A 144,179-nucleotide genomic window follows, 5' to 3' on the forward strand; every position below is an offset into this window, starting at 1 on the left:
ACGCCTCGTCTTATACGGCGCGGTGTTTTCCCTCTCCCTCACAGGATGCCGTGTGTTTTGATGATAAACACGTGTGGTAAAGGATACATTGCCTCTTGGCCCGTGTAGCGCTAGTAAATATATCATTTGCTTCTGCTCATAGCCGTGTTAGTGAGAAATGAGAAAGTGGGACCCAGAGCAGTCTCTCAGCTGAATGTTTCTTTTTTCTTCTTTTTGCTACCCTGATGAAGGCCCTACGTAGGCCGAAACATGTTTGTTTCTTTTAAATGATCTAAATAATGTGAGCCATTAAATAAAGGCTTTTTTTTAACTATAACGGATCCTACCCCGGATTTAATCCAAAGAGCACCTACTGAAACACAAAACAAAGAATGCTGTAGTAGCCCTCTCCATATCCTCTTTTAGACGTATTTTTCTTTAACTTGGAAGTGCAAACTGTTTGAATCCTTAGTCGGTCGTACGCCCCCCCCCCCCCCCCCCAGCAGCAGGCTAGTTGTTACGAGGGTTGTATTTGTGCGCCGCAATTTATAATGTTAAAAATACATTCTCAAATAAACTATTTCTGCGTCTCGGGTGTAGGTCCTACTTCCCCACTTCTGAAGTTGTACTTATACGACTCGACTGGCTCTCAACTGTTGGAGACTGTAACTTTGGTAACCATAGCAACGAGCATGGACGCTGTGTTTTTTTTTGTTTTGTTTACTATACTAAACAAACATCAAACTAACTACATAACTAAAATAAAACGTATTATTATGTTATTATTTTACTTGTATCACTTGTATCCATTATTGTTTCTTAATTGTGTCCACTGTTGAGTCTGAGCTTGAAACACACAAACATGTCATTACCTGCAACGCCCCTGTATTGTTGTGTATTTGACAATAAAGAGCTTGAAGTTGAACGTGAACTAAACGGCCACGCTCTCTACCATTATCCCCCTGTCGTCATGAAATGTCACAACTCGTAAAAACTCTGATACCGTCGATATTTCCCCAGTTTCTCCCACGACTTCCAGAGAGGCCCCCTCTCGTGCCGGCGTCTCGTAAAAAGGCAGTAAATAGACACGATATACAGCTTAACGTTTGGAATCGCAGCGCAAAAATACAACCCTGGTCATTTTAAATGACAGCCTGCTGGATGAGCACAACCACCTTGGTTGGGATTCATATGGTTTGCATTTCAGGCTAACGTTTTTTTAGCCGCCGCGACCAGCAGCTCTATAGCTCACTCTGTCAGTCGGGTGGGTCGGTCCACAGAACGGCGGTCCCCACCCTATTGGAGGCTGAAGTTTGTCATGGAGGTGTGTGTGTGTGTGTGTCTGTGTGTGTGTGTGTGTGTGTGTGTGTGTGTGTGTGTGTGTGTGTGTGTGTGTGTGTGTGTGTGTGTGTGTGTGTGTGTGTGTGTGTGTGTGTGTGTGTGTGTGTGTGTGTGTGTGTGTGTGTGTGTGTGAGTCCATGCTAGCACGCACGTCTTAAATCCCATTCAACTGAGGCTACTCTGGGTCCACATTCCTGATTTCCCTCCAATATAGGCCACTGGTGAGTGAAACAACTCAGGACAATAGCCAGCATATAAATAATAGCGGATGTCATGCGCTAAGTACTTTGAGAGGATAGTGAGACATTTCCTCAATGTGGAGTGCTGCGTTTAATAATTTTTTTCCTTGAATATGTTTGTTTTGTAGTAACAAGCGGTCGTCCCCGCCATCTTTAGCGCTGCAGATTTCTCCATTCAAGCCTCCCGGAGTGTTCCCTCTCCTCGGTACAGAGCAGTCTCTGCTTTAAGACAATAGTGAGACGTTGACTCAATCTTTTCTAAACCAAGGTGGTAAAAAGAAAATATCCAGGAGTAAAGATTTGTTGCGAATACTCAGGCTAGAACACGTGTGTTGTGTGTGTGTGTGTGTGTGTGTGTGTGTTGGATTAGATTCGATTAGATTAAAATGTATTGTCATCATACAGCACAGTAGAGTACAACGAAGTACCGACCAGAATGCAAATGTAACATTAATATACAATGTACAGGTGATTAAACTGGGTATTGTGGAAGTGAATCAATGAGACGAGCAGACGGAGTATCGAGTCTCTGAACTTTACTTCCAAACAAATCCAACAGAACCAAGGTACAGCCACACCCTTAAGTCAACTCCCTCCTGTCACTCAATCAGTGTCCATTCTGAAGTGAGACACCTCCATCTAGTGTCCACCACACAGGCCCCCCCCCGAACATTCAGAATTGACATTCAGTGCAACACCAAACAAACGGAACTGAACACAACAAACCCCCAAAAACAGTGCACCCAGTGTCTTCAGTCTCTTCTAGGAGGTCTGACCACGCGGCCATAACGACTGTATGTAACAGTCACAGGGAACGTGGAAGGGGAAAGGGTAAGGGTAGGGGCAGGGGGCCGTCCCCGCCGCCGCCGAGGCTTCGTCGGTGGAAAGGTAGGGGTAACAACGGCCGGAGGGCATGGGACAGGGGAAAACTTGGGTGGCCGGCCCCGGCGCCGGGGCTGAGCCAGCTCCACCGGCCCATTTGGGACCACATGAGCAGGCTTAAGACGATCGACTGAGATCTGCTCCTTATTCCCCCCCATGTCCACCACAAAGTACTTGGGGCCCGGCTCGAGGACGCGGAAGGGCCCGTCATAGGGAGCCTGCAGTGGAGAACGGTGGGCATCATGACGGATGAACACATACCTCGCAGTCATCAGGTCCTTAGGAATGTAGGACTGGGGAAGGCAGTGATGTGTGGGAACTGGGGCAAACACCCTCGCTGCATCCTGGAAGGCAGATCGGTGAGCTGTAGTGGACCAAGGGGCAGAGGAACCAGGAAGGAACTCCCCTGGGACCCTCAGCGGTTGACCAAAAACCAATTCGGCTGAAGAGGCCTGCAGGTCTTCTTTAGGGGCAGTACGCAGGCCCAACATGACCCACGGAAGACGGTCGACCCAGTTGCCATCTGTGAGCGTGACCCGGAGAGCGGCCTTCATGGATCTGTGAAAACGCTCACACATGCCGTTGGCCTTTGGGTTGTATGCTGTGGTACGATGGAGTTTCACCCCAAGTCTCTCAGCCACGGTGCTCCACAGCTCAGAAGTGAACTGGGATCCCCTGTCCGAAGTCAGGTCCAATGGCGTGCCAAACCGAGTGACCCAGCCGAAGATAAACGCCCGAGCCACCTCCGCAGCCGTTGTTGATGACAGGGGAACAACCTCCGGCCACCTGGTGGTCCTGTCCACCATAGTGAGGAGGTGTGTGAAACCCTGAGACGGGGGAAGTGGGCCCACCAGGTCCACGTGGACATGGTCAAACCGCCTCTCTGGAATGAGAAACGGCTCCAGGGGGGCCTTAGTGTGACGATGTACCTTGGCACGCTGGCACGCCACACAGGAGGCCGCCCATACTTTGACGTCCTTCCTAAGGCCTGGCCAGACGAACTTGGCCGCTACCAGCTTGACCGACGCCTTTACCCCAGGGTGTGAAAGGGCATGAATGGTGTCAAATACCCGGTGGCGCCAGTCAGTTGGAACCATGGGGCGGGGCTGGCCAGTGGAGACGTCACAGAGGAGCGTGGCGCCGCAGTCGTGAAACACCACATCCTCAAGTCGAAGTCCTGTCACAGCCGTCCTGAACGCCTGAAGGTCTGAGTCGGTGAGCTGGTCAGCAGCCATGGCAACATAGTCGATGCCCAGGTGCACAGGACTGACGCGCGCCCGGGAGAGGCAGTCCGCCACCTGGTTGTCTTTACCGGCTACATGCTGGATGTCGGTAGTGAACTCCGATATGGCGGAAAGTTGGCGCTGCTGCCGCCCCGACCATGGCTCCGTGGTCTTGGCCATGGCAAACGTTAGGGGCTTGTGGTCGACAAAAACTGTGAACTTGCGGCTCTCCAGCAAGAACCTGAAGTGACGTATGGCGAGGAAGAGGGCCAGGAGCTCCCTATCGAATGTACTATACTTCCTCTCGTTGTCGCGCAGCTTCCTACTGAAGAAGGCCAGAGGCTGCCAGGCGCCAGCCACCCACTGCTCGCACACCGCACCTACTGCATAATCGGAGGCATCGGTGGTGAGGGCTATAGGAGCAGCAGGAGATGGGTGTGCCAGCATGGCAGCGTTGGCAAGGGCAGCCTTAGAGCCCTCAAATGCCTGGACCCGCTCCGGGGACCAGCCCACGTCATCGTTGGCTCTCTTCCCCTTTAACGCCTCGTACAGAGGTCTCATCAGGTGAGCCGCATGGGCTATAAACCTATTGTAAAAATTAACCATCCCCAGGAACTCCTGGAGAGGTTTGATGGTGAGGGGGCGGGGGAAAGCAGCAATTGCCTCCACCTTGGCGGGTAGAGGAACAGCCCCCTGGGAAGAGACATGGTGGCCCAGGAAATCCATGGCCGGCAGGCCAAACTGACATTTGGCCGGGTTCACGATCAGCCCATGCTCGTTGAGCCGCTCGAACAGTTGACGGAGATGTCCCCGATGCTCCTCCACCGATGCACTGGCTACCAGGATGTCGTCCAGATAAATAAACAAAAATGACAGGCCTCGCAGCACAGAGTCCATCAGCCGCTGGAATGTTTGCGCTGCCCCTTTAAGGCCGAATGGCATGCGCAGGAATTCAAACAGTCCAAACGGGGTGATAATGGCAGTCTTGGGCACGTCGAGCGGATGGACCGGTACCTGGTGGTAGCCACGCACCAAATCTATTTTAGAAAAAATGGTGGCGCCCGCCAGGTGGGCAGAGAAATCCTGGATATGTGGCACTGGGTACCGGTCATGAGTGGTGATGTTATTTAGGCGACGGAAATCACCACACGGACGCCACTTCCCGTCCGCCTTGGGGACCATGTGTAGTGGGGAGGCCCAAGGACTGTTGGACCGGCGCACAATGCCGAGCCGTTCCATTGTGGCAAACTCCTCCCTGGCTATTGCCAGTTTAGCAGCATCCAGGCGGCGCGCCCGTGCATAAACTGGCGGGCCCACCGTTGGGATGTAATGTTCCACCCCATGCTTGGCGACAGAGGCAGAGAAAGTGGGGACAGTCAGAGCAGGAAACTCAGCGAGGAGGCGCTGGTACATATCGCCTGTGGCGAGCATATTGGCCAGGGCAGGCGGCCCCGGCCCCCCCAGTGTGCAGGGGTATGTGTCAAAGGACACAGAGCCAATCAGCCTACGGTTCGCAACGTCCACTAACAGTCTGTGAGCACACAAAAAATCCGCGCCCAGTATAGGCACCGACACTGAAGCAATAATAAATTCCCAGCTAAACTGCTGTCCATGTAAACATATAGTCACGTACCTGGTACCAAACGTACGGATGGAAGTCCCATTAGCCGCGTCCAGGGGTGGTCCATGACCGTTTCCCAAGGCGTCCGTGGCCGACGCAGGCAGGATGCTCCTCTGGGCGCCAGAATCCAACAACAGACGCCTTCCAGACAACGTGTCCTCGATAAACAACAGCTTGTTGATATTGACGCCAGCGCTCATAGCCGCTAACAAGCGCCGGCTCTCGCGTTTCCCTGGTTACCAAAGGTGCATGGTGGAACACAGCTCTTCGCTTTGTTGCCAAAACGGCGATGATAATAACAAAGCCCTCTATCATCCCTCTGTGTCTGATCCCTGCGATCAGCCACCCGATCAGACACAGCAGCCACACAGTACTGACGGGAGGCCAGTAGTATTCTGTCCGCCTCCTCTGCCAATCCCCGGTAATCCTTGGTGCGCACGAGAGGCGAGCTGGCCAGAGCCGTGCGCACCGGAGTCGGGAGTTGATGCAGGAACAGCTGCACAAAAATAAATGTAGCGTCACCTGAACCAAGCAGTGCTAGCATGTTCTCCATCAGTTCTGTTGGTTTACTGTCCCCCAATCCGTTGAGGGACAATAGGCGCTCCGCGCGCTCTGCATCTGACAGCTGGAAAATGCGCAACAGCTGTTCTCTGAGCGCGTCGTATTTGCCGGCTGCTGGCGGCTCTCTCAGGCATCCCATCAGCCGGCGTGTAGTGGAGGAATCCAATGACGCGACAACATGGTAATATTTCGTCTCATCCGACGTTATTCCGCGGAGGTGAAATTGTGCCTCGATGTGCTGAAACCACGGGGCCGGGTCATGCTGCCAAAACTCTGGCAACTTGACTGTAGCTGCATACACTGCGGGAACCACAGCCGGTGGATTCTCGTTATTGCTCATATTTCACACGTTTAGGGTCACCACTGTGGAAGTGAATCAATGAGACGAGCAGACGGAGTATCGAGTCTCTGAACTTTACTTCCAAACAAATCCAACAGAACCAAGGTACAGCCACACCCTTAAGTCAACTCCCTCCTGTCACTCAATCAGTGTCCATTCTGAAGTGAGACACCTCCATCTAGTGTCCACCACAGTATAATATATATAAATTAGTACTACTGAGTTAGAGTGCTAATCAAATGTATGTACAGAGTTGTAGTAATAATATGTACAGTGATACAGGTATGAAGACACTATGGTAGTAAGTCATACTGGCCAGCAGTGTAACTAGTGCAGATATAGTAGATATAGTATCTAAAGTTATGTAAAAAGGATTAAATGCAGGTATGTACAGACAGATGTGGATGGATATAAGACAAGACAATATGGTAGTAGTCATACTGGCCAGCAGCATGTGTGTGTGTGTGTGTGTGTGTGTGTGTGTGTGTGTGTGTGTGTGTGTGTGTGTGTGTGTGTGTGTGTGTGTGTGTGTGTGTGTGTGTGTGTGTGTGTGTGTGTGTGTGTGTGTGTGTGTGTGTGTGTGTGTGTGTGTGTGTGTGTGTGTGTGTGTGTGTGTGTGTGTGTGTGTGTGTGTGTGTGTGTGTGTGTGTGTGTGTGTGTGTGTGTGTGTGTGTGTGTGTGTGTGTGTGTGTGTGTGTGTGTGTGTGTGTGTGTGTGTGTGTGTGTGTGTGTGTGTGTGTGTGTGTGTGTGTGCGTGCGTGCGTGCGTGCGTGCGTGCGTGCGCGCGCGCGTGTGTGTGTGTGTGTGTGTGTGTGTGTGTGCGCGCGTGCGTGCGTGTGTGTGTCTGCAGTGCATGTGTTCACTGAGGAATCAAGCAGGATAAAGACAAGCATGAAACAGTTTATGGCCTTGCCTGAGGCGCTGTCTCCTGAAAACAACACCAGGGAACACAGACAGACACACACACACACACACACACACACACACACACACACACACACACACACACACACACACACACACACACACACACACACACACACACACACACACACACACAACACACACACACACACACAGACACACAGAGACATGTACGCACATGCAGTTGCACACAAACACACCAGACAACAGGAGGGTGGAGGCAGACAAAGCCTTACGGTGTGCCAGTGAACTTATTAATAGGACCCAGTTGACGGTGATAGGGAGCTGGTGCGCTTGCATGCCTGAGGAAGTCCTGGTATGCATGTTTAGTGGTCGGAGCGGATTCCTGTCCTGTGCCCCGCAGTCACCTCACCATACCTCTCGCTGTCTCCCTTTCAAGGTACGGCAAGATCGTCTCCACCAAGGCCATCCTGGATAAAACCACTAACAAGTGCAAAGGTGAGTCGTGTAGGTGGCCTTGTTTATGATGCACTGTAGATAGTACCCTGGCGTTACACTGTAAACACACATACTGTAGGCCCTGCTCCGGAAGGTTGGAGATCTCACCCTCGATATAGACGGCTGCTCCATCTGCCCTTCCCCAAAGGTCCGCAGCCTGGGCGTTATCCTGGACTCCACCCTTTCCTACCAAGCCCATGTCAGTTCCGTCACCAAATCCGCCTTCTTCCACCTCAGAAACATCTCCAGACTCCGACCATCACTTTCCGACTCCACAGCCGAGACCCTCATCCATGCCTTCGTCACCTCCCGCCTGGACTACTGCAACGGGGTCCTGTCCGGGGTTCAAAGCAAAACCCTGGACAGGCTCCAGTATGTTCAAAATTCGGCTGCCAGGGTTCTAACCCGCACCAAACCCTGGCAGCACATCACTCCCACCCTCATCCACCTACACTGGCTCCCCATCAAATCCTGCATCACCTACAAAACCTTCCTGCTCACTTACAAATCCCTCCACCCTCTGGCACCTCAGTACCTCACTGACCTCCTCCACCCCTATACTCAGTCAAGGTCCCTGCGATCCACGGACACTGGTCAGCTCTCCATTCCCCGAACCAGACTGCGGACCTTCGGGACAGAGCTTTCAGTGTGGCAGCTCCCACCCTCTGGAACCCTCCCCGCAGAACTCCGCAACGCCCCAACTCTGGACTCATTCAAAAACCTCTTCAACTTGACCTTTAACCCCTAATTTATCACTTTGTATGTTGTGTCTGTCCACTATGTTTGTTACTTTTGTTATTTTTCCCAAATCAAATCAAATCAAATCAAATTTATTTGTAAGGCCCGACAACACACGTTAATGTCCCCATGGGCCATACACGTCTTCTTTAAACAAGTCAAGAAGAAACATCACAATAATTCAAGAACAAAACAAGGACACCATAAGGTCCAAATTGTTTTTAAATAAATGCAAAATAAATAAATGCAACACTCCCAGACATACCCCACACGAAGGTAAGGAAAAACTCACTAAAACATAGCAATAGGAAAAAATGCACCACAGGCAATGTGGAGGAGAGACACCTTATAAGGGCCATTCAAGGGGGGATCTCCCTTCTTAGATGTCGGTGATAGTAGTGTTGCAGTAAAAACAGGCGAACAGTTGGTAAGCATGCACTCATGTGTGTAGTGAAACACAGATAAGTGCATGCGATAGCAACTGAACATTTTGAAACATTAAAGATAGAGCTGATAGCGGATCTATTTGAGGCACAGGGGCGGCGCAAAGAGGGTCGCGTCCTCCCGGTCTTGATCACGGGACGTTCAACACTCCGGTCATCACTCCGAGACAGCCGGAGACAGGGGGACAGGGGGCGGCGCAGAGAGGGTCGCAACCTCCCTGTCATCATCACGGGACGTCCAACGCTCCGGTCATCACTACGAGACAGCCGGAGACAGGGAGACAGGGGGCATGCAGAGAGGGTCGCATCCTCCCGGTCTTCATCACGGGACGTCCAACACTCCGGTCATGACTCTGGGACAGCCACTCACAGGGAGACAGGGAGACGGGACAGGCATTAGACAGCTCGCGTGATTGTGATGGGCGGACATAGCAATAGATACAAGTGGTAAGCATATATGTGAATAGAATAGATATATGAAGTAAGCATTTTATGTGAATAGAATAGAAGTACTTAACCCATCAATGAAATGCTTTGAGAGGCTGGTCAAGGATCACATCTGTGCCTCCCTCCCTAGTAACATGGACCCATTGCAGTTTGCATACAGGACAAACAGGTCCACTGACGACGCGGTCTCCCAGGTACTACACAACACCCTATCTCACCTTGACAGTCAGAAAGGGGGCTATGTGAGATTGCTGTTCATTGACTAGAGTTCAGCTTTCAACACCATAGTCCCCACCAGACTGGTTGACAAGCTGATCGATCTGGGTCTGAGCTCCTGGATCCTGGACTTTCTGAGTGACAGGCCCCAGGCGGTCAGGGTGGGGGGTCATACCTCCAGCACAATCACCCTGAGTATCGGGTCCCCCCAGGGCTGTGTTCTAAGCCCCCTGCTGTATTCACTGTACACACATGACTGTGTGGCCAGGTTCAGCTCCAACTCCATAGTGAAGTTTGCTGACGACATGGTAGTGGTGGGCCTGATCTCTAACAACGACGAGAAGGCCTACCGGGAGGAGGTTGATGAACTGGCACGCTGGTGCCGGATAACAGCCTACTCCTGAACATTGGTAAAACCAAGGAGCTGATCGTGGATTTTAGGAGAATACAGCAGGGGACACACACGCCACTGTGGATAATCGTGGACAGGGTGAGCAGTTTCAAGTACCTGGGAGAATCAAGAATCAAGAGGTTTATTTGTCACATACATACCAGGGCATACAGTGAAATGCGGGTGGTCATGCCTGCATTGATTGTGCAAAATACAATAACAGAGGACCTGACATGGACAACACACATAGACTCTGTGGTAAAAAAGACGAAACAACGCCTCTATCACCTGAGACAGTTAAGGAAGTTCAGAGTATCGGGGAAGATACTCCACTCCTTCTATTCCGGGGCTGTGGAGAGCATTCTGACTGGAAACATCACTGCCTGGTTTGGAAACAGCACGGCACAGGACAAAAAGGCCCTACAGAGAGTGGTGCGCTCAGCAGAGCGTACTACGGGTATTGCACTACCACCCCTGCAGGCCTGTTCAAGCTGCTGCGGTCAGGCAAGCGCCTACGTACACACGCAACAAGAACAGAGAGACTACGGCTCAGCTTCTTCCCCCAGGCCATCAGAACACTGAACACTGAACTCTCCACACACGTGTAACGGAGGTCTGTGAGTATATCCACAGTCACGATGGACTTCATGTGTTGTGAAGTGACTGTGGCACGTAGCGGTACTGCAAGTAAACTCACTCCCCCTTAAAAGGCATCCAGACCCATTACTTAGAAGTGAATTCACCTCTTGGTACAGTGGTCTGCGATGTCGCCCGCGGTGCGGGAGACCGGGGTTCGACTCCCACTCGGGGCATGTCAAATGAGACCGGTTTCACAAGTACACATGAACACACACACACACACATACACACAACACACATGCTGCAATCGTGTTTTTTATGTCTATTTTATTATTAGTATTATTGCACAATCGAAGTGGGCATGACCACCCGCATTTCACTGTATGCCCTGGTATGTATGTGACAAATAAACCTCTTGAGTCTTGAATCTTGAATAATGTCTTGTCTCTGTTGGTTTTCCAGGCTATGGCTTTCGTGGACTTTGACAGTCTGGCAGCAGCTCAGAAGGCGGTCACAGCCCTGAAGTCCAGTGGAGTCCAGGCTCAGATGGCCAGGTGAGGGTCAGCCAGCTTCTGTACTGTAGGGAGGGAGGGAGGAGGGAGGGAGGGAGGGAGGGAGGGAGGGAGGGAGGGGTGGGTGGGTGGGTGGGTGGGTGGGTGGGTGGGTGGAGGGATGGATGGATGGATGGATGGGTGGATGGGTGGGTGGAGGGAGGGAGGGAGGGAGGGAGGGAGGGAGGGGTGGAGGGAGGGAGGGGTGGATGGAGGGATGGAGGGAGGGATGGAGGAGGGGTGGATGGAGGGATGGAGGAGGGATGGAGGGAGGAAGGGGTGGATTGAAGGGGTGGATTGAGGGCTGGATGGGTGGATGGATGGATGGGTGGATGGATGGGTGGATGGATGGATGGGTGGATGGATGAATGGATGGAGGGTGGATGGATGGGTGGATGAATGGATGGATGGGTGGATGGATGGAGGGAGGGATGGAGGGAGGGGTGGATGGAGGGATGGAGGGAGGGATGGAGGGAGGAAGGGGTGAATTGAGGGATGGATGGATGGGTGGATGGATGGAGGGAGGGATGGAGGGAGGGGTGGATGGAGGGATGGAGGGAGGGATGGAGGGAGGAAGGGGTGGGTGGATGAATGGATGGATGGGTGGATGGATGGGTGGATGGATGGATGGGTGAATGGATGGATGGGTGGATGAATGGATGGATGGGTGGATGGATGGATGGGTGGATGAATGGATGGATGGGTGGATGGATGAATGGATGGGTGGGTGGATGGATGAATGGATGGATGGGTGGATGGATGGATGGGTGGATGGGTGGATGAATGGAGGGATGGGTGGATAGGTGGATTGGTGGATGGATGGGTGGATGGATGGATGGATGGATGGATGGATGAATGGATGGATGGGTAAACATCCCCCTGCACAGGGGCCAGAATTTGAATCAGAATCAGAAATTGACAGTTATTTGACTTGACATCAGCATGATGTCAATTCCTGGAACTCACATTTTGCACCCACACCCCTTACACTACCCCCCCCCCCCCCCCCCCCCCCCCCCTCACACACACACATGTTTGGCAAGGGATTGGGTTTCCTCATTGAGCGCTTATCCTTATCACGAGGGCACAAGAATCTTGTGTTTTATTATAAATGAAGCAGGGGGTCCTACGGATGGACGGGCCGTCAAAAGGAAGGACAGACAGATTTAAATATTTTGAAATCTCAATGTAGTTAATTTTTTTTTTTTTATTATTCTAGATGTGTTGTTGATGGATATGGATGGAAGGATAGTAAGGTTTGGAATATTTTGGAATCTCACAATTTTGATTTCAAATATTTTATTCTATTTTCAAATCTATTCTCGATTCATGGCATTCTAGGCAATTCGATTAAATTCCAGATTGCTTTTATATAAACGTCACGTTATAAAGCTTATATATTGTGTGAATCTTTCTGTGTGGCTAGTCTTGACTATCTGGGATTTAGTTCTATGGTCATGAGAAAGTTGAAACCAATAGCACAAGCCTGAAAACGTAATCTTAACTTTAATCTTAGAAGATTGAATCTCGATTCTTGATATTTCCCGAATTGTCCCCCACTCGCTCCTAGTAGATGGATAGATAGATATATTAGATTCAAATGTATTGTCATTATACAGCCCAAGTCCAGTACAATGGAAATAGGTTTGGCATCCAACCAATCTATAAAATATATAGATTAGTAATACTGAGTAATAGTGATAGTCAGATGTTTGTACAGAGTTGTAGTATTAATATGTACAGTGATATGTACATGTATAAAGACACTATGGTAGTAAGTCGTACTGGCCAGCAGTGTAACTAGTAAGAGTAGGTAAGGGATATGTACAGATATAGATATAGTATCTACAGATATGTAAAAAGGATTATATGCAGGTATGTACAGACAGATGTGTATATATCTATCTATCTATCTATCTATCTATCTATCTATCTATCTATCTATCTATCTATCTATCTATCTATCTATCTATCTATCTATCCGGCACCCAAACAGGCAAGGTAACACCCGGAGCCCCGACCTCGGAAGACCCAAGTAACCAATCCATGCCTGCCTGCGGTGGCCGCGGGCCGCAGCGGGGTGCAACTGAACACTGGGCTCAGGTTCACCGCGCCTCCCCCTCCGCACGCTGCCACACTATACCGCCGGTTTCCAACACTCCGCGGCTGCAACTGAACACCGGGGGATTAACTCCCCCAGACAGCGTGCGCTCAATCATAGGCGTTGATGGCCGCCATGGAAATCTAAATATACGGAGGGTCTAAGTCACTGGGTCACTGGGGACTAGGGGGTAAAACACACCGCTCTGAAAGGAGATACCGCTCTTGAAGTCCATTAGCCGTCTCTTCGACCCGCGTGGGCCGAGGCGTCCGGACAGCGGCCCGGAGAGAGTTCTTCTGACGTCAGTCCCGGTAGAAAGACACGGTTTCAACGTTGTTTCAACTGCGTCATTGAGATAAACCTACTCTTACTAGAATATCTGACATGAAGGGGAAAAAAATTTATAAATAAAAAAAATTAACCTTCGTACCGTCCTTTACTATCATGCATGCACTTTGCTACTAAATAATCTACCTTGCCTATATTACTATCTACTATATATATTAATATGTTTCTACTACTATGCTCTCAACACTGTAGCACTCAAGTTTCAACACTGTTTGACGCACATTGTTACTCAGCGGAAAGAGTTGTACCCTTCCTGCTGACTTGTTAAAAGCGTGGGCTAAATTACTAAATGTAAATGTAAATGTAGTTATGCTGCTGGCCAGTATGACTTACTACCATAGTGTCTTTATACCTGTATCACTGTACAGGTATATATAACCCATACAACTCTGCATGATAGCATGTACAATAATCCTGTATATACCATATATACAGTATATATATATTTATTCTTAACATGTATATATATATATATATCCACATCAATCTATACATACCTACATATAATCCTTTTTACATATCTGTAGATACTATATCTATATATCTGTATCCCTTACCTACTATTACTAGTTACACTGCTGGCCAGTATGACTTACTACCATAGTGTCTTTATACCTGTATCACTGTACATATATTAATACTACAACTCTGTACATCCATCTGATTAGCAGATCTGATTATTACTCAGTAGTACTCATTTATATATTGTATACCCAGTTTAATCACCTGTACATTGTATATTACTATTGCACTTTTCTGTTACATTAGCACCATGGTTGGAGGCCAAACCTCTTTTCGTTGTACTATGATGACAATGAATTGTAATCTAATCTAATACATTTCAAGTGTAGGCTGAGAGACTACAACTGCTTTATAAGTTGGTAAACACACTCCTGACAGCATCTTTGAAGTTTCTGTGAACGTCTACTCACGTTCAACATATTCATTGTTCCTTTTTTCTTTGTCGCATATCCTGAAAATAAATATAATTAGGGATGTTCGATATTGGCTTTTTTACCGATACCGATATACCGATATTGTCCAACTCTTAATTTCTGATACCGATATCAACCGATATCAACCGATACCGATATATGCAGGCCCCCCCCCCCCCCCCCCCCCCAAAAAAACGGAATAATTTCAGGTAATTAACATTACATATCTCTTGTCGTGGAATTAACACAACATTATGCATACTTTTGACAATAAAAAAAAATCTGAATGTGTTCCTACTTGCTTGCCTGGGTAAATAAAGGTTAAATAAATGGAAAAAATTAAATAACAATTTTTGAAAACCGATACCGATCATTTCCGATATCACATTTGAATGCCAATATCGGACATCCCTAAATATAATGCATTATTATTATCATTATCGGCGTTGAATGAAAGCCCAATTCATCTCAAGTTGAACTACGCCACGTCAAGTCGGCCTGGCAGCAGGTTGGGCCCGGTGTTTGTGCTGGCAGGGAATGTGTCCCATGCAGCAGAGTGTTCCCGTTAGATAAGATGTCACTGGTACGCCCACTCCGGGCCGGTTCACACAGTGTGGTTATCCCCGGCAGAGTGGGACGCATCTGCCCGCGCGGAGCCGTCCTTGGTGTAATCTGGCTTCTCACGTCCGGGGCAGCCCAGGGGCACAGCGCCGCTCCATAACAGGCCCAGTGGAGCCCGGCTCGGAGGGACAGGGGAACAATGGCACGGCTAAAAATAGAACCCTCGAGTCCCTGCTTCCCAGCAGCTCCCCGGGTGAAATGTAGAACTCTGCTCACATGCACCGTGTGTGTGTGTGTGTGTGCGTGCGTGCGTGCGGTGTGTGTGTGTGTGTGTGTGTGTGCGTGTGTGTATTAAATACATGGAAATGTATTCGTATTCAAGTCGTTGTTTTGAAGTTGTTGTTTTTGGCGAGAGCTTGTATGGAACGTGTGAGAATTTAAATTGGAGCGCAAGTGCAGCCAATTCAGTGACGCTATGTGTTTTTTATATAGTATGGTGGTGAAATTGGTATTAAATTCTGCTCTAAGTGGTATTAAAATGGTCTTAAAAAGTCTTAAATGTAACCCTGACACACACACACACACACACTTTAGTCTCACCTGACCTGAGGGCCCAGGATAATTACCAGTGTGTCGCCATAGAAGCGTCAAGCGTGACTTCAGGGCTGCGAGCGTCGCTCGGGGGGAACGTACTGCGGTGAAAGAGGGTGAAAGGAGATTTAATTCACCAGTGTTCGAGTCCAGCTGCGTCTACACCGGCCGTGACACCTGGTTTTTAAGAAACGTTGGAGTTGAAAAGGATTTTATGAATTGAAGGGGCTCTTCACCAAAAAAAACAATGACGATTTATTTTGCACATAATCTCACACACATCCTAGTTTGATAGTTATTGAGAGTAAAAGAGTTTTGAATATGGCCCCACCGGTGATGTCATCGCGGACACTGAATCCTCGTTGCCGTGTTAATTAGAGCTCCATGAAATGATGTAGATGGAAAAAGGCTTCATCACGGTGTTGCAATTAACACAACGCAAGGATTCAATGTCCCCGATGATGACATCACTGCTGGTGGCCTCTATAATTACTCGCAATAACTGTCAAACGAAACAAAATGTGTTCAAAAACTGTTTAGTGGTTTTGGAAGTGTGTGAGATTTTGTGCAAAATGTATATATTTGGTGAAGTGCCCCTTTAATGGAAATCTTTTAAACAACACACGATGAAAATAATTTTATCTGTTATCATCCTGGGCAGAGCCGTGTGACAGTGACACCGTAGAACCAGCTGGGATTCTCGCGGGCCTGTCATCATTAGCCTCCTCCTCCGTAGTAGTAGTAATTAGCGAGCGTTGTGCCGCCGTCGTCTGGATCCGGCTCTCGCAGCACGTCAGAGGGTTACATAACGAGGAAGTGTTGCCTCACCCAGACAAGTTAAACCTCCACGAAGAGAGAGGCCCCTCCCCAAAAGGCTGCCTGTTTTCAGTTAGGGGTGGGGTGGGGTGGGGAGGAGGGGGGGGTTGGGGAGGAGGGGACAATGGTTTCTCAGACAATAAATTCCGTTTCAAGACTGGGCGTCGACACGCTTTTAACGTCATAAATTCGCCCCAGGAATTCGTTTTCATCAGATAAAACGAAAAAGAAATAACGACCTGGCGGGGGGGGGGGGGGGGCGTGCCACACATCTCAACTGGAGCTGAACCCCCCCCACGTGTGAACCCGGGAGCTCGGACCGGGCGGTCCTGCCGCCGGTGTGTGCGTGCGCTCTTCTCTCTCTCTCTCTCTCTCTCTCTCTCTCTCTCTCTCTCTCTCTCTCTCTCTCTCTCTCTCTCTCTCTCTCTCTCTCTCTCTCTCTCTCTCACGCGGGAGAGGAATTACTGGTCGGGATGGTTTCACTTCCAGTCTCTCCTCACAGAGAAAACATGAATGAGACGTAGTGAGTGCGATCGAGAGAGAACGGAGGAACGAGGGATGAGGACAAAGGAGAGGAAGAATAGAGTTGAATAGAGTTGAGACACTTGTCTTTCCTCTCTCTCTCTCTCTCTCCTTGGCTGTCGTCTTGACTCCTCCTCTTTCATTACCCCGAGACTCCCACCACCTCCTCCTCGTCTGCCCCCCCCCTCCTCCTCCTCCCCTCTGTACCAAATACCAGCATAATAAGCCTCTCTTTTCTCCTCCCATCCCTCTCTCCTCCTTCTCTCTCCCCTCCCCTATCCCCCCCCCCCCCCTCCGTGTTGGCCCAGCCTCTGCTCTGCTGGTTGCCAGGCTCCTGTTGCTGTGCCAACTCCTTAGCTTCACGCCTGGCTTCCTGTCTGCTTCCACACACACACACACACACACACACACACACACACACACACACACACACACACACACACACACACACACACACACACACACACACACACACACACACACACACACACACACACACCTACACACACACACACACACCTACACACACACACACACACACACACAGACACAGTCACACAGCGTTCTACCCAGCCAGAGATCACAATCATCTCACATTTAGCTTCTGACTCACTATTCCCCCTCCCTCAGTTAGTCCCTCAGTTAGTCCCTCAGTTAGTCCCTCAGTTAGACCCTCAGTTAGTCCCTCAGTTAGTCCCTCAGTTAGACCCTCAGTTAGTCCATCAGTTAGTCCCTCAGTTAGTCCCTCAGTTAGTCCCTCAGTTAGACCCTCAGTTAGACCCTCAGTTAGTCCCTCAGTTAGTCCCTCAGTTAGACCCTCAGTTAGTCCCTCAGTTAGTCCCTCAGTTAGTCCCTCAGTTAGACCCTCAGTTAGTCCCTCAGTTAGTCCCTCAGTTAGACCCTCAGTTAGTCCATCAGTTAGTCCCTCAGTTAGTCCCTCAGTTAGTCCCTCAGTTAGACCCTCAGTTAGACCCTCAGTTAGTCCCTCAGTTAGTCCCTCAGTTAGACCCTCAGTTAGTCCCTCAGTTAGACCCTCAGTTAGACCCTCAGTTAGTCCCTCAGTTAGTCCATCAGAAAAAATTACAAGCATGATATTATGATTTGTGTGTGGCCTTGTTTTCTTTTGTTGTGGGGACCAAATGGGGAGAACAATGTAACGTGTTAAGTAATGTAAGTATTATTGCCACTATTCACAATTGTTAAATAATAGTAGCCTAAATTGTTTGGCATCATTGTTGATAATGGCAGCCAATAAAAATTACCCGGGAAAATGTTTGAGTGAGCGCATTGTGGTCGAGCAAAATGGAGTCACCAGAACATGCTATTATTCACACAGGACTTCATATTAGCTACGTGGGAATCGAGAATGACTCCCCAATCTCTTTTTCAAAGACACATTTCAAAAGACTCTGTTTTCGTCAGGGTTTCCTTGACTTGACATGCTCCTGGATTCAATCAATTATGATGCGCAAACTGAACAACAGTTCTGGCGGCAAAATAATCTCACCACAATAATTAATAACGAGTGCACTGCCTCAAGCAGTACATACTTAGGCTATTGCAAAGCCAGTTTTGTGATTACTGGGATGTGCATTCACATCGGATTAATGTCTTCGCCAAAATACAGTATGTCATTTGCACTCAAATTTGTCCCTTACACTACAGACATATTATAGACATACTTGCTTATAGACATAGCATATTCGCATGGGATTAGAATCAGTAATGATCTTAGTCATTAACAGGCTACTAGTCCTGTGTGAACAGGCTACTCATTGTATGACAGCAAGCACATTTTTAGGCTTTCCAACCTGTCTCTTTGTTGGCTAGGCCAGTTTTTTTTCCATTTTTTTTTGCAGTCAGGCCACCGAACTTAGAAGCCAGGCCGCTTAATCATTTTAGGTAACCAACTTGCGTCTAGCCATGCCCCCGCGGCGACGCGGCAGCGGCAGAGCGGAGCGGCATTATGTAACCGTAATTCCCCCTCTTTTAACATTGACGGTTAGCTCAACTGGTTCGCCGCCTTGCTGTGGATCCTGCGGTGCGTTGGTGACAAGTTCGAATCCTTACATTTTTTTTTAACGTGCATTCTTTCGCCGGTTAAGTTTAGGCATTGTTTCCGAGTTGGTTAAGGTTAGGGTTAAGTTTAGGCATTGTTCTGTATCGTTAGTGGCTTAGCTTGGCATCGCCTTCTGCACTATCTCGCGTACGTGCACGCGTACTGAATAAACCACAAATGTACCTCTAATACCAGTATTAGTCTGACCACACCCCTCATCAGCTTACCTTCATAAGCAGGTGTGTGGTCACCTGCTCTCCTCCTTCTCGCTTTCACCACAAGGAAGAGGTGCCTCGGTAGATCCCCACACTTGACACCATGATGGAAGAAATTGGATTAGGAACAGCTTGGGAAACAAGGATACGTTGACATCATATCTTTATTTTCTCTCTCACTATTTTCGAGAAAATACGGCGATATTGTCTTCGTACTGGAGTGTCTAGAAGATGATGATCATTCTACAAACCCTCCACCGGTTTTCGTATTGGGAGCACGCCGCTGCATGCTTCTCAACTGCAGTTCCTTGCTGTGTTTGTTGGGGTGAAACCTGTCAGGCCACAGCTGAACTGTCGGACATGCCGCTGTTGTGAGGAGCGGTGCGTTCCAGGTTGGGTGAGTAGTGTTTGCTGGCGGGCTCCACTTGTCTGTTGGTGCTATGGGGGCTACTAGACAAAGTTTATGGAAACCGGCCCCAGGCTAGGGTCCTTTGTTTAGCCGTCTAGGCGACAGAAGGCCTTGGTCTGGCGACCATTTTAGTTTTAACTAGTGGGCCGCGACCATTGACACTGGTGATCCCTGTGTGTTCTGGACGAGTGGATTCTCTCTGTCACCGTGTTAAGACCCCATCTTTCATATCCAAATGAGAGTATTCCTTCACGAGGGGATATGTGCATGTAATGTGCGATAGCGGCAGATTCATGTTCAAAGTCAGCTATACAGGCCAGTTGGTACTGTGCTGATTCCGCCGGACGTGTTATTGTCACCGTTGTGAAGCGGTGTTGACGTCTTGTTTTCTCTTTTCTCTTAAAAAGTGAGGAGGGTTCAGAACGGCGGCCTGTCTGGGTGAGTGTTATGTCATTGTTTACATGTTCATAGCTTACGGTTAGCCGGTCGGTGGCCTGGCGCGGGGTAGCTTAGGCTTCTCGCGCGCCGCCGGGAGCTCGCTCCTGATCGCGTGCGTCGTAGATCGGCGTCTCGCGAGCGGAAGCGATAGCACCCGAACGTTTGGAGCAGCCGTTAGCTTGATGCTATTCTGTTGAACGTGCTTTGATTTTTAACATGTTTTACACTCTTGACCACGACGTCATCTTTGACAGGGGATGTTCGTCAACCCTGCCTGAGCCTAGACGGGGATTGCGTCAACAAAGAGGGCTGTGTTCTACGGTGGCTTATGACTGCACTTCGCTGATCTGCGTTCCGGGCAGGTACGGGGTTGGCCAGACCCTCATAACACGTCTTCTGGTTTTACCTTGCTAAATGTATTGTGAATGACGGTGTTTTTTCCCAAAAACGTGTGTTGTTGCAATGCATTTGAGATACGTTGCGGGTTGTGTGTGAGCTGTTTTTGTCACTGGCAGTAGCTTCTCTGTGCAGGTCGTGATGTATTGATCTGGTTGTTGTGTGAGAAACATCATGGTGTTTATGTGTACCGTGTACTCACTACTAAGGCAACTAACCTATGAAGCTATGCTTGGTGACGAGTGAGTAAAAGAATGTTCTTTCTCAGACTGTAATGACAATGGACAGTGAGTTCACACATTAACAGGTTTTCCTGTTTTAACTGGCCGTATTGAGGGTAAAATAGGAGGATTGTGTTTTTCCCCCCCCGGTTCCCTGGGGACTTTATCACCTCCTATCAGACATGTTGTGCATTAATTGTGTCTTTTGTGTGGTAGGGATACGATGTAACTCTCAGCTTGATTGCTGAGGTTGTGCTAAATCTGCTGGAGAAACTTATTTCCTAAAGGGAAATTGGTTTGGTTGCGGTCATGTGTGCTTAGCAAGGCCTGTGGTCGATACTAATCAAGAATGATGTATTCTCTCATTGTGATGATGATGGGTTGTGTGTGTCATGTGACCTACAACTGGGTTGTACTGACCACAGAAGCACATGTGTATGTTGGACCGGGGTTCTTAGAGCCCTCTCTATTCTGTGTTTTTCCTTAGTAAAAATCAGATAGCAGGTTAGCTCGTGCGCTGTGTGGAGCTGTGAAACGCTTCATAGGGTTGACTATGACTGTGTCATATTCTCTTTTTGTCGTTACGTCGTATCATGGGTGTGGGGTCGTAAAGGGGTGAACTGGTAACCTTTCCTCTCCCCGTTGTTCTGTCGGTCAGGGGTACACCCCCTGTCCTTCAAGGTTCCCGTCACGTGGCGGTTCGGCACGTTACGGGGGGGGGGGGGGGGGGGGGGGGAGGGAGTTCCTGGTCCCACGGCCTGGTATATTGGGCGTGTGCACCGCAGGAATTCCCCCGCCATAGAGTACGTCACCGTGCGCGTCTCTGTTGGTAGGACTTCCGTGTGCTGTTCAGGTCCATGTGATGGATCTGTTTTCAGGGGGGGTGGTCAGGGCTCCTCCTCACCAAGCGCCTACTCAGGCCTTCTGTGAGTTCGGACTCCTTCTTCCATGTGATCCATGTGAGGAAGCCTCCATCAGAGTACAGAGCCTTCCTCCTCAGATTGTCAAAGTGAGTGGACCCTCTAGAAGGGTCCTTTTTCTATTGTATGTATATTCGATTCAATTCGTTTATTGAGTGTGTATGGGTTCGGTGCCTCTTCCCCGGAGGCCCTAAAACCAGTTTTTTACATGGCTCAAGGTGCAATATATTCTTTTCAATCTGTACAGCTCGCGTGGGAAGTCTCTCTGGGGATCCCCGTCTCTTTCCTATGGGAGGGTGGTGGGATGTAAAAATGTGAACATTTTTTACCCCGGCTGTGTAGACTGGGATACATACTGTTGATGCTTCCTTCTTTCTATTCCAGAAGTGTTGGAGTTAGGGAGTGTCACACCCCTCTTGTCGTTCCCCTGGGCGCCTTGGGGATTCAATGGCAGGTCTAAATAGCCTGTTCATTGATGGGGGTGTGTCCCGACGCACGTATAGTGCTAGCTCGCTGTAAACAGGCGATTGACTGGCACGCCTTAGTTGCTTGTGGTTGAAACAGCGTTTTTATAAAGCAACTGAGATGGGGGTTTTTCCTCTTCCGGCGACCACATCCCATGACCTGGGTGGGTTGTCGACGGATCCTCGTTCATGTCTGGGGGATGATGACGGGATGGATCTGAACATATGTAGTGGGGTCTCACGCCCTTGGGGTGGGCCACCAGGCGCGGTTCGTCCCGACGTCTGGGTGGCGCCTTCTTTTCATGTTAAGATCAACACGCATATCTGCCCTTTTCCTGGGGCATGTCGGCGTGGTTAGGGCACGGGACTGGTTCTGGTCACGCTGGTCCAGATCAGTTGAACCCGTTGTCCGCCGGGGATGCAGATCTGCTGTTCTGGTACCCTGAGGGACTTGGGCTTTTTTCAGGGGGAAAAATGCCAGGTCGGTCTGGGTGTCACAGGGTTAAGCGCTATGGAGACCCTGGTTGGGTATGTTTTTACTCAGCACTGTCGTCATGGCTTACAGCCATGCCATTCTGTACGCGCTCGATCTCGTCGGATCTCGGCCGCTACACAGGTTGGTCCTGGTTAGTACTTGGTTGGGAGACCGCCGGGGAATACCAGGTACGGTGTGCTTAGGGGCTGGTTCTCCATTGTTTTTCGCTCCTCTCTCACGCATGGCGAAGAGGGGCCTGTGGGGGTGGTTTTTTGACCTCCTCTGGTGACCCTGTGCTTCCCGTACCGCCAGGCCCGGTCCGAAGTGATGTTTGCGACCCGTAGGCCTGGGTTAACCCTTTTTGGAAACTGAAACACTTGTACTGCGGTATAGCCGGTGTATACCCGCAGGTGTGTTTTGGAGTTTTTTCTTGAGGGGTTATAGGAACAACCACCGCATTGGGTAACACCGAGGTGGTTGATTCCCTGGTGTGTTGGAGCAGTGTCAACTCCCGGGTTCACCGGTTGAGGGTGCCCCTGCACGTTCATGACGTCTGCCAATCGTGTCAGCCTTCTCTGCCTCGACCCCTCTGGGTGGGGGTTGTTAAATGGAGGCTTGGTCATGCAACACCGCCAGCTTACGCTCCTTCCGCCGGGGCGGCTGTGTTCAGCTGTCCCCTCTGGCGCCTGTCTCGTCCGCAGTCTCCAGGCTAGGGTTAACAGCCTGTTGCCTGGTTTTTCCCCGGTGCGCTGCCTGCTTCCGTTGGTTAACCTTTTTTGTGTGCTTACGGCCATGCTGACTGCCTATTCTGCAGGGTCAGTGTGCCAGGCGGTGTACTATTGGGGGGACGGGGCCCGCTCGGCTTACTGGCCTGGTTGGTTCCGCCTGGGAATACCAGGTGCAGTAACTGAGGGGCCTTTGTCCGAATACGCTGGCGATGTGGGGGGCGGGGCACTACGTGCCCACCTGGTGGGGTCTTGATGCTGGCATCATGGACTTCTCCGGGCCCCCATTCCAGGGAGTCCAGTCCTTTTGGTGGGTCTGGGTCTTCCTTCGTGCTCCGCTGCTACGGCCTTGCCACGGGGTTGGGTTTGCCCTTGACCCCGTGATTCTGGGGGCAGTAACGAGGTTGTTCCTCCGTTCGTTCCCGGGTGGCATGCGGGTTGTGCGTGTGTGTAGTCGTGGGTCAAGCCACGGTCTGCTCACCCTGTGCGTTGAGTTGCTTGAGTGCCTCTTCGCACGGTCGGGTCCGTCGCCCTCCCGTGACGTCCCTAATAGGGGGGCTACCCTCCATTAGGGGGGGTCGGGGGGGCTCGGCCCTCCCTGTTCTGATGGTTTTGGGGGGCTGTCAGCGGGGTGTATTTGTCAGCCAAGTGGCTCCGCTTGGCCTCCCTTGTGCAGAAGGCGATGCCAAGCTAAGCCACTAACGATACAGAACGTTAGGTTATGACTATAACCAAGTTCTGTTAGTTAGGGGCGATGCTTGGCATCGGACGCCGCTGCAGCCCTTGTCCTCACCTTGTGGTGAAAGCTTGGGAAGGAGGAGAGCAGGTGACCACACACCTGCTTATGAAGGTAAGCTGATGAGGGGTGTGGTCAGACTAATACTGGTATTAGAGGTACATTTGTGGTTTATTCAGTACGCGTGCACGTACGCGAGATAGTGCAGAAGGCGATGCCAAGCATCGCCCCTAACTAACAGAACTTGGTTATAGTCATAACCTAACGTTTTCGGAGTTGGTTAAGGTTAGAAGGGTTAAGTTTAGGCATTGTTTCGGAGTTGGTTAAGGTTAGAGTTTGTCTTAGAGCATGGCAATATTTTTTCGGAGTTGGTTAAGGTTATGGTTAAGTTTAGGCATTGTTTCGGAGTTGGTTAAGGTTATGGTTAAGTTTAGGCATTGTTTCGGAGTTGGTTAAGGTTAGAGTTAAGTTTAGGCATTGTTTCGGAGTTGGTTAAGGTTAGAGTTTGTCGCAGAGCATGGCAATAGAATGCAGCCTATTTCCGCACTGCCGCTCTCTCGCGCTGCCGCGGTCACATGGGCGTCGTGGCCAATCAGAGAAACGCTGAACACAAGTTGGTTACCTAAAATGTTGACGCGGCCAGGCCAGTGTTTCTAGTTGCAGCAGCGCAATAGTTAGATAACCTAGGTGGGGAACAACCAGGAGATCACTGCAACTCACACAAGTTGGAGAACTATCTCTCTCTCTCTCTCTCTTGCTCACACACACACAAAGGGAGTGGTTTGTGATTGGTGGAAGCGGGACCCTTACAAAAAAACTGTTGTTGCTAATCATTGACACATGCTAGCCTGTAATAATCCCCCCCAGAAAAATCTACTTTGCATTTTATATATTGCAAATATATGCCATCACACACACTGGCATTTAAAGGGTTAGAATTATAAAATGAACATGTGGTGTTATGATCAGGGCTGAAGTTGAATAAAAGATTGTATTTTTTTCAATCATCAGTTCAACATTACAAAAAAACAGAAAATCCATCAAAATCAGTGTTGTTGCTAATCATTATGCTAGCCTGTTTTTTTAACAATAATTTGTGATGCCATCACAAACACTGGCATTTAAAGGGTACAAATAAAAAAATGCCTTCACCAGAATGCAGGAAATGAAGTCTTTGTAACAAAATATTTCCTGGTGGGGGACCCCAGACCCCCCGCTTAAAAAGTGACCTGACTGGGGCTATATTTTGCACTATATTTCCTGGTCTGAATGATTTCCCCAGTCCGGCCCTGGTTAAAAGCCTCCAATGCTTATTAGTGTGTGTGCGTTTGAACGTTTGCATGTTTCAACCATACATTTCCATTTATAAAAAAAATTAAATAAAAAAAATTTTTAATATTTTTTTACCTCCTATAATAGTGGGGGTCACGGCTCTCTGACACCGTTATTTGGGGGTCACGGCCTGAAAAGTTTGGGAACCTCTGGGCTAGGCAAAGAGAGTAGATTCTTTTACTCGTTTCAAGCACATATTTGCTTAAAACTAGTTTATATTTCTTATTTTTGTCAAGACCATTTTGCAGTGTTGAGTTTTCTCTCCTGATTGGATAAAGTGGGAATGGGATGCCAGAACATTTCTTTTCTGTTTACTGAGGGACTGAGAGAAACCATGTTACTGACCACACACTCTATATCAGTGATGGCTGTTGGAATGTGGAGATATTATTTTAACACCTTTTAATACATACAAAAGTAATTTTGTAAGAAGTCACACTCGTCATAGTAGCATGGGGGAGGGGGGAGGGGAGATACAGGTATGGGCAGGGTAATAGTAGAAAGACATAAATATAGGCAACACAATTTGATCAAAATATAAAAATATGATAAAAAGAAGCAGCGTGAACAATATAATTAACTCTGAATATAAAAATATGAGAAAAATAAACAGTGAAAACAAAGGTGCAGATGAGGGTCTGTATAGCTTATTGGTTATATTATAAATTACAATAAATATAGGAAATAACACATTTTTATCTGAATAAATACTATGAGTAAAAGTAAACGGTCTACACTGTCCGTGCAGGTTTCTGGCGATTAAGTGGGATTTTGATTGCGGTTACTGCATGGAGGCCCGTCTCTGAGTCCAAGTCAAGTCAAGTTGTTGCTCAGATGTGTAGGATTGTGTAACATCTTTTTCCATGCGTTGTTTCACGAATTGCTTCAACCACAAGCCCCTGTGGAAGATACAGGCGGGATCACACACACAGCCATGGATGACACCACACACACGCAGCCATGGATGACATCATACACACACAGCCATGGATGACACCACACACACGCAGCCATGGACACACCACACACAAACACACACAGCGTCCAGCTATACAGCTCTTATTGGCCGGGTGTAGAATTTTGTTTTTGTTTATCTGATGGTGATATTAATTGCTCATGAAGAAATGTCATAATATATCCGCAAGTTTCCCCCCATAAGCTCAAAATGGTGTGTCATTGCGTGTGTATGTCTGGATACCATGTGGGCCTGTTTACACTTAAGACTCGTTCAGAACGCCGGAATCGCCAACATTCTACGTTGCATTGGCTGTTTGCTCTGTGCGTCAGTGATTCAAACAGAGCAGCGGAGGAAGCTGATGGGCAGGCGAATGAACACGATCAAAGTCAGCTGTTTTAAGTGTTAGGCTCCTGAGGGAATGGTGTAAATGCACAATGTGAACCTTCCGAGGCAATTAACTGACAATATTTTTATAATAATGTTTTATAAAGATAATTATAATAAATAGATAATAATATTTTAAAAAGCTAGCGCCCCTTTGAGCATCTCATCGCCCACCCCAGTACCACCCCCGTTGAGAAACTATTAAAAACCCCAAGAAATCAAAATAGATAGTAATTTCTTGGAAAACGGAAAAAAGGAAAGTTGATGAGTCATCCAGCACACTAGTATACAAATTTTGCGTCCAATGAAATGCTTTCTAGAATGACATTTACAGCACATCGAAACTGAGCTAGCACTCTGCCTCTTTACAGTAACTAAATTCAATGTTAACTTGCTAGCTAAAGTTACTAATGTTGCGTAATGTTGTTAACCTATGTTGCTAACATTAGCTTGCTAGCTAATGGGTCGACCTTAATGCACATTCAGCACTATTGGCTGCTATAAATGTCTATCAATATCCACAACAAGTCCCTCCCTAGCTTCCTTTTTTACAGGAAACCCATAAATATGTGAAATCAAATAGCATTTGATTTGCTAGTGACGTCGTTTCATGGGGATTTTAGGTTAGGATTAGGATAAGGGGTTAGAGTAAGGGGTTAGGGTAAGGGGTTAGGATAAGGGGTTAGGAAATGAACCTGGTTAAGTGTCGTCTCTGTGGCTCTCGTTCTCTGGTGCAGTGAGCCGGCGCAGAGTCTTAGGGGTTTATAATGTCCTTGTAAACCTGGCTAGACTATTACTGCACCCTTTGTCCTCTGCGTTTAATCCATCCCAACTAGTGATGCACCGATGTGAAAATTGTGGCCGATACCGATAACCGATATTAATATTGCTGTTCTGGCCGATACCGATATTTACCGATGTCGATATCTCTGTATAGAAAACACTTTTTTATGATAATCAAATAAAGAGCTATTTTCCAAAACGCATAATTTTTTTTACTTTTGTAACTTATTTTCAGAAATGACTGATATTTTGAAACTATTTAAGGCCAAAACATGTAAAAAGAAGAAAAAATATATAAAAAAAATAAAAAAAAATATATTTTATTTTTTTTTAATATCGGCCCTATCTTGATATCGGACCGATACCGATGTGTAAAAAAACGGCCATATCGGCCGATATTATATCGGCGGCCGATATATCGTGCATCACTAATCCCAACCCATTAGGAACTGGTCAGGAGTGGTCGGTGGCTGACAGAGTGTATGGACACGTCCATCCAGACCGTCCCTGGAGACTTCCCGAGCCAAAACGCCATTGTTGATTACAAACAGTAAAGCGGTCTATAGTCAAGGCGTTACATTTCATAACACTCTGCTTAACCCTTTCACCGCCGCACTACCAAAACGGTTAACCCCTTTCACTGCGACAATTCACAGCAGGTTAACCATTTAACTGCCACACGACAGCCGGTTAACCCTTTCACTGCCACGCGACAGAAGGCGACCGTCGGTTTGTGTGATAGTAAAGGGTTAACCTTCTGTCGTGTGGCAGGGAAAGGGTTAACCAGAGAGTGCTCTACTGCCCTCCATGACTGCGTCTGCGTACCAGGGATGTGGTGGAGGGTAAACCCACCTAAACTCATTGCATAATGTTATATGTTGGGGGATCATCGCCTGCATCTTAAAGTAGGAGTGCTGATGTATAATATATTATGGTCATGTTGACCTGAACACTGATCCTAGATCAGTAATCCTACTCTCAGCAGTATGATTTTTTTTTTTTTTTTTAATGTAACCTTTATTTAACCAGGCAGGTCAACACATTCCTATTTACAATCACGGCAAATGGCCTTTTGAAGGGTAACAGGGAAAGGGGGGGGGGAATAGAAAAGCGACAGATGGTACATATCAAAGAGGTAGGGGAAATAATTAAAACACACATCAAACAAAGAACCAAATAAAATGTCAAGGTGTGTAATACATGAAGCAGAACAGTCAAATTACAGTTAAAAGGCTGGGTGACAGTTGTAGGTGTGTGTAAACAACTCGATAGAGTGATTAAAAGTAGTGAGGGGGAGGGCGGCTGGGTGGCGCAGCGGACAAGGCGCTCGTCACCAACGCAAGAGACACTGGTATCGAATCCAGCTGTCAGCGTTGCTTCCGGCTTGGCCGGCCGTCATACTGGCTCGATTGGCAGAGTCAGCCGGTGGGGTGGGTCTGGGTCGTTGTGGACAGTGACTCCTACAGTTCGGTCGGGGCGCATGCACAGCGAGGGAAGGATCTGGGAGAGGTAGTGTGACCTTCCACACGTTACACTCTCCCAGTGAGAGTCCATGCTGCCAGGTGAAAAGAAGCGGTGGGCTGGCTACACATGTGTCGGAGGAAGCATGTGATAGTCTCCGCCCTCCCAGACCGACGGTAGAGGGTAGAATGCGCAACGACCAGGAAGGAGATTGGGAATTGGCATAACGACTAATGGAAAAAAGTAGTGAGGGGGATCAATTTGTAAATTTTCTAAGTATTTTGCATCTCCTCCTGAATTCCTCCAAGGGGATCAATAAAGGAATATCTTATCTTATCTTATCTGCTGGGAGCAGCAAATTAGAAGGAGGACTGACCAAAGGAAGTGATAACACGGAGAACATCTAGCAAGATATGGTGAGCAGCTCTGGTGTTTTAGGGAGTAGATGACCATTTTAACAGGTGTATCAAATAAGGAGGGGTCAGACCAAGGAAGGCTTTGTAAATGAGTGTAAGCCGGATGGATTTCTCGTCGAGAGTGTAACGATGGCCAATTTACAGATACGTATAAGTCACAGTGACGTGTTGAAAAGGGGGCATTTGTAGCAAACCTGATGAATAAGGGCTCTGGAGTTCATACCGGTAGTTTAAACCCACCTTGTGTTTGACCACAGCGTCACGCTGTATATCCAGATGGTACTCTCTAAAAGCCAGGTGCCTGTAAATATTCAACACTGTATTGTTATTTTTATTCTAATTAGTGTATATACTTGACCACCACATTGTGCACAGTTGTACAGCCCTTATTTTTATAATTCTATTCTATTATATTGTGCTTCTATCTATGTTAATTTAGTTTATATTCCATTTTATTTGATTCCACCTTTAAATATTTCTATTCTACCATGATCGTCTATCCGTGGTGCGGCTGGGTAGCGCAGTGGAGAATGCACTCGCCTACCACCGCAGAGACTCTGGGATCGAATCCAGCTGTCAGCGGTACCTCCGGCTTGGTCAGTCGTCCCTACTAACACAATTGGCAGTGTTAGCCGGTGGGAAGCCGGCAGGGTGTGTGTCCTGGTCGTTGTAAACTGCGGTTCCTACTGGTCGGTCAGGGCGCCTGTTCAGCAGGGAGGGGATCTGGGGGAAATAGCGTGAACCTCCGCACGTGTTACATTCCCCCAGTGAAACTCCTCGCTGTCAGGTGAAAAGAAGCGGCTGGCTGACTCCACATGTATCGGAGGAGGCATGTGGTAGTTCTACACCCTCCCCAGGCCGACAGTAGGGCAATAACGACTAAATTGGGATGGGAGAAAAATACAGAAAAGGTGAGAACAAAAAAAATATATATATGATTGTCTATCCGTCAATGTCGCACCGAATACGACCAAATGAAATTCCTTGTGTGTGAAAAGTACTTAAAGACAATAAAGACCTTTCTGATTCTGATTCTGATTCTGATAAACCCGCCCCTACCCCAGCCCGTAACCGCCCGTTGGCCGCGGTGCACGGCGCTATATACACGAGCTGCCTGGCTCTTCGTGAGTCCCCGTATCCAGACTGTTGTCCTTGTGTCCACCTCCTCCGCAGCAACAGGAGCAGGACCCCACCAACCTCTACATCTCCAACCTGCCGGTGTCCATGGACGAGCAGGAGCTGGAGAGCATGCTGAAGTCCTTCGGCCAGGTCATCTCCACGCGCATCCTCCGCGACGCCAACGGAACCAGCCGCGGCGTGGGGTTTGCGAGGTAAAACCCAGACCCTAGACCCCAGACCCTAGACCCCCGACCCCAGACTCCCGACAAATTTTATTTCATTTCAAACCTATATTTCAACTCGTAAGACACTGAGGTTACCCGCATTTACAGTGACGACGAGCTTACAAAACATGACACAGTTTATCAGCAATTTCATACATATAGGCACAATAAATAAGAATAAAATTATGCATTTATATAGTGCTTTTATCCAAAGCGCTTTACAATTTTGTTCCTCACATTCCCCCATTCACTCACACATTCACACTCCGACGGCGAAGGCGACCATGCAAGGTGGCAACCTGCTCATCGGGAGCAGTTACGGGTTAAGTGTCTTTGCTCAAGGACGCATCGACACGCTGCCCGGGAGGAGCGGGAATCTAACCGGGAACCTTCTGACTACCAGACGACGCGCTCTACCTCCTGAGCCACTGTCGCCCATACATACACAATTTCAAACATAATAGGCACATTAAATAAGAATAAACAATAAAGAATCAGCTAAGACGGTTACACGTCGACACAAAGTGGTCGGAGATCATACATCATGTAGTGCAGTATATGATGCTGTGACAGCGTGACGTTTTGCAGTATATGCTGTTATGACTCCATTTACTGTAATGTATACCTAGTTTTCACTGCTTCAGCTCGCTCCCCCCGCGAGGATATAAACATGGCACTTGAATTCATTTCAGAATGGAGTCCACGGAGAAGTGCGAGGCCATTATTCAGCATTTCAACGGCAAGTTCATCAAGACTCCGCCTGGAGTTCCCGGTGAGTTGGGCTACGGTTGAACCCTCGCACTGAAGATATAACTCTTGTTTCAACGTTTTCTCTACATCCCATGTATTTGCAGCTGTAAAGTCGACCCATATCACTTGGAGTGTGAATTTGATATATCACCAGAAAGTACTCAACCTCTACTGTCTTTAACTATGAATGAACACAACACTCTAATTTACCATCTTTAGATAATAATGTATTCAACCTCTACTGTCTTTAACTATGAATGAACACAACACTCTAATTTACCATCTTTAGATAATAATGTATTCAACCTCTACTGTCTTTAACTATGAATGAACACAACACTCTAATTTACCATCTTTAGATAATAATGTATTCAACCTCTACTGTCTTTAACTATGAATGAACACAACACTCTAATTTACCATCTTTAGATAATAATGTATTCAACCTCTACTGTCTTTAACTATGAGTGAACACAACACTCTAACTTACCATCTTTAGATAATAATGTATTCAACCTCTACTGTCTTTAACTATGAATGAACACAACACTCTAATTTACCATCTTTAGATAATAAAGTACTAAACCTCTACTGTCTTTAATTATGAATGAACACAACATTCGAACTTACTGTCTTTAGATAATAAAGTACTCAACCTCTACTGTCTTTAACTATGAGTGAACACAACACTCTAACTTACCATCTTTAGATAATAAAGTACTAAACCTCTACTGTATTTAACTATGAGTGAACACAACACTCTAACTTACCATGTTTAGATAATAAAATACTAAACCTCTACTGTATTTAACTATGAGTGAACACAACACTCTTGACTTATCATCTTTAGATAATAAAGTATCCAGGGTTACATGGGGAGTTATGATTCTTCGTCTTCGAGGTACAGTTTGGCGATAATGCTGTTCATTTATTATGGGAATCTGATGGTGTTGTTATTGTTGTTGTAGCAGCTCAAGGTTCTTACCGTCTGATTGGCTCTCTCGCCCCCACAGTGCCCACAGAGCCTCTATTATGTAAGTTCGCTGACGGGGGTCAGAAGAAGAGGCAGAACCAGGGCAAATACCTTCAGAACGGCAGACCCTGGGGTAGAGATGGAGACACGGTGAGATCACAGGCCTGTCAGTCAACTGATGCACTTTGATGTTGTCACACTACAGAAGGTTAACCTTTCACTGCCACACTACAGACAGTCGTCTGTAGTGTGGTAGTGAAAGGTTAACCTTCTGTAGTATGGTTGTGAAAGGGTTAACCCTTTGACGTGTGGCAGTGAAAGGGTTAACCCAGTGAAAGGGTTAACCCTTTGGTAGTGGGGTAGTGAAAGGGATAGTAGATATCTTTTAGTTTTGTGAAACTTTGTCAAACTTAAAGTAAGGAAGATATTTAAACATAATTGTAAACGATTATTATTATTATTATTATTATTATTAATAATAATTATTATTATTATTATTATTATTATTATTATTATTATTATTATTATTATTATTATTATTATTATTATTATTATTATTATTATTATTATTATTATTATTATTATTATTATTATTATTATTATTATTATTATTATTATTACTATTGATGCATATCAGCCAACAGTTTCAGAACAGACTGCACCCAGTGACTGAATGAGGGGAGGTTCTGACTCCTGTGTTGTTTTTCCCAGGGAGGAATGACTCTGGCGTATGACCCCACAGCCTTACAGAACGGGTGAGTGGTACTGGTATGCATAAACTGACACAAAACAGAGCCACACAACCCCTCTGGTCAAAACAGCTGTGCAGCAGTGATATACTGCTGCCCTCTAGTGGCCACCAAAGGAGCCGGTAAAATACCATTTACAGGACGTGAAAACAAAACAGCTGAGGGGTTTGGTCGTTGTTAAAATAAGTGGTCTACAGTACATATTAAAATAATATCTCATTATTATATACATTCTGACAGCCATCACTGATAAAGATTGTCTGGTCAGTAACATGGGTCTCTCAGTCCCTCCGCTCTGCAGTAAACAGAAAATAAATGTTCTGGTATCCCGTTTCCACGTCATCCAATCAGGAGAGAGAACTCCACACTGCAAAAATTGTCTGACAAAAATAAGGAATCAAAACTAGTTTTAAGCAAATGTCCTTGAAACAAGTCAAATTTGGCTTGGCAATATTTCTTGAAATACGTTTAAAAATATATATCTAGGGTTCTCACTCCTGATTGGATAAAGTGGGAAGGGATACCAGTGTAAAGTGATGCGTGTCCGAGTGTAGAGCTACTTAACACTTATTTTAACCAAAGAAATACCACTTACATGGTCTTTGGGCCACTGTGGTCAATGGGCCACGCTTTAAAAGATAGGCATTTTCACGGTGCGTCACGATGTTTGCAGAGCTATATCTATATTCTATATTATAGCTATGGAGACAATACTATGGCTCATTTGACAGTCACTATCTCTCGTCCAACTTCTGAAAAAGAATAAATGTTTTCATGTATACGTTTGCGTGTTATCCCATGGTGAATATTGTATAGTTTCAGAGTGATCCGGGCTAATTCCTGGAACAGGGACGCGGGAAGGGGGGGTGCGGGGGGTGCTGCAGCACCCCCTCTCAATTATTGCAAAAAAAAAAAAAAAAAAAATATATTTTTTTTTATGGCAGTATTTATATATTTGTATATACTGTAACTGTATAACTGTAACACTGTATATTATAAGTTTATCCTGCTCAAAGCACGTCACCGTTTTTTTTTTTTTTTTTTTTTATATTTTTTTTTTTTGCACAACATTCCAAACATCTCTTTCCACATCATCATATTCAATTTCCAGGATTTGCCTTTTTCTTTTTTGTAAGAACATACAAAACATGTAAAGGACTCATACAAATACATTAATAACTGACATGGAAAATAAAAAAAGACTTACGAAAAAAGAAACATACTATACTATACATTATGCGTATACATTCCTGATATATATACCTTGCATGTAGACCGAACTACCTTCGAGCAGGTATGTGCTGCATCCTCTATCGGGATGCCACCCTTCTCCATATTGCATGTGAGAGAAAGCGCCCCAGACATATGCAGTTGTGCATGATAACATGCATGCACGCATGTCTCCGACACATGTATGTGGGTACGTGTATCACGTAAGCATGTGTACATGCCTCATATGTGTGTGTGTGCATCTTCCTGGTATGTGACTGTACCCCTATCTCTTGTGTGTGTGTTTCGTATCCATGTGTGCCTCTGCCCCCTATGTGAGTGTATATCTCAGATGTGTATATATATGTGCGTCTCAGCTACGTATGTGTGTGTCTCCTATATACATGTGTATCCCCCTTATGTGTCAGTGAAAGCTTATATTTCAACTATGTATATATGTAGGTATGTGTATGCCTATTTCCTATAAATGAGTATGTGCATGTATGTGTGCCCCTGACGTGTATACCTTATCCTTGTGTATATGAGTGTGTGTAAACCTATTATGTACACATATGAATATGTGTATCCTAGATACTTGTATGCGGCTATACCTGCGCACATGTGAGTGTGATAGAGACAGTGACCGTTCCATAGACACACCATCCGGACATAAAATATATGTACATATATACACAATACATTATAAAGCACAAGTACCATCAGATCAAATCCCCTTTTTCATATTCATCCTTGATAATATTGTAATCCCATCTTAATCATTTGTCCCCAGACCGTTCAGTCAGGTGTAGAAAACTGTCCCATACCTCAGCGAAAATATCCTCTCTCCCTGCGACTCTATACGTCACCCTTTCATATGATGCTGTCCGGAACATTAGTTCCATCCATTCTTTAAAAGTAATATCAACAGGTGATTTCCAATGTCGTAATGCAATTCTACATCCTGATATCATGGCCATTCTATACCACATTCCCCGGTATTTAGGCAGTTTAATCCCTTTCGGTACTATACCCAAAACACATGCCATTGGGGCGTTATTTATCTTCACATTCAAGACCTTACTTAGGAATATCACAATTTGATCCCACATTTTCCGGACCTTCTCACATTCGTACAACATGTGCAGTAAAGTGCCTGTCTCCTTCTCACATCTCCAGCAGATGTCACTGTCCCTTAATTTCAGTCTGGCCAGTTTACTAGGCGTCCAATAGCTTCTGTTTAACACTTTGTAAAAAATAAGTTGTGATTGCGCCTCCCTAGAGAATTTACTCCATTTGGACACCAGTTTCTCCCACATTTCCTCAGTAATATCCTCACGTACATCGTTCTCCCAGCTCAATCTCAGACCCTCCAATTTGGGTGCATTGTATTCTCTTATAACATCATAAAATCTTGACGCACCGCCTTTCCTACGCCATCCTTTATAGAATATTTCTTGAATTGCAGTAATCGGGCCACACTTTGGTCCTCCTATTGATGACGATATACAATGTCTAATCTGTAGGAATTTATAAAAGTTTTTATTATCTATATCAAAATCCTCTTTAATATCCTCAAAAGGCAAGACCCCATCCTCCCCGGCTATATCCCCTAGTACATGTATCCCCCTTTTAATCCAATCGTCCCATATGACTGATTTCTTACCAATCTTTAGTTTCTTATTATACCATATAGAGGCTCTCGTAGTTAAATATGGGCTATCACCAGTCATTTTGTGCGATTGATTCCAAGTTTCCCTGATAAATGCCATTAAAGGGTTTTTAAAAGGTATAGGTCTGTCTGATTGTGTCAGGAAGGATTCCAGAGATGAGGGATATATCATTTCCTCCTCCATCTTGACCCAAGCAGGTGCCTCCTCAGACGAGTGATTCAGTTTGGAGAGCTGGGAGAGCGAGAATGCATAGTGATACCAGTCTAGTTTAGGCAGGGATAAGCCGCCATTTTCCTTTGCTGCATACATTTTGGCCCGTCCAAATAGCGGCCTTTTGCCCCCCCACAGATAAACATTAATGACTTTGTCATACTGTTTGAGTAATTGGGTCGGGAGAGTCAGCGGCAACATATATAGGATATAATTTAATTTGGGAGCCAATATCATTTTTACTAGGTTTATCTTTCCCAGGAGGGACATATTCATTTTGGCCCAATTCTGGGTCAGAGCACTAATGTGTTCGATTATAGGGGCAATATTGGTTTGCATCAACTCTTTCAGACCTGGGATCAGCTTTATTCCTAGGTATATCAACCCTGACGGCATCCATCTGTATTGCCACCCCCTTCTGATATCAGGGGGACAACATTTAGAGAGAGGCATTGCTTCTGACTTGCTCCAGTTGATTGTGTACCCAGATATTTCGGAGAAGGACTCGATAATAGTTCCGATGACCCCAGCTGCTGTTCGGGGATTGCTGGATACCAATAAGATATCGTCCGCATACAAAAATAATTTATGTTCTACCTGTCCCGCTATTATCCCTTTGATGTCCTGATTAGTCCTTAGTGCGATAGCAAGTGGTTCGAGGAAGAGCGCAAACATTTGGGGAGAAAGCGGAGAACCTTGTCTCGTCCCCCGCCCTAGGTTAAAGGGCGAGGATACGATCCCGTTGGTCAATACTGATGCCATCGGATTTGTGTATAACAGTTTTACCCACCCGGTAAACGATGGTCCGAACCCGAAGCGCTCCAGTGTGTGAAATAAGAATGCAAATTCCACCTTATCAAAGGCCTTTTCGGCATCCAATGAGAAGGCCACTGTAGGTTCTACATCATTCCTGACCTTCCACATTATGTGTAGGAGTCTGCGGATATTATCAGCTGAGTTTCTCCCCTTCACAAAGCCCACTTGATCTGAATGCACCAGAGTTGGTAATACATCTTCTATTCTATTCGCAAGTATCTTTGCCAATACTTTTTCTTCCAAATTGCTCAGGGATATAGGTCTATAGCTTCCACAGCATTGAGGGTCTTTGCCCTTTTTCTGTAGTAATGTAATAGTGGCAGATCTCAAGCTAGTGGGCAAGCCCCCCTTTAACAATGAATCCTCATATACTTTTAATAGTCTCGGAGCGATTATATCACTGAATTGTTTGTAGAAATCGGGAGTAAACCCGTCGTCTCCTGGTGCTTTACCCAATTTAAGGCTGTTGATTGCCGCGTGTATTTCTTCTATCGAGACCCCCCCCTCCATTGATTTTACCTGTTGTTTCGATAATGACGGTAATTTGATTCTGTCGAAGAACGCGTCCATTTTTAGCTGATCCACCGCCTTCTGTGGGGTATACAAGTCCTGGTAGAAGCACCTGAAAACATTATTAATTTCCTTTTTGTCTGTAATGATCTTGTCATCTTTATTACGAATCGAGGATATAATATTTTGATTATGCATTTGTTTAACCCGATTCGCTAGTATTTTACCCGCTCTCTCCCCTTGTTCATAGTATCTTTGGTTGGTCCTAAATAACGCATATTCAGCCTTCTTTTGATATATGTTGTTCAATTCGTATTTGGATTTGCTTAGGTTTCTCCACGTTTCTGGGTCTGGTCTCTGACTGTGCTGTTTCGAGAGTATTTTAATTTCCTCATCTAACGCTGTCATTTTTTGTTTCTCTGTCCTTTTTAGTATCGCACCGTATTGTATGAGTCGTCCTCTCATGTAAGCTTTACATGTGTCCCACATTATGCCACTATCATCTATTGACCCTTCATTAAGTTCCCAGAATTCCTTAAATATAGTTCTAATGTACGCACACGATCCTTCATCATTTAACATCAGGTTATTGAATCGCCATCTCCGAGATCGTTGCCCTTCTTCCATGGATGTGATCACTAAATCAACCGGAGCATGGTCAGATATTACAATGTTCCCTATCCCAGTACTTGCCACCTGTTCTACCAGTGCGCTAGAGATCAGGAAATAATCTATTCTAGAGTATGAGGAATGCGGGTGAGAGTAAAACGTGTAGTCTCTTTCTTGTGGGTTCATAACCCTCCAAATATCCACTAGATCCAATTCCTCTATCAGAACACCAACCGCCAGTCTCCCTGTGTTGTCAGCGGTCCTGGGTTGATACGATCTGTCCATTAAGGTGTTTCCAACCAAGTTGAAGTCCCCCCCTATGATTACGTTGCTATTCCCTATTTTCCTGATCACCTCACATACCTCATGGAAAAAGTCTGAGGATGACCCGTTGGGCGCATATATATTAGCTAAAGTAGTCCTCTGTCCCTCTAAATCAGCATCCAGTATAACCCATCTTCCCTCATCATGTGAGAAACTATTGTGCACCTTTAGGTCTAAGTTTTTTCTCACCAATATTGCCACCCCCCTCTTCCTAGAAGAGAACGTACTATAGTATATTTGTCCCACCCAATCCCTTTTAAGCTTGGCCGACTCCTCCTCATCCAGGTGTGATTCCTGAATTAGTGCAATATCTGTCTTTTTTTGTTTCAAGAACGTCAATATCTTTTTTCTCTTAATGGGATGATGACATCCGTCTATATTCCACGATATTATTTTAATCAGCCCCATATTCCTCGTAATGCATCTCCCCTGTGCAATCCAGGACGTATTCTAGTGCCTGAGACTGTGAAGATATATATACAATAGTATAGCATACAATGAAATAAAAAAGAACATATAAAAAAAACATAAATACATTTCCCCCCCCCACATTTACCCAAGCTACGTTCGATATGACCCCAGATAGAACAGTCGTACCGAGTGTGAGATCGTTACTCACCCATGCACCTTGGTCCCCCTCGACTAACAGAGGAGTGCATATGGCACAAGGCAGGTTGCCCAAAACTGTGCCCCTACTATCTTGTATACCCTGATGTAACGTATGGCTCACACTGTAATCTATATACAGTGCGATCAATTCAACTGAACTTGACAAAACGGTAACGTTTCCAACAATTAACATTTGTATATCTCTCAGATATATATTGGTATATTGTAACTTCTATGACATAGCCATAATGACCTGTGGTTCATTTCGTTATACTTTTCCTGTATCCATCCGGGATATTTCCCCTCCCACAGTTTTATCATATTCTCCTATCTATTGCCCTCTATTCTCATTACACATATTTTTTTTTTATATTTCTTTTTTTTTTCAATTCCTTTTTTTTTATTTTTTTTTTTTTTTTTTTTTTATACACATATTGGCATTTTGTGATGTTATTTATTCTATGACGATGCCCCCGTGACTTATCTGTATCCATGCGCTTCATGAACTTTATCTCAATTGTCCGCCTCCGACTGTCCCCGTCTGAATCCCTGTAGTTTCTCCCGGTATCCGTGATGACCATTGCCCTGCTGTGTGGGGCGTTCAGACCCCGTCGCCTGCATGTCGTCCCCCGGTCCCCGTTTTCTTCCACTGTCTGCCAGGTAGACAGCCGCATTATCTCCTCTCGGTCCGGGTCGGTAGTCGGGTTCACCACGGTGATCTTGAATCCACGTTTTGCCATATCCGCCGTCGCCTCCGCCGCGCTCTGGTACAGGCGGGTGCCATCCTCGTAGAATACCCTCATCTTCGCTGGATACGGTGTCTGGAACTTGAGATTCTTCTCCTTCATTATTCTCTTGGCCTCGGCATATTCTCCTCGCTTCTTCAGTATTTCAGTGGGGAAGTCATGGTCGACATAGAAGCGATCGTTGCCACATGAGACGTTCTTCTTCTGCCATGTTCGGCGTATTATCTCTTCCTTCATTTTGTAACTCCCAAACTTAACCACGATTGACCGTGGCTTCAGCTGTGGGTTGTTAGGCCTTGGGGCCAGTGCCCGGTGTGCTCGTTCGATACGAAGGTCCATGTCATGAGGCAGTCCGAGTGCGTCCTTAAACAAGCCGTCTAGAAATCCATGCATGTCTTTTCCTTCTTTCTCCTCCGGGATACCATACACCCGCAGGTTCTCTCTCCTCGTTCTGCCCTCTTGGTCGAGCAGTTTAGCCTCCATGTCGGCCTGCCTCTGTATCAGTTTTTTTATTAAAACCGTCGCCGCATCAAGCACATTTTCTCCGATTCTCCCCTCCGTTTCACCGAGCCTGTCGTTCATTTTGTTCATGTCATTCCTTATCTCCCGAAACTGACGCTCATTGTCTTTTCTGAAGTCTTTGAGCTCGTTGTATATGTTCAACAGCGTGGCTTCTTGTTCACAGTCATCGTCGCCATCTTTTCCTCCCGTTACTTCGTCATTCTCTGCCATTCCGTCGTCCTTTTCAGTTGTAATCGTGGTCGCCCTACGTCTCGTGATAGCCCCTTCTGTCATCCCTATTAAATATATACCCTGGTGTTGTTAATAAATGTTTCCCGGGGCTAAATCATTTTGCTGTCGGGGAGCTCGCGAGTTAAGCAGCCATGTTCTTACGCGGTCAAACCGGAAGTCAGCACGTCACCATTTTAATATTGTGTGTATTGAGCCGTACTGTATTGTAGCCATTCTCCAATCTGTTAAATAGGGTTTTCATTCATTCATTACACTAATCACTACTGTATGTACACAATCATACGTGTAAAACCGAGTAGATTTTCGAGTGATGACAGACTGTCACAGACTGATTGAATGACAGGTGAAACAACTAATTGTATTCACCTCCCGTCTCCCGCCCTTCCCACGCGCTACGAACCACTGAGCTACTGTGATACAGTGCTTGCGCAGTCAGTCGATTTGAGCTAGTAGTCAGACTTTGCTAGCACAGAATGTCTCACTCGCAGAAAAGAAAAATATCAGATTTATTTTCGAAACGTCCCGCCGGTCCCAGTGACAGTCCCACTAAATCTGATAAAAGTCAGAGAGAGACAGAGACGACAGGTTCAGCCTCAGCATCAGGTATTGAAGAGTTAACTGAGGCAGAGGTTACACCTTTCGTATCATCTTCGTATTGTTTTCTTTTGCGTATCGCCGCGACGTCGTGCGCCTGAGTCACACTTTCGTTTTTTTTTCGTTTTTGTCAGCCGAGCACACTGATGTAGTACACTGCCAAAGCAGTAGGTGGCAGTAGGTGGCAAACATGAAGGCAATTTCAACCAATCAGAACGAATGTGCCAATACACTTCCTGGTGGAAGCTCCAGCAAAGAAAATGTCAATAAGGCAGGCGCCTATGCCGCGCCACCATCTTGCTTGCTCACTCAATGCAGCAATTCTTTTTTCAGCAAAGCCTAATAAAAGTGCAATAAACAAAACGGATACATTCACTGTGTGTTCTGCCTGTCATTTGTTGATGAAACAAAACTAACATCAACACAAGTGACCACCAAGAGCGGATAGTTTAGTCTAAAAAACGATCGGTAGCATTGTTAGCTGCATGCTAACGTCAATGGAGTATGCCATTATAACAATATAGCATTGTGGCTAGAAGCTAACGTTAGCTCACGCTACTTAGCCAGCATGAAACTGATGATATCGCGAGCTATCAGTAGTTAGATAACATTAGAGACAACGCTGTGTGTATTAAACAAAGGTGAATAGATGACTGGGCCATTTTGTTTAATGCTTGTTAAGTTGAAAGAGGAACTCTGAGCTAACAGGGTCTGAATCCTGATAGCTCACGTTAGCCAGCTGCTCATGCAATCGGTAATGCTAGCAGAATGAATGGATGTAAACTTTATTTAACATATTGCATATGGGTACAATACAATACGGCTCAATACAAACAATTGTTAAGGGAATGCAGACTGTTGTAGCTTGGACTGGGGTCCTTATAACAATAACTTGACAACACATGGTAGCTGAAGCTATTTGGGACACGGAGCTCTGTCCCAAACACACACACTGTTGTCACCGGAAAGGCACGCAGATGGTATCTACTGCGCATGGGCGTTTTCACAACAACTGCTCCGTGCTGACTACACGCTGTTGTCGACTCGTTTTTTTTGCGTATCTCCAAACGCAAACACAATTTAGCGTTTCAGCCGTATCCACAAAAAAACGCCAAAAACGCATTTCTGTGTAGATAGGACATGAAACGTCGTCAAAAACGTATAAAAAAACGCCAGGAATACACTAGTCTAACCATAGCCTGAGTCTGTTCCCCTATACCCCCCCTCGGGCGCCAGGGGCTTCCACTGAGGGGTGATGCAAATAGGGATGGGGTGTTATGGCAGCTCATGGAAAGAGTGCGCACCGAGTCTGATCCCGAGTTGAAGAATTGGCTCCAAAAGAGAGACAACTGGATGTCCAACAACATCCAAAATGAAATCTTACAGCTGCTTGCCCATGATATTCAGCGACAAATTAGAGGCAAAGCATCCAAAAGCCCAATCTTTGGCTTGAGCGCTGACGGAACCACTGATGTCACTCACTGGAAAAGAACAATTCTCGTGTAATATACAGTTAGCCGATGACAACTTGGAAGCTCAGAACTTCTTTTGGGGTTTTTACAATGCCCGGCCCAGACACAACAGCCGAGACGCTGTTTTTGTGTATAAAATACTTTTACGCCTCGACCTGCCCATGGAGAGGCTGATAGGATACTGTTTTGACGGGGCCAGCAACATGTCTGGGGGGTACAGGCTAGACCAGGGGTTCCCAAATTTTTCAGGCCGCAACCCAAAAAAAACGGTGTCAGAGAGCCGCGACCCCCACTATTATAGGAGGTAAAAAAAAATTATTTTAAATGGAAATGTATGGTTGAAACATGCAAACGTTCAAACGCACACACACTAATAAGCATTGGAGGCTTTTAACCAGGGCCGGACTGGGGAAATCATTCAGGCCAGGAAATATAGCCCCAGTCAGGCCACTTTTTAAGCAGGGGGTCTGGGGGTCCCCCACCAGGAATTTTTTTGTTACAAAGACTTAATTTCCTGCATTCTGGTGCAGGCACTTTTTTTTATTTGTACCCTTTAAATGCCAGTGTTTGTGATGGCATCACAACGTATTGTTAAAAAAACAGGCTAGCATATGTATGATTAGCAACAACACAGATTTTTATGGATTTTCAGTTTTTTGTAATTGATAAATACAACATTTTATTCAACTTCAGCCCTGATCATAACACCACATATTCATTTTATAATTCTAACCCTTTAAATGCCAGTGTGTGTGATGGCATATATTTGCAATATATCAAATGCAAAGTACATTTTTCTGGGGGGGATTATTACAGGCTAGCATGTGTCAATGATTAGCAGTTTTTCGTAAGGATCCCGCCTCCACCAATCACATGCGGCTCCCTTTGTGTGTGTGTGAGAGCAAGAGAGAGAGAGAGAGAGATAGTTCTCCAACTTGTGTGAGTTGCAGTGATCTCCTGGTTGTTCCCCACCTAGGTTATCTAACTATTGCGCTGGTGCAAATAGAAACACTGGCCTGGCCTGCTTCTAAGTTCAGTGGCCTGACAAAAAAAAAAAAAAAAAAAAAAAAAAATCTTTTTTTTTTCTTCATCTGGCGACCCCCCAGCACCCCCTGCCGTTTTATAGTTCCCGCGTGCCTGAGTTATGGAGCGCTATGTGCATTTTGCGAAAGTCGTTCGCGTTGCTCGCCTGGACACGATACTATTTCCAAATCAAAGGTATATAATATGGTATTATGTTTCATCATGAAGGCCTCAAAGAGGGAGGGGGTCGTTTTGTGATGCTCTGATCGTCAGCAACGGCATACGTTTTGGAATACGTGACATATGGTCGTTGCGATCGATGTGAAATCATTGTAGGATCAAAGTAGGCTTGATGTCATATAGTCCTTACCTTTACTAGGAGGTACCCCAAAAAGAATATTCCAATTGTCTGATTTCCAGTATTGATGTCCATCGGGTCCCTGACATGAAATGGGACAAACTATGCATCAAGTGTGCTGGACGCGTTCCAAGTGGCTCGAATGAAGCCTTTTACCTGCCCGGGTACCATTTCTCCGCCCGGACCATATAAATTGTAACACACAGTGTGAAATAAGGTTTCAAAGGGTAGGCGATACTGCCACCTAGCAGGATTCGGCCGTCATTGCAATCTCTGGGTCTCAGAATGAGTCCTAATGATACACCGAGGTCCGTGAGACTGTATAGAATAAAAAATAATCGAATAAAAGAAAAACGATGAAAACTATCGAAAACCCGACTATACTCGGGTTTTGGTGCTGAAAGTGTTGAGATGAGCTGCGTTACGGTTTTTCCGTACGCAAGTTGATGACTTACTGCTGTCCTCTTCTCTGTTGGGTCCACAGCTTCTACTCTTCTCCATACAGTCTGGCTCCGAACAGGATGATCGCCCAGACGGCTCTCTCACCCTACATGCATTCACCCGTGTCATCCTACCAGGTACCCGCTAAGGCTGTCCCCGAAGCCTGTTTTTGGGATTCGAACTTCGTCAGGGTTTTGCGAACAGACGTTCGAACCTTAGTTTTGATTTTTTTTTAAATTAAAAAAGAAAAAAAAGATTTATAAATGTTATATATATATGGCTGTCCCCGACTAAGGATTTGTATAGTCGACTATGATTGCCGTTAGTCGACTATTAGTCGACAAAAAAACTAAAAAAAAGTATATATATTTTTTTTGTATCGTTCCATTTGGGCTGTGGGGGGTGCTTAATGTCTGAAGGAGTCGACTGAAGGCTTCTTGTCCTCTGCAAAAGCATGCAATTGGTCCACTGATGGATACATCTTGATATTTGTCTAGTCTAGTGTGTTAATTAGATGGGTGAAATCCTCTTTCAGTGCCTCTGTGCCTGTTTTCTTAGGCAGTTAGCCTCTGGTATGCGTGCCATTAGCGTTAGCCACGCTTCTAGACCTATTTTCTTTTGGAAAGAATGATAAAAAAAAAGTTAAATTTTTTTTTTTATATAATTTTTTTGTTTTTGTTTTTTGTATTCGACTAAGAGGTTGGCAGTCGACTACGGCTCCTTTCGACCGATTAGTCGACTAATCGACTAATAAGGGTCAGCCCTAATATATATATATATATATATATATATATATATATATATATATTTTTTTTAATATACTCAAACTAAATCCTCAATTTGAATAAAGTGATTAATCTGATTAAATTAGTATTTTTTCTTTTATTAAATCTACTTTCCAGCCCCAGACCCAGCCCAGGGAGAAGCCCCAGCCCAACTAAATCAATTAAATCAACTTTCGAATGAATATAACTCATCAGTTTATTTTAATACTATAATATTAGTGTACAGCCTAATCTGTATCTGCAACTGTGAAGAAAAACCCCATTGGTTTAAACAGAATGAATAGGAAAATAAAATTCAAAATTCGAATGTTGATTTAGAATTTGAATGCCAACGTAACGAACGAAGGTTCAAACGTTCGAACGTTTGGGCTCAGCCCTAGTACCCGCACAACCAACCACTCCTCCCGAAATAACTAGGAATAGCAATAATACGTTTTTATTCGTATTTGCATCTTTTAGATTAGATTAGATTAGATTCAAATGTATTGTCATTATACAGCACAAGTACAGTACAACAAAAACAGGGTTGTCATCCAACCAGAGTGAAAATGTAACAGTAAAGTGCAACAGCAATATAAATTGTACAGGTAATTAAACTGGGTATAAAACATATAAATGAGTACTACTGAGTGTAGTGCTAATCAGATGTATGTACAGAGTTGTAGTATAATAAATAAAGACAGTATGACTACTACTGGCCAGCAGCATAATAGTAAGAGTAGAATATGTACAGATATACAGGTGTATATATATAGTAAAGGACTATAGTGCAGACAGACTGACATCCCATAACGTGAGAGTACAGTAACGTGCAACATATGTGCAGGTTAGTAAGGAGGTCCTGGGGGGCTCAGGGAGTGATTTAGTACTAAGCCGGTGTGTGATGTTAGCAGTATAAACACATCTAATATATAAATAGTTGATACCTCATACGTGTTCAAGTGTAGACCAAGAAAGTGGCAATGGATTTTGCTCTGACTTTAATGACACACAATACAGACAATGAGTCTCATTCCCGAAAATGTTTCAAAGATATATTCTGGAAGATTTATCTTGGAACCACTGAGACATAATCTACACTCTGAGTCCTGAACGTGCTGGTAATATGTCTTAAGTGGCTGAAAAGGTCGCACAAATTATATTATCTGATATCTGCTTGGAGAATGGCATTCTGTCTTAAACTCATAAGCGCGTTCCCGTTCAGCTCATTTGCATACAAAACAACGCCTCCATAGCTCCTTATAAGGCAACTGGTGACGCAGCTGTGTGAAATGGAATGGCGGAAGTGCTTTGCGAGTCTTGTGAGCCGCGTGATTACAAAACCTAGCGTCAGTCAGTGCCAATCAGAGAGCGTTTCCGAGAAATGCGGCTAGGTTTCGTAATCACGCTTGCGCCCATCAAAACTAGATTAGATTAATGTATTGGCATCATATACAGCTCGCGGTACACACCTGCCGCAGCGCGCGCGCACACACACACACGCGCGCGCGCGCAGTACTGTATATGAATGAATGAATGACATATAATATATATAGCCTACGGCGGGCGTAATGAATGAACGCAGTATGGCTTATTATTCCATAATTAAGCCTATAGGCTACTGTTCATTCGTAGGTGCACACAAGACTTGTTATGGAATATTAATGCAGTCTATTTCCACCGATTAGCTTTAGTTCTTATTTATTTATCCACTGTCATTTCAGTGTTGGTGTATAGGCTATATAGTGTATTTCAATATACGTTTAATTGATTAATGATATATTCGAAGGAATGCAGGTTTATAGCTATATATCAACCCCCTCCAATGTACAGTAAATGACCAAGTATGGTTTTGTCAATATTCCAATGTACAGTTTTGCTTGTACAGTGTAAGTCTATCCCCCACCCACCCCTCCTACCCAACCTCCTCCAACAGTTTCTACGTCAAATGTACTCTCTTTTCTGGACTCTTTTTGTATCACAAACAGTACTGTATTTGCAAATCTGGTATGTCATAAATGTATAGATGTAGCAGTACTGTCTATCTGTGTCGTGTGTGTCATATATGTTATGATGAATTGAAAATGGGGGACCCTGATGTAAACAAGATGAAATTCTTTCTCTGGTCTGCATCCCCTTATGTAATTGAGCTGTACTGTACTGTACCCATTCTGCAATCTGTTAATAAAGTTATCAATCAATCAATCAATCAAACACAGGTCTGTCCCATTGTATACCAATCAATGGGATACATTGCATGTTGACCTGCATTCTTTCAAATGTATATAATTAATCATTAAAACAGATGTGTAACAAATAAGAAATACAAATTCCACAGAAGGCATTAAATTATTATTATTTTCAATCATTTCACAATAATTGCATAATTGTGTTTGAATATCTGAGTAATTAAAGTAATTATACATTTGTCCAAAATAGCTGGTTCAGATATGGTTAAGCAGCTGCCCTGTGATCAGATTAATCCATATTATTTATTTTTCTGACATCAAATGCGTAATTTCTTATCGTACAAATATTGTCATATTTATTTTAATTATGATTAAGTAATTAATTCCAAGGAGGCCTGTAGCGTTGACGTGAAGGAATCACTATGAGAACACAGTCTGTCAAGTTATAATAACATTTTAAATTAGTCAATCAATCATGAAATTTGATCGTGGGCTGAGAGCATATTTAAGTGTCGTAACTTCGTTCGGGAATGAGACCCAATGCCCTGCTATGTCTTTTAAATGTGTGTGTGTGTGTGTGTGTGTGTGTGTGTGTGTGTGTGTGTGTGTGTGTGTGTGTGTGTGTGTGTGTGTGTGTGTGTGTGTGTGTGTGTGTGTGTGTGTGTGTGTGTGTGTGTGTGTGTGTGTGTGTGTGTGTGTGTGTGTGTGTGTGTGTGTGTGTGTGTGTGTGTGTGTGTGTGTGTGTGTGTGTGTGTGTGTCCTCTGATATCCAGGTACACAGTCCCTCCTGGATGCATCACCAGTCGTACCTCATGCAACCGGGTGTGAGTATTACTCTCTTCTCTTCTTCCTCTTCTTTCCTCTTCCTTTTCTCCTCTTATAAACATGATATAACAGGTCTTTGTAATCAACTAGGAAGTGATTATCGTATGGTTAACTCAATGGGTGCCAGCCATTAGACGGTGTAGTTAGGCCAGCTTTCCATTACAAACATTCACTGCGCGTCACGTTGTTTGTAGAGCTAAATCTATATTTTATCTTATAGCTATGGATCCAATATCATTGTCAATTGACAGTAAGAACCTTCCGTTCAAGATGCAAAAAAGAAATATTTTTTCCATCCATACGTACCATTGGCCGGTGCGATTCCAAAAATAATATTCCAATTTGATTTATTTGATTGCCATCTGGTAGATCATATGTCCATTTGGCCCACGCCATAACCCTCCACAGCATAATGAATCGGGCGTCCCAAAAACTATTCCATGTGATCCGGTGAAGCTCTCGCTTCAGGTAACTAGAAAAGTCCATGCGAAGCCCTTTGAGTGTGACACCTGGTCTGCAACAGGGGTTACTGCATTCTCGAGACAGCACCAGTACCAGGACGGTACTGCACCTTCGGAGTCCCAATATGCCTTTTCCAGGCAACATACAGCTCTGTGACATTGAATAGGATATTAAAAAAAAAAAAAAAAAAAAAAAAAACGTAATATTACGTGGTTGGCACTCAGCAGTTGTCGGGCAAACACGTAATATTACGTAGTTGGCCCCGAATGAGTTAATAGCAGGTGATTATCATATGGTAAATTGTATAATTAATAACAGGTGATTATCATGGTAAATCTTATAATTAATAACAGGTGATTATCATGGTAAATCTTATAATTAATAACTGGTGATTATCATGGTAAATCTCTCTCTCTCTCTCTCTCTAGGGCACAGTCCTGACCCCTACCATGGACCACACCATGTCCATCCAGCCCACCTCCATGATGGGTCCTCTTGCCCAGCAGCTCAGCCACATGTCCCTGGGCAGCACGGGCACAGTGAGTACCACTGTACCCCCCCCACACACACACACTACACCAGGCCATTCTTTTTAAATGTGTGTATTTATATTCAGTCAATAGATAAGATAAAATATGCTATGCCTTTATTGATCACCTTGGGGGATTCGGGTATCATAGCAGCATGGGGGAGGGGAGGTACAGTACAGGTATGGGCAGGGTAATAGAAGAAATAATAGGAAATCAAATTAGATCTAGATTAGAAGAACATGCAAACAACACATCTGCTCTGTCCACTGTGACTGGTCCAATGTAGCTGTGGTGTCCATTTTAAATAAAAGTGTTCATGGCGGCTAAGTGGCGCAGTGGGCAAGGCGCTCGCCACTAACGCAGGAGATGCTGGGTTCGAGCCCAGCTCTCGCCGTTGTTACCGGCTTGGCTGGTCGTTCATACTAACACAATTGGCAGTGTTAGGGGGTGGGAAATCTGGTGGGTGGGGATTGGACGTTGTGGACAGCGACTCCTACAGGTCGGTTGGTGCGCCTGCGCAGCAGAATCAGGATGTGACGGGGGCAGCGTGAGCCTCCCACGCGTTACTCCTCGCCACTGAGAGATCGCGCTGTGCAGGTGAAAAGATGCGACGGCTGCCTCCTCGTGTACCGGAGGGGAGACGTGATGCAAGGCTTCGTCCTCACTGCAGCCGACCAGTGGGAGGCATGGTCTAGCAACGTTCGAGACAGGGGAGGGGAGAATTGGCGAGGCGAAATTGGGATGGGAGAAAAATTGAAAAATAAGGAGAAAAAGTGGATCAAATAAAATTTTAAATAAAGTTTTCATTCATTCACATGAATATAACAATTATACGAGAAGAATTTAAAACAGTGTAAACAATATAATTAACTATAATGTAATAATGTTTTCCTTTAGAAGGACTAAAGGAATAACACCAGGAAATGTATTAACACTGGGAAATGTAATAACCTGATAACAGGATTATGGATTGCTGCATTCAACTGTTCCTCAGTAGCTTGAGTCAGTGTGCAGAGTGCCTCCAGGTTAACACTAGCACAGCCATGGAGAAAATGACACTAATTCCCGCCGGGAACGGGTCAGATGACCCGACAGCCTTTAGAATGGAGATGGGAGGGAGAGAAGGGAGGAGCAATAGGGAGGGAGGGAGAGGAAGGAGAAGGAGAAAGGAAGGGAGGGAGGGAGAGGAAGTGAAAAGGAGGGAGAGGGAGGTATAGAGAGAGGGAAAGAGAGGGAGAAAGAGAGAGGGAGAGAGAGAGGGGGGAGGGAGAAGGAGAGAGGGAGGGAGAGAGAGGCAGGGAGGGAGAGAAATGGAGGGGGGAGAGAAAGGGAGGGAGGGAGTGAAAGGGAGGGAGGGTCAAGGAGGTAGGGAGGTGGCCGCTGAGCAGAAATAGCTGAAATAACGTTCTAATTCCATTTTCCTGAAGTCATTTTGACATTTCAGAAACCGTGCCAAATAAAACGGGTACTTTTAGGAAAAGTCATTGAGTGACAGAGCTGGAGCTCGACAGAGTGACGAGGACACATTTATTGAAAATGCCTAGGGGTCATGTGACCCCTTGTCGGCTGTGCTAGAGAGGAACAAGTACTTATACTCTGCCCTGCACTGTTTCTCTCTCTGTGTTTCACTCAGTATATGCCTGCCAACACAACTATGCAAGGGACCTACATCCCCCAGTACACCCCAGTGCCTCCCTCCAACGTCACTGTAGAGGTAAGAAACCGTTCTCACTCCTCAGTCAGTCACAGTTGAACCCTTGCACTGAAGAACCATAGAAGTTGAGAGATTTCTTGGACAGCCTGTGTATTTGCCGTTTTAAAATCAATCACAAATCACTTGGGGCTAGATCCACAAAGAATGGATTGCACGGAGCAAGTTGCACCCTTACTTGAAATTCATTAAGAATTGAAAATGGGGGACCCTGATGTAAACAAGACGAAAGTAATTCTCTAATCTGCATCCCCTTAACAATTGTGTGTATTGAGCCGTACTGTATTGTACCCATTCTGCAATCTGTTAATAAAAGTTTCATTCAATCAATCACAGTGCAGATTGATTGATTGAATGACATTTTTGGGAACCCCTGCTCTAACTTACCAACTTTAGTTGATACAGTTTGAAAATATTGCTCCTCTGAAAACGCCAAACAGACTTACATGGTTTTTCGCCTGAGGTGCTCATTAATAGAGATGCACCGATTCCAAATGTCTTGTCCGATTTGGATTATTTTTAAGTCTGACCTGCCGATTACAAATTTTTCTTCTTCGATAGAACTATAATTGACAGCATATACTATTTAATATTTTTTTTGTACTTTCTTTTAATGGGAAATTCAGTTGTATGTTCAACATTGACTATTAAATAACTTTAACATTTTCTCCAAAAACGCACCAGGTTACAGGAGCTTCTCTCACTCAAACAAATATAATAATTAGTTGATTAGTTAAAAACCTGTTAAGCTGTACGCTGTATTTCGCCTAAAGGTACATGCCTAAGTAAATGGAAGATTGCTCCACTTCTGCAAGGTCAATTTGCATTTTCTTGGTATCTAGGAACATCTAGGGACCTGGGGGTATGTATTTCCAGTGTCAGAAATATTGTGTCTGTTACTAGGCTGAGTAAATTGTAATGAAGAAAAGGAGAATATATATGATCATTTATGATTTTTGCATCTTTGATCATGTTAAATCTGCGGGGCACGAGAAAATGCTCACTGAGCTCATTCACCACCTTATTGAGATCATGTGTAAAAAAAATCTAAGCAAATGAACCGCGGGAAGATAATTAAACAGAAGGATTTGTAGATACAGTAATTAATGATAATAAATTTTAATTATAAATTCATATTTGACCATGAACTTGACCTTGACCTTATTATGGCCATCATACATCTATGGATAGGGTAAATGCTCCTCTTTCCAATGGCAGGGTTGAATCTGGATTTAGTCATTTCCTTGCGTTTTTTACGATAATTAGCATTTTTCGATAAATTCGTATTTCCGATAAATCGTATAAAACATTGGTAAAAATGAAAATATACACTTTGACTACTGTTTTTGATAGGGTTATGGTCTTTATTCTTGGCTACAAAAAAAAAGATTTAAAAACATTAACCTCTTAACATCCAAGGGCCCACATGTGGACGATTCTTTGCCGAACTCTAGTGGCTCGGGTGTGCATTTCTTTTAATACAATATATAGATAGAATTAAAGCCCTATTTGTTGCCTGTCGATTGCCCTTTCAGGTGACAAAATCCGTTGAGCGGTTCTCGAGTTACATGCCGATATGTGAGGCGTGCCCCAAAGTACGCAAAAGTACACATTACCACCCCCGACTCCCGGGGATCTAACTCCGTCAATCATTTGGCGATCTCGAAAATCTTTGCACAGGGTTGTAGCCAATGAGTGTGGATTTCCAATGATACCCCATGGTATGATAATTGGGGATCTAATACGGTCTCTATTTATCGATTTATGATAAAGAAAAGCAGGGTCCCCCTATAGGGGGACCTTAAGGCTTAACTTTAATGAATACAATACAATTACCGATTATAGAGGTGGCTACGTGGCGAGCCCAGCGCTCCACATTGCTTTCAGTTTAGCTGGTCGTTCATACTAATACACATTGGCCGTATTAGGGGGTGGGAAACTGATGGGTGGGGATCGGGCGTTGTGGACAGCGACTCCAACAGGTCGGTTGGTGCGCCTGCGCAGTAGAATCAGGAAGTGTCGGGGGCAGCGTGAGAGATCGAGCTGCGCAGGTGAAAAGATGCGACTGCTGTTACCTCAAGTACAGCAATACACAAAGGGGACTTGTGCTATGTATGACTTAGTCCACATTGCAGCCGGCTTGTGGGAGGCAAGAAACAGCGTTCGTGACAGGGGAGGGTTGAATTGGATGATACGAAATTGGGATGGGAGAAAATATAGAAGAAATGGGAGAAAAAGTGGATAATAAAAAAAAACAATTACCGATTATGGTGGAATGGTTGGTGATCAAGGACATAAACTGACCAAAGGATACCAAAGTATTGAGTTTTGAATAAAAAATATAATTTTATTAAGTATTAAAGGTCCCATGCATTATAAATGGCCTTTTCCAGTGTTTAGCATTGTTTCCTAGCAATGTGGTCTGTGTCTCTAATTATCATATTGACTCATCAGTCTAGTCTCGAGTTCACGAGATCTTCCCTCACTCAACTAAGCCGTTCTGATTTGACTGTTTTGCTGACGTGAATAAGGCACTGGTTGAGCTGATTGTGATCTGATTGGCTCTGTGGTTGTAGTCACCGTCCACAATTCGCTCAACAGAGCGAGTGGATTACTTCCTCAAACAGGGTGCCGAGTCCAACAGACAGCAGAGAACGAGCGAGCGAGAGAGGGAGAGAGAGAGATAGAGAGGGAGAGAGAGAGATAGAGAGGGAGAGAGAGAGAGAGAGAGGGACCGCACGGGGCCGCACGCAGGAGTGTGTGTAAAAATGTGTGTGCACCGTCTCTCTCCCTCGTCGGAGCATTTACACACAAACTTGACTGCGTGTGTGTCGGGGACGCATCTCTCCTCTCTCTCTCTCCCTCTCTCTGTCTGTCTCTGTCTCTCTCTCTCTCTCTCTCTCTCGCTTGCTCGTTCTCTCTCTCCCTCTCTCTCTCGCTCGTTCTCTCTCGTATGTATCACGCTGTGTGGGTGACTGTCACTCAAATCGCTTATGGGCAGAGCCCAGCCAAATCAGCTTGAAATCTTGAACTAGAAAAATGCTGTTTTTGAGTACTTGATTAGAAATATAAAACAATGCATTTTTTGTTTACCTTACAGATGTGTTCCATAGACTCACAGGAATTGTGTAAAGTTGCCCAAATAGTGAAAAGAATAGCAATGCATGTCCCCCTTAAATTAGATTAGATAAAAATACAACGAAAAGAGGTTTGGCATCCAACCAGAGTGCACATGTAACAGTAAAGTGCAATAGTAATATACAATGTACAGGTGATTAAACTGGGTATACAATATATAAATGAGTACTACTCAGTAATAGTGCTGATGATGTTCCATCAGGAGCAAAGAAGCTAAAAGCAGACTTCCAAAGTTCAGTACAAACTCTAGGTGCTTTAAGTGTGAGCCAATCATTGTAACGTGTACTATATCAAGTGTACTATATCAAGCTGAGAACCGGCCCATTCCGGTCACCACCGGCCTATCGATCGATGCATCTCTCTAGTCACATGGCCTGCTCTAAAGCTGTCACATGTTCTACTCCAGCCCAGGTGAAGGAGTGGTTTACTTTAGTCTACTCTGCTAAACCAGAACTCACTACTGTAACTTCTACTCTGCTAAACCAGAACTCACTACTGCTAAACCAGAACTCACTACTGTAACTTCTACTCTGCTAAACCAGAACTCACTACTGTAACTTGATGAAACATTTGATGAATCAAAATCACCAACTTATTCACCATGTGCTAAAAAAGATTAGATTAGATTAAAATGTATTATTATTATTATTATTATTATTATTATTATTATTATTATTATTATTATTATTATTATTATTATTATTATTATTATTATTATTATTATACAGCATAAGTACAGTACAACAAAAAGAAGCATACAACCAGAGTGCAAATGTAATAGTAAAGTGCAATAGTAATACAGTATACAATGTACAGGTGATTAAACTGGGTATACAATCATATATAAATTAGTATTACTGAGTAATAGTGCTAATCAGATGTACAGAGTTGTAGTATTAATATGTACAGTGATACCGGTATAGAGACACTATGGTAGTAAGCCATACTGGCCACTGCAGCGTAACTAACTAGTAAGAGTATAGGTAAGGGATATGTACAGATATAGTATCTACAGATAAAGTTCCAACACAAGCCTTGTGTGTTGTTTAGAGAGTGGTTGAATAGTTCTGTCAACATGGATAGTTAGCTTGTCTGCACAGTGACTCAACGGAAACTATGGCGGCCATCTTACAGTTGAACTGTTGAATTGACCATATTCACACAATGGGCCATGTCATGCGCCATGTCGGCCACATTTGCTCTTATGTTATGCTCAGGTTGGGATTCCTTTCCACCCTGTTCCCACCTTGGGTTTGCTGTGTGAATATGGTCAATGAGAGTTAAGATACGATAAAATATTCCTTTACTGATCCCCTTGGGGAAATGTGGGTGTCATAGCAACATGGGGAAGGTGGGGGGGGGGGGGGGGGGGGGGGGGGGGGGGGGGGGGGGGGGGGGGGGGGGGTAATAGTAAAAAGACATAAATGGCAGGGTAATAGTAAAAAGACATAAATATAGGAAATAAAATTGTATCTGAATATAACAAATAAGAGGGGGAAAACAGTGTAATCAAAGGTGCAGGTGAGGGTCTGCATGCCCTAAGGAAAACAGTGTAAACAATATAATTAACTCTGAATATAAGAATATGAGAAAAGTAAACAGTCTAATCAAAGGTGCAGATGAAGGTCTGTATGCCCTATTGGATATATTATATGTTACAATAAATATAGGAAATAAAGAATTAGAATCTGAATATACAGTATACTATGAGTATGAGTAAAAGTAAACAGTATACACAAGGTAGTACATAGCTTGTGTATATACATAGTTCTGTGGTTGAAAACACTTGTTTGCCACGTTCATATATATTAAGACCAAATTGGGCACCAATTTAAAATCAGAGGAAGAAGTTCGTCTCAAAGGGGCCAAACAACAGCATAACAACATTAGCAGTGAGCAGATTCCAATAAATAAATGATAAATGAGCAGTCCTGATTCTTTTCTCCTGGTTGAAGGGTTGAGATGTACTTTGCCTCTGCGTCTTTCAGTATAGATGTTGAGCAGACGGACACTTTGTCATCCATTAACTAACTAACCAATAAGGCTTTTATCCGTCTTCTGTGGTGTTTTTCAGGAGAACGGAGGCCAACAGCAACAGGGAGCTATGGAAGCGCCTGCAGAACACACAAACTACTCGTACCAGCACGCCAAGTGAAGCTAAGGTAGGGTAGTTGGAGGTTTCTCTGCCCTGTTTACGCTGCCGGCGACAGTGCCCAGCTTGCTCGCTTGCACACATGTAGGGGACGGTCTTCATTTTCATGATCAGTCTGAACTGTTGAAACTGTCTGAACGTTGGTTTCAGGGCAGTCGAGAAGGTTGTTTAGCCTCTTAACGTGCAACGGCCCGGGCCCTCTTGAGGACGATTTGCCCACCAGCGCGACACGCCACTTTGCCGACCTCTAGTGGCTCGGGTGTGAATTTCTTTTAATACAATATATATATAGAGAATTAAAGCCCTATTTGTTGCCTGTCGATTGACGTAATCCGTTCAGCGGTTCTCGAGTTACATGCCGATATGTGAGGCATGCGCCAAAGTACACGGCAGACTTTTTTTTTAATTATTATTACCACCCCCGACTCCCGGGGCTCTAGCCCCGTCAATCATTTGGCAATCTCGAAAATCACGAGCGAAAACAGGAAGAGAAAAAACCGCTGAATGCATTGCAGTCAATGAGAAAACTGAAACCTGCAGAGCTTCTTTTTCTTTTTTACAGTTTAACAAAATCGCTCCTAATCACTCATTTATGAACAGATTTTTATGGAATTTGGACATGTACTACATAAGACTTCAGGCTACGGACCCAGGTTGTTTTGGAAATACTATGTTTGGATATTGCAACTACTACAGAAAAACGTTTTTCTACAACTCAAGTTCAGACCTATGTTACTCTATTTCATTAGCACTAAAGTGATCTTTCTTTATTGTATCAGAAACTTCAGAATGTTATCTTTCAAAAGTATAAAGTATAGTATTTTGGTTTGCAAAAAAAGTATGTAGTCCTCAAAAACAAAAACAAAAATGGCCACTTTTTGGGGCGCCTGTTAAGAGGTTAGTACATATTGTAATGCGAGTATAGCTCCTGATATCACTGCCTTGTTTATTAGGTAAATTGGGAAATGGTCAGTGATGTATTCCAAAAATTAAGACCTGTTTGAATTCTAGTGTGACGTGTTTGAATGTTTGTGTAAAATGGTCAGTGATGAAGACCTTCAACTAAGGTAAACATGAATACCACTTTTTTTTTTTATTGATGACCCATTTATCAGGCTATTCTCTGTCCTCGCTCCACAATGGTGGAACGAGCTTCCCACCAGTCAGGACAGCTAGAACTCACCAAATTTTCCGCTGTCGACTAAAAACACACTTCAATCAATAATAAAAATAAATAAAAACGACTAACCTAATAGTCTTTTACCAGTATGCACTTTGCTACTAAGTAATCTACCTTGGGGCGGCTACCTGGTGCAGTGGGCAAGGCGCTCACCACGAATACTGGAGACTGGGCTCGAACAGGTACGCCTCCCTGTTCGAGCCCAGCGCTCCACATTGCTTTCAGTTTAGCTGGTCGTCCGCGTCCGCACTAATACACATTGGCAGTATTAGGGGGAGGGAAACTGATGGGTGGGGATCGGGCGTTGTGGACAGCGACTCCTACAGGTCGGTTGGTGCGCCTGCGCAGTAGAATCAAGAAGCGACGGGGGTGGGGCCCCTCCAAAGCCCAGACCCCTGACGCTGAAAGATCGAGCTGCGCAGGTGAAAAGATGCGACTGCTGTTACCTCGAGTATTGGAGGGGACTCGTGCTATGTATGACTTAGTCCACATTGCAGCCGGCTTGTGGGAGGCAAGAAACAGCGTTCAAAGACAGGGGAGGGTTGAATTGGATGATACGAAAATTGGGATGGGAGAAAAATAGAAAATGGGAGAAAAAGTGGACCCAAAAAAAAAAGTTATCTACCTTGCCTATTATTACCTACTATGCTAATATGTCTATACTACTATGCACTCAAGACTGTAGCACTCAAGTTCAACACTGTTTGACAAACAATCTTACTCACCCTTAGCTGCCAGAGTTGTACCCTCCCTGCTGAATTGTTGCACAGAACTTGTAAGTCGCTTTAGATAAAATAATCAGCTTAACGACTAAATGTAAATTTGAATAAGAATTCAAATCAGAATTTGACAGTAATTTGACTTGACATACCAGCATGATGTCAATACCTGGAGCTCACATGTTAATTATTTCCTCCTGCACCCACACCCTTAACCCCCCCCCCCCCCCCCCTCCACACACACACACACACACACACACACACGCATGCGCGCGCACACACGCACACACACACACACACACACACACACACACACACACACACACACGCACACACATACATAATACACATAATGACCTTTTTTATTTGACCAAGTTTCCTCATCGAGCGCTTATCCTCATCACTAGGGCACAAGTATCTTTGTGTTTTATTATAAATGTAAACACGACTAACGTAGGTAATTCCCGGGTGACCGTGTTGGTTTAAGAGGGATATCAGAAGAGTTTTGTTTTGATCTAGTCAGCATATACTATACTAAGTACTGGACGGATTGTAAAATAACTATTATTTATTAACAGTAATTATTATATGATCAATGGTGAAACAAAAGACCAGAAGACAAGTGATTTTGTTTGCAGATGATTCTGTGTGTTCTGAACACTGTGTTATATTGCAATAGGACCTGATAAGCATATAGCTTCTTCCTATTTCTTTTCTCTCTTTTTTTTTGTTTATTATTACCTACTTGCTTACTTACTTTTTTAGCAAATTATCTTTGCATTAAATTTATTTTTTACATTGTTGTTACTTTCTATTTATTGTTCGAAATAAACCATTCATTCATATAAGAAAGCCCACTAATGTGCCGTGTCTCCTGCAGCTCCCAGCGGTGAGGGGCTGAGAGCAGGTGATGAATTGAACCAAAAGGAGAGGGTTCTCCTGGAAGATAACGGCTCCACACCGCCACCAGGCCCCCGGACTTGAACATGGATGACAAAAGGAACATGCGTGTGTGTTTTGACAAAAAAAAAAGAAAAAAAAAAGAGGGACAACAACTTTTATTCATTGGACTCTTCTCTCTTCTTTAAGAGTTGAACAACCAAAGGGGGGGGGGGGGGGCGCCTTCTTCAGAGAGAAGCTTTGATCTATTTTGATAACTGAAAATCAAATACAATAATAAAAATGACAAAAAAAAGTAAAAAAAAGTAAAAAAAAAAAAAGAACAAAGAAAGAATTAAGAAAGGAGGAATAGACACAGAGCATTATTTTTGTGTAATATAACAAATTCTTATTTTTAAAAAAAGAAAAAAGCATTCTGGAAGTTTCAGAGTGATTCGTGGAAAAGAGTTATAACACAATGTGTCTTTTTATTTTTTGTAAAATATGCAAACTTTTATTTTTATTTCCTGATGTCTGTTTTTTGACATTCTATTTACAGCGGTAGGACAACAATTTGTACAGCTTTTAAAACTCACAACACTATTGTTGGTCTAATGTTTGGTGTAATTTAAAAGCATGGGAAACAAACCGTTTAAAGCTACTTCTTCCTAAAACTGCTGCGGTTCCGTACACTACAGATGGTTATAATATCGATTGTTCGTAGTTTATTTAAAAGTAAAGACGATTCTGAAACTGTAAACCATTCTTTCATAGATGCACAGAATTTATGAGCAAAAGACAATCATGATTATTTATATTTATATTTTCATCATAGTTCTATTGAGGACATTCAGACACGCCATTTAAAGACATTATTTAATGCTTTTAGTCTATTATAAGTTAACATACGTAGCTGATTCATTTTGAAATACATATTTGCCTTAAATCCAAGGCCTACACATTAATGAGATTAAGAAACTGTAAAAAAATCTGTCAAAGACTCAGAGAAATTATCAATCTTTAGAAGAATATATTCTGATTCCATATTGATATTGATATATTTTTATTTTTATTTTCATTTGTCTTATATTCAATGTAAGTCCTGTCGTGAAAATATATGTTGGCTTCCAAAACAGTCCACATTAACCCTTTCAGGTGTAAGATTTTTGGAATGTTTTCTCATTGGCCTGTAGCCATTGTGACCTCATCAACATCATCATCATCATCATCATCATCATCACAATGTTCATCAAAAAGCTCTCATCTCACATGTGAGCTTATACATCTGAAAGGGTTAATCCATGGGTAATAAGGGGTCCGATTTCCCGATGAAACTTGGTGTTGATATTCCAACAGTGACCTATATTCTATTATTTCTTTGGAACAACTGTCCCACGTCATATCAATGTCCATAAGAAGTGGTTTTAAGCGGTTTTGTTATTGGTAAAGGTTCCGGTAAAGGTAAAAGGAAAATAATTCACCTTTTGTACAAAGTATAAAGTGATAAGTGGATCTGAGCAGTTAGATTACCTTGAGATAATATGTGTACAAAAGAATGGCGATATGACTAATATTATGAGTAGATGAGAAAAGTGACAATGAGGGAAATCAAACGGAGGACTAAGAGGGTCCCTTAGAGATCATGTTTTAGGGGGAAAGGGAGCTGTAAACCTTGTTTTTGTTTTGTTTTTGTTTTTTCAATGCTGCTGTTGTCTCCTGAGTTTGATGTTCTGACTGTCAGTGATTTTTAATTCTTTTGTTTGAGTGTAAATTGTGTTCTGTTTTTTTTTGTCTTTCACTTGAAAACCTTTGAGCTGTTATGCCTTGTTTTTTTGTTTTTGTTTTTTTTGATGACTTCGTTTTCAAAGTAGATGAGAATTTAGCTGTAGAGAAAGATAGCTTTGTTAGAGGGTAGATGTTCGCTTTTCTCTGTTGTTATTAGATTCATAGGATTTTTTTATTTTGTTTTTGTTGTTTTTAGATTAGTGCTGTGCTATTCGGTTGTGCATTTTGCACATGGTCCATGCAAACTAAGAGATAATGTTTTCACGTCTTCTGTCCTCCTCACATTGACTTCCGTTTCACAACACTGTTGTCTTTCACGTTATTCTGTTTTTTTAAGCCTTTGATTCAAAGGTAAGTCAATGGAAGTCAGTGTCATGCCACCACACATCATAGCCCAATCACGTCGATCCATAGAGACATTAAAACAACAACAACTGCAGATACAAAAAAAGTGGTTTTAGACTTTAATAGACTGAATAGACTGTTTACTACTAGACCATGGAAGTGCCATTAAAGATGACATCTCACAACCTTTAGTGAGACGGCAAGTTTGAATGAAACTCGAGCTGAAGCCTTAACGTTTTTTCCTCTGAATGAACAGCCTTATAACTGTATTTCATTGGGTTGGGGGGGGGGGGGGGGGTGGACACACACAGGCCTGGTTAAATGTCATCATCAAGGCTGTGTCGGGTTTAGCCATGAGATAACGCAGGGCTCGACTTCTCCTCCATCACAGAACAACCACTTTTTAAAGTTCTAATCCAGTGAAAACACGATTTGATGAGTCGGCCGATTGTTCCTCTAATGATGACCCTGTGGCCGTCTCTTCCTCTTCTTTCTCTACTTCACATGTCATTCTCTCTCTCTCTCTCTCTCTCTCTCTCTCCAAACCAAAGATGAGGTAACCATCCAAGCTGTCAGAGAGATAAACGCTGCTGTCATCTGCAAAGACTAGACACGCACATTGACCAATCAACACAGCTGCATCCTTTTTAAGTGAGGAATACTTATAGGAGGCGTCCTTTAGGTCCTAAAATATGTAGAGAGCTGGAGCAAGGTGTCAGCGAGTGTATTTTAGATGGTATTCCGGATAATAGCTTAATATCCTGGATTTGACGTAAGATATGGCGTCTTCGTTTCCCACTCATGAATGACCAATTGACATATCTCAAACCCGCCCTCTTTTCTTGATCCTCCAATCACACCCGTTGCACATTATCGTACATCTAGCAGTGGTGCACAAGTGGATAATGAAATTCAGATCAAACTGTCAAACTAGACATCCCAGATCAAATATGATTAAAATCCAGCAACCCCTCATTCTGTAAAAACAATGCAAAACCCAGGAAATGGGTGATTTTCACAACAGGCCCCCCTAACATGAACAAAAGTGGACTTTTTTGTTTATGATATTCCGGATAATAACTTAATGTCCTGGATTTGACGGAACAAACTGTTGTGATTGGAGGATCAAGAAAAGAGGGCGGTGTTTGAGATTGAAACTATATATATAAATACAACTTCCACTATCCCAGGGTCTCTTTTCAGGGCTAATGTAACCGGGATATGACGTTTGCCTACGCTGAATCAAACACAGAATAATTCATACTTAATTGTAATGGGAAATATCGCTGTAGAGAAGTTCAATGAGCGAGCAGAGGCCCGAGCCTGTCCTTAAACGAGCTGTGTATCACTTTAAAAAGACACAGGGGACGTAGTCCACTTCTAGTGAGCGTGTCAAGCAGAGAGTCGATAGGCATTTTCAATCTTCTTGTAAATACAGACTTTTCTGTTGTGGTCGACGACACACTTGCTTCTTTTTATCGTTTTTGTATTGTTTCCACGTGGCGTGTTTTGTTTGTTGTCATGACTGTTAATCTGTCCAGATTACACACAAGAGAAATATCAAACTTTTCAGTGCACCAACCTCATGAAGGAAAATGTCATGGATATCATTTGTTCAAAAAGAATGATATTCCATGTGTTAGCCGCCATCACTTTGAATACACACGAGAAAAGAAATGTTTTTGAAACTATGAAATGACCAATTGTAACACACTGCGGTGCATACCGTTTTTTTTTTTTTTTACGCTTTGACCCACGATTATCAGCGAGAATCACGACATCGTACGATGCGGAATCGTTAACGCGCTGAAACAAATTCACACACCTTTTTAAAATGATCAAACGTAAGGTGACATAAAATGTCGTTATGATAATGTGTGTGTACCGTACCGTGTGCACAATCTTTGAAACAAGAACATCTTCCTGCACTTATTTTTTTAGTACATATAGCAATTGAAAGAAAAAAAAGAAGAAAAAGAGATCTTGGTGTCCAGCCCATGTGGCTTTGATGGCTGATTTCATAGCTTCAAAATGTTTTGCTGCTAAAAGGGGACGTCCAAGCGGTGCGTTAGACGCTGTCCTCTCTTGTCCAAGCGGTGCGTTAGACGCTGTCCACTCTGAATGTTCACAATGTCTTCTCTTTAACTCGGTTGATTCAAAGTAGGCTATGTCCCCCCCTCCTCCCCAGAATGATCTAGTTTTACATTCAACATCGTCAAAACAAGTTTACTCTCTGGGTCCGTTATGTGCAGCACAAACAGTCACGTATTATATTACCAAACGTTAAAGGAGCTATAAGTGGTATTTTCTTTTGTTAAAATATGTGTTAAATTGTGCGACATTCCGACAGCCATCACTGATGTGTCTGGTCAGTAACATGGGTCTCCCAGTCCCTCCGCTCTGCAGTAAACAGAAAATACATGTTCTGGTATCTCTTTTCCCTTTATCCAATCAGGAGAGAGAACCCTAGATATTTTTTTTTACTTATTTCAAGAGATATTGCCAAGCCAAATGTGCTCATAGCACTCACTGGTAGATTTGTTTATTTGTTTCAAGGACACATTTGCTTAAAACAATTTGTATTAGACCATGTTTGCAGTGTGGAGTTCTCTCTCCTGATTGGATAAAGTGGGAACGGGATACCAGAACATTTATTTTGTGTTTACTGCAGAGCGGAGGGACTGGGAGACCCATGTTACTGACCAGACACTCTATATTCAGTGACGGCTGTCTGAGAGTAGAGCTATTATTTTAACATGTAACATTTAACATAACCCTTATTCTAACAACAAAACACCACTTACAGCAGCTTTAATAGTCAACACCTTTGAACAGAAATGATCAAAAGGCAATTGGTCTGTTTGCTCTGAGGATATGGCTGCCGTGTATCAGCCGTGTTTGTGTGTGAATCCTTTGACATTTTGAACATACAACCGGCTCCTCTCACTCACTGCTTGTAAACAGTTTCTTTATTTATACAATAACTCATTTTGTACAGTTTTGTTAGAGGAAAAGAGGTTTTGATATTTGGTTGTTTTGCAAAAGCCACTTGGCTACTTTTTGTCTTCCTGTGCCAGAGTTGCTAAATTGTCTTTAACTTGTGTTTTTTTTTTATTGATTGAGATAAGATTTCCTTCTTTCTTGTTTTTTGTCTTTGAATTTGAATATGTCAGTTTTCATTTTTTTCTTTTTTTTTTAAATAAAAGATTTTTTTTTTAAATTGTGAGTAATCCATTTCATAGTTGTGTGTGTGCGTGCATGTGTGTGTGTCCTTTCAAATTGAGCAAACATTTCCAAAAGAACATCCCATCATCTAAAATGAAAAGGACAGTAAAACTATCATATCTCATCAGTCTAATTTCACTCATGTATAATGAGTTTCATAACACAGTAGATTCATAATCTGAATGGCACATCAGTGAGGGATTGTGGGGTCCGTATCAATGGATGTTGGAAGGTGTCCTTTTATCAGAGATGTGACCAAGTCATTGTTTTGTAAGTCTCAAGTAAGTCAGTCTTAATGGTAAGATTAAGATTTCCTGTCACTCACTGTCATAACTAATAAAGCCAAAATGCCCTAAACATAATTATATAAAAAAAAAGAATATAACTGTACTATGATAGCATGTACAATAGTGCTGTATATACAGAACATTTTAGCAAGAATCGTGCAGCTCTAGTATATATATCTGTCTGAATATACCTGCATATAATCCTTTTTACATATCTGTAGATAGATACTATATCTATATCTGTACATATCCCTTACCCAATCTTACTAGTTACGCTGCTGGCGAGTATGACTACTACCATAGTGTCTTTATACCTGTACATATATTTTTTTTTTATCCCATTTACTATTTTTCTCCCATCCCAATTTTCATATCGTCCAATTCAACCCTCCCCTGTCTTCGAACGTTGTTTCTTGCCTCCCACAAGCCGGCTGCAATGTGGACTAAGTCATACATAGCACAAGTCCCCTCCGATACTCGAGGTAACAGCCATCGCATCTTTTCACCTGCGCGGCTCGATCTTTCAGCATCGGGGGTCTGGGCTTTGGAGGGGCCCCGCCCCCGTCGCTTCTTGATTCTACTGCGCAGGCGCACCAACCGATCTGTAGGAGTCGCTGTCCACAACGCCCGATCCCCACCCTTCAGTTTCCCTCCCCGTAATACTGCCAATGTGTATTACTGTGGACGACCAGCTAAACTGAAAGCAATGTGGAGAGCGGGGCTCGAACAGGAGGCATCCTGTTCGAGCCTAGTCTCCAGGATTCGTTGCGAGCGCCTTGCCCACTGCGCCACGTAGCCGCCCACTATACCTGTACATATTAATACTACAATCTGATTAGCACTATTGCTCAGTAGCACTAATTTATATATTTTATACCCAGTTTAATCACCTGTATACAGTATATTACTATTGCACTTTACTGTTACATTTGCACTCTGGTTGGATGCCAAACTTCTTGTCGTTGTACTGTACTTGTGCTGAATAATGAATCTAATCGAATCAAATATTATAATATTCTTGCGGGTGAAAAAATAAAAGTGCTGTTTTCACCCCAAAACAGTCAGTTTGCTCCTGACAGTTTGTTCACATCGTGTTCATGCTGAAGGAAGGCTTCAAATGAAAGCGGTTAACAGATGATAGATTGAAGCGTGTGTGGTTCATTACAGGTACAGCTCGTCTACCACTAAACACCTCTAATGATCACGTTCAGACCACATTCAGTACACAGTCGTTTTTTTATTGAATCCCTCAGTTGACATTACGATGAAAACCCATTCCAAAGGCCACATTAAAGTCACAATAGAACTTGCAACTGATTTTCTAACAGCCAAAGAGACGTTCGTGTATAGCCTATACTAATACAACTTCCCTTGACGACTCAGTTGTACTTCTGAGGCTTTATGACTTTATACAAGTTTCTTCTGAACAGATTTAAGCCAGAATTGTGATTTTTAAATATGTATCCTGTCCAAATTAGCACTTCATTGATATTTTCTGCTATATATTCATGGTATAAAAAATTAAATAAAACATATTTACACCTTTGTCATATTCATTGCTTTATCATATTATCTATAGCTATAGCATATAATGCAATCTAGGATAAAGTCAAAGAATATTTTCATGAATGAGGCCCAAACTGCAGTGGGGGACAGACCCGCCAGGTGTCCTTTTCTGACCCTGGGAAGGGGGCAATGGTACAAGATTGGGGTACACCCATATCACCTTTTGCTGCCCATACTGTATCATTCCAGTACAAATACTGAACCGAGCCATTGCTTTCGCTGAATAGTATAGACAGGGCCGGACCTAGCACATTTGGTGCCCTAGGCAAAAATCACTCCTGGCGCCCCCCTCCCCCCAAATAAATGTTATGTTAGATACTTTTTTTAAATGTCAAAATATTGGTTGCAGATATAGAAGGGGGCGCAAAAATGTCTGCCCAGCAAATTCTTTTAAAGGATATTAATAATATATATATACTTATTTTTATGCTGGGTGTAGTTTTTGGCGCCCCCCTCTGGGTGTGTCAAACACTGAAGAAATTCAAGTCCACCTAGTTGCCTGGCGTTAATTGCAGTTTGGTTATCTGGTTTCAGTGGTGGAGAAAGTCTTATTTCCTTGTTGCCTAAAATCCCTTATTTAAGGCCATGTTTAGACGGAGAGAGTCTGAACAGAAACCGCAAAAGTCGTCTTGCAGTCTCACTTTTAATGTTGCGTTTAGACTAGTGTTTTGGGATGGAATTCTGCGTGCAGACGAGGCTGTGTCGACTCGAGACGACGGAGCCCCGCTGTCACACAATTGGCGCAGATGTCACATGACCAGAAACGTCAGTGGCCAATCAGATTGCGCAAACCGAACGTGGAAGTGCAACTCCGTTAGGGAAAATATTCACGCAAACCATACGCTACACTGCCTCAGGTCGTTGAGACAACCAGGCATGCTGTGAAGACCCGCCCTACTCTGCCTCTGATTCGCAGACTGTGGGTGGGGGAATGTGATTGGACCAAAGCAGAATCACAGACAGTGGCTCCAGTCACTGTTGCGATAGCCGCTGGACTGATTCTTGTGTATTTAAAAGTACTGCCAATGTAGCCTTCAGGTGATCTCCGTGGATATAATCAGACATGCTTGTCCGCTTTGTTTACGCTTCTAGGCTACTGGCGCATGCCTGTGATGTAAGCAGTATGCGACGAGAGCCTTGACAACCCTTTCGTCATAGTTTTATGCGGTTTGACTGTTCAGATGATAGCGCGAAGGTGTATCGTTTCTAGGATTTCCACCCAGGATGGTGGTCTCACTTTTTTGCGGATTCTCCCCGCAAAAACGCCGTTGCCGTATAAACAAAAGGCACAGCCGGAAAAAGATTTTTCCGGATTCACCTGCTAGCGTTTCCGTCTAAACATGGCCTAAGCTAAGTATCGGCCCGATATCCGATACAGTAGGAGAAATCAGTGAAGTTACGATACCAGGATATTTTTACACCATGTAGTTGATGGACTTATTGCTATTGAACACTCTGGAGATGGCGGGGGCGGTTTCATTCACCGCGCCCCCCTCCCACTATCTGCAGCAGGAAACTGAACAGGTAGACGATGTCTAGATAAAGGTTGAGCGTGGCGAAGATATACTCCTCTGGACTCATGGAGTAACGCTTGTTCCCCAACAGCAGCTGAGTGTCAAACGCCAGGAACTGTAGGAGGGAGGGAGAGAGAGAGAGAGAGAGAGAGGGAGAGAGTGAGAGAGAAAGAGGGAGAGAGAAAGAGAGGGAGAGAGCGGTAGAAAAAGAGAAAGGGAGAGAGAGAGAATGATATAGTCCTTGAACATAATGATACTTAAGTGTGGTTAAAGGGACAATGGAAGCAGAAACTGTTTTTTTTTTTTTTTGGAACATTTTTGCAGGACGTGGAAGAGAAGACAGAACACCTTTTATATGTAAACTGATGTGTAGAGTTATACCAGTATTGATTATTATTATTATAAAAAAATATGTGGTGGCACACTATATTGCATGTTTTGTATATTCATTTAATAAAATTTCAATCCTTTATTTATACAGGTAAAATCTCATTGAGACACATATTGCCACTCTCATACACGCACGCAATCAATCAAGCCATTACATTAACAACACAGTTTAAGTGAAGGGGGTCTCATAGCATGTCTCTGAGGAAAATACAAAACACAAAAAACAAACATATTTGGTTCTTACCAGAGTGAATACGACGGCTCCTATCATGGCATAGAGGGCGTGTAGCCAGGGCACCTGAAGGTAAAAAGCAATGGCAAACACTGCTAAGAAGATATAGGCTACTAATTTGGTAAAGACGGTGGCTTTGCGAGATAATCTCCTGGATCACGAACAAGGCGGTAAGGGCCAATCCTTTCTTCTACCCGTGCACTCAAATAAGGGGAATGAGGCCACAAAAAGATTTACTCCAAAGCTACATTCAACCACTGCACTATTTTACTCTGCCTATTCTATCTTATTCTTTTTATTATTGTCTATTTTTAGGTGGCCTATTGGGATGTTAGATCCTAATGAGAAAAACTGTGATTTTATATGTCTGCACTTTATGTGCTCATTTTATACTGTCTTTTTCTGTTGTAAAGCACTTTGAGCTGCAATTTTTTTATGAAAGGTGCTATACAAATAAAGTGTATTATTATTATTATTATTATTATTATTAACCCTGTCGTTGGTCACAACTGTTCTCGGCTGCTTTCTAGAAAAGTGTACGGGGGTGATTATGTCTCGATTAACCCCCCGGTTTCGCCGTTGTTTACATTTTGTGCCACGGTCGGGAGGCGGTGGGTACTTACGTATCCGAATGGCAGGACGATGGAGAGCATGATGGCACAGAGGATCATCACGATGCACAGCACGAAGAGCACCCCGTGGCAGGACGTGAAGTCGTACTGTTGGCGGGCAAAAGGGAAAACAGTAAGTCATGGAGTTCTCTCTCCTGATTGGATAAAGTGGGAAGCGATACCAGGACATTTATTTTATGTTTACTGCAGAGCGGAGGGACTGGGAGACCCATGTTACTGACCAAACACTCTATAGCAGTGATGGCTGCCGACATGTAAAGCTATATTTTTTACAAAAATATACCACTTACAGCTCCTTTAACACATTGGGCGCCAATAACGTCGTACAACGTGTTTCAAGGTCATGCTAATTCTGCCAAACCACGGCGTACGACGTTATTGATATCATATTTCATTTTTTCGCCATGGTATTCATAATTCCCTCACCCAGCCTCGGCTGATACAGTGGGAGCCTGCACAACTCTGCAACGCTTCAATACTGCCGCCTGGTGGATGATCGGCGAGTTACAACCGGAAATGGATCTCTGGTGATCTCTGTGCATCTGGGAAATGCGTCCGGCACTCACATATTGTTGCGGGACTCTAGACACACATCCGTGTATATGGATCGCTGCCATAACTCAATAATCGATATGATTTGGGCGTTTATTATTATTATACAAACCGGAAATGGATCTAGTAGATCGCCGTCAAATAAGTGGGATCTTTTTCCTCCAGTCTCATCGGCGAACGGTAAGAGGACAGTAACGTTACTTTCAGCATGAATGTTTATTATTATTAATGCAAACTGCTCTGATCAATATATTACCCATACTACATAAAGCATTTACTGACGATCACGGAATTTTAAACTACCCCCCCCCCCCCCCCCCGTTCATCCGCGCATGATGAGTCATAACGTTTAGGATCATGTACAGTTGAAATTTTTTATATAGCGTGTATCGGCAACAAACGGCAGTTGATAATCTATATATGGGTTTATGCCTATAACTCACGTTCTAGGAATTACTGCAGAAAACGATAAAAACATATTTATATTCTAGACGGTATTTTCATATGAATCTATGAATGAAAAAGTATAACGTTCCTACATCCTGAACGATAGATAATCGATGTTGAATGGGCCATAGTAATGTCAATTTAGCAATACAATTTAAAAAGTTATAGCCCTGCAAAGAAGGTGAACATCTCCATAGACTTAGAGTGGTGGCAGAGAGTGGTATGAGACGGGCAAACTCCGTGGCAGTTAATGTGTTAATCCCTATAGACCTGTTTGCTGTTTACAAACATACCGTGTTCGAGCCAATCAGCAATACCAACTGAGTCACGTGACTAAGTGACCAGGATTGCGTTCCTTTCTGCCCCGGTGATGCGTGCGCACACCGAGTCTGACGTATACAGCGAACAGGTCTATAGCCCCAAATCAGGACTGCACAGCTGTTTTACATTTTGACTTCTGAAGTGGACTTACTTATTAACCTTGTAAATCCAAATGTTAAAATAGCAGTGGGGTCCCGATTTGGGAATCTCTGACATTGAGTTTGAAGTGCCTTAAATAATGATGAGTTGCTAAGTCATTCTCACCTTGGTCTGGAAGCTGAAGATGGTGACGGATAAACACACCAGAGCTGTGATTCCCAGACACAACACCACTGACTTAGTGTTGTAGAAACTGCAAGAGCAAGTAACAGGTTTTATAGGTCATTAATATTGTCAGTACTATATTACTATTATATAATATATTATAATATAGAGTATAACTATAGAACATTGTATATATAGTCTGTCTGTCTCTCTGTCTACAATGTAGTTGAAGGAGAGCAAAATCTTTACATTCAAATACATCCCTCCCTCCCTCCCTCCCTCCCTCCCTCCCTCTCTCTCCCCCTATCTCTCTCTCTCCCTCTCCCTCTCCCTCTCTCTCCCTCTCTCCCTCTCTCTCTCTCTCTCTCTCTCTCTCTCTCTCTCTCTCTCTCTCTCTCTCTCTCTCTCTCTCTCTCTCTCTCTCTCTCTCTCTCTCTCTCTCATGAACACAAGACACAGCATGCATTACCTTGATACAAACCCCAGCATGCAGGCCATGCTCAGAGTCTGAGAAGAGGAGAGTGTAGAGTTAGTTCAGGTCCATGCAGGGTATAAATAAGCCTTTCTGATGCATATAGTTATAGTTATTCATGTTAATTACGTAATACTCACAAAGATAACCAACAGAATAAGGTTAGTGGGGAACTGCCTCCTGTTTAAGAGAGAGAGAGAGAGAGAGAGAGAGAGAGAGAGAGAGAGAGAGAGAGAGAGAGAGAGAGAGAGAGAGAGAGAGAGAGAGAGTGAGCCCAGAGTTTAGAAAATCACCAATCAACACTGTGGTTCACATTAGGTTACAGCAAGCCTATAGTCACAAATCAAATCGTGCGAAGGGAGAACTGTAATTACTCCTGTCTGTGTGTCCCGCCTGCAAATGTACTATCCTATTTGGCTCAGACCTGCTGGATAGGTTGACAGTCCGCCAATGACCTGCACTAATGAATTCCTTTCAAATTGATTAAAGGTAGAATCTGTAATGTTGTCAAACAGTGACCTCTAGGCATAAATGCTTCTCTTGCAGTTTGCAGTTTGTTTAAATATTTAGTTTTGGCTTGGAGTTGCCACACCTTAGGTTCTGCCAGAGAAATGCACACTATAATAAGTTACTATATAGCAAAAGTATGGCATATATAATATAATATGGACAACTAAAAACACACCTCTTCAATAATATCTGAAGGGAGGAAAAAAGTACACTAACCCTCTAACCTTTTTACTATTATGTACCCTAATACTATGCTACTATTCTTATACTTTGTCGCTTTTACTTTTTTTGGGACTAAATTGTATATTATATAATATTAACGTAGGGCTGTAGTGTTGGAGTGGCAGGGTTTACAGGTTAACATAGGGCTGTAGTGTAAGTGGCAGGGTTTACAGGTTAACTGTAATGTTGTAACTGTACGGCTGTGGCATCTCTCAAGAGTGCCATGCTAGTAGCTATATTGTTGTTTGATATTTACACTGGCAGGGACTTTACCTTAGGTCTCCACAGCAGGTCAATGCAATGTAGGTCGCAAAGAACGTCATACTGTTGGAAAAGAGAAAAAGATCATTTATCTCAGCAACGACAATGAGTTTATAGACCGTATGTGGGTTGTTATGTTGTCACTTACTAGGAGGCCATGTACAAGCCTGGGTGTGTCTGTATGTAGTACCGCACTGGGTCACTAGTGGGAGGGGGAGAAAGTGAATGTTAAACTCATAGAAAGAATTCAAATTCATATCCTGTATTGTATCCTGCATCCTTATTTTGACCCTATGGGCTACATTGGCATACATTCTTGGAGGGTGGGCATTAGTTTATGTTTGGATTCTGGTTTGAGCCTCAAAGGTTTTTTATTTTCATTAGAGGGGAACTCCACACTGGGTTCTGACTGCCTTTCATATTCTAATCCAGTGGCTACAAGCTGCCGACATGTAATCCTCTGGTTTTAGTCGTAGTTGGAAACAGGGATTAGAACCTCTTTTAGTTGCTATAGTACCTAATCTCTTTAATGTCACTATTGACAACTTGCTATAATACCCTGACCGCCTGAGCCGGTGGAAGTGATGGTTTGGTGTCATGTTGGTTTCACAGGATAAACCCCTTTGAGATGTATCATCTTGTTTACAACATGAAACACAATACAAAGAAACCACAATAACCAACAACAACACTTAACATAACATATGTTAACACTATCCCGCCCAAGCACGGAGATCTCCGTGTTTCGATTCCACCCGTTGTGGACAGAAGCACGGATATATCTGTGGCAAGTTGTTATTGCTTTTATTCCATATTAATAACCTATTCAAGGTCGCCGAGCTGCACTGCAGATTTACCCTATTCTTTGAATTTGAGAAGGTGCAATACCGGCCAGATCCTCTTAGGGGCGCTATCGCGATAATGCAGTGTGCACTGTGGCTGAAGGGAGCATTCTTTTTTTGGACTTTTTTTTGAGTTTCCAGTAGCTGGATTCTGGATGTGTAGCCTGTACCTTGGATTACGTTTTGCATCGCAGATTTCACCATGCAATAAGGGGATTTATCATCAGCCAATGGACATATCGATCTACCAGATGACGATCGATAACGGGGAAATGCTCAGGGGGATCCCACCGGACCACGGTAAGATCTTTTTCACGTAAAGTACAGCCCAATCGGGCATTATTATGATACTCAACCAGGCGTTCGGCCTATGAGGCTAATGAGGCTAACGCGGATATTGGTAATCAATAATCAGAAACGACGTCCCCCGCCCCCCCCCCCCCCTTTCATGCATACATGCTTGAAGATCGTGCCGATCATATGCAGTTTGAGTTATTTCTGTAGCATCTGTAAAACGGAAATGCCATTGGATATAACGTTAGAAGCTATTAGCCCTATATCTAGCCTTCCAGAAAATATACTAGACCAAATCCCGTATAAGGCTTATATTCACAGCGCTATAAAATGAGAATGTATTGATGACATTTTTTTTCTTTAAGCCATTTTGAAGGGACGGTTTATGGACTCAATTGACAATGAGAATGGACAGATAGCAATACTATAAAGTATAGATTTAGCTCTACAAACAGCCCCACGTCTGTTTACATTTCCCGGTCCTCTTGAGATTAATTAGACTTATCCCAGTGGCCACGATTGTGTTAAGTTAATCAAAAACAAAACAATGGATCACCAATGTGAAGGATCTCGAGGTTTTTCAGTGTATATAATGTAAACAAAATGTATATAATGACAGCACTGCGTATAGCCATCTGAGAGCACCACAGGCAGAGAGAGAGTGTGTTAGCAGGCAGTGGGTCTCCACGGCGAGCAGGGTGTGAGTGGCTTGAAGGTCGTTCGTCATCTTGATAAGGATTGCATTAGCAGAATGGTCAGACAGAGAGAGAGTTTGACACCACTAGAAACAGAGGTTTAATGTGTGTGAAGGGTGAACAGCAGTTGCCATGACAGCGCGTCACATGGCAACAAGAAGGGGGCGGGGCCTGTCATTGCTATGCCGAGATGATAATGATGATGATGATTATTATAATGTGAGTTTTCTTCCGCGTGTGAGTTAGAACAGGACACAGCATGATATGAGCAGACGTGGAGAGAGAGACTAGAGGGTGGTGGGAGGGGCCTCCCCCCCCCCCTCCTATGCCTCGAGGAGGCTAGCTTCGGCTAACAAAAAAGGGTTTTGGCTAACGACAAGGCCTCAACCACCATTGGACTAACAGCAGAAGCGAAGATAGAATAATGAATTTAGTGTTCCATCAAAGACTTTTCAAGGACAATACAAAATGGGTACCATCTGAGGCTTTTGTTTATGTAATAAACAACGATTCCAAGAAAGGTACTACGCTGTCCAGTGTCGAATTCTTATGTTTACGGATTGCATTAAAGGGGAATGACAAAGATTGTACAGCCAGTATGAGAAGACGTCTGTTACGATCCAAGGGCCGGTCCTGCTGACCGCCAGGAGAATAACATTGGACATTGCTCTCCTCCTGACATTGGTCTCCTACCCTCTAGTGGCCAGACTAGCCTGTTGGTACAGGTGGCCATTCTACTGTGGTTCCAAGTAATAGATATAGTGTCTAATTGTTTATTGTCTTGGGCCACCCCTGTCTACTGTATGTGTGATGTTACTCCCCTGTTGTGTTGTTGTGTGTCATTGCCGTAGTGTCTAGTTGTTGTTTAGTTTGTCATTGCTTTACTGTCGTTGTGTTATGATTCTGTGTTGGCCAGGTGTTGTTGATTATTAATTGATTGGGGTATTTAGGTGTCTGTCTGTCCTCCCTTCCTTGTGGCGACATTCCTCCAGTATCCTGTGTGTTCCCCGTGTCGTGCCTGCCTTCCCCGTTGATGTCTAGTGAGTCCTTGCCTGTATACTTCGTTCGTTTTCTTGTTTTCCTTCGTTGTGTTATTAGTAGTGTTGTTTTGTATTTACATTGGATAAGAAGTAAACACCCTTCTTCAAGCATCACTCCTCGTCTCTGCCTACGTTCCTTCTCCCTTGTCTGCAAACTGTGTTCTCAACTTCATTAGCACACCAAGCGTTACAGACGTCAAAGAAATAAACACAACGCAGAACTACACCAGCCAACAGATGAAGAGGTGATACTGGCTGATTGATCGAAATCTAACAAATGTATATAAATAGATTGATTCAAAGCATATATATGGGAAAATAAAGTAGTTTCTAAATATACCTAATTAAGTTAGAGATCGTAAATTATTTGGTAAAGTATTCCAATCGGAGGGAGCCCTAAAAATAAATGCCCTTTTAACCAATTTCTATGAAAGCTTTTGGAACAGAAAAGATGGTCAGAATGTTGATGATATGGTTCTAACAACTACTTCAGATAACAGTGTCTGTTGATGATATGGTTCTAATAAGTGCTTCAGATAACAGTGTATGCTGATGATATGGTTCTAACAACTGCTTCAGATAACAGTGTATGCTGATGACATGGTTCTAACAACTGCTTCAGATAACAGAGGCAATTGAAGTAAATACACTTAAAGATACATTTAAGCCAATGGAAGTGGCTCCTAGTATATAGGGAAGACCAGTCGAGTGCATCTAACATGACACCTGGAACGCCCTCCAACTGACTCTGAAGCTGAAGGTTATTCCTTCTTTTGCTGCATTTAAATGTATGATCTCCGACCACTGTGTGTCGACTTGTAACTGTCTTAGCTGTTTGTTGGTTTTTTATTGTTTATTATTATTTATTGTGCCTATATGTATGAAATTGCAACTTTTGTTTTGTAAGCTCACCGTCACTGGAAATGAGGGTAACCTCAGGGTCTTATGAGTTGAAATAAAGGTTTAAAATGAACTGAAATTACACAGTTGTGAGTTTAAGGACCTCCTAGATAAAATCAAGCACAGTTCATTATGTGAGTTATATGCACCAATTATTCAGATTCTAATGAATAGAAACAACTTACCAAAATGTGAAAAGAGCAACAATTGCCACAGTCACCAACAGCTGGGTCATAAGGATGGCGTAGACCTGGAGCAAGACATACGGTACAATTAGGGATGTCCGATATTATCGGCCTACCGATATTATCGGCCGATATCGGCATTAAAATGTGATATCGGAAAATATCTGTATCGGTTTTCAAAACTTTAAAAATTTTTTTTTTTTTTTTTACATTTCTATAACCTTTATTTACCCAGGCAAGCAAGTAAGAACAAATTCTGATTTTATTTATTGTCAAAAGTATTCATAATGTTGTGTTAATTCCACAACAAGAGATATGTAATGTTAATTACCTGAAATTATTCCGTTTTTGGGGGGGGGGAAACCCTGCATATATTGGTATCGGTTGATATCGGTTGATATCGGTATCGGAAATTAAGAGTTGGACAATATCGGTATATCGGTATCGGTAAAAAAGCCAATATCGAGCATCCCTAGGTACAATCCAACTTTTCACTGCTGTATGGATACCATTGGATACTTAATGTATAATGTGCAATTTGGCTACTTTCAGACTACAGACAGAAGTGTCCCAAATCTGACAGTGTGAACAGAAAACATAACATATAATCTGATCTTTTCAATTCTGATTTGGGCCACTTTCATAATGGTCCTAATCCTAAATCCTGAATCAGATACAGATATGATTTGTATTAATTAGCTGGCCTCCCACTGCATTCAACTTAATTAAATCATGTCAAACTGTGACTTCACTTCAGTGTAAACTTTACATCCAGTCAGTGCAGGAGCGTGTGACCGGTTCACACTGGAATCTGATATTGGCCACATTTCAAAATAATAATAATAATAATAATGTGAACAGCCAAATAAAAATAAATAGCCATTGTGTCTCTGAGAGCTTGTGTTTTTGTGTAACCTTCCTCTTATCCTCTCCCCAGTTTTATTTATTTCATTGAATCTTGTTTCATCTAGGGCGGCCGGGTAGCGCAGCGGACTAAGCGTCCGCAGAGACAGTGGGATCGAATCCGGCTGTCAGCGGTGCCTCCGGCTTGGCCGGTCGTCATACTGACACAATTGGCAGTGTCAGCGGGTGGAAGGCCAGTGGGGTGGGTCCTGGTCGTTGTAAACAGCGACTCCTACAGGTCGGTCAGGGCGCCTGCTCAGCGAGGGAGGGAACTGGGGGAGGTAGTGTGATCCTCCCACGCGTTACACTCCCCCAGTGAGAGTCCTCGCTGGCAGGTGAAAAGAGGCTCCTGGCTGTCTCCACATGTATCGGAGGAAGCATGTGATAGACTTCAGGGCTCCCTAGACCGGCAAGTGGGGGGGAAATACGCGCAACGACCAGGAAGGGGAGGGGGGAATTGGCATAACGACTAAATTGGGACGGTAGAAAAATACAGGAAAATAGGAGGAGAAAAAGTAGATAAAAAAAATATAATCTTGTTTCATCTACTAAAACATCACGTACCTTCCTGATGAAGAGCCTCCTGACTGCTTTGTCGTCCCAGGCGAACTGGGCCTCCATCTCCCCGTAACCTGCGATGGCGAGAAGATGGTGTCACATTTTTGGACAAACATTGACATTGTGCACTTAAAAGTATGAAGAACGTTGGTTTACATTCACTAATATGTTTTAGTTAGCCACACGTATGTGGTCAGTGTTCTGCTTGAGCCCAAACACGATGGTGTCGATAATGCTGTATCCATATATATATATGGATACAGCATTATCGACACCATCGTGTTTGGGCTCAATATATATATTCATTCTTACCATATCTGTCTGTACATGCCTGCATATAATCCTTTTACATATCTGTAGATGCTATATCTGTACGGGGGGTACGAGCTAGAGCATATGTGTGTAGGGTATTACAGTAGATAGCAGGTATTAGGGGTATATCCTGTATAAGACATTTAACTAAATGGTGACTTCATTGGATGTGCACTGTTAATTAATGCTTGTATATCTTATCTTGTGTTGTCATGTTTGTTTATGTGTTTGTTTAAAAAATTATAAAAAAAAAAAAAATACAAAGATGCTATATCTGTACATATCCCTTACCTACTTACTAGTTACACTGTTGGCCAGTATGACTACTACCATAGTGTCTTTATACCTGTATCACTGTACATATTGATACTTTGTACATACATACTGAGTACAATAGTACTAATTTATATATCTTATACCCAGTTTAATCACCTGTACATTGTATATTACATTTGCACTCTGGTTGGATGCCCAACTTCTTTTCGTTGTACTGTACTTGTGCTGTATAATGCCAATACATTTGAATCTAATCTAACTCTCCCAGTTACTTTTTCCATTCAGCTTTGGTCGTCTCTGATCCACATGTGAGAATATAATCTTCTACTATCTAGCAACGATGGTTGCAGTTGCCAGTTTCTCTGATCCACCAGAATGCTACAGTAAATCAGAGAACATGCTCCTAAATAATCTGCCTGTATGAGTTCATTCTGAGTCGTGCATCGACATCCCACTCGGATCAACGAGGGAGCAACATACTCTTTACACATTTGCATTGACGGCAAACAACCGTGCATTACGCGTAAAGCTCTGTTCCAAGCAGCTAGATTCTATTAACTTATCTGGCTTCAAAGACTAAATACACTATATGACGTTAATTTTTTAAATATTTTTTATTATCTTTATTAGCATTTTTTTCCCCTGGTCACACAGGACCGATGGAGGTGGGGGAGAACAGGAGGAGAAGAGGGGAGGACATGCGGCAAATGGTCACCGGGTGTGGGAAGCGAACCCGGGACGACCGATTCGCGACTCAGGCCCCGTTTAGACGGAACCGCTAGCAGGTGAATCCGCAAAAATATTTTTTCGGATGTGCCTTTCGTTTATACGGAAACTGCGTTTTTACGGGGTGAAACCGCAAAAAAGTGAGACTACCTTCCAGGGTGGAATTCCTAGAAACGATAGACCTTTGCGCTCTCGTCTAAACTGTCAAACCGCATAAAACGATGACGAAAGGGTTGTCACGGCTCTGGTCGCGCCTACTGCTTACATCACAGGCATGCGCCAGCGCCGCCAGTAGCCTAGAAGCGTAAACAAAGCATGTCTGATTCTATCCATGGCGATCACCTGAAGGCTACATTGGCAGTACTTCTAACCCTTTCACTGCCACACGTCTAAACGTAGCCTCAGCAAGCTATATGGTGTGCTACTGGAGTGCCCTATATGACGTTAATTTTGCCGTATAGGAAAGCAAAGTTGTGGGGGGTGGTTGTGGTGTCTGCTGCAGAGGAGAAGGTCAGGAGAGACATATACCGGGAAGCAGTGGGGAGGGTTAATTAGCACAGGTGCAGCTGGTCTGCGTAATTAGCCTTTTTCCTCTATTTCACGGTGAGACTGGGACTGCTCTGGGCCACACGGACAATGAGGGAGAGGGTTCACACAGGGCTAAGGATGGCCACCATGCCTTCTATCCTGTTTAAGTTATAGTTTGATGAAGGGCTCTGTGTACTTCATCAAGTACAGTGACATAAGCCGATTTGTCTGGCGTTTGCCTACGAGGTTGCTCGAACCCAGCACCTTGCTACAGAAGTATATTTCAGCTCGCATGGTTTATACAAATATCCAATTGACTTCGAGCAGTTCAATCAATTGTAATCAATTGCCAGATTTTGTCTCTACTTTCTCAGATATTTAATATGTCTGTAAGATTTAGACGTCCCTGAGTATGGCAAAGAATAACGGTAGGCATTGAACATGTAGTGCTTATATTATATAATTTGATATTATTAAGATTTAGCAATGTTCTTTTCCACTAAGCTACATTCATGCTATTCATTTTTTTTTATCTATTTTTTCTCCCCCTTTTTTCCGTATTTTTCTCCCATCCCAATTTAGTCGTTATGCCAATTCCCTTCCTGGTCGTTGCGCGCATTTCCCCCCCACTTGCCGGCCTAGGGAGGGTTGAAGACTATATCACATGTTTCCTCTGATACATGTGGAGTCAGAAAGCCGCTTCTTTTCACCTGACAGCGAGGACTCTCACTGGGGGAGTGTAACACGTGGGAGGATCACACTACCTCCCCCAGATTCTTTCCCTGCTGAACAGGCGCCCCGACCGACCTGTAGGAGTTGCTGTTTACAACAACCAGATTACCACCCACCGGCTTCCCTCCCGCTAACACTGCCAATTGTGTTAGTATGGATGGTCGGCCAACCCGGAAGCACCACAGCTGTCTCTGTGGTGGTAGACAGACGCTTAGTCCGCTGCGCTACCCGGCCCCCCCACATTCATGCTATTCTGTACCATATTTAACTACCATCTCTATCACTTTGAGATGTGAAGTCAGTCAGTTGAACTGCCTGAGAGTTCCATGCATGGTTTCCATACCTTGTGAGGCTGTACATTCACTCCAAAGTTGCAAAAAGCACCAACTAAAACTTTCCCAAATAAAACCCATGCAAATCTGTAATAAAACGTGATTATTGTACTGTAAATGAGAGGTATTTTATTGCGCTACTTTTATTCTGTGATTTTTCTATATTATTATTATCTCATATTATGCCTATTCTTATGTCTGCACTTTATGCCTTGCTCTTATTCTGCCAATGCTATGCTCATTCTATGCCTATTTCATGTATATTTTACTGCTGTGAAGCACTTTGGGCTGCACTTCTTGTATGAAAGGTGCAGCGCTATACAAATAAAGTTTATTATTATTATTATTATTATTATTATTATTATTATTATTATTATTATTATTAGTGTAACTATTATTATTACTATTATTATTACTACTATTATTATTATTATTATTATTATTATTATTATTATTATTATTATTATTATTATTATTATTATTATTATTATTATTATTATTATTATTAATAATAGTGTATAAAGACAAATATTAGGGCCCTGTTCCTCGTACCATGGCTAACTGAGTTAGCCGGATAATTTTCAGCATAGCTTGACTTAAGCCAGAACTTTCCGTTCCCCGACGCTCGATTGTCTAAATCACTATGACAACAGATCAAAAAGTCTGATCTGATCTGAAGAGATGGAAAGGGAAGTAGGACGTAGTCATGGTTTCTTTCTATGAAAGTGATCAATCAAAGAGACGATCTCTGTTTTCTTTACAACTGTCTCTATATCTTTACAACTGACTAAGATAGATGAGATAGAGACAGTTGTAAACAGATCTGATTCCTTTCATATTCTCCGCTGTGGATGTTTAACGGAGCGCCTGGATTTTGTTTCATTCAAGCATAAATTGAAGTCTTCATGCATGGATTGTGGATATGAATTACGACGAATCTGAATATGTGGATTGTTGAATTGTCACTGTCACTCACACGTTATTGTGATATTGTAACTGGGATTAAAATGTTTGAGGAGATGCGCTGTTTGATTTGATGACGTGGACGTGACTTGAGGAAATGAATGAGCAATTGCAAGCCTTTGACGTTTTGATGAATGCATTTGAGAAAATGCATTTATCCGTTCAAGCACTGTTAGTGTTATCTGATGATGAACAAGAAGGTGATTAACATGACTGGTGTCACTGGTCTAAACCAAAGGTTAATCAATTCAATGCATGTGGATGATGTCCGAAACAGATTAAAACCTGATTAATAGTGAAACTTAGCCCCTTTCGTGAAAGGGGCTAAGTGAAACTGTATAGCCTCCCTCCAAGCCTCTCTTATTTCGGGGGTCAAGCCTTGAAAACTTTGGGAACCATGTATTTATATATAAAGTACATGATACCTAAGCCGAGCGCATACAGTACAGATATCCTCATAAGTATCTATTAATTCGTATCAATTAGATACTCTTTGGGCTTGTTTGTATCTACTTATTCTGAACGAGTTTAACTAATTATTTTCGCTAGCAAGATCTCATTCGATTATTCATTCCATTAAGCCTACTGCCAGCAGGCACATTTAAAGAAATATAATCTGATTGATTGGGGTAATGAGGGACTTAACATTAGCCTATAGATCAGGGGTCAGCAACCTTTACTATCACCAACCTTTTCCCCCTTCCCACAAAATAAAATGCTCAGGGAGCCGCACAACCTATTTACCCTTAAAATGAAGATAACACAGTGTATAACGTTTTATATATCCCCAAGCATACCCCACATTTAGCATAAAACGCCTGACAATTGCATACCCAAAGTAATTTGCGATTTATTATACTTTATACTTATAGCACACAGTTTGTTGCATTAATGGAATTATAAAGCAATAAAAAGAAAAATGTAGACTTTTTATTGCTGTTTTTACCTGTTATAACAAAGGAAAACCGCAAACTCTTATGAAGAGGAGAAAAAATACTGGCTGTGTAGACCTATTTTTAAATAAAACTAGAACTATTCAGGTATATTTGAGTCGTTCCCTTATTTGTGGAACATTTATCAAATAAAAAGTAGTCCACTTTGAAAAAAGACTACCATGTGTAGACCTACTTTGAAATAAAACACAGAAAAGGAGAAAAAACACTGGCATCTGTAGACCTACTTTGAAATAAAACCCTGAACTATGCAGCTCTATTTGAGTCCTTCCCTTATTTGTGGAAAATCTATCAAATAAAAAGTAAATTTTTTTTTTTTTTTTTGGCCATGGAGCCGCAGCTGATTGGCTAAAGAGCCGCATGCGGCTCCGGAGCCGCAGGTTGCCGACCCCTGCTATAGATTATGCATTTAACTTGTCGGCGATGCTATTGAGCCGTACTGTATTGTACCCATTCTGCAATCTTTTAATAAAGTTTTAAATCAATCAATCAATCAATGCCGTTAGAAAATCAGGATTTCTGCGATCGACATCTGCTGTCTTTTCAGGTGAGGCGGCCGCGCGCAATTATCCTGAGTATCAAGTCTGGTTCAAATTAACGAGACTGAATCAGCGTTCGAGGAACAGGGAAAGCCTGGATTCAAACATTGGGTTAATTGAATCTGGATAATGGGACTTTTGATCGACTTTGTTGAACCAGGTACGGGGAATAGGGCCTGATCCCACAACTGAAAGGAGTAAAAACTGTCACCTTGCTGGAATCTACAGATCAATCCAAGTGTCTTGAAAACACTCCTAGGAGACACATGAGAAGTAGTGTTTTGGAACACCAACCAATTATGTGATTTTAAATGCCAAATTCAGTGTTTTCAAACACCTGTCAGAATGCTGATCTATAAAACTCGAGTCCTTCCCTTTATCTACCATCCGACCCCCCCCCCCTTGTTGTTGTTGTTGTTGTTGTTGTTGTTGTTGTTGTTGTTGTTGTTGTTGTTGTTGTTGTTGTTGTTGTTGTTGTCTTACCTGCAGTGGCCTCCTGATAGGTGGGTGGACACTCGCCATCCATCTTGGCTGCGGCCACCTGATGGCACGATGTCACAATGATTGTTAGTCAGTTGTAAAGAGATAGAGACAGTTGTAAAGAAAACAGAGATCGTCTCTTTGATTGATCACTTTCATAGAAAGAAACCATGACTACGTCCTACTTCCCTTTCCATCTCTTCAGCCACACAGTATCGCAAACTATATTTGACTCTTAGATATTCTATTGTCTGTCGTCTAATGTGGTTTGTTCTGGAACAGTCCATGCCGTACCAAACAGCCCCAATGGTTCATTAGTTTAAGGGATTAGGATTCCCACAGTGGGACTCCATCTTTGTGCGAGAAGCATTATAAAATAAACAAAAAACAAAAAGAGTAATGAGTATTAAATAAACTCTTCTACAAGTAAGTCCATCAACAAACATCAAATAATCTCATTCTTTATGTTTCACCCATGTGGTTGGAGGCTGAGTCATTGCCTGAATTGATCGTCTTTAGTGGCAGCCATGTTAGCTACATCCTACTACATGTCTGTTGCTAAGTAACCAGTAACCTAAGTATCTTTTATGTTGGGCTTCACAGTGGTAGTGTTAATTAAAGGAATTGATCATGTGCATCCATCACTAATTCATTCTAGAGAAGGGGCTGCAGCATTACACCCATCTCACAACCTGGTCACATTCTGCTCCTCAACGAACAATAACACTATGTAACAACCATCAAATGCACTCACAGCACACACATCCACACGCACATACTCACTTTAAACATACAACTCACTGCAGCACCCACTTTAACCACTTTAGTACACCTAAGCACACTTTATATTTATCGGTAAAGAATTTGCACTACAACCCATACCTCATTACACCTTACTGTAAATTATATTGTACCTAAATTGTACCTCATCCCACTTCTGCTTTGCACTGTATAGTATATTGTATGGTAACTCAGTTACTTCTACTCTACATAGAGCATTGTATATATGTATATACTGAACATTTTTGTCTACGTACTTGACTTCTATTTTATACTGGCTATACTTATTTTATTATCTATTTTTGCCTAGCACAGTCTCTGGAGCGAAACAGAAAGAAGCATTTTGTATAAATGTATTCTGTACTAATAAAGAAACTTGAACTTGAACTTGAACTTGTACTACATACTGTAGAACATCCCAAATATTATAATAAACAATCCATAAAGAAAAGAAAAAAGCCCATAGACTCTAATGAAAACAAGCACTGCTGGGTTATTCGCATACGCAACTAACAAATAGGAAGGTAGTAAACACATAATAAATACATAATAAAGATAACATGTCTGGATGTGTATGTGACAAATAAATCTCTTGAAATCTTGATAATAAACTCGTACCTTTCCCTTGCCCATGATGTCCTCTTTGTGTTCCTTGGTGTTATGTTATTGTTGTTATTGATGATGATGAGGTTTATGGTGATAGCTAGCTAGACTTGCTCTTTAATTCTCTGGTGACAGGTTCGTCTAGCTCGGTGGTAGGTAGATATCTTCGTCCAAAATCCCCCCAAATTGTCAGCTCCTCTTCCTCGCTGGTTCCCTTTCTGTAGAGTCGTCTATGTAGTCCAGATCGCAGTGTAGAAGGTCTGGAAGGGTGCTTACAGTGGCTGTTTTGAATCTGTCTTCTCTGGGCGGATTACACTAACGCTTTATAAAGCACGGCGAGGTTAATCTCTCTCTAACCCTGATCCCATGCCATCCCCTATCGTCTGAACAGCCAGGTTGTTACAGTATACGTCCAGGTGGTTTCCCGGCATTTGAGGATTGTACAACTGCAGCCCGTAACAGGTGTCCCAAATAAAAAGTGTTTCCAAGAGTGTTGCAGGACAGTTTATCATCCTGGTGCTCAACGGCCCAAAGTTCTTTAGATCCCTATAGGACTTGCATGCTAATATAGTAGGAATAAGAAGTGGGATTTTCTTCTTACTAACATATTTAAAGCATACAAACATCTTTCAAAATAGATTACGAAAAGTAAAAAGAACAGAAAGAAAACTAAATGCACAAGACAAAAGAAAACTGGGGGTTTTCTTATAGAAATATACAAACAAAAACAGTCATTCTTCAACCACTAGGCATAGATAAACAACAAAAACAAAGAAGAGGCAAGACTTAAAAAAGGGAGCATAATGCAAAACAACAGAAAACTAGACACTGTATATCTCCACATATCTTTCTAGATACATATTAACTGTATATTCCTCATTGATAGATACATACTAACTGTATATTCCTCATTGATAGATACATAATAACTGTATATTCCTCATTGATAGATACATACTAACTGTATATTCCACATTGATAGATACATACTAACTGTATATTCCACATTGATATACATACTAACTGTATATTCCACATTGATAGATACATACTGTGACAAGCCGTGTGGTGTTCAGGCTTGACACGGACCAAAACAAACAATTCCAATGTCCACACAAGCACAATTTCAATAAACAGTGTGATCAGTCCCAATCAACTCCTCACTTAACTCTCCTCTGCCCGTGACAATAGTATCTCCCTTCCTCCACATAACCAAGTGACGAGGGATGATATCTGCCACAATACTAACTGTATGGTGTAGTGACTACAGTATTGGTTCGTGTTCATCTTCTGACTATGTTGTGTAGTGGGAGGGAACTAATGATCTGGCACCGGGGCCAGAGGGGACATCTATTTAGGTTGCACTGGTTGTTATTCATTCATTGCTGTGCTGGGATTCATGTGCTGGTGTTCTTGTTTACTGACGTGGCTTTGTACATTAAACAAGCATTACGTTACCTCCGTTTATTCCTCTTTCCTCCGGGCACCACACTGGTGACCCCGACGTGGATTTTTGTTACGGCGGATTGTGTACAATAATCAGCGAACGAACATTCTTTCAAAATGTCCGGACGAGGAAGACGTTCTGGCCATCGGCAGCCATCACCATCCCCCGTCAGGGAAGCGCAGGGTGCGCGCGCGCCCACGATCAAACTACCTGAGTTCTGGGAGGCGGCTCCGGCTGCATGGTTTGCTATTGTGGAGGCAAACTTCAACAAGAGCAACGTGGATGACGACGACGACCGGTACAACCACACGGTGGCAGTGTTGGGCAGCTCCACCGCAGCTCGAGTGGTAGGTTTTTTGTCTGATCCCCCGGCGACGAACAAATATGAGCGCCTCAAGACCCTACTGCTAGATACATTCGAACTGTCCGCTGCAGAGAGGGTGCGCCGCTTATTTTCTATGTCGGAATTGGGAGACGAGAGACCTTCTGCCCGCATGGAGAGGATGCTGAATCTGCTGGGGAGAGAAGACCCCATGATCCTCTTTACGGAGCTGTTCATGCGCACGCTGCCGGCACAAGTGAGGATGGCACTGGCCAACACCGACATCGTGGGCCCCCGCGCCCTGGCCAGGGAGGCGGACCGCTTCGTTTTGGCCATGCCTCAGCGGTCCACCGACCTGCTCGCTCCCGCGACCGCCCCGCCACCGGACCGTCGCAGGAGAGCGAGGGATGACGCCAGGCCTTCTGGTCAGCACGGTAACGCAGCGGGCCATTGCTTCTTCCATGCCACGTTTGGCGCCAAGGCCAGACGGTGCCGCTCACCCTGCACCTTCGGACCTACGGGAAACGGCGGGGCCGGCGCTCAGTAGTGGCCCTGAGCGCTGGCGTAACCAACAGGCTGCTCTTCATCCGAGACACCGCCTCTGGTCGCAGTTTCCTTTGCGACACGGGTGCCCAGTGGAGCATCATTCCGGCAGAGAGGTCGGATGTGGCAAAAGAAGAGCGCGGTCCGCAGTTGGCGGGTGCGGACGGCACGCCCATCCGCTCTTACGGCACAAGGGCGGTGGACGTATGCTTCGGAGGACAATGTTTTTCGTGGGATTTTGTCGTTGCGGCTGTCACGTTCCCCCTCCTTGGCGCGGATTTTCTGTGCGCCCACAACCTGCTGGTGGACGTGGGGAACAAGCGCCTGGTCAACTCGCAGACTTTCGCTTCCTTTGCATGTACGCAGGGGGAGGCCATCTACGGCGGGTGGTCCAATACACTCGCCGAAAGTGACCAGTACCTTCGGCTGCTCGCTGAGTTCCCCGACCTGGGCAAGCCCACTTTTTCCTCGCCCACGGTGAAACACGGGGTGGAGCACCACATTGAGACCAGTGGGCCGCCCCTCTACGCCAGGGCCAGACGCCTCAACCCGGAGAAGCTGGCCGTCGCCAGGGCGGAGTTTGCGCACATGGAGCAGGTGGGCATCGTTCGGCGCTCGAACAGCCCTTGGGCGTCTCCCCTGCACATCGTTCCTAAGTCAGACGGTGGGTGGCGCCCATGTGGGGACTACCGCCGCCTCAACGACGCGTCCAAGCCTGACCGCTACCCGGTCCCGCATGTCCAGGACTTTGCGGCGAACCTGGCAGGCAATCGCTTCTTCTCGAAAGTGGACCTGGTACGGGGGTACCATCAAGTGCCGGTGCACCCCGAGGACGTCCCCAAGACGGCCGTCGTCACGCCCTTTGGGCTTTTCGAGTTCTTGCGAATGCCGTTCGGCCTGAAGAACGCGGCGCAGACCTTCCAACGCCTCATGCACTCGGTGCTCCGGGACCTGCCATTCCTCTTCGTCTACTTGGACGACATCCTCGTAGCGAGCGCCACTGAGGAGGAGCACCTGTCCCACCTCCGAACCCTGTTCTCACGGCTCAGCCAGCATGGGCTGATCATCAACCCGGCGAAGTGTGAGTTCGGGCGGGGCGCCATCGACTTCCTCGGGCACCGGGTCTCCGCAGAGGGGGTGACCCCCCTCCCCTCGAAGGTGGAAGCTGTCGCCGCGTTTCCGCGCCCCCGCACAGTCAGCGAGCTCAAGGGGTTCATCGGGATGGTGACTTTTTATTATCGTTTCCTCCGCCACATCGCTCACATCCTGCGGCCTCTGTACGACGCCCAGAAGGGCAAGACGATGAAGCAGCCGGTGGACTGGACGGCGGAGCGGGTCAAGGCTTTTCAAGACACCAAGGAGGCCCTGGCCCGTGCGGCCATGTTGGCCCACCCCTCGCCCTCGGCGCCCACCGCTCTCACCACGGACGCCTCTGATTTTGCTGTGGGAGCGGTGTACGAGCAGTGGGTTGGGGACGCCTGGCAGCCGCTTGCCTTCTTCAGCCGCCAGCTGTCGCCCAGGGAACAGAGGTACAGCACGTTCGACAGGGAGCTCCTCGGGCTGTGGCTTGCTGTCAGGCACTTCCGTTTCTTGCTGGAGGGACGTGAGTTTACGGCCTACGTGGACCATAAGCCGCTCACGCACGCCATGTCCAAGGCGGCGGAGCCGTGGTCCGACCGCCAGCAGCGCCAGCTCGCCTACGTGTCCGAGTTCACCACGGACATCCAGCACGTTGCTGGGAAGTCCAACCAGGTGGCAGATTGTCTCTCCAGAGCGGTGGTCGGTGCGGTGCAGCTGGGTTTGGACTACGTCAGCATGGCTGCGGACCAGGCCGCCGATCCTGCCGTCCAAGCTCTCAAGTCGTCGGACACTGGACTGCGCCTGGAGGAGGTGGTGTTCGGTGACGCGGGGGCTACGCTCTTGTGCGACGTCTCCATGGGTCAGCCACGGCCGGTGGTCCCCGCCAACTGGAGGCGCCCTGTCTTCGAGGCCATACACAGCTTGTCTCACCCTGGCAGGAAGCCGTCCTCGCGACTGGTGTCGGAGAAATTTGTGTGGCAGGGGCTCAAGAGGGATGTGAGAGCCTGGGTCGACACGTGCACCGCCTGCCAGCGCGCCAAGGTGCATCGGCACATCAAGGCCCCCCTGGAACAGTTCTCTGTGCCCGAGCGGAGGTTCGACCATGTCAACGTGGACCTGGTGGGACCGCTGCCCCCCTCGCACGGATACAACTACCTTTTCACCATGGTGGACAGGACGACTCGCTGGCCGGAGGCGGTCCCGCTCTCCTCAACGACGGCCCCCGACCTGGCCCGGGCATTCATCTCGGTGTGGGTCTCCCGCTACGGCACCCCGGCTGATCTCTCCTCTGACCGTGGCTCACAGTTCACTTCGGAACTGTGGGCGGCGGTGGCGGAGAGTCTGGGGGTCAAGCTCCACCGTACGACCGCCTACCATCCGCAGGCAAATGGGCTCTGCGAGCGTTTTCATCGCTCCATGAAGGCCGCCCTTCGAGCCAGCCTCACGGACGGCGACTGGCTGGACAAGCTCCCGTGGGTCATGCTGGGGCTCAGGACGGCGCCAAAGGAGGACCTCCAGTCGTCGTCGGCCGAGCTGGTTTTTGGACAACCGCTACGGGTCCCCGGTGACTTTATTCCCAGGTCGACAGAGCCCTGGTCTGCCGCTGCTCAGCGCGCCTCGCTGCTGGACAGCGGCAGGACTTTCGTCCCGGTCCCGACTACGCAGCATGGGGTCCCTACGTCGAGGATGCCCCCGGAGCTGCACTCGGCGAGGTTCGTGTTCATCCGTCACGATGGCCACAGGACTCCGCTACGCCCTCCTTACGACGGACCCTTCCGCGTCATCGAGGCCAGGGCCAAGAACTTTGTGGTCGACGTGGGGGGTAGGCCTGAGTGTGTTTCCGTGGATCGCCTCAAGCCGGCACACTTGGACCTTGAACTGCCCCTGGACTTGGCCCTGCCGCCGCGCAGGGGCCGGCCCCCGGTCCTGCCTCCCCTGCCACGCCGGGGCCATTCCCCCCTGCGACCCCTCGGACCCCCCGCCGCTCGTGAGCGTCTGGTCACTGACCCCCATCCTGCTCGGCAGGAGGATGTGACGGACGCTGTCACACCCCCTCCCGCACCTCCTGACTTTACCTACAGTCGTAGGGGCCGGGCCATACGCCCTCCTCACCGTGAGGATTTCGTATATTGAGGTGAACACTGGGGGGGCTGGTGTAGTGACTACAGTATTGGTTCGTGTTCATCTTCTGACTATGTTGTGTAGTGGGAGGGAACTAATGATCTGGCACCGGGGCCAGAGGGGACATCTATTTAGGTTGCACTGGTTGTTATTCATTCATTGCTGTGCTGGGATTCATGTGCTGGTGTTCTTGTTTACTGACGTGGCTTTGTACATTAAACAAGCATTACGTTACCTCCGTTTATTCCTCTTTCCTCCGGGCACTACAATATTCCTCATTGCTGAAACTATGTCCTGTAATGTACTGACTGGACACTTTTCAAGCCCCTGGAGGGTTTGGAGGTAGTTCTCCTTCACATTCCTCTGCATTATATAATTAAGCATTAGGCGTGATCTAATGAGTATAACACACGACTTCAAGTGATGTAATGCTTTTATACAATGGCCGAATTCACCCAACCTTATTGCTATACAATAAAACACAAATAAAACACAAAACCATCCACAGAGAAACTAGATCCAATAGTATATCCAATGGTCTGACAAAAAAATGTATTTAAAAAATCGACTGCCATTTATTTAAAAAAATTTAAGTCCACGATTTTTCTTTTGTTTCACAAATTACATAATCCAACACATGTGTAACGAACTAACATATTCCAGTTGACTATCTTTTTTTGGAGGATTCGTTCAAAATATATTCATACTCATTCAGACTCATTAAAAAAAAATATATATATATTATTCGGTTGTGGGAGGGATCTGGGGTCACGTGGAGTGTGTTATACGAAATAACAACGTCTAACTTGACTGTTTCAGCAAATCAGAATCAAGATATTTGCGTGCCATTGTATAATGTATCTTTTAATGTTGTGTATATGTAAAATAACCAAACAAGCTTACTCCATAAAGCCTCATGTGTACCATATGAATAGGATCAAGAGAGGATAAGTTGGATACATGGCGTGATTTTCCACCTGACAGCTAAGTATAAACTACGGTGTGGCTAAAAACAGACCAGGTAAAACAGTGACATCATGTTTTGTGTAAGAGACTGTTTAGTAACACACAGACAAGCTAATGAGATTGTAGTTAAGAGCATTATATGGACCAGAGATGACCGTTATGCAAAGTCATAATTGATTGAAGTTTCTTTATTAGTTGTCATGATTGAAAACTTTATTAACAGATTGCAGAATGGGTACAATACAGTACGGCTCAATACACACAATTGTTAAGGGGATGCAGACCAGAGAAAGACTTTCATCTTGTTTACATCAGGGTCCCCCATTTTCAATTCATAATGACATTAATGACATACGCAACATACAGATATATATCATGACATTTCTGACGTAATTTTTTTTTTGCCGGGACAGAGCATATTACTGGACACTACAAATAAATGCAGTGTAAATACACCGGATTTAGCAAGGAAGTTCATTTTCATCCACAGTCCCCACACAAAGCATAAAAACTAAACATGCAGGCAGTGAAGCATAACATGCTATGAGACAAGACATAAAAACATACAGAAAAAAGTACAAGGTATAAAGGGTGCACTACAATACTATTTGACTATACATGGTCACAGGTTTGGTTGTCGAGTAACCATTTTTTTTGGATTGAATTTAAAAGATGGAAATTATGTAATCTCGTATGGTCAGTGGTAGATCATTCCAGATTAAACAGCCCTGGACTGAGAGGGTGTTTTTAGCAAAGGCGGTTTGCCGGCTGGGCACTTCGCAATCCCCTCTAGTGGTTGCTCTAGTGCTGATTCCTCTATCTGGCTTCCTTTCTACGAATTCCCTCAGAGGGGGCGGGCACAGACCATGTAGGGTCTTGTAAATAACAATAGCCTGTTTAAAATTGAACCTCTGAAGAATGTGACAGTGGTGATATGAGTGAGGTTTCTTATCGAATACTTTCAGTGCACTCTTATAGCTGTTCTATGGGTTTGAGGATCGTCACACCTGTGCAAGACCAGTTTGTGAAGCAGTACTCAATGTGTGATAGAATCATACAGTGAAGATAGGATCTAGCAGCACTGACTGTCAGGAAGGGTCTAATATGTTTGAAGTTTTGAAGGTTGAATTTGATTGTGTTTGTAACTTTCTTCACATGTTTTTTGAAGGTTAAGGTTGAGTCTAGCATGACCCCGAGGTACTTGAACTCTGACACAAGTTCAAGTTCCTCCCCGCCCAGAAACACATTTGAGGACTCTAACACAACAGATTTGTTTGAAAAAGCCATGCAGACTGTATTTTTTTGCGTTCAGGAGCAGACATGAGTCTATGAGCCAGTCCTGAACACTGGTCAAGACAGAGGTTAAGACCGTTGATACCTCTGCATAGCTTTTGCCATGGGTAAATATAACAGCATCATCTGCATACATCTGGACATGTACATTGTTACACACATCAGGTAGATCATTTATAAACAGTGAGAACAGAATTGGTCCTAGTATTGATCCCTGGGGGACACCAACCGAGCAAGTGTGGTAAGGAGACTTGATACCGTTAACACTTACACACTGTTCCCTGTTGGATAAATATGAGCTAAACCACTGGATAGGCTCTGGGGAAAAATTTAAATGTGATAAGGCATAACAAAAAATATTGTTTGTTTCCTGTTGGTTGTCAGTTAAGGCCATGGGTAGGTAGGGAATTTATTTAATTAAATTTTTTTATTTAATTCTTTCCCAAAGATAGGGAATTTCTTTATTTAATTAAAATGTTCACAACTACATGGATGCATGTACTCTGCCAGCATGTTTAACATCCATAATACTAAAGGTTTGACTAAGATTTCTATGGCACTTTATTAAAAAAAAAAAAAAAAAAATTAATAATAATAATAATATTTTTTTTTTTTTGTAACTCATAAAATATATTGGGTCGCACCTAAATCGGCAGGGTCGGTCGGCAACCGGAAACAAACCATTATTTTTTTTAGGCCTAATTTGGCTAGGAGGACTTGGTGACTGACAGAGTCAAAGGCTTTTTTTTTTAAGTCCAGAAACACTGCCATTGCGCAGGGGGCTTTGTCCAAAGCACACTTCACCCTTTCAATGAAAAGGCAGTTTACCGACTCAGTGGAGTGGAAGGCCCGGAACCCAAACTGCATAGGATGTAGTGGGTGTGACCTTTGTCTAGATGTTTAATAATGGACTTAACAATCCACTTTTTCAGCCACTTTTGAGATCATTGGTAAGATGCTTATGGGTCTATAATTTGATATGTCCGTTTTGGCCCCAGATTTGAAGATTGGTGTTATTACTGCAACCTTCCACTGAGATGGGACAGTACATTGTCTAATGGACAAATTAACCAGGTGTGTAATAGGTGTCACCAGGGCATCAACATTTGTTTTTAGAAAGTTTGTATCAAGCCCACATGAGCATCCTTGGCATTGGATGCTTTCAGTAATATAATAGTATTTGCCACCTCGGTTTCAGTGATTTCCTCCAAATTAAAGATGGGGAGGTCATTTTGGACAGGGCGTGGTACAAACTTGGAGGGTTTAAACAGCTGTGTGATTTCATTAACATAGTCTAGAAAGAACGTACTTAGGTTACTAGCAAGAGTGCAGGGATCTTTCAGCAGGACATTGTCTATCTTTAGTTCTAAATTGTTGTTATTCTGCTTATGGTATTTCCCTGTCATTTTGTTTATGTACTCCCAGACTTTTTTGCCGTTTCCTTTAGCACTCTCTATGATGTAGACGTAATATTTGCCTTCGGCCTTCCGCATAAAATACATACCTAGGTAAATTGAATATTGCTCCACTTCTACAAGGGCTATTTGCATATTCCTGGTATCTAGGTACATCTATGGACCTCAGGCAATGTATTCACAGTGTCAGAAATATTGTGTCTATTACTAGGCTTGCTTAAATTGTGATGAAACAAAGGAGAATATGAATTATGATTTTTCTTTGCATCTTTGACAGTGAATAACACCATGATAATAATGACCAAACTTAAAAAACTGCCACTGATGTTGTTCAGTACCCTCTTGAGATCATGTGTACAGAAAATCGAAGGAAATTAATAAAGGGAAGATGATAAAACCGAAGGTTCTGTAGATACAGTACTGAATACTCCCATCCGGACCAATGCAATTTGAAATATTATTATAGAATATAGAATAGATGCTTATACATTACCTTATTATAGCCAATTCGCACATTTATATATATATATACATATATTATCTTTCAAATGCCCGAGTTCAATTTGGATTTAGTATCACCAGGCGTGCATAAGAACAGATAATGAAATCTACTGTAATCTACTGTACTTTTTTATTTTCCCCACAGTGCAACCATTTTGAAACTAATTTCAGATCTAATTGTTCCTACATGTTAACAATAGGGAGGAGAAACTAACTGCGTTTTAATATTTGTCAAAAACGTTACCTTTTGTGGCTTATTATCACGAATCATAACAATTATTGATATGATTCTGTTATGGTTTGTATAGCGACCCCAATAGCACAACACGAGACAGGTATGAGAGTTAGCCAATTAAGGGTGAAATACACTAGAATCCATGAACAACAAAAAATGCAGCGCTGGCCCTGTTATGTACCAGGAGCTGATCACGTCTGTGTCACTGTGCAGGCAGGCCTGAGTACTCCTGTATCACGGGGCATGCAGGTGAGGGCTGCCAATTAGCCAATTAGTGCTGATTGGTTACCTGCTGGGAGCTTTAAAGGCAGACCTAGTAACACACGTGCAGGGTCTGTGCTTAGAGAAAGAGCTGTCAGGTTCTTCAGTCCTTGTCCGTTGGGTTTGCACTAGTACCTTAGTTTACATTTACCTTAATAGTTCCTTGAGTAGTAGCACTTTGAGTTAGAGCACGGGGTTTTGGTGTTGGTTTGCACATAGGTTGCGTGCCCATGAGACAGGGTCGTAACAGTTGGGCGCTCGTCCGGGATCTTTTACCCCTAGAACTTTGTTTGGTGGTTTTTTTTTTTGTGTTACACGGGGGGTCATGGTATTATGGTTTGGGTGGTGTTCGTTACATATGGTGTAACGTGGGGGTTCGAGCCATTTCGTCAAACAGGTGAGTATGCCGTATTTGTTTGTAATTTGATGTGACTACTTATGCTGTTAAAATATATAGTTTAGTGGGCACCACATGTAGATAGGGACATTATTTTCTGGTTGTTGGTTAGCGTCCTGTGCACCACGTACTCCTGGGGCGGTCAATGAAATGATTGGTATATGATCTTTGACTGGTAGCAGGTGTGGTTGAAGAAAGTTAGGTCTACAGGGCATTAGTTTAAGGGTAGGTAGATTAGGGCGGCCAGAAAACACAGGTAGTGTGGTAGGGCTTGACTTAGTGTTTCTTAGGGTAGACATGTGGTGGGCCGGTTTTTTCTGCAGTTTAGACGTAGAAGCATATGTAGTCATATCAGGTTAGAAGGCGCACCTGTTTGGAATTGTTTGTTGGATTTATTTTGTTTGTTTGAGTGTTTGGTGAGCATACCTGGTAGCACCTAACACCCTGCGTGTATGACACGTCTATTTAGGGTGGGTGTGTTTTTTTTTTTGTTTTTTTTTTTTTTTTTGCAACCTAGAAAGGTGCGCTCCGTAGAGCTCACATTTCCACCGCGTTCCCTTCTGGTTGTTATTATTGGCATTTAGCAGTATTCATGGTTCTTCAGTGGTTCTTCGTGGTTCTTCAGTGGTTCGTTGGGGGGGTCTTCGTGGTTCGTTAGTGGTTCTTCGTGTCTGTGAGGTAGGGTGTGTAGCTTGGGGTGGCTGGTTCAGTGACAATGGCTTCCATCAGGGACTTTGTTGATCGCCCGTCTCATGACTTGTTAGACAAGTTTTCCAAAGAACAACTGCTAGAACTTGCTGTACACTACAGGGTAGAGCTTTCTGCAGGGGAGAAACATTTGAAGCCGTCTGCCTTGAGTGCGTTAAGGGTGTTACTCGTTAGGGAGCAGGTACTTGAGGAGAGGGTGGAGGAGCCTCCTTCGTCTGGCGCGTCTCCACTATTACCTGGTGTGGAGGGTGAGTGGAGGATAAGGGAGTTGGAGTTTAAGGAAAGGCAGCTAGAGCGAGAGCGTGAGGAGAGGAGAGAGGAGCGTGAGCTAAAGGAGAGAGAGAGGAAAGAGGAGCGTGAGCATGAGCGTGAGCGTGAGGAGCGTGTGTTTAAGGAGAAACAAATGTTGCTGGAGCACGAGCGTGCACAGAAGGAGCTTGAATATAAGCATGCTGCCTTGCAGGCGGGTGCTCTGCATCCAGAGTCACGTTCCGGGTTTGATGTAGGCAGGAATATTAGGATGGTGCCACCATTTTTTGAGAAAGACGTGGAAAGATATTTTCCCCTTTTTGAACGGGTGGCAACCACATTGAAGTGGCCGCCTGGACACTGCTGCTGCAATGTGTTTTGGTTGGTAGGGCACAAGAAGCCTACACTGCTCTGTCCCTTGAACAAAGCGCTGATTATGAGCTGGTTAAAGCTTCCATTTTGAGGGCTTATGAGTTGGTCCCCGAGGCCTATCGTCAGCGTTTTAGAGGTTATCGCAGGTCGGAGGGGCAGTCTTATGTTGAATTTGGAAGGGAGAACGAGAACCTGTTTGACAGGTGGTGCACTTCTCAGAAGGCAGAGTCAAGAGAGCAGCTTAGGCAGTTGATTCTCCTAGAGGAGTTTAAAAGATGTGTTCCTGATACCGTTTCCACACATCTAAATGAGCGTAAGGTATCGAAGATAGGCGACACCGCTGTCTTCGCTGATGAGTTTGTGTTGACACACAAGTCCGTGTTTTTGGAGGACTACCGTGTTGAGTCCGGGGATAGGCGTCCTGTTCAGGGGGGCCGTTTCCCAAAACCTGTGTCTGCTGGTCAGTTAACTTCACCTCCTAGGCGGGGTGGTTCTGCTGGTGCATTCCCAGAAGGGATTATCTGTTTCTACTGTAAAGAACCTGGTCATATCGTTGCTGGGTGCCCGGTGCTTGAGCAGAAAAATTTCAGAACCGTGGCTCTGGTAGAAACCATATGCAGAACGCCTATGCCAACGTTAGATGGGGATGGGGGAAGTATCAAACGTGTGGACAAAGAGCTCGAGGGTTCCTCAAGGTTTATGATGAATGGATTTGTTTCCCTGGCTAATGCACTAGAGTCCAAACAGGCTATACCAATTTGGAGAGATACCGGTGCTTTTCAGTCCCTCATTCTGGAGGGGGTTTTGCCGTTTTCAGAAAACTCTTCTTTGCATTCCGGTGTCGTTGTTCGGGGCTTTGGGGGTGGATTTGTGGATGCACCTTTGCATGAGGTCACACTCAATTCTCCCTTAGTATCAGGCAATGTTGTTGTGGGGGTATGTTCTCACATTCCCATAAAGGGGGTGTCCTTCATTCTAGGGAATGATTTGGCTGGTGACAAAGTGTTGGCTACTCCGGTTGTAACTCCCATTCCTGTGGTTTCTGAGGTCTCTAATGAGCTGGCACAGAAACATCCAGGAGTGTTTCGTGTGTGTGCTGTGGCACGAGAAATGTCAAAGGACAAAAGTGATGTTGTTGATACTTCGACTTGGGACATTACACTTAGTGACACATTCTTTGTTGAATTAAAATGTGTACCTGTTGAGAATTTTGGAAAGCACACTGTGGATGTACCTCTGCATAATGATTCTCTTGATTGTGGCTTTGTGTTAGGCCCGGTGGTGAAACCAGAGTTGACATGCGTGCCGGAGAAGCATGTGACAGGAGATGATATGGCAGCGCAGTGTCTCAAGGTCTTCCCAGCCTGTACGGTGGCTGAGGCCACGAACGAATTGGAGGATGAGTGTGGGAAGGATGCTATGAGAGGTGCTGTTGTTTCATGTGACACCGTTCTAGTTGGAGAGGCTACTAAGCTTGACTTAGGCTGCCAGCCTTCCCACAGTAGCTCTATTGTCCCTAATGTTTCACTTGTGGGCAGGGATGGTCCCAGTATGTCAGTTGATGATTCTGACATTGATCCACATGTCCACACTGATTCTCTGCCATGCACTAGGTGTGATGGTCAACCTAGTTACCTGTGTCCTGTGGAGCAGGAGCCGCCTTCGCGACCTGGTCTGTTGAGTGGCAGCCATTTTGATTTTGATCAGGACAAGGTTATTTTGGGTGACGCCATTTTAGATGGTGTTCCAGACGTTTTTGTGACTGTCGTACTGCCATGTTCCCGGTACGCTGGGGCTGTACCTGAGGCGGTACATCCTACTCTGGATGTTCATGGTTTGCAGTATCCTGAACTACCAGTGCCAGGTGGGATGGATATGGGCGCGGTGGTGGTATCAGTGATCTATGGTTTTGGTTGTGCTGTGTTCTGTTCTGTTGAGCGCAGTTCTCAGGTTGATTTTGGTTTGCAGTCTATTTTTGACAGATCGGTATCGGTGGTCGTGTTCGACAGGGGCCGACCCGCTGTTGTGGTAGTGGCCCTGACAACTAATGGGTCACAGTGGTTTTTTTTTGTTTTTGTTTATGGGTTGTTGTGTGGTGGTTGCCTCTGGGGCAACCAGTTTGGTGGGGGAGGTGTTATGTACCAGGAGCTGATCACGTCTGTGTCACTGTGCAGGCAGGCCTGAGTACTCCTGTATCACGGGGCATGCAGGTGAGGGCTGCCAATTAGCCAATTAGTGCTGATTGGTTACCTGCTGGGAGCTTTAAAGGCAGACCTAGTAACACACATGCAGGGTCTGTGCTTAGAGAAAGAGCTGTCAGGTTCTTCAGTCCTTGTCCGTTGGGTTTGCACTAGTACCTTAGTTTACATTTTTACCTTAATAGTTCCTTGAGTAGTAGCACTTTGAGTTAGAGCACAGGGTTTTGGTGTTGGTTTGCACATAGGTTGCGTGCCCATGAGCCAGGGTCGTAACAGGCCCTTTAAAGGGTGACCGAAAAAACATCCAGGACATCACGGAATTGTTCAGGTAGTCAAGAGACTCACCAGGCAAAGGTGCCGACAGGGAACTTGAAAAACGAGGACCGCACGGAAGCGGTGATCACACAGGGAATATCCACAGGAGCATGGCGGTGCTCACACAGGGAAATCCACAGGAGCATGAAAACGTCCCAGCAGGAAAACGGCGCCGACATCTTACACAGGGGACGCGGCAGCAGGTGGTAGGATGTAGGTGGCACGACGTCTCACGCCGGAGACGCGGCAGTAGGTGGTGGTAACAAGATGACCCGGCCAGGAGTGGAAGGGAGTCTGCAATACTTGTACTCTCATCCGAGCTGATTGCAAACTCCTCTCAGGTGCGTGAAGCAGAAAAGCGGCACGCCCCCTCGTTGGGCAGCATGCAGTCCTTTCCAGCCCTCACAGTACCCCCCCTTCCACGGGAGCCACCCGGCGACCAGCCAGGCCTGCAGGGGTGGGAAACGCTGGAAAAAAATTATTCAGAGAGGCACCAGGGAAACTGACCTTGCTAGCTGAAGGGGCAGTCCTAGCAGTGGGGAACAGGGTAGCTATCTGGGCATTGCTAGCTACATGGCCTATGCTAGCTGTAACGCTACATTAGCATAGAGGCTGCGCAAGCTGCCGGAGCTAGGCTAGCAGACAGGGCTGGACTAGCATGAGAACAGCCCTCACAGATTCATTCAGAACACTGAACTTTGAACCACCATAGTATGTGACAGGAAGTGTAGATCGGAAAAATTCCAACGCTGGTCGACAGCTATGAATGCCCTCTACAGAATGGCCGCAAAAAGACTACAATTCCCATGGTTCAAAATCCAATCCAATCCAATCCAATCCAACTTTATTTATAAAGCGCTTTAACAGCCACAGGGGCACAAAGTGCTGTACAGGGGGAGCATATTAAAAACTATTAGCAGCACTAAAAATAGAAAAAAAAAAAAAACAAGAGTACCAAAACAGAGATAAAAAACATTAGGTAAATATAGGCAGCAATACAAGTTTAAAATGTCCATTTCCGTTCTCGGCTTGGATAGACAATCGCAAATCGAAAACTTTCAACGATATAATGACGCTTTTAACCTATTGCTAAACTAACGTATTGATGATAATATACATTCTACATGCTTTTGTGACATGTTAGTGATGTTAATACTTGAAAACGTTTGATTTAAAAATCGCAAATTTTTTGCATCACTCTGAAAAATATGGATCTATGATCATAATGTCATTTTGGGGTCGGTACCGACCCTGAGGGGTGGAACAGGTTAAGAAGTGGGTGACTATGTTTCGTGCATGGGAGAACTTTTGCCTGTCTGATGTTAGGCCAGACTTTAATGCTTGTTTAAGCAATATATCTCTTTTTTTCATTAGACCTCTCACCTCTGCATTCATTATCTATCCAGGGAAGAGTGATTTTTGGCTCCTATTTCTGGTGAAAGATTCCATTACTTTGCTTATTTCAGACAGCAAGACATTACACCCCATTTCAACATCATCACATAGATTTCATTCCACTCAAGCCCTTGTAGGGCGACCTCAAGGCTATGTTGGAGATGCTTTGGGATGATTCTGATTAATGGTTGGGGCTTAATAGGATTAAAATAAACACAATAAAGCCATAGGCTTGTTTCCATTGTGGTCCTTCATCATTGGTGTCAGTGGATTTATGTACTGGTGTGTGGACGTGGGTGTTTGTAGTGTCTGTATGTCAGGATATGTGGTATAAAAAGAAAAAAGAAAAACAAGAAAAACAAACCACGGTCAGAGTCTGTGGATATGCATGGGTGAAAACAGGGAAACATTTTCAACTGTGCAATACCAATAATACATGCATACATACAATAATATTCCATTTTATAGACAATAAAAGAATAAAAAGGAATAACACATGTTAGAAACCCTTTGGTCACTACTCCCAGCTTCTGCTTGACCAGGTTTCCATGATGCCAGTTACCCAGGTGGGGTATCTCCCAGGCCTTTCTGTGTGGAGTTTGCATGTTCTCCCCGTGCTCGCAAGGGATTCCCCCCCCGATAAGATAAACCCAATGGAAAAACATGCACAACAATAGATCGCTAACGCTGTGGCGTCCTTGACGAAGACGGACAGGAGCACTTGGATTGGTCCCCTGGCGCGGCTCACGTTGACGCCTGTCTGCTCCCGGCTGCCCTTGGGGGGGAAGGACGACGGGATGGGTTAATCGCAGATACGAATTGCATGCATGCATCGCATGTGTGCCGATTGATGACCTCTGAGCAGGTCCTAAATTATTATTTACTTATGATCCACCTCTTTATAACTGATTTAAAAGTGGAGAAGGGGCTAATGGACTTCCATTGGTAGGCTATTCCATAGTACTGCTGCTGAATACAGGAATGAGTTTTGGCCTATTTTTCTATTACATCTCACTGGGACGATGTCTGTTGGACTACCCCTGGTGGCATGTCCGTGTACATCCCTTACCCTGTTAAAATATCCACTAAGATATTGAGGGACAGTATTCCCGAGTATCCTGTGTATCATGTTGAGTTTTAATTGAGAGACCCTCTCCTCAACCCTGAGTCACTTGAGGCTGTCAAAATGTGTCTGTGTAAGGTGAGTCCTGGGATGGAGTTTTAAAATCATTCGAACTCATTTGTTCTGAGCTGTCTGTAGCCTACCTTTCAGTGCTACTGTGATGCCAGTGTACCAGGAGGAGCACGCATAGTCATAATGACATTGGATCAGGGCCCCTGCCAGTACTTCTAAGGCTGACCTGTTAATATAGGTGGACACTCTACAGTGACATTTTATTCTCTGATTGATCTTTGTGATCACCTTTTGTGCCATGCTCACCCTTGATAAGGTGTTGTCCAAAACACATCCTAGGTATGTGACTTCCTCCTTTGCTGTTACCTCGATATCTCCTAGTCTCCTACCAATACTTTGAACCCAGGAGACCTCTTAAGTTGTATGGCAGAGCCAAAAAGGATAGCTTCGGTTTATAACCTGTTTTCGACCAGCCAATGACTGATCTTGACAAGCTCACTGAGTGACCTCTCAACTTCTCTTTTGTCCTGATATGGGAGACCATGAGTGCAGTATCGTCCGCAAATAAAAACAATTTACAATCACATGCAGTTTTCATGTCATTGACATATAAAAGAAATAAAAGTGGTCTTAAAATACTCCCTTGCGGCACCCCGCACGTCTGTTGAAGTGAGGAGGATATGCTCCCATTAATTTCCACTACTTGTATCCACCTTAAGGATATACTGTTAAAACCCATAGCCTTCAGTTTATATAAAAGTATGTCGTGGTTAACGGTGTCGAAGGCTTTTTGTAAGTCTATTAAAACCATCCCACAGAATTGACCTTTGTCCACCTCTGTTCTAATTTGGTCTGTCAGATATAATAAACATGTGTCTGTGGAATGTGATGTTCCAAATCCAGACTGGAGTTCGTACAAGGTATACAGTACTGTTACATTTGTGACTTACAAGATATGCAAATATACAGTACTGTTAAACAGAGATCCTAACAGATAATATACATACGAGGGGGAGGAAACTGTACAATAGGAGGGGGTGGGTGGGTGGGAGGGGAGGTTTGGACATTTATGGGGGCCAGTTTCGAATTGCAGCCTCCCATAGGTTCTCTTTGAGAGTGGTTTTGAAGGTGGGTAGGGATTAAAAAAAATGTACGCCTGTGGGTAGGGCGTTCCACATTAATGTGGCATAATTGCGAAACGTGTTTAGACCCTTGTTTGAGCTGAATCTGGGTTTAACATGATTTGTGGAACTCCCTCTGGTGTTGTGGTCGTGGTATTCACTGACCTTTGGGAAGTATTTCAGCATGTACATGGGTACCTTAGTGGTGTAGTGTATCTTGTAGACCAGGCCCATTGCAAGTTGCTGTACTCTGTCGTCTACTCTAAGCCATCCTAGGTTGTCAAAGTGGGCACCATGAGGTGCAAGCATTGTCGTAATACCCTTGAATGAGTGCTCCTGTTAGAGTCTTCAGGGTATTCTTGTTTACCAGAGAGGCGATCCGGTACAAGAATCTTGTTCGTTGGTTGACTTTTTTTATTACATTGGATGCCATTTTGTCACAGGAAAGATTTGCTTCTAGGATGGAACCCAGGTAGGTAATTTCATCTTTCCTTGTGATAATATTGTAACAGAGAAGCCGTTGGTTTTGCTGAGTTTGTTATTTGATCCGAAGAGAATGGACTCTGTTTTACCCAGGTGTAATGATCGTTTGTTATCAGCGAGCCAGGTGCAGATTCTGCCGAGTTCTGAGCTGAGGGTTTTTTCAACCTGTAACTTGTTCTTGTCAGAGACCAGCAGAGACCTTGAGATGACTCAATGCTCAAATTAATTTAATATTTTTATATTCAGATCAAATTTGATTGCCTATATGTATGTCTTTCTACTATTACCTTGCCCATACCTGTACCTCCCCTCCCCCGCATGCTGCTATGACGTCCAAATTTCCCCAAGGGGATCAATAAAGGAATATCTTATCTTGTCTTGTCTTGTCTTATCTTATCTTATCTTACCTTATCTTAACGTATCTTAAATATGACATTGTCTAAGCATGACTCAGTTTGAAAACCTACTCAACCTAGACATGTGCTGTTGTTGGCCATCAGCGGGTATATCCACGAGCGGCCTGAACTCTCGCCCACCTCTTGACCATGCCCCTAATCTGAGCCATTGAGGAGTAGATTTTATTTTATTTTTATAGTAGTGCCACCATGAGGCCAGACTCAGAAATTCACAAGCCTCCTTGCTCCTTGTAAGGCTTGTCAGGATTGGCACAATGAGACTGTGGATGTAAGCATGCCATTGGCCGACTATTTCGGAATCCTTATCCCCTTCCACTATCTGCCATAGGCGGCCTTAGCTATGTAATCACCCGTTTCAACTGAAATGGGCCCCACTTGCTAGCAGGGCCCCGGATTGACAAAGTAAACACACCCTGGATTGATGAAGCAAATGTGCCAATGTGGATAACTGATGCGCAGTGGAAACGCTTGAAAAGGCACGTCACCAACACAGAAAGATGTTTACTGACAAAGTATTTCACCTTGTAGAAGAAACCTTGCTCCTGACATAAACCAAGTCATGTAAATCTCCAGGGTCTAGTTGAGCTGCGTCGTGGTGAGTTTGTGGCTACAGTAGCTGCTTGCCTTATGTGCAAATTCCTATTATATAATTATATATAATTCTGGGTGAGGTAGAATATAATGCATCATATCTTCAGAAACCTTCAGAGATTTGCTGTTTCATTCAGTATTTGACATGTCACTGTAACATTTTGCTCTAAGACTTTAGGGTTGAAAGGTATGCAGAACTCTTGTAAATGGCTGCTTTTTTATATAGCGCTTTTATCCAAAGCGTTTAGCCAGTGTGTGTGTGTGTGAGAGAGAGAGAGAGAGAGAGAGAGAGAGAGAGAGAGAGAGAGAGAGAGAGAGAGAGAGAGAGAGAGAGAGAATCAGAGAGGCATGTTTCAGTTTATGTCCAAGGCCCACTTTACATTCTCCTCTAAATGTACATGTGGGGGGGGGGTTCCTCCCCCAGGAAATCTTTTGTGTCAAATACTTAATTTCCTGCATTCTGGTGTACCTTTATGCACCAATTTGAGAATTTTCTGCATCAATTAATGGTGGAAATGTCTTTATTTATGTAAAGGAAAAGACATTCAGCTACCTGCTGACACAAATATAATGGAATATAATGCAGTAAGGCTCTCAGGCATTCTGTATTGTTTTCAAATATTTATTCTCTTGTATCGTTTTTGCACAGGGGGACTAAATGAGTTCTTGTCAATATTGAGGGGGACATGATCCCTGCACCCCCCCCCCCCCTAAGTCTACATCTATGAATATTTCACTTAAAAAGTCAAAGAAATCTCCTAGTTTGGATTCCCCTGAGCCAGTGGGTGTGATTTCTGGCCAGACCAGACATATTGTTTCGCCAAATAGTGAACATACTTCACCCGTAAACACAACACTGCTTAGCTGACATGATGTTGTTGTAACTAAGAGTGTGGTGTGGGGATGACTGGTTTAATGCTTTCTTCTGATAGATAGACTTCCGGCATAGCATTGTGGTGTCTAGTCTTTCTGTACAAGACACTGTCCTTTCTGCTCAAGACACTGTCCTTTCTGCACAGGACACTTTCCTTTCTGCACAGGACACTTTCCTTTCTGCACAGGACACTGTCCTTTCTGCTCAAGACACTGTCCTTTCTGCACAGGACACTTTCCTTTCTGCACAGGACACTGTCCTTTCTGCACAAGACACTGTCCTTTCTGCTCAAGACACTGTCCTTTCTGCACAAGACACTGTCTTTTCTGCTCAGGACACTGTCCTTTCTGCTCAAGACACTGTCCTTTCTGTACAAGACACTGTCCTTTCTGTACAGGACACTGTCCTTTCTGTACAAGACACTGTCCTTTCTGCTCAAGACACTGTCCTTTCTGCACAGGACACTTTCCTTTCTGCACAGGACACTTTCCTTTCTGCACAGGACACTGTCCTTTCTGCCAAGACACTGTCCTTTCTGCACAGGACACTTTCCTTTCTGCACAGGACACTGTCCTTTCTGCACAAGACACTGTCCTTTCTGCTCAAGACACTGTCCTTTCTGCACAAGACACTGTCTTTTCTGCTCAGGACACTGTCCTTTCTGCTCAGGACACTGTCCTTTCTGTACAAGACACTGTCCTTTCTGCACAAGACACTGTCCTTTCTGTACAAGACACTGTCCTTTCTGCACAGGACACTGTCCTTTCTGTACAAGACACTGTCCTTTCTGCACAAGACACTGTCCTTTCTGCACAAGACACTGTCCTTTCTGCACAAGACACTGTCCTTTCTGCACAGGACACTGTCCTTTCTGCTCAGGACACTGTCCTTTCTGTACAAGACACTGTCCTTTCTGCACAAGACACTGTCCTTTCTGTACAAGACACTGTCCTTTCTGTACAAGACACTGTCCTTTCTGCACAAGACACTGTCCTTTCTGCACAGGACACTGTCCTTTCTGTACAAGACACTGTCCTTTCTGCACAAGACACTGTCCTTTCTGCACAAGACACTGTCCTTTCTGCACAAGACACTGTCCTTTCTGCACAGGACACTGTCCTTTCTGCACAAGACACTGTCCTTTCTGCTCTTACTTTTCGGATCTCCCTCACTCTTCTTGGACACTGAGTGTCCCCCGTTTCATGATTGCCTTCACAATGCAGACACTTTTCCACACCTGCTGCACCTACCAGAGCGTACAAAAGGTCTAACCCGATAACTTACATAACTCTCTCTGGGAACTGTCCATCAAAACACAACAACACAGACTCAGAGACAATCTTTTCTCCTTGTTGATTGCACCTCGACAGTCTCCTCACCTCACACAGACACCCTGAACTTTTCTAAATCGGTCGATATCCAACGATCGAGGCACCCTGCCGACAAGCTCTTCCAGAGGAGTCGTTGGAGGAGAGAAAATGGCCCTATGACCCGTCTATTTTTTACATCTTAACAGAGATTCTCTTTGCTCAGCCGTGAAACACTCAATCAATATCAGTCCACTTCATGTGACTCTGACTGACTCTGACATCTCCCATCTTCCTCTTGACGAGCAGCCACACCTGAGCTGGGTCAAGCTAATCAGACCTGGGATCAGCCATACCTGCCCTGGGTCAAGCTAATCAGACCTGGGAGCAGACCTGGGATCCTCAAGTTTAAAAATTGCCACTTTTGGGGGCACCAGTTAAGAGGTAGGTAGAATCTCTAATGCCGTCAAACAGTGACCTCTAGGCAAAAGAGCTCCGCTTGGTGTTGCACTTTATTTACATGTTTTGTTTTGGTCTGATGTGTGGGTTGGAGTTAAGTGGGTGTAGAGGAGGGGTTGCTAGTGCTGGCCACACCTCAGGCTCTGCCAAGAGAGGTCTGGAGAAACAGTATGTTACTAAACTCCAACCCACACATTGGATCAAAACATTAAAAGTTTTAAAACAAAGTGTAATCCCAAGCTCTTTTGCCTAGGGGGTGTTTTTTGACAGTATTACAGTTTTTACCGTTAACACGTACAAATAATTAATTAGCGGTAATTCATCTCCTTATTGAGCCATACTGTATTGTACCAATTCTGCAATCTGTTAAATAAAGTTTTCATTCATTCATTCATTCATTCATTCATTCATTCATTCATTCATTCATTCATTCATTCATTCATTCACCCTATTTGACCCCAGCTGCCTCACATAGCTTTGACATCCAGCCCTAGTGAGGAATGTGGTTCTGTTCCTGGATCACTCTGACATGCAGACCCGGAGAATAACATGTGACCAGACATTCCCTGAATGTTTCCAAAACAGAGTTCTGGATAAAACCAAGTTAAACGATGCAGTGATGAATGGCCTTTCCCAGCAGAGCAGCAAGTCATTACACAGGTCAAGCTACGCCATGCTTGGTAATTATGCTTGGTAGCGGTCATGTTAAGAGAGATTGGCTGAAGGAGCCGTCTGCCAACAAAGATATTGTTGCATCAGAGAACAAATGTATTCACAAAATGCTGCTCAACATTATTGTAGACTCCTGTGACCTATAAGTACTTGTGATTACTTTCCCTAACCATTTTCTAATGCATTTATTTATAGATGCATTTTGCTACATATATTTTTTATAAGCAAATCGTGCAATTAACTTGCAAATACATTTATCGATTGACCAAAAAAAATCCTGACTATTTCTTTAAGTCCAACTTTTTGTCAGATTTAGGCTACTATAGACATCTTCGTGTTGGATAAAAATGACTGCTGTTCCTCATATTACCTCCGGCTAGTTAGCCACAAACCAATGCAAAGTCAATAGGGTCAAGCTCCTGTTTGTACTGCAGACAACTGAAATCTACACAGCGCACACAAAGTAGATTTAAGTGGTCCTTAGTCAGTTTGTACAGACATGAGCTTATTGACTTTGCAATTTGTTTGATGGAGCTAGTGTGAGGAACAGCGTGGACTGAGCTGAGAATGGACTCATCCGCCCGTTAGGGTACCTTGTTGTGTATACTGTTTACTTTTACTCGTACTCATAGTTTTAGTATATATTCAGATTATAATTCTTTATTGCCTATATTTATCATAATCATTGTCCCCTGTGCAGCTGCACTTCCTGGTTCACGAAATTCCGATCAAACTGTTAACACTAGGCACTGCAGATCAGATCCAGCAATTGCATATCTTATTTCTTGCTTAAAATGTTGTCGGAAACATATATTAGTAAACCGCTTAGGCGGGAAAAGAGAAGGAAAAGAGTTTACGAGCGAGCTGCCATCTTGAAAAACAGAGACATGAAAGTCAGCATGTGTGTATCCTACACAGGATCTACATAGTGACGTGGATATTATGTGATGCCCACTAGAAGTGGTATCACGTCAAAACGTTGTGAACATACTTGCAGGGGCGGACCTAGCACATTTGGCGCCCTAGGCGAGGTTCACCACCTTTCACGACCGTCGGTTGTGTGATAGTAAAGGGTTAACCCTCCGTCGTGTGGCAGTGAAAGGGTTAACAGTTATACAGTAAAGTACTGCACCTTTATTTTTTACAAGCAAGAACAAGAGCTAAGAATAAACGTAAAGTGCACACTAAAGAATTAAAACAAATAAACAATTTAGCTAACACAATAATAATAATAACAATAACAAACAATAAAAGAATGTGCAAATTTGCTTTCAAAGAAAATTAACACTTTAACTGCCGAAAACTCGTCATTCCCTGCCATGCTCAAGTTGCCGAGGACGCCGTAACTCGTCTTTGATATCAATATTTCAAAAATCTGTGATCGAAATCATATTTCCGTTCCGTAGCCTTGACACACAGTGCTGATCTCCTCTCAACCCTCTAGCGGTTCAAGAGCGCCATCTGGTGGCCGATCGGCAGATCGAAACCGGATATCAACCTTTGAACCGGCAGGACTCACTCCATATGGGGTCCGGGCACTCGCTAATGTTAGAGAGACTCTGTCTTCACACAGTGAACATCGATCGGTGGAAATAACTCGAAAAAACAACATGATTTGGACGTATATACTATTATACAACCTGGAAATAGATCGGGCATTTCAACATCCCATAATCGAAAACTGTTTACTCCACGCTGATCGCCCAACGGCCCGAGGAGACTGGGGTGAGTTTTAGCGTGTAGTATTACCATGTTCGATATAAACTGCTATGATGAACATATGACCCACATTAGATGAATTGTATAACGTTGCCCACGGAATTATAAACGCCCCCTCGCCCATCCGGTCAACATCAGATGACGTGTAGTAAATTCTAGAAGTACGTCCAGTTGAAATTTTTGATCTCGCACAGATTCCTACCAAACTGTATTTGATCATCAATATAATGCATTTGGGGCTATAAATCACGTTCTGGAGAAAGCTGCAGAAAGAGATGAAAACATACTTATACTTTAGACCATATTTTAGTATGAATATGTGAATGAAAAAGTTTAACGTTGCTACACCATGAACAATACATATAGGACATTGAATGGGCCCTAATAATGGCAATCTAGCAATAGAATTTAAAAAGTTATAGCCCTGCAAAGAAGGGGAACTTCTCCATGTTAAATAGAGCTGGCAAGGGATGGTATATCATGAATTTAACCTTGGGCAATCAAAGTGTTAAGAAGAAATGTAAAGTGCACACTAAAGAATTAAAACAAACAACTTAGCTAACAATCAATAATAATAATAACAATAACAAACAATAAAATAATGTGCAAATTTGCTTTAAAAGAAAATTATGTATTGTAAAATATGTTACACATATATAATCAAAATATAATATGCTAAATAAACAGACAAATAAAAAAAAATTACAAATTCACTTTGTCTAAAGAACTATTTACATTCCACTCCCTATCATCACACTTCAAGGTTAGCCTGTAGCTCCTACTGGTTTCCATTTACAGTGCAATCCTTCTGGCCTTCCTCGCTGCAAAGTCATCAATCACATCAAATTTTCCAACTCCTGAGCCAGCTCCTTCCCATCCAAATCAGATTACCCTCCATGGTTTAAGGGGTGTACAAGTGCCTGCTTGCTTCATCAGCTCTTGGTGTGGCAGGTCTTGGAAGTTGTACAAAATTGCATACCTTTCACCTTGGCACGTTTCTCGTCTTCTTCTTTTCTTCTCTTTTTATACTGGATGGCCGGATGGCTTTTACCTCTTCATAGTTCTCTAACGTTAGTCTTTCTTTCCTCAACACTCAATTCTATAAACACTTGACCAATACCCATCAATGCACAGCGCTCTAGCATGTTCTGACTGTGAACACCTAAAGCTGAGGCTCAGACCGACCGACCGTTTTAGATTTTTGGCAAATTTTTCCTTATGTTAGAATGTCTTTTTATGTAAAAAGAATGGTTGCCGATATAGAGGGCGGCGCCAAAACTGTGCCGAGCTAAACAAATTAAAAGTAGATAAAAAATAAAATAAAAAAATATTTTGGAGCCCCCCTCTGGGTGGCGCCCTAGGCCAGGGGTTCCCAAACTTTTCAGGCCGGGGCCCAGAAAATAAGGCGTCAGAGAGCCGCGGCCCAATGCACATCGTCTGGCTTTTTTTTTTTTTTTTTTTTGCCAGGCGACCGATTTTTTTAGCCAAATATCACTTCAATCCTATTAAGTTAGTTCAAGTTAGTTATTCATTTATATGTGCTATTTATGAGAGGGCTAACTTGTTGCAAAATAATAATGATAATAATAATAGCCTCATTAAAATACTATTGTTGCTTCGGTTGTTTTCAGCGTTTTATGTGCATAATCTGTTATTTAGTTTGAAATGTTCGTTGAAATAAGTAGATTTTTCGTTTTTGTTTATTTATTAAGTTAATATAAAACCATATAGTCACATTTTAGAATACAATAGAATAGAATTTTAGAATACAACTAGAAACACTGTCCTGGCCTGCTTCTAAGTTCAGTGGCCTGACAAAAAAAATTTAAATAAAAAAATAAAGAAATAAAAAATAATTTTTTTTTTTTTTTTAAATCATCTCGCGGCCCACCCGTGGCTGCTCGCGGCCCACCTTTGGGTCGCGACCCCGACTTTGGGAACCACTGCCCTAGGCAACCGCCTATATCGCCTGTAGGAAGCTCCGCCCCATACTTGTACAGTATTACTTCCAGAAATAAGGTAGAACAGTCATGTCATACAACATTAATATAATTTGGTCAATAGGTGGCAGTATAGGACTTGTGTTCAGTAACTTCGCCTTCTAGGGAACCGTACCCTGCTACCTACAGGCGCATGAGGCGAGCTGATTCTCACAATTGAGAGGATTCAGAACCAGTAACATCATGTCCGCGCCTCCTTTTGTCCATGACTAACTACAACCTGTTTCATAGGTGGGTAATACATTACAAAACACACATAAAGGTTAACAATGATACATGCAATGTCGAGAGCCCAATGAGGTGATGTTTGAGTCAAGTTTAAGAAGTTTAAGACGACGAGTAAAGTGGTTTAGAAGTTGACCGTCAATTGATGATGCCGTGTCTCGTGGCACATTAAATAGTGTTGAAATACAATTCCCCATTAATCATTAAAGTGTCGGAGTTAAGTATCTCCAAGGGGATTATAAAGGTTATGTTTGGGAAATATGTACTGTTTGAGTTGAAATGTTGTTTGGTAAATGAATATTGACATATTTGGTATAAGTGTTAAAAGGTGGTTTAGAGGACTAGAATTAGCCCACGCTAGCTAGAAGTTAGCTAGGCACTGGAGCTGTCCCTCGTGCTCGCTCTCTCTCTCTCTCTCGCTCTCTCTCTCTCTCGCTCTCTCTCTCTCTCGCTCTCTCTCTCTCTCGCTCTCTCTCTCTCTCTCTCTCTCTCTCTCGCTCTCTCTCTCTCTCTCTTTCTATCCCGCTCTCCGTTAAATGTAAATATAAATCTATTCCTTTGGGTTTCACCATGGTCACGGTTTAGCAATTCCTTAGTAAGGCTGAGATCGGCCATATACATAGATATAAATGCACCTTCGATGCACATTGATTAAAGGTTCAAACGAACTTGAGTTGGAACATAAATATGAGTGCCACAGAGGTGGTGAGGTTATTCCTGTGCACTATAGAATAGTGGATATGATCCGGATATGGCGTGAAAAAAAAAAAAAAAAAAAAAATCCTAACCCACACAAATGGCACAATCATACTCCCTTATTCAATAACAATGCACTCTTAATTAAAAAACTACCTATAAGATTCCCTATACTCTCCGGTTTTAGCACAACATGTAGTGCACGCATTTTGCAATTGCTCCGCTCCCACCAACGCTAATTTCGTTTAAAAACATTATTTGGACAGTAAAGAAAGAGAATAGACCACATCGTATGTATTGTAAAGACCCTCTACTAACCATATCAAAAGACAAAATGGTTAAAGGTAGAAAGGCGGCAGAGAAAATAACTACGGCAACTTCAACGGCGCAGGACGTAACAAAACGAGGAAGACACGTCCTAACCGTCGCTGGTTCTGAGCCGACGGCGACAAGCTCCGAGGAGGAGAAGGAAGAGGACAATTTACCGGGATCATCGATTACGGTCCCCGAAAGAGAGTTAATAGAGACCAACATAACAGAAGGTACAGAATCAAGCTCCGTGAAAGCGAGAGCAGCCAGATTTATGGATTCCAACGTCACTGCATCTATCTACCATATGCCGCCAACTGAAGAAAGCAGAAATCCACCCGATTTCAACACACTGACTAACCTGATGGTAGAACAGTCTAACCTGATGAAAGAACAGATGGTAGAACAGTCTAACCTGCAGATTACACACATCAAGGCGCTCGAGGCAAACGTCGATGCTAAATTCGATCGCATCGAGGCTAAATTCGATCGCATCGATGAGAAATTAGAAGAAGTCAAGAAAGCGATCGATGCACAGTCAAAGCGAATCACGACAGTGGAGATTTCGGTGACAGAAAACACAAAAGCAGTCAAGGCGAACGCAGGTGGCATGACAGAGATGGGAGAAGAGATGGAAAGAGTGAAAGAGGAATATCGGAGGGAAATACAAGGGCTTAAAAACGAAGCGATGGAGAGGCAACTAGAAACCCAACGTTACCACAGGCGGAATAACATCCGCATTGTGGGGCTTGACGAAGCAGTGAACTGCGAAGACACCAACTTTCCAAAAGAGTTATCAACGATTTTGGATAACACCGATCCAAACAAAGTGCCAGAAGTGGAACAAGTTTACAGAATCGGTTCCCAGGGGCAAAGTATCAACGGGCCGAGAGTCATCATTGTCACTCTGCGGAAAACTACAACAAGGGATGACATCATCAAATATGCTCGCAACCAACGTGGGAAGCTGAAGTATGGTGATAAACCAATATTTATCTACGAAGATTTGAGCAAAGAGGCCATCATCCGACGTCTACCATACAAAGATGTGATGCAAAAGCTGTACAAAGCCGGCTACAAGCCAAGGCTAGCATATCCGGCGCTGTTATCATTCTTGGGCAATAACGGCCGCAGGTCAGGTCCATATACACCTTTTGAAGCTGAGGATTTCCTGAATCAAAATGTAGCAAATAACCCAAAGCATGACGAAAATGCCGGAAACAGTTAAGCCTCTCTCTCAATATATACCAGTGTTGGAATGACTTTATTGTGTTCATCAATGAGGTCATTCCACCAGTGTTGGAATGACATTGTTGTGTTCATCAAAGTAGCAAACGATATGCAAGTCGTCTATAACAAAGTGTACTGTGTATAATACGATTCATAATACATTATAATTTCAGTCTCTGGTCTCTGAGGGGACAAATAAATATCATTGCAAAAAGATCTATCTGGAATATTCTGGGTTTATCGCTCAAATGCCCTGGGTCTCTTAGATCATTCTGGAAAGTAAAATAGTCTAGGCACTAGTATATTCTACAACCTTCTAGAATATAAGGCACCATGACAACGAAGCATACAACTCTAACAATAACATTCGGTGTGTATACACATAGCAGATAATATATTAAATGAAGTGCAATCAGTCCTTAATAATACTTTAAAAATTAACCACACATAAACGTATGAGCACAGCAAGGTTATTCTAACAATTTAAGTAATCACTCCATTAAAGGCACATTGAAGCGCTAAAAGGCGCTGCTTTTCTATCTTATCTAATCAGTTAAATCGGTTCTAGTGGCTTCTCCACGTTGATAATTATTTATCTCTTATTCCTTATCTATATCTTTCCATTGATTTTTATTTTATTTAATTTTTTCTTCTCATTACTCTATATTTTTTAAATATATTTTAACTTACATTGTTCTTTTCCAATGTTCTTCACATTAAGGTGTCAATATTACTCTATATTTTTTAAATATATTTTAACTTACATTATTCTTTTCCAATGTTCTTCACATTAAGGTGTCAATATTGCTCTACAATCTTTTCCTTTTTTTTCCCCACACGTTAGTGGAGGGTTCAAAGGAATATGTCGATAAAGGTTTATTCTCTTTTTTTATTTTATTTTTTATTTTTATTTTTATGTTATTTATCACAATACTTCATTACAGTAAGGGAAGGTGCAAGACCAAAAGCGACATTCTATTGCAATAGAATGGAAATGTTAGATCCTATGGCAATTAGCATAGGAAAATTAGGATTACAATGCTCAGTTTGGGCAATCCGGTGGACCATGGGAGAAAGTCAATCGCGGAGGATGTGTTCTTGGAACACAGGCATGTTCGACTTTCTGGGTGAGGGGAAAATAGGGGATTTTTATTTGTATATATATATGTTTTTAAGCTCAGCTCTCAACGGGACCTCATTAATTGGATGTGCATCTATTGTAGCTTCATACTCCAGAAACATTACCAAAAACTACACGAAAACATGCATAGACTATGGCTAGTTTGAATATAATGGTATGGAACACCGGTGGGATAAACAAACAACACAAGCGCAAAAGCGTGCTCACACTGATGAAAAAAGAACATGTGGACGTGGCTCTATTAAGCGAAACGCACATTTTAGAGGGAGACATAAATACGTTAGCGGATAACATATACCATAATATTAGTCACTCTTCTTTTGCTACGAGAACTAGAGGGGTAGCCATAGTCGTCAGACGCAAATTAAATATCGAATTGAAAGGGGTATGGTCGGATGCTGAGGGGCGCATAACTATAGCTAGGATTATACACAATAACAGGAAAATTGCATTGGCAGCGGTATATGCCCCGAATTTGTACGAAGTGGGTTTCTTCACTTCACTAACAGGAGAAATGTTAAACCATCCCGAGTACTCATATATAATAGGTGCGGATTTTAATGCCATTTGGAACCCAAGGATGGACAAAACTTACCTTTCCTTCTCCAGCGAACAAAAAAATTCATCTAAAGCATTAAAAGATTGGTCGAAATCAACAGGAGTAACTGATTTATGGCGTTCACTTAACCCCATGACCCGCAAGTACTCCTGTCGCTCGGCGAGACACAACACACTATCCAGAATTGATTACGTCTTTGCATCCCCGAGAATATTTGATAAATATGAAGTGGAAATGACACCCAATGCGCTATCAGATCACTGCTACTTAATCCTGAAAGCAACATTTGGTACACTATCTGCCCGGGCCCCAAGATGGCGTTTTAATTCGATGCTGCTTAACAACAAGGAATTCATTACACAAATTAAAGAAGCTCTCACAGTATTCCTACGGGATAATGCTAACTCGGTGCAAGATCCCAGAATATTATGGATGTCGGTAAAGAATATGATCAAGGATTTCTCGGATAGATTTACCTCCATATTGCGCAAAAATCAAAACACAAAACTGTCTGAAATGGAAACGCTTTACTCAACGCTTTTTAATTCTTTAAAATACAACAACTCTACTAGACTAGATAACCAAGTTAACATTCTAAAGACAGAGATCAAAGCAATGTACAGACAAAAATCGGAATTGCAAATACGCAGCACTAGACAACAGCAGTACTTCCAAGGTTCTAAACCTAGTCACCTATTAGCCATGCGACTAAGAATTAATGCAAAATTTGCAGATATAACTGCCATTAGGAAACAACAAGCTCTAGTAACAGAACCCAAAATAATAAACGATACATTCAAAGAATTCTACTCCGATTTATATAACTCAGAAACGACCTTTGATCAAGACAAATTAGACACATATCTTAATCAAATTACTCTCCCTAAACTTACGGAGGAAGGCGCTAAACAGTTAGAAGTACCGATCACATTAGAAGAACTCAAGAAGGCCATATCCGGAATGAAAAACGGCAAAGCTCCGGGAATTGACGGTATCCCATCAGAAATGTACATTTCTTGCTGGGACATATTTGGACCCTTATTACTAAATATGATCTTATACTCAGTCAAAGAGGGAAGCTTCATTGAACACCAAAATACCGCACTCATTTCAGTTCTTCACAAAAAAGACAAAGACCCCACTGAGTGCGGTAGTTACCGTCCTTTAAGCCTCCTCGGAACCGATGTCAAACTGTACTCTAAGATATTAGCCATCAGATTGCAAAAGCATATGACGTCTTTAGTTCATCCGGACCAAACAGGCTTTATAAAAGGTCGCCTGATCAATGATAACATAAGGCGAATACTGCACGTACTAGATACAGACAAAGAGGACATCACACCTAAGGCGATACTATCCCTGGATGCTATGAAAGCATTTGACAGGTTGGAATGGTCGTTTCTATGGGCAGTATTGGAAAGGATGGGGTTAGGAAAAGGTTTCATTGATATGATTAAAGTACTATACAAGGACCCATCGGCCAGGATTACAACAGGCACATTCATCTCCGATATCTTTCCGGTATCACGCTCAGCCAGACAAGGTTGCCCTCTTAGTCCCGGACTATTCGATCTATCATTAGAACCTTTAGCACAATTTATAAGACAATCCCAACACATAGAACCAATAGTAATCAAGGGCACACATCATAAAATTAGTTTATATGCGGACGACGTAATATTGTTCATGCAAAACCCCAACAACACATTGCCGCTTATACTCAAGTTGATAGAGAACTTTGGTGATTTATCGGGATTTAAAATAAATTGGCCTAAGTCGGCTTTTCTTCCTCTTAACACCAATGCAAAAAAAGAGACAACCCTCCCAGGTGCGATACCCATGGTCAAACATTTCAGATGCTTGGGTGTGGAAATATTTCCCACCATAAGACAAACGGTGAAGCACAATTACACAAAAATACAGAACAAAATCAAAGACGACCTGGACAGGTGGGCAAAACTTAAAAACTCAGTACAGGCAAGGGTATCAATAGTTAAGATGGATGTATTACCAAGAATCAATTTCTTCAGCTCAATGCTTCCGTTACCTCCTCCAGAGGGCTACTGGAAAAGATTACAAACCTCCACATACAAATTTATTTGGAATAACAAACCACCTCGCATAAAAAGATCCACCGCACAGAGAAATAAAGCAGACGGTGGTATGGCAGTCCCAGATTTTTTACAATATTTTAATGCCTTCACATTAAGACCATTGAAGAAGATATGGTTTGACCCCGAGGCTTTGGTATCTTGGAGAAAATTAGAAGAAAACATAGTAGCCCCACAGAGATTGAAAGACATAGCATACACTAAACTTTCAATCAAGCATTGTGAGCGAGAATTTGGCCCAATAATTACCCATGCAATCAGGACATGGCGGGAAACACAAAGGAAATTTCCTAACCCTCAAGTATGGCATAATCACACTCCCATATTCAATAACAATGCTCTCTTAATGGGAAAACGACCTATAAGATTCCCTATATGGGAAGAGAGAGGCATACACTCATTAGGGGATATTTTTAATAACAAGGGCCTCTGTAGTTATGTCGAAATATGCATAAAGTTTAACCTCACCGAGTCCACATGGCTTTTTTACATACAGTTACGACTTTGTATGAGATCTCACAGTGTTCCATTACACATACCAATTGAACACCACAGATACCACAAATTTTTCTATGAAAGAGATACATTGGGAGGTTTTGTATCAGGTTTTTATTATCAATTACTAACGTCCTCGTATGAAACCCTTCAACTAGACAATGTCTGGAGGAGGGATATACCAGACCTGGAAAATGACTTTGATTGGCAAGGAGCCTGGGCAAATGTCCGACTTACATCAAGGAACCCGGATCATCAACAAATCAATCTGAACTATATTCACAGGACATACTTGACTCCTATAAGGCTGTGCAAAATGGGGCTTATACAAGACTCCAAATGCTCCCAATGTACAAATGGGGACGAAGGAACATTTATGCACATGTATTGGGACTGCCCACCAGTTAAGGCATTCTGGAAAGATGTGTCCCAACAATTATCAATACTCGTATTTTGGAATATACCTGTACACCCCGCGGTATTGCTATTGAATGATGTTTTTGAGTTTGCAGTGAATCCACAACTAAAAAGATTGGTTTTATCGGGTATCACAGTAGCTAAAAAACTGATCGCATCACGTTGGTTTCAACCGGAAAAAATGTGCCGGAAAGTGTAGTTTCTTACATATCTCGATGTGATATATCAAGAAATATCTACAGCAAGAATTCTGGGGCTCAATGAATCCAAAATGTCAATGTGGTTAGAAGTGGTGGAGAGAATAAAAGCTAGCCTATAATGGTAGTGTCTGGTTAGGAGTGAGGGATAATGGAGGTACTATCCAAGAGGGGGTCCGGGAGGGGGGGGTTTGAGCTGGAGCATATGTGTGTAGGGTTTTAGAAAATAGGTATTAGGGGTATATTATATACTAACATTTATATAATTGTAACTTCGCTGGATATACACTGTATACGGTTAAAATGTTATTATTGACTATTTTTGTTTTATCCTGTTTCTGTACTTGCATATATTTTAACCACCTTTACTGAAAGTTTCATTATACATTGTGTGTTGAGTACTGACTTTTAATAAGTTTTGTTTTGCAATAATAAAAAAAAAAAAAGAATTCCCTATATGGGAAGAGCAAGGCATACACTCATTAGGGGATGTTTTTAACAAACAGGGTTTTTGTAGTGATAAAGAAATACGCAAAAAATGTAATCTCACCAAGTCCACATGGCTTTTTTACATACAGTTACAGCTATGTTTGAAGTCTCACGGTGTTCCATTAGACATACCAATTGAACACCACAGATACCACAAATTCTTCTACGAAAGAGAGACATCGAGAGGTTTTGTTTCAGATTTTTATCATCAATTACTAACGTCCTCGTATGAAACCCTCCAACTAGACTCTGTCTGGAGGAGGGATATACCAGACCTGGAAAATGACTTTGATTGGCAAGGAGCCTGGGCAAATGTCCGACTTACATCAAGGAACCCGGATCATCAACAAATCAATCTTAACTATATTCACAGGACATATTTGACTCCTATAAGACTGTGCAGAATGGGGCTTAAACAAGACTCCAAATGCTCCCAATGTACAAATGGGGACGAAGGGACATTTATGCACATGTATTGGGACTGCCCACCAGTTAAGGCATTCTGGAAAGATGTGACCCAACAATTATCAAAACTCGTATCTTGGAATATACCTGTACACCCCTCGGTATTACTATTGAATGATGTTTTTGAGTTTGCAGTGAATCCACAGCTAAAGAGATTGGTTTTATCGGGTATCACAGTAGCTAAAAAGCTGATCGCATCACGCTGGTTTCAACCGGAAAAAATGTGCCGGAAAGTTTGGTTTCTTACATATATCGATGTGATTTATCAAGAAATATCTACAGCAAGAATTCTGGGTCTCAATGAATCCAAAATGTCAATGTGGTTAGAAGTGGTGGAGAGAATAAAAGCTAGCTTATAATGGTAGTGTCTGGTTAGGTGCGAGGGATAGTGGAGGTACTTCCCAAGGTGGGGTCCGGGAGGGGGGGGTTCGAGCTGGAGCATATGTGTGTAGGTTTTTAGATAACAGGTATTAGGGGTATATCTTATATAAGACAATTAACTAAAATGTGATCTCATTGGATGTGCTCTGACAATTAATGCTTGTATATCTTATCGTGTGTTGTCATGTTTGTTTATGTGTTTGTTTAAAAAATAATAAAAAAATTAAATACAGAATAGTGGATATGACTGATGATAAACAAATTATGATAAAGGTAATAGCTATTGATGATGTAAGGAATTGTTTGACAGACAATTAGAATGACAGTGTTTTATTAAAAGAAGACAGATACGATGTTCTCTTCCAATATGCCTAGACTGAGGTAAACAGGAGAATGCTCCCTTTTCACATGCTTATATTTAAGACACCAAATATGCATAAAGACATAATTAATTACAATGTACAGTATATAATGCTGGATAACTACATTTGAAAGGAAAATGCTACTGAAGTGAACCAGGGTATCCTAAAAGGGAAGAATGTGTACTGTAATGATGAATATGCCTTTGAATTGATGACAAGAATGGAACTATAATGGAATGTATTAAAAGTAATGTAAAATAATTGAACTAATTGATGGAATAATGTTAAGATGATTGATTGAAGGGCGGCTGAGTGGCGCAGTGGGCAAGGCGCTCGCCACTAACGCAGGATATGCTGGTATCGAGCCCAGCTCTCGCCGTTGCTACCGGCTTGGCCGGCCGTCATACTAACACAATTGGCAGTGTTAGAGGGTGGGAAAGCTGGTGGGTGGGGAAACTGGGGATTGGACATTGTGGACAGCGACTCCTACAGGTCGGTTGGGGGACGCCGGTGCGGTGGAAACAGGAAGTATCGGGGGCAGCGTGAGCCTCCCACGTGTTACTCCTCGCCACTGAGAGTTCGAGCTGCTGCGGTGAAAAGATGCGACAGGCTGCCTCCTCGTGTATCGGAGGGGACACGTGATGCAAGGCTTCTATCCTCACTACAGCCGACCAGTGGGAGGCATAGTCTAGCAACGTTCAAGACAGGGGAGGGAATAATTGGAAATACGAAATTGGGATGGGAGAAAAATTGAAACTGGGGAGAAAAAGTGGATAAAAAAAGATGATTGATTGAAGATTATTATGACTAACTGAATGATGTTGTAATAAACACAATTAAGAGGATTCAGAACCAGTAACATCATGTCTGCGCCTCCTTTATATCTGCTATCAGGTGCCATATCCTGGTACCTGTAACATATACATAGAAGTCCCCCAGGGCTCTGTCCTTGGACCCCTCCTCTTTCTCTACACCAAATCTTCTCATGTATTCTCATACCACTGCTATGCCGATGGCTGTCACTCAACTCCTCCTGTGAGGTTTCTGTCCTTGCGCTCTCACTCGTTCTGTTCCTTTAACCACCCTCGCTATGTTTTCATTCAGTTTCTGTCAATTGGTTCTATCCCCTCGTTCACACGTTTCTCCCCGTTGACGTCATCAGAGACGTCGCTGATTGGTTCTCTCACTTCCCCACGCTTTTCAATCACATTCCCCAGCTGTCACTGCTTTCTCCCCGTTGACGTCATCAGAGACGTCGCTGATTGGTTCTCTCACTTCCCCACGCTTTTCAATCAATCGATCCCTCATTATTTATACCCCGTTTCTCCCCACCCTAAGTTGTTGGATCGTCTTGTTTTGTCGCCTTGATTTGTCTCTGGATATTTTTCCCCGTTGCTGTTGCTGCTGCTTTTTTCTCTGTGCTGTTCTCCAGGAATTCCTAGAAGCCTTCGCTTGGATACCTGCTCCCGTGGCGCGCGCTCGCCTCCACTGTTGATCCAGTTCCAATTACGCATCTCGTCTGGGTGAGTTATCTTTTTGACTGTTCTTGACCTATTCCATTTTTCGTGTGTAAATTTACACTGAAGACTACCACCTTTTTGTCAAACAGTCACTCACCCAGCCATTATCTATTTTTGCTATTTCCTTTATGGAATAATATTTTGGGATCTACCATCTCCCTCTGTGTGCTTGCTCACACCGAAGATATTATTTCACAATTGGACTGTGTGTTTACATGAAGAGATTCACTGTGTGTTTGCTCACACCGAAGATATTATTTCACAATTGGACTGTGTATTTACATGAAGATATTCACTGTGTGTTTACATGAAGATATTCACTGTGTGTTTACATGAAGATATTCACTGGGACTGTGTTTGGATTTAGCTCTCTGTGTTGTTAACACGAAGAGTTTCACTTGGGCTGTTTTTGGAATTGTGCTCTCTGTGTTGTTAACACGAAGAGATTCACTTGGGCTGTGTTTGGAACTGTGCTCACTGTGTTGTTAACACGAAGAATTGTACACCCTGTTCTCCTGCTCGTTTAAGACTGCTCTGTCACTGACTCGTTCCCTCTCTCCCTCTCTCGGTCTCGCAACAACATCTGAGAACCCACCGAGAGGATTCTGCAGAGCGGTTCAGAAGTCAACACCTGCTTCCCAAGACAACCCTCACGGGAGAAGCTGCAGAGCAGCAGAACTTTGCCCCTTGATCATTGTACCTGTCTTGTTTGACTTGCTTTCCCTGTTTCTCTTATTCCTAGTACCAAATAAACAAGCCCTCGTATTTGGCAACTCTGAATCCTACTCTCTTGTGTCATTGCGTTTGGGGTCGGTGTCAAACCATAACATTACGATCCAACCAACAATATGACGACCCCAGCCGACACAGAGAGGGTCAAAACCGCACTTGCTATTCAAGTCGAGTTGACCAGGGATCACGGTCTCCAATTAGAGCGGGCTGCGGCTGCGGTGCAAGACCTCAGGGACCAGGTCTTGCCTATGCAGGGTTCTATGGCCGCTATGGCGGGACAACAGTCCGAGATTCTCGCTCAGCTTAACTCGCTGGGCGACGCCGTTAACACTTTTCATCTCTCATACCCTTCAGGAACATTCCCCGCAGCCCCAGCAGATCTCGCACCTCGGGAACCCCATCTCTCCGTCCCACGGCTGTTCGACGGTAATCCCGAGGAGTGTGCCACATTCATCATGCAATGTGAGTTGGTTTTCCGTCATCAACCAAGCCGTTTTTCTGCTCATGGGTCCCGAGTGGCTTTTATAACCAACCTACTTTCAGGCCATGCTGCCCAGTGGGTCACTTCCTCCTGGGCAATGGAAGCAGATTTTTTGTTCTCCTACCCAGACTTCGTGGCGGAGCTCCGCAGAGTGTTCCACCATCCAGCCCGAGGTCTGGACCCTGGAGCCCGGTTGGGGACCTTCCGACAAGGGAGCGGCAGGGTGACGGACTATGTCATAGAGTTTCGACTGGCGGCGGTGGAGAGTGGATGGAACGAACCTGCTCTTCGCCTAACCTTCATAAGGGGGCTCAGTGACGCAGTCCGGGACCAGCTCGCTACCAGGGAGGTGCCCGACTCCCTCGAGGAGCTGTTTAGCCTTGTCATCCGTATTGACGGACGCCTCCTGGAGAGAAGGCGCGAGAGGACCCGACTGTCACCTCCTGAAGCACCCCGGACTCCTGGACGCCCCGTCCCCAACACTACTGATGGTAACAGGCTTCCCCGTCCGGTGCGCGAAGAGGAACCCATGCAGCTGGGACGCTCTCATCTGAGCCAGGCGGAGCGTCAGGCAAGGCTCAGGTCCGGTCTCTGCCTCTACTGCGGAGGTGCGGGACACCGTATCGCCGACTGCCCTACCCGGCCAAAAGATCGGGCTCACCAAGACCCCGGGAGATCCTGGTGAGCCGTTTTTCCCAGTCCCAGCGCCGCGCACCACCTGACCATCTGATGAGCGTCACCCTGGCCTGGGGGGACCAACGTGCCACGGTGGAGGCCCTCATCGACTCTGGGGCAGACGAGAACTTCCTCGACTTCGAGTTTGCCACCCAAGCCAACATACCTCTTGAGGCCCTTATGAGGCCCTTGGAGATCTTTTCGTTGGACCAACACCGCCTGGCCGACATCTCTCAACGCACCGGCCCAGTCGTGCTGACCATCGCTGGGAACCACGTCGAGAGAATCCAGTTCCTCATTACCCAATCCCCCCTTGTCCCGGTGGTCCTGGGTAGGCCCTGGCTCACGCTGCACGAGCCCCACATCGCCTGGTCCTCCGGTACCATCAGGGGCTGGAGCTCCTCCTGTCACGCCCGCTGTCTGCAGGCGGCGTCCTGTCCCCCGCCCCGGAGACCGGCTGGTGAGTTGCCCCCGGACCCCTCGTCCATTCCTCCCGAGTACCACGACCTCATGGAGGTATTCAGTAAGACCAGGGCTCAGGCCCTTCCACCTCACCGCCCCTATGACTGCGCCATCGACCTCCGCCAAGGGGCTCCCCTTCCCGGCAGCCGCCTCTACAGTCTGACTGTCCCGGAGAAGAAGGCGATGGATCTCTACATCTCTGAGTCATTGGAAGCAGGACTCATTCGGCCTTCCTCCTCCCCGGTGGCAGCCGGGTTCTTCTTTGTTGGTAAGAAGGATGGGGACCTGCGACCCTGCATCGACTATCGTCAGCTCAACGAGATCACCATCAAGAACAAATACCCCCTACCTCTCATGAGCTCCACCTTCGAGCCACTGACCCAGGCCTCGTTCTTCACCAAGCTGGATCTCCGAAGTGCCTACCATCTTGTCCGTATTCGTGAGGGCGATGAATGGAAGACCGCCTTCAAGACCCCCAGGGGCCACTATGAGTACCTTGTGATGCCGTTCGGCCTCACCAACGCCCCGGCGGTATTCCAGGCACTCATGAACGATGTCCTCCGTGACATGCTGGAGGTGTTCGTGGTGGTGTACCTGGACGACATTCTTATCTTTTCCAGGACCCTTGAGGAACACATCCTGCATGTCCGTCGGGTGCTGGAGCGCCTCCTCCACAATCGGCTCTTCGTCAAGGCGGAGAAGTGCCGTTTCCACTCCAACTCCGTCGAGTACCTGGGCTTCATCGTTGAGAAGGGCTTGACCCGAGCGGATCCTCGCAAGATCCAGGCTGTGGAGGATTGGCCGGAACCCACCACTCGGAAGGAGTTACAGAGTTTCCTCGGGTTCGCCAACTTCTACCGAAGGTTCATCCGGAACTACAGTCAAGTGGCGGAGCCTCTTACCAAGCTGACCTCCCCCGCTCTGCCGTTCGACTGGTCCCCAGCGGCATGCGCTGCGTTCCGCTCCCTCAAGAGAAGGTTCACTTCCGCCCCTATCCTGCTCCACCCTGACCCCAAGAGACAGTTCATCGTGGAGGTGGACGCCTCGGATTCTGGTCTGGGCGCTGTCCTATCCCAACGTTCTCCTTCCGACCAGAAGGTACATCCTTGCGCCTTCTACTCGCGTCGCTTCCTCCCCGCCGAGAGGAACTACGACACCGGCAATCGGGAGCTACTGGCGGTCGTGGCTGCGCTGGAGGAGTGGCGTCATTGGCTTGAGGGTGCCGAGGAGCCTTTTACCATCTGGACGGACCACAAGAACCTAACGTTCATCCGCGCTTCCAGGCGCCTCAACGGTCGGCAGGCGAGATGGGCCAGTTTCCTCAGCCGGTTCGACTTCTCGCTGACCTTCCGCCCCGGTTCCCGCAACACGAAGGCCGACTCTCTGTCCCGGATGCACTCCAAGGGGGCTCCACCCTCTGAGGTCCCATCTCCCATCATCCCGGAGGCCCGAGTGGTTGGAGCCATCACCTTGGGCATCGAGGGTGTGGTGAGGCGTGCCCTTCGCTTCCAACGTGCTCCAAGCAACGTCCCTAGGAGCCGTCTCTTCGTCCCCGACTCTGTCCGGTCCCAGGTACTGCTGTGGGGCCATACTAGCCGGTTCGCCTGCCACCCAGGCGTCCATCGCACGTTCTCCTTCCTGGCTCGTCGTTTCTGGTGGCCCACCATGCGGAACGACGTCAAGGAGTTCGTATTGGCCTGCGCGGTCTGTGCCCGCAGCAAGGCCTCTCACCAGGCACCCTCCGGACTCTTGCAGCCCCTTCCCGTTCCAAGCCGTCCGTGGTCACATGTGGCGCTCGACTTCGTCACTGGTCTACCCTCCTCCCAGGGGAACACCTGCCTTCTGACCGTGGTGGATCGATTCAGCAAGGGGGTCCACCTCGTGGCCCTCTCCAAGCTTCCCTCAGCAGCCGAGACGGCGGACCTCCTGACGCACCACGTGTTCCGCCTTTACGGCTTTCCCCAGGACATCGTCTCTGACCGGGGGCCCCAGTTCACCTCCCAGGTATGGCGGGCTTTCTGCAAAGGATTGGGGGCAACGGTCAGTCTCTCCTCTGGCTATCATCCCCAGACAAACGGGCAGACGGAGAGGATGAACCAGAGCGTGGAGTCTGCTCTTCGGTGTGTGGCAGCCGAGAGGCCGGCGTCCTGGAGCCGTTTCCTACCCTGGGTTGAGTACTCCATCAACTCAATGGTCAGTTCCGCCACCGGCCTCTCCCCTTTTGAGGCCTCCCTGGGCTACCAGCCCCCTCTTTTTCCCGCACAGGAGACGGAAGTGGCAGTTCCCTCCGTGCAGGTCCACCTCGACCGCTGCCGTCGAGTTTGGGAGATCACCAGGACCGCGCTGCTCCGAACATCTGAGCGCGCCTGTCGTGGTGCCGACCGGCGCCGGGTTCCCGCGCCGACTTACCGCCCTGGGCAGAGGGTGTGGCTCTCCGCGAAGGACCTCCCGCTACGGTCCTCGGCCAAGAAGCTCAACCCCCGCTTCGTCGGGCCTTTCGAGGTCCTGAAAGTACTCAGTCCGGCGGCCCTGCGCCTGAAGCTTCCTGCATCCATGCACATCCACCCCGTGTTCCATGTCTCCCGGGGTAAGCCCGTCTCCCTCTGTCCCCTTATGCCTCCGGCTCCTGATCCGCCGCCTCCTGTGCTAGTGGATGGTCACCCCCAGTGGCAGGTCCGCCGGTTGATGGGCGTTCGTCGGCGGGGCCGGGGGTTCCAATACCTAGTGGACTGGGAGGGTTACGGCCCTGAGGAGCGTAGCTGGGTCTCCCGGCAGCTCATCGTGGATCCCGGCTTGATCACCGACTTCCATCGGGCCCATCCTGACGAGCCGGGTCGGCCTGGTCGCCGGGTGGCTCCCGTGGAGGGGGGGGTACTGTGAGGTTTCTGTCCTTGCGCTCTCACTCGTTCTGTTCCTTTAACCACCCTCGCTATGTTTTCATTCAGTTTCTGTCAATTGGTTCTATCCCCTCGTTCACACGTTTCTCCCCGTTGACGTCATCAGAGACGTCGCTGATTGGTTCTCTCACTTCCCCACGCTTTTCAATCACATTCCCCAGCTGTCACTGCTTTCTCCCCGTTGACGTCATCAGAGACGTCGCTGATTGGTTCTCTCACTTCCCCACGCTTTTCAATCAATCGATCCCTCATTATTTATACCCCGTTTCTCCCCACCCTAAGTTGTTGGATCGTCTTGTTTTGTCGCCTTGATTTGTCTCTGGATATTTTTCCCCGTTGCTGTTGCTGCTGCTTTTTTCTCTGTGCTGTTCTCCAGGAATTCCTAGAAGCCTTCGCTTGGATACCTGCTCCCGTGGCGCGCGCTCGCCTCCACTGTTGATCCAGTTCCAATTACGCATCTCGTCTGGGTGAGTTATCTTTTTGACTGTTCTTGACCTATTCCATTTTTCGTGTGTAAATTTACACTGAAGACTACCACCTTTTTGTCAAACAGTCACTCACCAGGCCATTATCTATTTTTGCTATTTCCTTTATGGAATAATATTTTGGGATCTACCATCTCCCTCTGTGTGCTTGCTCACACCGAAGATATTATTTCACAATTGGACTGTGTGTTTACATGAAGAGATTCACTGTGTGTTTGCTCACACCGAAGATATTATTTCACAATTGGACTGTGTATTTACATGAAGATATTCACTGTGTGTTTACATGAAGATATTCACTGTGTGTTTACATGAAGATATTCACTGGGACTGTGTTTGGATTTAGCTCTCTGTGTTGTTAACACGAAGAGTTTCACTTGGGCTGTTTTTGGAATTGTGCTCTCTGTGTTGTTAACACGAAGAGATTCACTTGGGCTGTGTTTGGAACTGTGCTCACTGTGTTGTTAACACGAAGAATTGTACACCCTGTTCTCCTGCTCGTTTAAGACTGCTCTGTCACTGACTCGTTCCCTCTCTCCCTCTCTCGGTCTCGCAACAACATCTGAGAACCCACCGAGAGGATTCTGCAGAGCGGTTCAGAAGTCAACACCTGCTTCCCAAGACAACCCTCACGGGAGAAGCTGCAGAGCAGCAGAACTTTGCCCCTTGATCATTGTACCTGTCTTGTTTGACTTGCTTTCCCTGTTTCTCTTATTCCTAGTACCAAATAAACAAGCCCTCGTATTTGGCAACTCTGAATCCTACTCTCTTGTGTCGTTGCGTTTGGGGTCGGTGTCAAACCATAACACCTCCTCTCCTTTCCTCCTGTGGATACCCAAGTCTCTGAACGGCTCCCTCCTTTGCACTACAACTCGTACACCTACTGTACCTAAATTGCACCTTGTCCCATTTCTCCATTTCTGCCTTGCACTATATAGTATTGTATATTAGTACACTGCACAGTATTGTATATTGTATGGTAACTACGTCTATTCTGCATCGAACATTGTACATATGTCTAAACTGAACACTGTGACCTCTTTTTTTACTTCTAATTTTACTATATTTTTATTTCATACTTATCTTGTCTTGCACAGTCTCTGGAGCGCAACAGTAAGAAGCATTTTGTACAAAAGTATTCTGTACTTCTGTATGACAACTATTAAAGAAACTTGAAACTTGAAACTTGAAACTAATATGAAAATTTATTTTTTTCTAGGGTATCAGAACTTCCAGTGACTAAAACTTTTTACAAAAAACAAATAACAGACCTTATAACAGGCTTTCATTAACAATATAGCCACTGCCAGAATAGTGACACACATATTGTGTGTGGTGAGCACACGCATTCATGCACAACGAAGACAAGATTGCAATCATTTTAACTATAAATTTATGAGCTCAAAGTATGAGCTCACTACTGACTGAAATGTCCAACAAAAAGCATCAATTGTCAAATAATATTGATCACATTAACTAGACTAGATGTTTGAGGAAATTAGAAAGGGAACAACAACTTAACCCTTGTGTCTGATCAGATTCGTATTTGTTTGATAACTTTGCAGTGATGAGCCAACATAATATGTGGCATAATCTTTTAATTATCTTGTATTTTTTTTTTTACTCTTCATAAATTGTTTATTCCACTTCAGCCCGATCATAACCACCACATATTCTTTTTTTTGTCATATTTAACAACTCTTTTCAGAAAAGTGGGAGTATTTCATTACAAAAATAATATAAAAAATGGTTATGATCAGGGCTGAAGTTGAATAAAATATTTATGGAAAAGAAAGTGGGAAATTATTTCAACATAATCTTTTTATGGAGTTTTTCAATTTAGTCCCCTAATAAGAGTATAATACTTTAGTTTTCAGACACAAGGGTTAAATATAAACAATGGCATAGGATTTGAATTTAAACACAGTGGAGCTTAGATGATCTACAGTTGTCCACGACTTATCCTCCAAGGCATCTGCTATATAGTAATCTTCAGATTTACTTAAGTGTTATTAGTAGGTTACAGCAGTAAGCATTAGTTTGCTCAGTCAATTATGGCCAATTCGTTTTATATTGTTTAATACAGATAAATGAAAAGCAATTTTCACGTTTTTTTTTTTTTTTTTATAATTTTTTCTAAAAACTCATAAAATATATTGGGTCGCACCTAAATCGGCAGGGTCGGTCGGCAACCTGAAACCAACTATTAATTTTGTTAGGCCTGGGCAGCTCTCAGGTGTGAATGGAACTCTGTGAATGTGAAGCAGGGCGTAGCTGAAAAAGAGCATCTGTGCTCAGCGAACCTACCCTGGGTAAATAAAGGTTAAAATTTAAAATTTAAAAAATAAACACTGCAAGAACAGGCTGAAGCATAAGTCATTCAAGTAGATGCCGTCCATGGAAGAACAGTGTCCAGGGTAATTCCTTGTACTGTATGAACCAGGGAAACAGTGTGCTGGGGTACCCCAAGTTTGACTCTGGTTCGCTTGACAATTAAGTTTGGGTCACTTCGGTTCCAAGAACAGGCTGAAGCAGCATATTCAAGTAGATGCCGTCCATGGAAGAACAGTGTCCATCAGGGTAATTCCTTGTACTGTATGAACCAGGGAAACAGTGTGTGCTGTGCTGTGCTGGGGTACCCTAAGTTTGACTCTGGTTCGCTTGACAATTAAGTTTGGGTCACTTCGGTTCCAAGAACAGGCTGAAGCAGCATAAGTCATTCAAGTAGATGCCAGGGTAATTCCTTGTACTGTATGAACCAGTGAAACAGTGTGTGCTGTGCTGTGCTGGGGTACCCTAAGTTTGACTCTGGTTCGCTTGACTTAAGTTTGGGTCACTTCGGTTCCTTGAGATGCCTCCCTCCCGGTCTGGCGCATAACGAAGCCACTTCTTGACAGTTTCGCTGTAGTCCTGGTCGGTCAGCTTGGGGTCAAACTGTCGAGCAGCAGCTGATAGACACAAAAATAAAAAAGGGAGGAAGAGAGGTGGGTGAGATGATGTACGATGATAAGAGCACCCGGCCCTCACTTCACACGAGTGCGATTTTTTTTAATCACTCAATTACTCACTCTGTAGGTCTACAGTAACAAGCTACAGTCAGCATCCAGTTAGACTGGACAGGAAAGAGAATTAAGCAATCGCCTAGCCTGACACCATCTAGGCAATACAATGTGTATCCATGCACCTCTAAAGCTCAATTACGTTGTCCATTTCTTATAGGTTGCACTTTCATCACTTTATTCCAACATAACACTTTTTTTTTAAGTTTTTGCAACAGCATAATTATATTCTGAATCACCAGCATCACCAGCATCACCACCTCACTACCTAAACTTAACCTATGAAGTAGTTTGCAGGGGAGGAAGCTCACCAAACATGCAGGCTTGTAGTGTGGTGTGCTTGAATGGCTTCTTGCTTTCTGAACAACGCTTGTCTTTCTTTCCAGCCCAGTTGAACCCACTGGCCAGGGCGTTGGTCATAGCAGTTTTCAACATCAGTCTGATCAGGTTCTCTGAATTGGTGCCTCCTACCAAAGCCAGGCCAGAAATCTAAATCCGAGAGAAGAAAATGAAGGCCCTGCGTTAGAAACAGCATAACGTTTATTTTATGAACACAGAGCAACCAACTTGTTTATACACACACTTTATGCATGCACTGATATTCCAGCCCATGCCAGTCATTAGGTTTAACCACATTAACCCTCCTGTCCATATGTAAACGGTATATTTGAACAATTTCAAAACGTTTCATAAATAGCAGATATACAAGCTCTAACACGTTTTGAACTAGAAAGTGCTAAACACATTTTTCCCCTGAACAAGACCACACTGAAACGATCTACATTTGATAAATGAATGCAGTTCAATAAATTACCATCTTTTGACGGACTGATTGCTCCATCAGTAATGATTCTGCCTCATTGAAGTCTTGTTCACTGGCGATTGGCAGCTGGAAGGGGAGCATAGTGGTTGTGGTGGCCACGCCGTGTCCCCTGGTCCCACCAGATATGTTGCCCTCAGCCAACTCGGTCTTGATGAACTGCACATCTCTCGATAGATCCTTCACCACGACAAGTAATTCAGCCAGCATTGAATTATTCTTCTGGATGGTAAGGTCTTCAGAAGAAGAGTTAAAATCATTAAGTGAGAAATAAAAATAAGCAGCAAATCACACGAGGAATTACACCATGTCCAATAGACTTGCCTTTCAGAAGCTGCCCGTCATCGCCGGCCATCTGTCTACGCTGTGAAACACCAGATTGCCCTGAGCTGTGTCCTGACATCGCTGTAGAAACAAAATCATAGTTATATATTTCACTAGTTTGACTGCATTGGATCAAACTGGTGGTAGTTCCCTCTAAAATGGCATACCATTTTGTGCATGTTGTGAGAGACCAGGGGGACTGTAGTATTGCCCCGAGCTGCATCCCGACATCCCTGTAGAAACAAATCATTATATTTAAAAATACAAAATCTGACTTGTCAGTCAAATTAACATACATGTCATAATCACTAACACCGGTTCCTGACAGGCAGCAAGCGAGCGAACTGGAGACGAAATCGCACACGACACTGTCCTGATATGACGCAGCGCGTGTCCGAGTGTGTGTTACCTGGATTCTCGACCAATAAAAAGTGTTTAGGGGCTGGACTCGGCCGCGTAATCGCTCAACTAGAGACACAGCGAGCGAATATTTGAGGGGTGAACGACATCGCTGCTCAGTTCACTGTCGCTCGCGGCAGGTCAGGATAGTCTGATTGAAACGAATACATTTTAATCACTTTTTCTCGCTCGCTCGCGTCGCTCTATGTCAGGAAGGGGTGTAAGGAGTTGTATCCCTGTCTCTCAAAACACTGTTACTGAAAGAGTACAGTATCATACCACTACTTGCACTTTGTCGATCTTGCAGCTGCTGGACATGTGAGGCCTGCTGCTGCTGGTGATACTGAACAATATCAAATTCTGGCATCTCGGTTGAAACACAGTAGGAAATACACAAAGTTATTAGCAAATGACGCTATTGTAATCCCCCATGTGAGAAAATGTTTGATTTCCATTCAGCTGATTTCACGTGCACTACCAAATACTACTTTAATAAAAATATCAAAGACAATGCGAGACAATACAGATATTTTAAACATGCCAGAATATTATGTTATGAGATTGCTTGATAACTCACCATTATGTTGAGTTAGCGATTGCCGGTAGTTGCTAGTAACCAGATCTACAAAGGGGAAATGTAAAATAAGTTGCGACTCAAACATGGTGGAAATTGTGCTCAATATAAAAGCATTATGTACAACTACACATTTTTATTGTGACATTGCTTGCAAGTTGTGAAGGCTTTGAATTTGTGTAGTGGGCTGGCATGCACATTGTAAACATGTATTCTGTTGCATGCATGATGCCAGCGACCTGCCAGCCATCTCCTCACAAGAACACAGATATGGGTTCACTTACTGTTATTTGGATCAGGAGTCTGCAACGAATCTAAATAGCTGTAGATCATGCCACCATCCAAAGAATCTAAAAAAGGTAAGCCAGGGTGAGAATTGAAGATGCTACAAATCATGTTTAAACAGTCATCTAGTTGGCATTTTAACATGCATAGCAACATACCATTCATTGTAGGGTCTTGGCCAACAACTGGAGGGTTGACGGATCTTAGCGCCTTACGAGACCGGCTCGATTTTGGAGTCTGTCCTACAACATATTTTAGTTGGCATGTTATTCACAATGTATATATTTTGGGCCAACTATAGAATAACTGCAAGAAATGCAGAAGTCCAATCAAATTAAAATGCTCAATTTGTCGGTACATGGTCAGACTAATTTGTTTAACTGTTTATTATTATTATTATTATTAACTGTAGCCATTTCCAAAGTGCCTATATAAAATAAATGCATTGCATCAATACCTGGGAAACCCACATCAGGTGCTTTGGCAAAACGTTTTCTTTTGGCGTCGCCACTCGAGTCAGAGTCCGAGTGCACATACTGCTGATTTGGCCTAAAAAAAAGTATATATATACACACATATAAATAAATGTAGTTATGATACTACGTTTATTAGTCAAGGCTAAAGTCTGAATACATAGGCCCTCAGGCCACTGTGTGTTATCCTTTTAGCACTACTTGCAACTACAACAGCAGTGCCATTATTTACAACACCCTAGGGAGAGTTGTCCCTTTAACAAAGTGAACACTGTACCTGGATCTTCTTTTTTGGCGGAGATCTCCTTCGTCCTCAGATTCAATTTCAGAGGTTGGACACATAGTTGAGGTGTACTTGGTCTCTCGTTTTTTGGCCTCATCATGGGTCTCTGGAAAGAGCAGAGAGAAAATGACAATTAACATATCTGCAGTCCAGTGTTTAACGAAAAAATATATGTACCTCTTATCATATGTGCATCGTCACAATTTGCGTCCTCACTTTTTGTGTATGTGTTGCACGAAATACTCACCACACGTAGTAAGCTCACGTACATCCTTATAGGTGATCCATTTATCATCTGGTTGCAGTCCATCTCGAAGGGCTTTTGTGAGCTTTATGTGTTTAGGGGGCCATAACACAGTCTGGTCTTTAGCATTAAACCAGCTCCCTAGAACTACTGCTGTCCCACCATTTGGGAACTGTACAACTGACCACAGCACCACCTCACCATTCATCTTCAAAGGGCTGAAATGAGAATTTACGGTACTCATAATGATCTCTCCTTACAAGCCATTCCCATACCGTCCTAAACTAATATAATCCAGCCTTATTTCTGTCTGTAGTCGTCGGTGTAGGTTATCCAGTGTACATATCCACACGGTCCTCGTCTAGGGCTCCTCGGGTGAAAGCGCCAGGGTAAGCAGCCCAGCCTGGATAAGCACACTAGCTGGTACGAGGAAACGTTGGTAATGCTGGTCACTGTAGAACGGTAGCCGCACGATACACTATACATAATAGACTAATAATAATAGAATAGGTCGAACTCAACGATACAGCTTTAAACTCTGACACTTCAGCTATCAATTTGCACGCGGTCTCAAGGCTCTATTTTGGGGCAAAACGGGCACACTTCACAGCACGTTGTATCGTGGTGAAGGCTTCAACTTATTGGGGTAACTAACTGCTGTATCCACCTGAAACGTATTTATACGTAAGGTGAATAATCTATAGTACCAGCCTTATTTCTGTCTGTAGTCGTCGGTGTAGGTTATCCAGTGTACATATCCACACGGTCCTCGTCTAGGGCTCCTCGGGTGAAAGCGCCTGGGTAAGCAGCCCAGCCTGGATAAGCACACTAGCTGGTACGAGGAAACGTTGGTAATGCTGGTCACTGTAGAACGGTAGCCGCACGATACACTATACATAATAGACTAATAATAATAGAATAGGTCGAACTCAACGATACAGCTTTAAACTCTGACACTTCAGCTATCAATTTGCACGCGGTCTCAAGGCTCTATTTTGGGGCAAAACGGGCACACTTCACAGCACGTTGTATCGTGGTGAAGGCTTCAACTTATTGGGGTAACTAACTGCTGTATCCACCTGAAACGTATTTATACGTAAGGTGAATAATCTATAGTACCAGCCTTATTTCTGTCTGTAGTCGTCGGTGTAGGTTATCCAGTGTACATATCCACACGGTCCTCGTCTAGGGCTCCTCGGGTGAAAGCGCCAGGGTAAGCAGCCCAGCCTGGATAAGCACACTAGCTGGTACGAGGAAACGTTGGTAATGCTGGTCACTGTAGAACGGTAGCCGCACGATACACTATACATAATAGACTAATAATAATAGAATAGGTCGAACCAGCTCTCTAGAACTACTGCTGTCCCACCATTTGGGAACTGTACAACTGACCACAGCACCACCTCACCATTCATCTTCAAAGGGCTGAAATGAGAATTTACGGTACTCATAATGATCTCTCCTTACAAGCCATTCCCATACCGTCCTACAAAGCCAAAGTGCACTACACACATTGCATTTTTGAAGCATTTAAAGGAAAACTCCAACATTTTGTGAAATTAGCTTATTTGACATCTTCCCTGGAGTTATAAGAAGATACATACCTTTTTCGTCTCTCTGCATGCATTGGGCTTAGGGAACGCCTGGACAGTTAGCCTAGCTTAACTTCATCACTGGAAGTGGGGCAGACATCTAACCTAGTTCACTACAGTCAGGAAATATACTCCAAATACAATCAAAATACAACTCCCAAACGTTCCCGTAAACATGTTGTGACCTGTGTATTTACCACGTCTCCCAGTCACACAAGTCACACAAGTCTCCAAGTCACACAAGTCTCCCAGTCACACAAGTCTCCAAGTCACATGAGTCACACAAGTCTCCAAGTCACACAAGTCACACAAGTCCAAGTCTCCAAGTCACACAAGTCACACAAGTCACACAAGTCACACAAGTCCAAGTCACACAAGTCACACAAGTCTCCAAGTCACACAAGTCACACAAGTCTCCAAGTCACACAAGTCTCCAAGTCACACAAGTCACACAAGTCACACAAGTCACACAAGTCACACAAGTCCAAGTCACACAAGTCACACAAGTCCAAGTCTCCAAGTCACACAAGTCACACAAGTCTCCAAGTCACACAAGTCACACAAGTCACACAAGTCACACAAGTCCAAGTCACACAAGTCTCCAAGTCACACAAGTCACACAAGTCTCCAAGTCACACAAGTCTCCAAGTCACACAAGTCACACAAGTCACACAAGTCACACAAGTCCAAGTCACACAAGTCACACAAGTCTCCAAGTCACACAAGTCACACAAGTCTCCAAGTCACACAAGTCTCCAAGTCACACAAGTCACACAAGTCACACAAGTCACACAAGTCACACAAGTCACACAAGTCTCCAAGTCACACAAGTCACACAAGTCTCCAAGTCACACAAGTCTCCAAGTCACACAAGTCACACAAGTCACACAAGTCCAAGTCACACAAGTCACACAAGTCTCCAAGTCACACAAGTCACACAAGTCTCCAAGTCACAAAAGTCTCCCAGTCACACGAGACTCATGTGACTGGGAGACTCGTGTGACTTGTGTGACTGGGAGACGGGGTAAACACACAGGTCACAACAAGTTTACAGGAACGTTTGGGAGTTGTATTTGGAGTATATTTCCTGACTGTAGTGAACTAGGCTAGATGTCTGCCCCACTTCCAGTGATGAAGTTAAGCTAGGCTAACGGTCCAGGCGTTCCCTAAGCCCAAAGCATGCAGAGAGACGAAAAAGGTATGCATCTTCTTGTCCAACTCCAGGGAAGATGTTAAATAAGCTAATTTCACAAAATGTTGAGTTTTCCTTTAAGCGTTTCAATTGGCCAGCCAAACATGTTATCTGTGTACATGTAATATTGTACTAATTGTGTATTTATTAATGAGGTAAGTTATGCCCCGAAATCCGACGTTAGAGTCAGTGTGTCAATATAGTTACTGCACTTTAGCTTTGTAGGGCAGTATGGTTATGCTGTTAAATGAAGTAGTGGTATTGCAATGGCACCATCTCCGTCTGGAGAGAGAAGACATTTGCGCTTGATATAGCGAAGTTTACCTATCCCTATATCTTCTTGCAAGCCACTGACCTTGTATGTACCAATGTATGATGATTCACAGGGATACATGTAGTATGGCTGTTTGTGTCTGTACTTTCTGTAAATTATATATACCTCTTCCTCTGATTTAAGAATATTCTCTACTAATGCAAATCCATCTCCAACCTCAATACAATTGTCTCCTTTCTTTGTGGACAAAGTAAACCGATGAGTGGAGACCTTCCTGTACTGTTGTGAAGAAGTAAACTGTGGGGGGACAGGCCCATCAGTGTGAATATTACGCAAAATTGGATCATCTGTGGGACATGGGGATCCAACATGTGGAATTTCAGACAACCTTTTCACTACCTGTTGTAGAGGCTGATGTGGCTTGCGTAGAAGATGCTTAATTTGTCCAAGATAGTTCTCAAAAGGGAATCCTGAGATATTATCTAGAGTGCCAAACTTCCTGTATTCCTCAGCCAAATGAATAAGCTGGTGTACATTGTACACAATTTCACCTCTTCCATACACTGTCCCAAAGTGTTCAACAAAAGAAACCATCAGCTTGTGCGCAAAGGCCAACATTTCCTCAGAAATACTAGGGGACAGCAACAAGTACATTCCAACAGAAAACAACATGAAGTTGTCATACAGCTCACTGGGGAGGGAATCCTTCAAAACAACAGGACCCCAATACAACATGAAGGATCGCAACTCAGTAGCTTTCCAGCGATCTAACTCTGACAGTTCCCTTGGTTTACGGTTAAATTCACAAGGCATGTAGGGATGTAGCTTTAGCAGTTTACCTGAAATGGCTTGTACAGTTTTGGAAGGGACCCTTGTTGCCAAATTCTTCCCCTTTAACCATATATTAAGCAGTTTCCTTGTAACTCCGAGACAACAGAGATGCATGTAATCAGTTGGAAACATAGAAACCATCTTAACTAAACCTGTTAAAGGGCTCGTCCCATTGTGATGTGCCTCATCAACCATGTCTGAGAAACTGGAGTCTGTCCTAAGTCTGACTTTTGTTTCAGGATATGTCATTTTATTTCTCCATACACCCTCCTGAAAACACTTGTCACAACCAGAATAGCCATTAAATGCCTTGGTCTGCTTAATATAAGCTCTAGCCGGGGCATCACAAATGAAAGAAGAAATCTGTACATCAAATTGCTTGTCATTATAAATAATGCCATTAGACAGTACATTCTGAAGATCTTTGACAAACTGCTCTAGGTACTCAAAAACACTCTTTGGCTTGCTTAGACCACAAAAAATGCCAACAACAAATGGGGACTTTGTGTAGTCACATTTGAGACTTCCAAGTATGGGCCAAAACTGAAGTTTAGAACTTTTGAATAAAGGTAAACCATCTATATTAAACTGTAAATTAAGAGTTGTCAGAGTTGCCGGTAAAATCAAACATGCCAACCGTGAAAGCACCCCTTTGACTAAACCAAAATGATAGTATTCTCCCCCTTCAATCTTAGTGGTAGGCACATGTTTTTGTGTTCCTAGCAATGTTCTTCCATCTTTAGGAAGGGTGGGGTGAAACATCTTCAAAAAGGACAGCAAAGATGATAGTGCAACCAGAGAGACTGAATAGGATGTTGCCCAATATTTTAAACTTGTCATGAGGAAATCTTCATTATGCTCATCACTGTCAAAGACATGTTCAGGTTCAATTTCGTCATCCCCAGCTATACTTTCAAAATGTGCATTTGACTCACCTGAGTCAATATTTTCACTTTGATCACTGATAGTTAGTGGTCTGTTTAGTGGCAAGTCTGAAGTTGATAAATCTAGTGGCAAGTCTGATCTAGTTGTTAAATCTAGTGGCAAGTCTGTCTTTGGTAAATCGAGCAGGCACTCAGTATAGGCTGTGACAGGATCTGTGTTCTCTAAAGAGTGATGGTTTGTCCTTGAATTAGCAGCAACAATTAACTTATAATCAGTGAGGATAGCCTGCTCTGTCTCTCTCACTAATTTGTTGACTCTACGTCTTTTAGCCCGAGAATAAGATGACATAGTGATGAGGTGCTGTAGTCAATGTAATGGTACATACATTGTGCTATTTACTTGGCTAGAACAGGTCTTTGCTTCAATTGCTGCAACGTGCGGCTTCTTGAAACTGGTACGTGATTCTGGAAAAAGAAAGAAAAAAGAGAGGAGGGTCGACATTAATGTGCTGCATTGCAATGTGCAGGGTGAAACGCTTGCATAATTCTACATTTTGATCAATATCAAGAGAGTCCATTATTATATTATTGTTATATTGTTCATTAGAAAATACCATGTATATAACCAAACGTCTAACTATATAGTCAATGTAATGGTACATAAATTGTGGTATTTACTTGGCTAGAACAATTAAGTCTCAAACAGCCTGCAAACTACCTGGCGTTCTATCGCCATGCTCTAAGACAAACTCTAACCTTAACCAACTTAGAAAGAGTGCAAGGGGAGATGAAGCATATAGCGATATAAACATAGTCATAGCATCAAATTAGTATTTAGATAAGCCACAGAAAAAAATCACGTTATAAAAATAAGCAGTTTCTAAGAAAAAACGATTTGTTATGTGAAGCGCTTTATCAACATGGGCGCCGCCATTTTGTTTGGTGACATCACCGTCGCGGTGCATTTAGCTAGCTGGCTACCTAGCCGCAGCCGGGATTCAAAGCCAACTAACCGGCTAACCCAGCTCGCTAAATACTGCATGTAGCTAGCAGAACTGTAAAATTAGTTTGAACAGCCATACAAAAAGAAACACGCGGTCCCGTTGTTGTCTGGTAGGCAACGTTGCATTTACGGATCCACGTGTTTACTAGGCCAGCTAGCGCGTGCTTCCTTGACTACTTCCTGTTCACCCAATAAGCATGCTTTTGATTGGCTGAGTCGCACAACGTCATTCAGTAACAACGCACGCAATTGGACCACGCAATTTCTAATCGTTGGCGCTTTAATATTAACATCGAAATAACTTAAACAACCGTAATATTAACATCGAAATAACTTAAACAACCGTACGATTCCACTTGCACACTCTCCAGAGTTATATTAAGCACACGCTACGAATATTCATGAATATTTATCTTAGTTGACGTATATATATATTTACCTACCAAACTGCAGCATATCACATGCACAACGCCGTCAAGATCCACTGGTGCACACTCACAATAACGTTATTTTTCACAGAACACAGTTAAGATAAAAGTAATATAGCCAAAACTTACTGTAAAGCACTCAGTAGAATCAAATCCGGGGGGAACCAGACGTGCTGTTCTGAACAGCAGTTCACATTGAGAGATCGAGTGCTCAGCTGCATGCTGGGACGTACGTCTGTTTAAATTGGGGGGGGGAATTCGGGCCAACGTAATGACGACAAACAGCATACGTTGAACAGCATCCGTTGATTCAACATTTATTAGATATTGGCATTTCAATCATTAAAATGCAACTGTTGTATATTCCTATGTGAATATCCATTAATTACAGCACAGTGAGGTTGCTAACTAGAGGAAGGGAAAGATCACAGTGTGATAGAAAACATGGTCCTCATCTGGGCTTCCAAATTTAGCCAGTAGAGAATAAGTGTGTACAACCAGACAACCAGCAGCTATGGTCCAATATTCATTTAATTGCAGCGTGGGCCGAGAATGGAATAATGCATTGGTTACATACAGGACACTTCAAGCATAATACATGATTGTACAAAAAGGATTTGATGAGGTAAATCACAATAGCCCTCACACGTTGGCTCTTTTCATCAAAGACAGTACCGTACATAAATATTAGTCATGTTATGTTAATGAAATAAGACCATAGTACTCCCTGTCACCTACATGATTAAACCTGGGTGTAAGATAGGCATCTTTATCACAAACAGTGATTATTCCATATACAGTTTTACTCACGTAGTGCAAAGTCGGACCATGGTCTGTGGTGGTGGTGGAGACCAGACTCAGACCCCCTGGGTGTGGTGTGGCGGGTCTGGCTGGCCTGCCCCTCTATCCTTACTGTTCCAATACTTATAGATTTCATGACCTCACTACTCTTAACCTAGTTCCACCAATCACCAGTATCTAAACACAAGCGGTCTCCTTGTTGGGCTGCCTGCCCCAACATCTCCTTGTCGTGTGGGTGCCTGTCGCAACCGGGGGGGGGGGCCCGTGGTATGTTGATGAGGTGGCGTCTTTTTGGTGTCTTCTTGCAGTTTTAACATTTCCTTAATAGGGCTTGTGTTGTCCACAAGAGCCAGCACCAAACCCCATCCACCAAACTGACACTTTGTATTATTCTATGAAAGGAACCAGCTTTGGCATTCCTAAAATGGTAATCTATTATTGTCACATGTCTAGAAGGTGTTTGGTTCTTGGGGGGTTGGAATGGCTCTTGTACAACTGTGTAAACAACCCTATAGGCTTGGCCTGCAGGTTTTCTCCAAAATGTGCTCTGAGAGTCTATGTAATACCTAAATTACCATCACTACAGATATTTTCAGTTTTCAGGGTTAATCTAACATTTTTGATTATGAAATTATGAAATTATGAAGTCAAGGTTACCACATTCCTCCCTTTGACATTTTACTAATGTCATATTACAATTATCTTGACTTAATTTCTATACATACTAGCCATACAATTTAACATAATAACAAAAATCATAAAAATTTGAATTTTTCTCAATTTTTCTTCTCAATTTTTTCCATTCTTCTTTGGTACATCTCATCAATTTTTGCCTTCTTGTCTTCTTCTTTTCTTTCCCACATTTCCCCTGACTATGGCCCCCTCCCGGGGAATCCAAAATGACCCATTCATCCAGAACCCCAATTAACCTACTCTGCCTTAAATGAAACAGTGTTTACCACTCTTTCATCCGGCCTCGTTCCTCTGGGCACGTTGAATATGCTAAAAACAATTAAAACAATTTAATCTAAACATTACACATTTAAAGTATAATCAATCAAATTTTTTTTTAATTACAGTATCCGTTTACATGATCTGGGGAGACAAGATCCATTAGTATCACAATTTTTTTCATTTTACATTCATTCTCTGAAATAATCTCTTCTTTCTGCTAATTTTTCCCTTAAGATAGTACAATCACATTTGCATAATCAATCAATTGCTTCCCACCTATCCTCCCCCCTTTTATGACACATTTAAAGTCATAATCTTACCACCTCTTGTTTCCACAGCTCAGTTTCGGCAGAGGAAAGCAGAATTTCAACGAAAATTTTTCTTTCACCCATTCTCCTCACTCTGGCCATATCCTCACTTATGTGAATGCATCTTTATCTGACCCTGCGTTGTGTAATTTATCCGCCCTTTGCTTGCGCGCCCTACCAAATCAATGTGCACAAGACAAAGCCCATCAGTACCTATTCAGTCTTGACCCTGTCCCCTACAGTCCAATCACAACTCCATAACTCCCCAGAGAACCTTGTTCACACATTTTCCGCTCAGCCTTCAGACTGGCTCCGCCCCCCCCCCGGCCAGGTCACATCCCAGGTCCAGTCATCTATTTATCTCATGACAACCCGTCGTCAGATGATTCTTTTAGCGTGGAATGTCCTCCAAACTACATCTGTTCAGTTTTTACAACCTGGCCCCACCCGCATGGGGTTTGTATAGGCAGGGGTCTCTGTGTACAAGAATTCTCTCACCACAATCTGTAATTGACCACCATTGGACTGCAGAGTAACAGGGAAAAATGAAATCCTACGTTACCGCTCTTAATGTAATGTATTCATGTCTCTCCCAGCGTTGATCTGCCTTCCCCTCCTCTTACTGAGCTGGTGAAGAAACAAGCACAGAGCAAACTTTTTACACAATATGTCAACATACTTAATAAGGGAAGCCATTAATTCCATATGCAAATCGTGGTGGCACTACTTAACTGTCATTGATCTGATCCAATGCATCCCAGCCTCGATCTGTTCCAATGCATCCCAGCCTTCAACAGTCCTCTCCCACCAAATCATGTAACACAGTTTGGGAAAAAACAAAAACCAAACAATTAACCAAATATTTAAATATAACACATCCCCCTACTACATGTCATGCAACTCCTACATGTGAGATTATCATTCATTCTTAAAATAGCAAAACAATGAAATCAACACGCTCCAAACGTCACATCAAAAGCTATCAGAATGAAAATAAAAACCATGTTTTCCAAAACCATCTATCTACCTCCATCATCAATTCTCACACACACCCTCAATTGGAACAGCATCCTGTCCCTGAGACTCGACACCTCTCAAGTCAGCACAATCACCCCTACCGGTTCCATCCAAACACCTTTCAGTCCACACAATTACAGATCAAAACACTTAGAAAATAAACCTAAAAATGTACATTCACGCTCACTCATACAAAATTAAACTTAAATAAAAGTAGTATCTGTACTAACACCACCACTGTTTCCAAAATAAAACTTTAAACCTTGACACTCAACCAAATAATATGACATAAAATAAACGCTTTCATCCAATTTCTCATAACACATTCAATCCTGAACTTTAGAGTTCTTAGAAAAGAAATAAAAGCTAAAATCAATCAAACATCACAATTCAACATCATCCACACCTCCTGAGCACCCCACAGGGGCTGGTACCTTAAACAAAACAACCTCTTTCATTCAAATGATATGAACTGAAATCAAAATGACATCCATGCTTCCTCCAACAGCATCTCAATCAGCCACCGTTCAACTCCATCGAAATCCCCACAAAGAAAAAACATTCACTCCTGAAATCAAAATCCCTTTTATACAACATAATCTCAGTCTCAACCACACAAAATAACCAACACTCTCCATCGTTCTCAGCCACACAGATCATTTCAACCTTGTCCTTTCGATCACACATCCTTCATACTATAAACATATACTTTCACCACACTCGTTAATCACTCCACATCTTTGACAAACAAAGGTTAGTTCGCTTCTCCCTCTCCTGCTCTCTCATCAGGCTACACTCATTATCAGGCTAATACCATCTCTTCTCAACCTCTACACTCAAAGGGTCTAGCAGAACCCCTTTTTCAACCTGAAGTCACCCCAGCCTGCTAGAACTGGTGATAACTCCAGGTTATTCCTTCAATCAAACAGGCCGCCC

The 144,179-nt window shown here is 44.0% G+C and overlaps 2 protein-coding genes across 2 annotated transcripts; one reads left to right on the forward strand and one right to left on the reverse strand.

Annotated features, from left to right (window-relative positions):
• Positions 1-5,574: 5,574 nt before the first annotated feature.
• Positions 5,575-61,328, forward strand: LOC311229512 (RNA-binding motif, single-stranded-interacting protein 2-like; the record flags this gene model as incomplete). Its single annotated transcript, XM_084315589.1, has 12 exons — positions 5,575-5,655; positions 10,846-10,936; positions 30,372-30,531; positions 31,236-31,315; positions 32,307-32,416; positions 32,978-33,021; positions 44,403-44,496; positions 48,086-48,136; positions 49,028-49,138; positions 50,763-50,843; positions 56,053-56,140; positions 58,910-61,328. 11 exons carry the CDS (start codon positions 5,575-5,577, stop codon positions 56,131-56,133), a joined length of 984 nt encoding a protein of 327 aa, XP_084171715.1. The 3' UTR covers positions 56,134-56,140; positions 58,910-61,328.
• Positions 61,329-67,592: 6,264 nt separating this feature from the next.
• Positions 67,593-84,604, reverse strand: faim2b (Fas apoptotic inhibitory molecule 2b; the record flags this gene model as incomplete). Its single annotated transcript, XM_084315590.1, has 12 exons — positions 67,593-67,745; positions 68,265-68,318; positions 68,876-68,971; positions 70,469-70,556; positions 70,938-70,975; positions 71,081-71,120; positions 71,946-71,996; positions 72,082-72,135; positions 75,890-75,954; positions 77,357-77,424; positions 83,195-83,252; positions 84,590-84,604. 12 exons carry the CDS (start codon positions 84,602-84,604, stop codon positions 67,593-67,595), a joined length of 780 nt encoding a protein of 259 aa, XP_084171716.1.
• Between the last annotated feature and the right edge of the window lie 59,575 nt (positions 84,605-144,179).

This window comes from Notolepis coatsorum, assembly GCF_963971535.1.
Source record: "Notolepis coatsorum genome assembly, chromosome: 6".
NCBI classification, from domain to species: Eukaryota; Metazoa; Chordata; class Actinopteri; order Aulopiformes; family Paralepididae; genus Notolepis; species Notolepis coatsorum.